Source organism: Pelodiscus sinensis, chromosome 21 (genome assembly GCF_052426305.1).
Source record: "Pelodiscus sinensis isolate ZL-2025 chromosome 21, ASM5242630v1, whole genome shotgun sequence".
Taxonomy (NCBI): domain Eukaryota; kingdom Metazoa; phylum Chordata; order Testudines; family Trionychidae; genus Pelodiscus; species Pelodiscus sinensis.
In genome coordinates this window covers 19,295,588-19,439,254 of record NC_143072.1, presented here as the reverse complement: position 1 = coordinate 19,439,254, position 143,667 = coordinate 19,295,588, and the positions used below count along the sequence as shown (strand labels likewise).

At 48.0% G+C, this 143,667-nt stretch overlaps 2 protein-coding genes across 4 annotated transcripts in view; both read right to left on the bottom strand.

The window, feature by feature from the left end:
- Positions 1-11,025, bottom strand: part of DDX52 (DExD-box helicase 52) — a 23,323-nt gene extending 12,298 nt beyond the window's left edge. Inside the window, exons 1-9 of the mRNA XM_006138620.5 lie at positions 10,848-11,025; positions 9,215-9,482; positions 5,906-6,045; positions 4,639-4,824; positions 4,103-4,246; positions 3,265-3,376; positions 2,541-2,613; positions 2,150-2,353; positions 1,673-1,763 (exon numbers count right to left, since the gene is read on the bottom strand). Of these exons, the coding sequence (XP_006138682.3) occupies positions 1,673-1,763; positions 2,150-2,353; positions 2,541-2,613; positions 3,265-3,376; positions 4,103-4,246; positions 4,639-4,824; positions 5,906-6,045; positions 9,215-9,482; positions 10,848-10,934 (1,305 nt within the window). The 5' untranslated portion in view covers positions 10,935-11,025. The remainder of the gene's footprint in view (positions 1-1,672; positions 1,764-2,149; positions 2,354-2,540; positions 2,614-3,264; positions 3,377-4,102; positions 4,247-4,638; positions 4,825-5,905; positions 6,046-9,214; positions 9,483-10,847) is intronic.
- A 31,765-nt stretch (positions 11,026-42,790) lies between these two features.
- HNF1B (HNF1 homeobox B) lies at positions 42,791-109,862 on the bottom strand. Of its 3 annotated transcripts, none has more exons than XM_006138618.5 (9): positions 109,258-109,862; positions 98,750-98,949; positions 92,305-92,569; positions 90,021-90,259; positions 64,004-64,167; positions 59,357-59,489; positions 58,335-58,542; positions 54,044-54,162; positions 42,791-46,000 (listed from the first exon to the last, which is right to left on the bottom strand). In XM_006138618.5, exons 1-8 carry the CDS (start codon positions 109,599-109,601, stop codon positions 54,048-54,050), a joined length of 1,668 nt encoding a protein of 555 aa, XP_006138680.3. In that variant the 5' UTR covers positions 109,602-109,862; the 3' UTR covers positions 42,791-46,000; positions 54,044-54,047. The 3 variants fall into 3 exon arrangements, with proteins under 3 accessions (XP_006138680.3, XP_006138679.3, XP_006138681.3); XM_006138617.5 differs by having other exon boundaries at positions 58,351-58,542; positions 109,258-109,859; XM_006138619.5 differs by having other exon boundaries at positions 58,351-58,542; positions 92,305-92,491; positions 109,258-109,859.
- Between the last annotated feature and the right edge of the window lie 33,805 nt (positions 109,863-143,667).

The window sequence follows — 143,667 nt, the reverse complement described above, 5'->3', positions numbered from 1 at the left end:
TTTCTATTTATCTCACTAGGATTGGACTTCCACTTCTTAAAAGATACCTTTCTGTCCCTCGCTGCTTCTTTCACATGGTGATTAAGCCACGGTGACTCTTTTTTAGGTCTCTTGCTATGTTTTTTAATTTGGGGTATACATTTAAGTTGGGCCTCTATTATGGTGTGTTTAAAAAGTTTCCATGCAGCTTGCAGGGATTTGGCTCTAGTCACTGTGCCTTTTAACTTCTGTTTAACTAACCTCCTCATTTTTGTGTAATTCCCCTTTCTGAAATTAAATGCCAGGGTACTGGACTGCTGAGGTGTTCTTCCCACCACAGGAATGTTGAATGTTATTATATTATGGTCACTATTTACTAAATATAACTGGACCGCTTAGAAATAGTGACCATAATGTAAAAAAGGCAGAGAGACTATAGACAGAGAATATCTTATCGCCTCTATATAAAACCAGGATACGCCCACATCTTGAATACTGCGTACAGATGTGGTTGCCTTGTCTCAAAAAATATATCTTGGCATTGGAAAAGGTTCAGAAAAGGGAAACAAAAATTATTAGGAGTTTGGAACGAGTCCCATATGAAGAGAGATTAAAAAGACTTGAACTTTTCAGCTTAGAAAAGATGAGATGGGCGGGGGGGGGGGGGGGGGGGGGGGGGGGGGGGGGGGAGGAGGGGAGATATGACAGAGGTCTATACAATCATGGCTGGTGTGAAGAAAGTGAATAAAAGTCCTTTAACTTCTTCCCATAACATAAGAAGTAGGGGTCACCAAATGAAATTATTAGGTAGCAGGTTAAAAAACAAACAAAAGGAAGTTGTTGTTCGCACGGTGCATGGTTGGCCTTTGGAACTCCTTGCCAGAGGATGTTGTGAAGACCAGGACTTTAACAGGGTTCCAAGAAGAATTAGATAAATTCATGGAGGTTAGGTATATCAAAGGCGATTAGTCAGGATGGGTAGGAATGTTGTTGTCCCTAGCCTCTGTCAAAGGTTGGGAATCGGTGACAGTAGAGTGATTGCTTGAAGATTCCCTGTTCTGTTCGCTCCCTCTGGGGCATCTGGCATTGGCCATGGTTGGAAGACAGGCCTCTGGGCTATATGGACTTTTGGTCTGACCCAGTCTGAACGTTCTTATGTTCTTACGAACTCTGAGGGTGCCCCCGCTGGCGTCTGGTACTCCTGCTTTTGCGAGGAGTAAGGGAAGCTGACAGGCCTCCTGCTGGGGGACACTGCCAAGCTTGGCATAAGGTAAGCCGACTTCAGCTACGTATTCAACATAGCTGGAGTTGCATAGCTTACACCAAGCTGCCAGATCTAGTGTAGCACTGCGTTTGGGACAAGGGATCCCCACAATAGAGACGACAAGGTCAAGACTAAATTTGCTTCATAGAAAGCAACTCTATTTTTCAATCTAGAAGAAAGAATTGAGCGGCTACCTGACTACATACAACAATAAAAATAAATTTAAGGAAAATTTAATTTACAATGAACAGTGCAAATTGTGTGTCTATTTTACTTGAGGGTTAAAACACTGAGACCAAAACAGAGAACAAGGCTTTGATTTTCATAGGCAAGCCCCCTCACTCTTTTTTCAAATGTAGCCCATTCTGCACTGTAGTTGAGTTTGTAAGTAACAAGCAAGAAGGAAGGTGCTCAGCCACTCATAATTACCTTTTTAACAAGATCTCTCATTGCTAGTAGTTTTCCTGTCTCTGAGCCAACAAACAAGAGCTCTTGATCTACTGTCTCTGCTGCAGAGTTTCTGAAACCAAAATCAAATCACACAAATAAGTCATTGTTCATGTCTTACAAGTATAAGACGCTTACTATTCAAGAAATACTGTAAGACGCAAAGTAATTTTTCCAGTGCACCCTCCTCCTCAAGGTAATGCACCCTGCTCTCAGCAAATAAACACTTAAAGCAGAACATCGCCTTCTCTGTCATATAAAAAAAGACTCATGCATGCACCATACTGCCATGCAGATCTGACCCTTAATGTGATGGAACTGCGGTACTAGGCGAATAGCTGAGGAATACACAACTGAAAAGGGAGAGGAGATGCAAGCAGCTAGCCCCCATGTGGGCTGAGAACATTGAGCCAAGAGATCCCACAATGAAGACAATACGGTCAAGGCCTGCACACTTACCGTGCTCCAACAGACACCAAAATGACATTGTCCAGGTTGAGTTTGCACCATTGCTCTACATCGTACGCAAACGTTGCACTGAATAACGCTCTTTTCACAACATGGGACGTGCATGCCAGGAAGATGGAGGCTAACTGGTCTCTGAACCCTGACTTCCCATCTTCAAATAGTTTGTCTGACTCATCAACCACCAACCATTCAACTCTAGGAAAAACAAGATTTTTTGTTCAATGGTAGCAGCTGATAGGGGAGAAATATTCAAATCCTGAAAGGACATAGTAGGTTTAAAATTCATACCTATGAGAGATTTAGCACTTGTTCAGAGACCCTGATGGAGAGAAAGCCATTAGCAAAGAGACAAACTTTAAAAAAAAAAAAACCTGGTTCCTACCTTGTTAAGCTTATGGCTGGAGGATCCTGTTTCAGCAAATAAATGAGTCTGTTTGGAGTAGTTACTAGTATATCTATAGAAAAACAGGAATGAAAAAAAAGCATGTTGAAATATAAACACATCATCCTGTAGCGACCTGAGCACAGGCCTTGGACCCACAGTGATTTGCTAAGAGGCCTTCAAGTTCTTAGGTCTCTGATCACCTCATCTATGAAAAAAATGGAGCAGTTCACCTTTACGTATTTAAATAAACATAAGGGCTCTGTGAAGATATGTTAGCTTTTATTTAATTCTGGATGTTCAATAAATATAGTTCACAACACAAGCGGAGTAAGATTCTGATGGCAGAGCTCAAGCCTCCACAATGCACTCAAGTGCCACTCTGCTTTCTATAATCTACTCAGCTACATGCCTGTACTCCAACAACTGACCGCCATGGCACAATCAGTTGTCTGAGTTCTTATTTTCACCTTCCCATCCACAAGTTGTTTTTCCTGTAGTCAAGAGGCATTTGTTTTGTATAGTGAAGATAGCTCTCCCCTTTTTACTTTCTAGAGCTATTTCTCCTCCACTTCTTTTAATACCTTGATTCCAAGGATACCGTATTCACAGAAGCAAGTGACTACAGGATTTTGATCCCTTATTGACCTGTTTAAGTCATACATCGATTAAAAATTGTGTTCTATATTTCAGAAAATCCCTATACAGTTGTTAGAATGATTACCAAATTTCTGAGATGATTTGGGACCAAACTTCTTGGTGGCTTCAGTGGCTTTATGGATCATATGTATTCTGAATCCAGTCCCCTCAGACAGCTTTACTAGCTCTCGGTGGGTCTGAAATATACAACAATATCTACTGGGTTTCCTTTTAGAACAACAACAAAGACATTCACTCTCTGTAGGTTTTTTGTAAGTCATGCACTGTTTCAAAACCCACTCAAACGGGAAAAAACCCAAACACATACACTGAAGTATTTTTTACATCACAAAAACATGAATTATTCACTTGCACAAAATTCTCCCTACATCTCTGCATGCGAGTGTGAGACTCTGCATCTGCTCTAACTAGAAAACTCAAAAACCCCACTGATGTAAAATTGAATTCCCCACACAGAAAAATATGGATTATCTGAGTTATGATTAAGACTTAAAAGGCTGCTTCTGCCTCAAATACAGAAGATAAGGTAGATTTATGAGCACGTATGTTCATATGTAGGTGCAGTGTTCATAAGTGTTAAACGTAACATAGTCCAACTGAATTTTAAAAGAAGATACAGGAATGTTGAGTCCCAATCTCCTGTTCTAACGATGTCTTTACATTTCATAATACCCAGAAGCATAGTAGGCACATCTCAGAAGACAGACGACTTTTTTTGAACATTCTTTCACATAAACCTGAATTTTATAAGATGAAGTTTAAGGATAGGAAAGAAAAATATGCCCACCAAGCATCCTGTTTTTCTCAATCAGAATAATGGAAGTACTTACAAATACAATACATAATTATTTTATGACATCCTACATGTCCTATATGACATGCTATTGAAAAAAACATCCTACCTGACTAGCAAGTTCTCGGGTAGGTGATATGATTAGAGCTCTAAATCCTTTATTCATGGGTTGTTTCAGGTGTGTTAAAATAGGAATGCTAAAAGCCAAAGTCTTTCCTGATCCAGTGGGAGCTGAAGCTAAAAGTTCCCGACTCTAGGAACATAAAACAAAAAAGCTGAAGTTACATTTAGTGTTTTTAATTAAACCAAAAAGCTGCATTAAACACAAATACTTGACTTATACATTGGACTAAAAAATAGCAAGAAATACAAGAGTTAAGTTTCTTACTTAATATTATTACCTCAATAACATTACAACTATTGCAAGTTGAGTTACATTTAAACTGACTTCCTGACGATAGGAAATACAGAACTTGAGGAAGTTTAGTGGAAACATTTTTCATTTATCATACCATCACAACATTTGAGTATGGAACTATATTACCGTGTTTTAAAATAAACAACATTTTTATGTCCCCAGTGGGAACTCTCAGACTGAGTTATACCATCTCAATGTCTTACGCTTTGAAATACAAGGAGACTTACATGAAGCATGACTGGAATGGCTTGCATCTGAATTGGCGTAGGGACCTGGAAGCCAGCAGCTTGAATATTCTGCATTATTTTAGGATGGATTTTATATTCTGCCTGAAGTTGCTCAAACGTGGCAATTGGTTCAGGGAGATCTGTTCCTTGGATACTAATCTTGTGTTTGTTTCTGAAATGGTTTATCTAGAAGGCAAAAATGTACAAATTATTCAACATGTCAGAAAGGAACTTTTTACAGAAAACAACAGCAGCCACTTTGTTCAACAACATATTTTCAAAGAAACTGATTAAACCTGCTAACACCTTCATGGAGGCTGTATTTTACAGATCTGAAAATGTGACTAGTTCAAGTTCACAGTGAGTGTTTGCATCAGAACTGAAATAGGACTCAAATTTTCTGATTCTCATTCCTGTATTCTAACAATCAGCCCAGGCTGCCTCCTCAAAACCCCACATAAACCGTCTAAGAGTACATCTACATTGCAACACTATTTCAAAATAACTAGCGCTATTCTGAAATAACTTAGTCCACATCTACACCGCAGTCAGTTGTATGAAAATACTGTCAAGCTGGAGGACTTCTCCAACTCCTCCAACTCCTGTAACCTTCACTGTATGAGGAATACGGGAAGTTAGAGGAACAGTGCTCTATTTCAAAATAAGTGCCGTGTAGACGCTCCCTATTTCAAAATACGCTACGCAATTGACATAGCTCAGTTTGCGTAGCTTATTTCAAGTTAAGCCCTGCACTATAGATACACCCTAACTCAGCAATGGGCAACCTAGACTAGTGAGTGGGCTACATGAGTTACCCCCATTGCTCTAAATAGTCTTCAAACTTAATGTGTTAAAAAAAAAAATACATTTCCTAGAAGAAAATTACAGAATAGTCACAGCTTTTACAGATTTATTGTCAGCATGTAAGTTTCTCCATTAACATTTGCTACTCTCCAGATAAAGACACTAATCCTGCAAACTTATTCATGTGCTTAAATTTACACATAGGAATAGTCCACTACCTACATCCATTAGACACTTAGTAAGTCTTCGTATACAATCACAGATTAAGTTATTTACTTAATCTAAAATAAGTTTCTTTTTATGACACTAGTAAGCATGCACATTTGGATCCATTTTCCAATTCTTTTTTCATTCTATACTGACTTCATTGCAAGAGAAGATGCACCAAATGATTGCAGCTTCCAGATGACGTGCTCACAAAGTAACACAACTATATTTAGCTATTCAAATAAGCAAGGCTTACCTTTCGCCGTTTAAGTTGTTCTAGTTTCTCTGCTGTGGGTTTCTTCTCCCCCTTTTTTCTTGTATCTTTAATCTTTGCTTTCAAAGAGGACATCCACAATATCCCACCATTTTCTACATCAGAGCTGACTGGAACAGGTTCTAAAAATGTCAGTGAATGTGCTTTAAACCAAAAAAGAAGTCATAGAATAATCTAGTAAAAGGAATGGAGATTAGGAGCTTGATTTTGAGATCACTGATGTCAATGATAATGTTCCTTTTGACTCCAATGGGTGCAGACTCAGACTTCGAAGCACTAGTTCTGCATTCTAACAAGGTTATTTCATCAGCCCTAAATTCAGCCAGCCAGCAAATTTTCCAACTTCTTCTGGTCAAGAACATAGCTAGTAACTTCCACAGATTTTTAGCAAGAAATAAATTACACATAAATTAAAGCCTGTATGTGCATCAGCATCTATATTTATTGATAAACTAGCGCATTTACTCAGCATTGCTTGGGTCCTTAGGAGGGGCTCAGGGCAAGGATCTGGGGCAGTGGAGTAGGAATATGAAAGGTTAACCGGAACTGGCATCACCCATTAACCGGTGGGGGCTGGAGCAGCTCCCTGCCTACCATGAACAGGGGGCTGCTCCAGCCCTGCGGGACTCATCAGTCAGGCTGGAGCATCCTCTACTGGCAGTGGGTGCGGGTGAACATTAGAACGGCCGTACTGGGTCAGACCAAAGGTCCATCCAGCCCAGTGTCCTGTCTGCCGACAGTGGCCAATACCAGGTGTCCCAGAGGGAGTGAACTGAACAGGTAATGATCAAGCGATCTCTCTCCTGCCATCCATCTCCACCCTCTGACAAACAGAGGCTAGGGACACCATTCCTCACCCACACTGGCTAATAGCCATTTATGAGCTTAACCTCCATGAATCTATCTAGTTCTCTTTTAAACCCTGTTACAGTCCTAGCCCTCACAAGTGTGAGACTATTTAACCAATTAAATAGTTAATTGCTCCCTACTGTGGGGGATGTAGGCATCAGGGTTGGGGGGAGAGGAGGAGCCATGAGCGAGTACACTTGTGTATGTGGGGATAAGTGTGGAGGGGGCACAAAGTGCTTTCCTCCCTGCCAGAGATTCGTACCAGGGCTGCTTGCTCTTCCCCTTCCTGTCCCTGTCAGGGGGGGCAAAAGCAAAGTGCCCAGGTCGTCTGCCCCCTGTACTCCCCAGCCAGAGTGAGGAATGCAATAAACTGTGCACTTTCCCCTCGCTTCCTAAGTGGAACAGTCTGCAACATCCTCATATGAAGGGGGGAGGCAAGGAACTTCAGCCCACTCCCCCCTCCCTAAAGGGCACTTGGGGGTGGAAGGCTTAGGACTGAGGCAGTCCCATATAGGTTGTGCAGAGGTGCCTCCAGCCAGCCACTTTTACCTGCCTGATGATTCTGTCTCTCTTCGGTATGGTTTTATGAGAAGCAATCCCATTCCAGGCTCATCCCATTCTCCTGGCACAACCAAACCCTTACGTTGCTTTTAAAGTTATAGGAAGAAGCTGTACACTAAATTTGGTGGTCCTAGCTCTTAGTTTGTCCAAGAACTCCTAAAAGTATCTCAAATATATAGTAAATGTATATGTATTTATTTACACCCCCACATTGCAAACAAGCTATGCAAGTAAAAGTAAGGACCTGCCAGTATAACTGTGTCTATACTAAGGGCTTCTCCAGGCACAGCTATATCAATCAGGGCTCACACCTCTTCGTGCCCGATGGACATAGCTACCCCAGCAAAAGTCTGTCACGTAGACCTGGCCTTCTGTTTTATCACTGAGGTAGTGATGAAAGATATATACCTTTTTCCATGGAGTTATCACTTCTCCTACTTATAGACTCTAATACGGTTTGCATCCAGTTATATCCACTATTGCAGTCTAGAAGAACTAACTGAAAAACACCCTAAACCTTCCCTGTAATGACTAAACTAATAGAGATGAATACTGCTCAGTTGCAACCATGAGCATAGTCCCACTGGCAGAATTTAGGTAAGACATCATGACCTTATGTGCAGTATTGCAAGCAAGACAACATCCCTACAGTGAATGCAGTTATCCTTGTACATAGGTGCTCATGGTGGCATAACTTAGGCTTCGTCTACACTCAAAATTTGAAAGCACAGCCTTGGCAGTGCTTTGAACTGAAAGCGTGGGGCATGGAACGAGCGTTGGGAGAGATTTCTCCCAGCACTCTGTGTAAACCACCTCCTCAAAGGGAGCAGTTCCCATTGGTGCTTTACAGCACTGTAACTTGCTGTGCTCAGGGGAGGGAGGCAGTCACACCTGAGCCAGAAAGCTACAGTGCCATAAAATGTCAGTGCAGACTTAGCCCTAGGCCCGTACAAGAAAAGGAATAAGCTAAACCCTTATAAGGCACTTTTATTCCAACATAACCGCATTCACACTAGGGGATGTAGACCTAGTCTACACTACCACAGGCCACTGATCTAAGTAATGCAACTTCAAGTATGTGAATGATGTAGCTGAAGCAGATGTACTTAATCTATTTACAACAGTGTTGACAGCTGACACTCTCCTGTCAACTCCACCGATGCTTCTTATTCTGGTTGAGTAAGGGAGTCAACAGAAGAGTACTCAGCAGTCAATTTATCTCATTTATACTAGATGTGATAATTCAACTCCTGTGAGACTGATTGCTGCCAGTTGATTCACTAGGTAGTGAAAACTAATGTGTAGACAGCTACACGACTAACCAATAAGTCTAGGCTTATTGGTTAATCCTGTCAACTACACACATTTCTGCTCCCCTGCCCCCCACTGGCTGCCTCTGGGATAGGAGAAGGCGGGAGCTGGTGCCCAACTTAAGCAGGCTCCCCACAAGCACTGAATCCAGCCATCCCCCACCCCCACACTGCTGCCTCAGATAGAGAGGCAGCTGTACAGAGAATGAGGGGGGCAGGCGGGAGCCCATACACATGGGAAGTTGGCGCTCAGCATATGCCAGCTCCATGAACCTGTCCGCCCTCCCCTTGCTGCCTCCTACAGAAGCAGCAGAGGTAGGGAAGGGGAAGGCAGGAGCTGGTGCTGGAGAGCCAACTTAAAAGCCGGGTCTTGTACTCCTTCAGAACAGTTTCATGGCATTTTGGTATAACCCCATTTATTAGTGTTAGAAATGTCTTTTGCTTAGTCTTTTGATTCCTACATTTGTTCATATAAGTCAGATTTCTTAGATTTGTTGTTACAGTTCTCTTACTATTATGTAAGCAATTGGAACACATTCCCTTGTTGTGTAGAAGACAAGAAACTCAGTACCTTGGGATTTTCTCTTCCTTTTCTTCCCTTCAAAGTCTCCTGTGTCTTGTTTTCTCTTCCTTGCGATCCCTACATTAAGTCTCTCCTCAGAGACATCTGCTCTCTCAGCCATATGCGATTCAAGTTTCTGGTTTTTTTTAGATTTCGATTTCTTGGAGCCATTTGTTCCCCGGCCATTCTTGGAAAGACTTGGAATCTTTGCATCTTTGCTTCCAAAAAAGTCAAGACTCTCTGGGGTGTCAAATTCCACGTCTTTCACTTTTATCACCTGAAATTTGAAAACAAAAACAAAAAAAAAATCAAAACCATACGCAACGCTCTGAACTGCTCCGGCATCAGGGGAAAATGCTTTGCACTGACTATTCTATCAAGCGCCAAAGCGGGCCAGAACCAAGCCACGAGGAGGGGGCAGCGGTGCTGAAACAATGTGTATAGTGCTGATAGCTGTTGTATCAAACTGAAAACGTGTATACAGGCAGTCCCTGGGTTATGTACAAGATAGGGACTGTAGGTTTGTTCTTAAGTTGAATCTGTATGGCGTCAGCCGCTGCTGCTGAAATCTGGACAGCGGCTGAATCTGGACGCCAGTTCTGACTTACATACAGATTCAACTTAAGAAACCCAGGCGTCCTCAAGTCAGCTGCTGCTGAAACTGATCAGCGGCTGATTCCAGGAAGCCTGGGGCAGAGCAACTCTGCCTCGGGCTTCCTGTAGTCAGCCGCTGGTCAGTTTCAGCAGCGGCTGACTTGGGGACGCCTGGGGCAGAGCAGCTGGGGTGTTGCTGGAGCTGAAACTGACCAGCAGCGGCTGAATCAGGACCAACCTGGCAGCCCCCAGCTGCTCTACCCCAGGGGTAGGCAAGAAAAGCCTGGTCTGCTGGGGGAGAGCACTAGCTGCATCCCCCCCCCCCCCCAGCAGACCAGGGAGACGGGGGTGGGGACGCCCAAGTCCTCCACGGCTTTGCTCCCCGTCTCCCTGGTCTGCTGACCAGGGAGACGGAGCAAAGCCGCGGAGCACGCCCGCAGGGGGACAGCTCAAGCGCGCCCAGGCTGTCCCGCTGCGGGCGTGCTCCAAGGCTTTGCTCCCCATCTCCCTGGTCTGCTGGTCAGACCAGGGAGACGCGGAGCAGCTTTTCTCGCCCCGGAGTACACGGGCGGCGGGACCGCGAGGTCCCACAGTCCGTGTCCTCCGGGGCGAGAGAAGCCGCGTTCGTAACTGCGGATCCGCATAAGTCGGGGACTGCCTGTGGAAGGGAAGCCACTTCCAGCCAGGGGGCTTTGCAGCACCCCCCGCAGCCCTAGTCCCAGTACCTGTGGGTATGGGGCCAGAACAACCAGCGCAGGCCAGAATCGGGGTGAGGGGCGTGGACGGAAAAATGTGGTTAACACGTAACTGTCACCGCTACACAACCGCAGCGGTGCCATGGCGACAGGGGCTGCCCTCGGGGCCGCAGGGCTGGAGCGGGCCCCCTCCCCGGGGAAGCAGAACCGGCCAGGCCCCCGCCCGCAGGGGAGATGGACCAAGGAGCCAGACCCAGCCCAGCCCGCCGGGGAAGGGGTCCGGGTGCAGAACCAAGAGAGCCGGGCCGGGCCGCACCAGGCGCCGGGGAAGCCCCGCCCGACGCGGGCGGTACCTTGAAGCGCCGCGCGTCCTGGCTGAAGCGCTTCAGATCGAACCTGGCGCCGGCCCCCAGCTTCCGGAAGAGCCCGTAGGAATCCATCTTTACCCGGCATGCCCCGCGGCGGCGAGGCCTTGCCTAGCACGCGCATGGGCCGGAAGGAGGCGCGACCCGACAGGCTCTGCGGCAAAGGTGCGCCCGGAAGGAGAAGAGCCTCACTTCCGGCTAGGCCGAGGCCGGAAGGTCCCGTCCCGCCGCCCTCCGGCCACATATCCGCTCCTCCCACGGGCTGCTCCCAGCGTGATGTCACGGCAACACGTGACGGTGTCGTGGCGTCACGCGTTTTGAGGACGTCAGAGCGACACGTTGCAGGGTCGCATTGTAGCCCCCGGACATGTGATCTCATTCCGTCAGCCGGGGAGGGGGCGGCCACCCCTCCCCCCCATCCCGGGTTGGCTTTGCAGCATCATTGAAGGCTGCTGCCCTCTGCTTATTATGAGCCTAGTCACCAGCCCGCCAACAGCCTCTCTCCTGTCCCAGCAGGGTCTGGGCGCTCACCTAGGGAGTCTCCTTGTTTGATGCGCCCCTGCCGCGGCTTGCACTGTGCTGCCAGGGAAAGTGAATTGAAACGGCGTGTACATGGCAGCACAGGACAGTGGGCCCATCGTGAGGCCAAGTCGTTAAATCATAGGTGGGCAAAATGGCCTCCCCGGGCTGGATCTGGCCCCTGGAGGCCCTGCTGCTTCCCCGTCCCCAGGCCACTTAAGGTCTAGGGTTAAGGGGAAGCACATGAAGTTTCCTCCACCCTGCCAGGAGCACACTGCTCTTAGAAGCGCCAGGTGCTCCTGGAAAAGCAGGAGGAGGCTTTGCATGCTCCCCAGGCCAATCAGGGCCAGGGGAGGGGGAGCACACAAAGTTTCCTCCACTGCCCTCACCCTGCCAGCAGTGTGCGGCGCTTAGAAGAGCCGCATGCTCCTGGCAGGGCAGGAGGAGGCTTTGCATGCTCTCCCACCCCCAGGCCCTTGTTGGCCTGGGGCTGGGGAGTGTGGGAAGTCTCCTACACCAGGGGCATGGGCACCTAGGGAGAACCTGGGGGAGGGGCAAAGGTACTCCCCCTCCCCCAGAACAATGATGGTCTGGGGGTCAGGAACCTGGAAGTATCTTGGCCCCGCCTCTTCCGCTTGAGGCCCTGCCCCTTCTGAAGTGGACCCCGCCAAAATATTATTGTCCACCTCTGTATTAGATCAAGTAAAATATCCTCACCTAACTCTGCTGACATCAGAGTGCAGTATGTCTGTATCGCAATGTAACCAGCATCAGTGTTCTCTGTAAGTTGTGTGCTTTTGCAGCCACTCAGGAGAGATTCCAGTGCTATCCAGCTGATTAGCAGAGTGCCCCATAGCTAGGTTTTGTTTCTGTTGGTAGTGCACATTCACACATGCCTCGATGCACATAAACATTTTTATGCACAGGGATGGAAAAAATTCACACATGGATGGAAAAGACTGAGGGAACACTGACTATATATATAAAAATATATAATTACATCAGGACATAACTACCTACGTATGGTGTCAGAGGGGTAGCCCTGGACCCCTTACTCCATTCATCTGAAGAAGTGGGTTGTGCCCACCAAAGCTCATGATACCATCTACATTTTTGTTAGTCTGTAAGGTGCTGCAGAACTATTTGTTGTTTTTAAAGTGTCTCCATATGAACTTTTTGAGATAAGATGTTACTGCACAGCTTGAAAAATACCTTTGTCCGCTAGTTGGTGAAAAGTGGGACATGGCAAATAAAGTGCTACAATGAGAGGAGCAGCAACAGAATGTAAACATATGCTACGTCTAGACTGGCATGATTTTCTGCAAATGCTTTTAATGGAAAAGTTTTTCCGTTAAAAGCATTTGCGGAAAAGAGCATTTGCGCAAGAGGGCTTTTGCCCGAACGGGAGCAGCATAGCATTTCCGCAAGAACACTGACAATCTTACATGATTGCTGCTTTTGCGGAAAAACTTACCAGTCTAGACGCAGCCATGCAGTTAAGCACAGTTGCATCAAAACAACATGATATGTCAAAAGGCCATATGGTGTAAGAGTTACAAGTTATATATATTGCAACAAAATGTTAGTTTGACAAAGAACTCGCTTAACATGATGCGTTTGTAAGAAAATGTCACTATAATGCGCCAAACTATCGTATGAAAATGTCTTCAACACGGCAGTATAATGTTACATTAAAATGGCACCCTACTGAATCCATGATGTTCTAGTGAAATATTAAATCTCATCAGATCAAATTATCATGCAGTTGGGATGATGATACCTTTAAAAGCCTAAATGTATTAGTACTGTCTAAACTACAGTAGGTTTTACCTTCCCCACATCATAGCATCTGGAGTCTTTTTGATAATTTTCTTGGAATTGCAATCTTTAAAGATACAATAGTGACCACTTAACTTCTTTTAGAAATTTTATTTCATGTCACTTGATTCCCAATGACCTATTGCCATACATGAATATTAGTACCACTTGGTGGCACTATGGGTGCCTGTGAAACTGGATTGCATCCTTTCATGTACATTGCTGCTTCTAGGCTTTTGGACCAGCAAATGCTTACAGTCTATAGTATTCCTTCGTACAGGAAACCGCTCACAGAGTAAGATGTGCCCAGGCAAGACTTAATATGGATCTTTTATTAAAATGATTGCAAACAAACAAAACAACTGAAAACCCCCAAAACTTAGAACTAACAAGATGTTTGCCAATCATCACTCTTCACTCTCTTGTATGTTATAGTCCTTTCTTAACCCTAAGTTTGTCTTATCTAGACTGCAATTTCTTTTGGGCAGAGACTGTTTCATATTTTATGGTTGGACAGGATCTACTACATTGGCACCATGATCTCAGCAGGGATCCTTATGCAATACTGCAAATCTACTATTAGTAGTAACAATGATTATATGTATTTTATCATCAATTATTCATGCAGGCTAAACAATATACATCAGATAATTCAAGTTTCTTTCTGCCATTTTCTGGGCAGCAATACCTTAAATTTACATAGCATTGTTTAATGTATGGTATAATTATTGGAGCTGTTTGCAGACCACTAAGCTTGCTAGAAGTTGTGCTGGGATCATCCTATTCTTGAGGGTTGTGAGGGTAAAAGAGGCTTTTTCTCTCCACAACCGCTGGTGCCTCTTCAAAGTAGAGAGTAGAATCTCTGTGCATGTTTGTAAACTGGATGTACGTGTCACCGCATCAAATGATGCAGGAGCAATACAAACAATTTGACAAAACTATGAGGTTAGCTCCTGATGCTATTTTTTTCATTCCACTTGGAATGTCATCGTGTAGTTGACTACGTGCATCTCCCCCTTCTCACTCCCCCGCCCCCGACTGCCTCTGTATCAGAGCACCAGATCCACAGAGTTGCCTGTCCACTCCACCCCCATGCTGCTGCCTCTGATAAAAAGGCAGCAGTGCAAAGGGTGAAGGGGGTGCGCGCGCACACACACACACATGTGCTGCTGCCTCTCTACCAGAGGCAGCAGCATGGGGTGGGAGGAGGTGGGAACCAATATGCATGAGGAGCCAACTTTTGACAGCTCTCTGCGTGTGCATTCAGTGGAACCACCTGCCCCCCCTTGCTGTCTCCCACAGATGCAGCGGGGGTGGGGATTGGGGAGCAGGCAGGAGTTGCCTGGCCCCCCTTGCTGCCTCTATCACATCTCTACATCGCACACATTTGTAGTCACCTTTGTCAGATTATGAAATCAGAAATACCAAATGCAAGCATCCAAGTCATAAAACTGTTCAACATCTTTACAGGCTCATTTTAGCATTTTGTTCTTTGTATATCCCTGATGGCAAGTTAATTACACTACTGTTTCACCTAATTTTAAAGGAGCATCTCATTTAAATGGAAACACAAAAGCGCCTGAAACAACTTTTTGTTCACACATGTCAGTGTCTTCCTGATTTACAGTATAATTAGGTGGTTGCAAAGAACTGATAGGTCAGCCCCTCTCCTATCAATCACTTCTCAAGGAAGTTTGGGTCATCAGTTCTAGTGGGAAGAAACACTCTGCATTTTAGGCTATGTCTGTACCTTGAGCTAGGCAGTTGATTTCCAACTTAAGAAGACATATTTTCACTAGCTTTTCAGGGAGTTAGTATGCAAAAATTAGAATGTAGCTGCAGCAGCATGAGCTGTGAGAGGTGTAATGTACCCACCAGAGGATCTGAGTTTATACTTGGGGTGGCCAGACCGTCCCACATCTCACGCTGCTATGACTAGTATCTCTCACTGAGTCAGAAACCACTCTCTCAACTCTAACTGTAGATGTAGACTTAGAAACATAAAACGGAGTGACAAAGTTCCAGATACTTTCCCACACAGTGGATTGAGAATTGATTACTGTGTTGCCGTGTTTCTGTCATCTCCCTTAGCATCTCATCTATTGGCCTGATCCCAAACTCACCGAAGTCTTTGGAAAGATTTCCAGGCCTCCACAAAGGGATTTGGGTCAGCCTTCTATTTAAGAATCATCCTATAGACATTTCCTTCCGAGTTTAGGACCTAGTACAGTAAAGGGTTTAAACACATATTTACATTCATTGACTCCAGTGGCTCCGAAGCTGAAATTAAGCATGTGCTTATGTACACTGTTTAATACTTGCTAGTGTAAGTACAGCTGTATTTGTCCCAGTCTCATATGTATAATCTGGTACCATGCCTAAATAAGAAAATGTTAGAGGCTAGTAAAGAGTATAAATAGGCCATTTGAAACAGAGCTGTACTTTGCATAGATAACGATCAACATTTAATTTAATTCATGATTTATTCATTATAACAAACATCAGGACCTTAACATTAAAGTTATGTCTGCTAAAACTTTATAGCAGATCAAATGATACAGTTTTTGTCCTGGTGTTCTTGAAGGTAAAACAAACAAAATTCCAATGGTGCAACATTTTAATATCAACATCATAAAAGTTATTTTCTGTAATAAAATCCTCATAGGCCAATTGTTTATATTGCCAGCATCTTAAAAATGTAAGCAATACAAGCAATGATAATTTCAGCTGGAGTATTTACATTACTTTTCTCCTGTAATGTTCACTGTTTTAATTATAAGCATTGTGAAAAAAATTACATCAGTTCTATCCTCCCTACAGTCCATATCTGTCTGATTTATGACACCCTTTCTCTGCCAACCTTTTGACTTTCCAGCATGCAACTGAAAGTATTTGTACGAAGTCCCTGGGAGGGCACAATGTACAAAACAATTTTGCTTGTGGTCTTCATTTGTATTGCAGCACGGATTCATTTTTTCACAGGAAACAAAGACAGTTCACCAGAGGGAAACTCCAAACAATATCATTAGGGTCATTAACCAAAGTTCACTTGCCTGATCTTCATTAAGATGTAATGACTAACGGCTAGTGGGGAGGGTATGAGGAAGAATGCTGAAGAATTTGTGTAACAAAGAACTATAAATCATCTGAAATACACCACAAACATCCATCACTTACTCAAGAGATCCTGTCAGTGGATTCAAGACTGCGGAAATGGGAAATAATCTCTTCATCAATTGGTTTGCGGGCCCAATCAGAAACAAATAGTTCTAACTACTGATTGTGTAGTGGTTATAGCAGAAGCCTAGTAGTCAAGAGTTCTGGAATCTATACCTAGAGGAAACTCTGCAATTGTATTTGTGTGTGACCATGGGCAAATCACTTAACCACTCAATGCCTCTATTTTCCTTATCTGTGTAGGATTTACCTATCACAGATGGCTTTTTAGAGGCTTCTCTTTAGTGTATTTTAATGTTTTGAGATCCTTAAGTGTGAAGTATTTTACTTGCATATTTCATACAAATACTGATTGTCTTTCAAGGTAATGGCATTCAAATGCTGCCTATGTGCTAAAATATTTTCTGATACCGTGTTGGCAGTATTGCCCAAAGCCTTCCCTGTTCAGGGATTAATTTTACATGAGTAGTGTGCACAAAAATCCCCTTACAATCAAAGGAGATTTGGTCAGAGTGAGCGAAACAGTAGGATATAGCCCAATAAGATCAGAAAATAATTATGAAATTAAGAAAAGTGAGACAAGTCTAGTAACAGTTTATCACATCTCTGAAAAAGCACCATGATCCAGGAAGCGAAACTGACCAAACTAGTCCCAGAGTTCCTTGTCTACGTTGAATGAAGTACAAAGAGCAAACCAATGTACAAGTGGTAACATTGCATTTTAGATTTGTGACAGGTATTCAGCTTTTGCACCTCCTGAGCAATTATTGTACTGGAAACAAGGAATAATCAAATCTCCTGCTTCAGAAAATACGCTCATCCCTTGTGAGGTCTGTTCCTCCATGCACAGCATTGCGCAATTGGCTAAATGCATTAAGGGGCTGATTTGTCAACCTCTGACACTGAGGACGTTAGTTATTAATATTTTAGATTTACTCTACGCTAGCGTCCTAGAGGCTTTAATCAGGATCAGGCCACAGTCTGCTGGACACTGTACAAACACATGGTCACGGCTCCAAAGAACTTACAGTCTAAAAACCTGGTTCTCATTTACACTAAGACCTCTTCATGCTTTTTTGGTGGCGTGAAGAGACCTTAATGTGAGAATCAGGCCCTAAGAAGACAAGTAACATGGAGGGTGAGAGAAGGATAAAAGTGGGAGAAACATACAGTCAAATAGATGCAATTCCCCTCCTTCTTCCCAACAGGTAAGTACCATTCCATCCCATCTGTCCCTCCAAACATTACTTACTAGCTGATTTCTTATAGGAAATGTGGGAGATAAGAGTGTTCCAGAGAGACTCAGCATTGTCTAGCACATGGATTCCTCAATCAGTAGCCAGTAGTTAATGTCGGAATTGACGTTGGAAACTGGGGTAAACTCAACCAATGCAAATCATAACTTCTTGTCCAGATTTTTAGATTTTCACTGGCACAGCTACACCATTAGCTGTTCCCCCATAGCAGAATCCATGTGAATCCCAAATAAAGGCCATTTGAAGAAGGGGAGAGTCAAAGCCTTACTGATCAGTTGAGCAAATAGTGATAGCAGACCATGATATATATGATATGATGTAGGAAATCCCATGTTACTAGGGGCGTCCTTAAGCCTAAATCCTTCTTCTACTGAACACAACTCAACCCCCCACCCAACACTGATACCAAGAGGATCTGGATTTTGCCTTTAATACATTTTAAAAAGCCAGAATTGATTCTCTCCTTTTCCTATAGAATTCCAGTTTGCATTTGGTAATGTGCTGTGACCCTTTTCCCTATGCACATGAGATGAGGAGGCCACTGCTCAGGTATGCACTGGAGAAACTTCATAACAAGACAAAAGAAAATGTTCCTTGTTCACTACCATTTATCCACACTGGGGGTGGAGGGTAAGCAAAGCACATTCCTTAAAGGCTGAAGACTGTAGGGGAGTTTATTACTCCAACCCCCCAAAGGCAAAGAGAGGACACATGTCAACACGGGACATCGATTTCAGAGTCCTTACTGAGGCATAAAGTACAGTGAAATTCATGAAGAGGAATGTAAATAACAACAGCCTCTCCTAGACCTCTGGAATTAGGATGAATCACCACCTCAGCTAGTGGTCAGGAAAATAAAAATCCACTGGAATCAATAGGGTTACACTGAGCATGGCAGTGTATTAACTTTAAAATGCCTTAACCCCATACATTTGCCTTTTCTTGCGAATTCAGGTCCCCTGACTCACACTGGTATTTAAATAAAACAAAAGACTATCATAATACTAAGCCTGTTCTAATAATCTAATACTGATACTAATCATGCGTGGACCAAAATCAATCACAAAACTTCTGTGGACCAGAACACCGGATCTGGGTTTGACCCCGAATCTTTTTAAGATTTTATCTTTCTTTTCCGTATGAAAAAAGTACAACTTCAATAATTAGAAGACGTAAATTAGAAGCTGTACTCACCGGCTACGTCTACACTGGCCCCTTTTCCGGAAGGGGCATGTTAATTTCAGCTATCGTAGTAGGGAAATCCGCGGGGGATTTAAATATCCCCCGCGGCATTTAAATAAAAATGTCCGCCGCTTTTTTCCGGCTTTTAGAAAAGCCGGAAAAGAGCGTCTACACTGGCCCCGATCCTCCGGAAAAAGCGCCCTTTTCCAGAGGCTCTTATTCCTACTTCAAAGTACTTCAAAGTAGGAATAAGAGCCTCCGGAAAAGGGCGCTTTTTCCGGAGGATCGGGGCCAGTGTAGACGCTCTTTTCCGGCTTTTCTAAAAGCCGGAAAAAAGCGGCGGACATTTTTATTTAAATGCCGCGGGGGATATTTAAATCCCCCGCGGATTTCCCTACTACGATAGCTGAAATTAACATGCCCCTTCCGGAAAAGGGGCCAGTGTAGACGAGCCCACCCAGTACACAGCACATTGATAGACTGTGGGATGGCCTAAAACAATCCTTAAATGGGTGCATATAAGAAGCTGCATAAATATTCACCTAACTTCCAGCAGTCCCAGGCATAACACCCTGCACAAATCACTCCTGTCAGGAATCGGAATAACAGCCAAGAGGTGTTGTGGTTAGGCCCGGAGGGGATGTACCCCCAAAAATGTGTAGATTGTGTTTCTTGGCACAGAGTCCGTACCTTAAAATGTCACCTTTCCTAGCAGCTCCTACCCTAGAAGGTTTGTAGAGTAACCCCAACAGCTGGATTTGATTGATAGCCAACTTTTGCACTCTGCTCTGGATGCTAATTATGAGGTCTGAGGTCACTCCTATTAAAAAGTCTCAGGGGGGTAGTCAGATTAGTCTGTAACTTTAAAAAGAATGAGTAGTCCTGTGGCACCTGAAGCTATGTCTACACTGCAGCGCTATTTCGGGATACCTCTGGTATCCCAAAACAGCTATTCTTCATCTTTTGAGCACACCTATTATTTCAAAATATAACAGGCCCGCTATTCCTACGTCCCTGTAAACCTCATTTCACGAGGAGTAAGAGATGTTTCGGAGTAGCGATTTATTTTGAAATAAGTGCTGTGTAGACATGCCAAATTTTAAAATAAGCTATTTTGAAATAACATTGAAATAAGATACGCAAATTTCCGTAGCTTAAATTGCAGATCTTATTTCAACCTACGGTGCAGTGTTGACGCAGTCTGAGCGACTAACGAAAATACATAGGCTCATGAACTTTGGTGGGTAAAACCCACTTCATCAGATGAGTTGGTGTGGAACTATCAGAAACCAAGATACGCTCCTACTAAATGCCCTTTTCAATAAATTATTTAAGCACATGCCTAATTTTAATCACATGTATAATCCTATTAATTCAAATCTAACCACATACATAATATCAGCCATAAGCTTACATACTTTGCTTAACAGGGGACATAATTTGGTAGATAATGGGCTAAGCCCATCAAAGTCAATGGGAAGTGGTTCACTGACTTCAGTGGGTTTGGATCAGGCCCTATATTCTCATATGTAACAGCTAACTATAGAACTATAGATAGGATTTAAAGGACAAAGAAAAGATCTTCCTTCTACTTCATCCTCTATCCAATGGGGACAATATTTTTGTAACACATTTTGGGATCCTTAGAGGAAAGGTTCTGGATACATTCCAAAATACAAGTAATACATATGAGTAATGTGACTGCTTTGGTAAGTAACCCTCTTCACTATCAGTTTCCCCCTTAGTATCATACTAAATGATTATTGCTAAGATGCACACAACAGTCAATTAGCCTATCTGAGTGCACTCATGACCTCTGATCCCCGCTGTGCCACCCAATCCATTAACAGGCACTCAGTCCTTTAGCTCTCAGTATGAAGTGATGTAGCACCTATTCTCTTTCAGCAAGGAAACATGCTTCTGCCATTCAGCTGTCCATTTCCACTTTCTGTGCTTTTGTCTTTTCCTTCTGTCCCCTGTGTTGCTAACCTGGTCACAACTTCTTGACCCCCATTTCTATCTTCCCTAAGGGTGTTGTCATCCCCTTCGTTGCAGAAAAACTTTTACTTTTCTTTCTAACCCACATTTTGCTCAGCAAAAACCGTTTCCAGCCGGGTGGGACCTTTGATCCCCTATTCAAGAAGCCCGTGAAACGTTTTTAAGGACGTTGCCTTCTTTCTAAGGCAAATGCTTTCTTCATAAGGAGGAGGCAGTATGCGCGCTAGCTGCTCTCTGTTCAGCTGATAAAGACAAATGGTCCCTGTTATTACTTGAAAAGAGGAACAGTTGGGTGTTTGGGATTCAGTTGAAATAAGGATCCATTTGAGGAACATCTCAGCTGAGGAGGGGCAAATTAATTTTGCCAAATTTAAAAATACCTGAAAATAAAAAATGTATAGATATATAGCAGACTGTGCAACTTTTGAGATTTCCATGATCTGGACAAACATGAATTCTGGGCTGCTGCATGTTTCTTTTAAAAAATGGTTTTCTTGTTCTTCTTAGAAGCAGGAAAAGACTTTATTTCAGCCAAGTATATTAGTTGTTTGCACTGCGCAGGCTTCCATTTCATTAGAAATTAGTGGTGGGTTTGAACCAACACCTCCATCCAAACTCAGGATCTGGATTCACAACCAAATTTCTGCCTATTCTAGGCATCTCTAAATTATCCACTACCATGGCATCAAGATCACAATTAAGAGCTACATTATGTCTCCTTCTCTCTTTCACTTCTTCATCAGGCTGCTATTACTTTGTTTTTCTCTGGGTACGTCTCCACTGCACACTAATTTCGAAATAAGCTATTCCAGAATAGTTATTCTGAAATAGCTTATTTTGAAATAGCACATCTACACTGCAGGGAAGCCTAAAATTAGTCTGAGGCAGGCTTCCCTAATGTGGACGTGCTATCTCGATTGAGAGCCCCAGGAGGCACTGGGGAGGAATAACTTGGAATGGCCCTGGTGAGGGGCTATTTTGAAATAGCAGCAATGTAGCATCTACACGTGCCATATTTTGAAATAGCTATTTCAGAATAGGTGTTATTCCTCCTGGAATGAGGTTTACAGATTTCAGAATAGGCCAGCTGTTATTCTGAAATAATTTCAACATAACAGAATGGCTGTATAGACGCTCGCATTGTTATTTCAAAATAATGCTAGTTATCTAAAAATAGCGGTTCAGTGTAGATGAACCCTCAGTCTTTGTTTTTTAAAGTTTCTTCTCATAATCTCCCCACAAGACTGTTTGAGCTTCCACTCTTTTTGTTACACTGTTCTACTGCAGTCATAATTCTGTGCGTGGGCAGGATTAAAACCTCCATCCCTGACACTTCCAAACCGTGGTGTTTGATTTGCAGAGGTGGATTTTGCTAAACTTCAGCAGTTTTGGATTTGGTATGCTATTACAGAGATGGGTACTAGCTGTGAATTCAAAGATCTCAGCTGGAATTTAGGCTACATCTAGACTGCAGCACTTTTCTGGGATAGGGAAAAGAAATGCCGTGTCCAAGGAATCCGTCCGCTTTTCCGAAAAAAATTCCCGGCACCCTGTTCCTCCGGGAGTTCAAAACAGTCTGAAGAAGGGAATCCACAGCCTTTGCCTATTCTCTTCCTTTTCTTGCTTTCTTTACTCCTGTTGCTCACAGCTGCCTCTTTATTGCATAAATGTCTAATTGTCCTTTGAATGTGTGTCAGTGAGGGGAATTTGGGCCTGGTTCCCCATTGCCCCAGGAGTGGGGAACCTTTTTTGGGTCGGAGGCTGGTGACCCACAGAAAAATCAGTCGGGGACTGCACACAAATGAGAAACAAAACCAACCAACCAACACAAAAAAAGCCCCCTCACTGTGACCCCCGACTGAGAAGGAGAAAGACATTCCCCAAATTCCCCTCATACACCAAGGCCTGGGGGGGCCCCGGCCTGGTAGATTCTATGTGCTCTAGCCCCACTGTGGGGCAGCATGAGGGGGCTGAAAAGCCAGCATGGGTTCCCCAGTGCTGGGGGAGCCCCTGAGCTTTGGGGACCGGATCCAGGCAAGATGGAGGCCGCATCCGGCCCCAGGGCCTGAGGTTCCCCACCCCTTAGATAGATATTTTCTCCTGTGGGAAGGGGGCATACAGTTACACTCCCATTTTGTTTGTAAGCGCTTCAGGGCAGGGACTCGCTACTACTGTGTGTTTTACAATGCCTGGCACAATAGAGGCCCAGTTCTCAATTGGTCCTTAGGCCCTACTATAATAAACATGAATAACAATACTACATCCTCCCCTTTGTATCGGAGTAAATTAATACACAGGCTACAAAGAAGAAGTCGACCAGACTCTGAGTATCACTTGAAAGGACGAAGCTCAGAGTCTCCCAATGGCTGACATCTTTGGACATGTCAGCGGTGGCTTTTATTTGCTTGTTGATCTATTTGCCCTGAGTGGTGTAGCGTCCAATTCCACCTCCTGTGTCATGAAGCGGGTGCCTCACCTCAGGTTGTCAAACAGTTGCTTTGGAACCTACTACGCATGGCGACCAGTTTCAATTCAAGCAGCTTCTTTCCTTTGTCACCTAAAGCAAACCGAGAGTTGTCTTGTCCGGCTAATCTGTGCTGGAGATCTCGGCGGGCTCAGCGGTGAGAAGGTAAGCAAGAGATCTTAAGTGGCTGCATGGGAGTAAATCAAGGAGAGTCTTTGCTGAGCAAACAGCCAGCACCAGCGAGGAAAGGTTTACAAGGTTTACCCAGCAGGACTCCACAGCGATTAGCTACACAATACAGCAACCTTAGCAGTTGGGAAGGAGACTCGATTGCACCAGAGCCTCTAACCATAGAAGCAAACAATATATTCACCTAGGCTTTTAATGACTGAGGGGAGGCTTTCAAATATTGACCAGTAGTTGATGAGGGGTCAAGGCTTATTAGGAGAAGGGGATCCAGAAAATGTTAAATGTTGTGGGGCTCAGATCCTGGAATGAGCCTTGAGTTGTCTGCTCCCGTAGTGATCTCATCCGGGAGGGAGGTTGACACGCCCCGAGTGGCACAATTAGCATGGGATCATGGAGGCCCTTGGAGTAGGGCTCCCTGGGGAACCTTGCTTTGTTTGTGCCCAGACAGCCCCAGGGGGAATTCAGAGGGGATCTCTGCCAGGAAAAAAGTTGTGTGCTATTTGGTGCATAGGGGCATGTCCTACAGCCATAGAAAGGGGGGTGCTGTGGGCCTGTCCTAGTGCACGCTGATGTGATCGTAGATCTCCAGTGCTTCATTTGTGCCAGGGCTAACCCGGACTGAGCCCAGCACCTCTGGCCTTGTCCTAGCAGGGATGAAAGTAAAAGCATTGTGTGAGGCCCAGTTCTCCATTACTTGAGCCTCAGTGCCTCTTTCCTTCCTGAAGAATAGTGATAGAAATGTAGCTGTGTTAGTCTGGTGTAGCTGAAACAAAATACAGGACTATGTGGCACTTTAAAGACTAACAAGATGGTTTATTAGATGATGAGCTTTCGTGGGCCAGACCCACTTCCTCAGATCAAATAGTGGAAGAAAATAGTCACAACCATATATACCAAAGGATACAATTAAAAAAAATGAACACATATGAAAAGGACAAATCACATTTCAGAACAGAAGAGGGATGCGGGGGGAAGGAAGGTAAATGTCTGTGAGCTAATGGTATTAGAGGTGATAATTGGGGAAGCTATCTTTGTAATGGGTAAGATAATTAATGTCTTTTTTGAGCCCCCCCCCCCCCCCGTGGTGAGTGTTGAATTTTAGCATGAATGACAGTTCAGAGGATTCCCTTTCAAGTGCAGATTTGAAAGTCTTCTGGAGTAGGATGCAGGTGATTAGGTCGTTGAGACAGTGTCCTTTCTGGTTGAAATGGCAAGAAACTGTTTTTTCTTTGTGATCCTGTCTAATATCTGTTCAATGCCCACAAAACAAATATTAGACAGGATCACAAAGAAAAAACAGTTTCTTGCCATTTCAACCAGAAAGGACACTGTCTCAACGACCTAATCACCTGCATCACCTGTCACCTGTCCTCCTGTCGGCAGGCCTGAAGGGTGGTGAGCCTGGTTTGGTTTCCCGGCTCTATTTCAGCTCTAATAATCTGTTTTTTCCTACCTGAGTTCCCCTTTTCTTTTCCATTTAAACTGAACCCTAAATGGCTGTGTCAGAGTGCTGTGTGTTTTCGAACGATTGCCACATTTCTCCCCAGAGATGGTTGCATTTCACTGGCCGATGAAGAATTCTGTATTTAGCTGGAGAGCGCGTTGAGATTCTCAGATAAGAACATGGTGCTATATAAAAGTAAGATATTAGTATATTATACCCAATTCATTACTGATATTACGATGACAAATTTTTTTTCCTTAATGTCCTGCCATGTCTCAAGGTTTCTGATGCTGCCACACTATGGCGAAAGACATCTGAGGTAAATCACCGAGCACAATATATACAAAAAAAGTGCATAGCTTCAAAAGCGACACCACCAGCCTAATGTAAAGACTCCGCATATCTGATCGAGACACAAACACAATACAGATAGATGGGAACTAGCAATGTGTACTAACATATGGGCCTACAAATGTAATCAATTTCTGAATTCCTTTTTGTGTACCAGTTAAACTCTGACATCAGTCTAAGCAAATCTTCTCAAAGACTTCAAAGAGCGGAGTATATTTGCTTTCCACAGAGGAGTAACAATGCTTTCCCTTTTGACCCATATCATAATAAAGTATCTCTGATACCACACTAACAATGATGACAGAAAGCATGTGATAGGAAGTGTTTGCAAGTGATGCATGATGCTGCTTTTCTGCAAAGCTTTCTGGGGCCAAGATGACAAAAGCATTCTGGGGCACTGGGAAACCCACCTCACTGTATTTCTTCATGGCTAGTGAAGAACCCCATATACTACAGGGCCCAATCCTGCTATTAATTGAAATGTTAAAATTCCCCCTTCACTTCAGTATGGCAGAAGACTCAGGCCCTTAAGTCTTGCCTGAACAAGCTGAACTGGCAGAACAAGATTTGGAAAAAAAATTACATGTTCCAGAGAAGTTTGCTGTTATTTAACTGGACTATTAATTTTCTATCCATGCCAAACAACATTTTTGGAATGGTTGAAATAGCTCATCTCTATTTAGCTATGAGGTGAAAGCTAGATTCCTATTGGTTAGAATGGAATACATGCTGGCACGACACAGGTTGAACCTCTCTTGTCCGGCACTCTCTGGTCCAGCAACATCCATGGTCCGGCATGATTTTCATTAGCCAAATGTCCATGTATCATGGGAGTGGCCACGTTTCCTGTGGTCCCCTAAAGTTTGTTTATAGCCAGCAGTCCTGGCTCTCAGTGTGTTGTGCTGCTATTTAGCTCTAATTTACCCCTAAAGGTCACCTAAGAGTCCAGGAAGCAGTGGAAGTGTTGGTAATGCTGCTAGACAATATTGACCTCCCACAATTCAGCAAATTCTCTGCTTCAGCACCGGTCAGATCCTGGGGATGTCAGACTAGAGAGGTTCAACCTGTGCCTTCTCGTCCTGGGTGTCTTGCAGCTATTTCAAAATGGCCCCTCACCAGGGCCATTCTAAGTTACTCCTTCTGGGGCTCTAAATCGAGATAGCATGTCTACATTAGGGAAGCCTGCCTTGGACTAATTTTGAACCTTCCCTGCAGAGTAGATGTGCTATTTTGAAATAACTCCGGAATAGCTCATTCCGAAATAACTGTGCCGTGTAGACATACCCAGAGTGCATTGCTGCAGTCCTCATGAAGAAAGTTCCTAACAAAACTCTGAGGACAAAAAAATGGACGTTAAATTGCAGTGAAAATCAAAAGGGGCTAGAGGGTTCAGGGATGGATCCTTTCCCCTCTCCACTGTTGCTTCACATCCAAGCCTGGTAGGAGCAGGTCCTAGCTGTCCTGAAGCAGCACAGCCCCATCTCTGCCAGAGTTCAGCCCAGTACCTGACTCGTGAGTGTACGATGTGGATTTGTACTAGTCCAGGACCTTTCCCGCTTGTCTTTACAGCATGATGGGACGCTGCAAAATGATATTGTGACAGAAGATGAGTTTGCCCCCATTAGACTGTCTGCTTGGCTCCAGATAGAGGTGGGAAGATCAGTGAGGAGGAGAAGCGTTCCAACGAGCAATAGGGAATGGCTGACGTGCCCCAACGTGGTCTTGCTCACAGGGTACTAGAGTAGAAAGTCAAGAAACTAAAATTCTTTGGGTCACCTGCAGTGTAACTTTGGGCAAGGCACATGATTGCTCTGTGCCTTGGTGGCCTTATCTATAAAACAAGATCTAAGTGTTATGCACTTATGCTGATTATTATTCACTCGCCAAAGGAGGAGGAGGGAAATCCTGTGTGGTTAGATAAAATCCAAAACCAGAGCCCCACTATCACTGCTCTAAGGCAGGTGGTGCCAAAGGAGGGGGTAACCTGATTTTGACCCAGCTCAGTCTGCGGTCTCACCTGTGCTCCTTCAGAGCAAACACAAGACAATTGGTAAATGGGAGTTACTTTTCTGAACAGGTGTCAGCCTTCCCTCACTTTCTTCTGGGGGTAACAGAGAGGTCACGCTGACTCCCGCCCCACTTGTCAGACTTCCAGCTACAGCGGTCTCGCCACCAAAACGCTTGAGAAGCTCGGTGTGCCTCAGACAGATGGGAATTCCTGCTGGTTCAGGTCTCCTCCCCCCTCCAAACAAACACACCCTATGGTAAGGGAACCAGTTTGTCATCAGGCCTTTGTGGAAGGACTGGAGCAGCATTTTCTGCTGAGGAAGTTATCACAGCTCATGCCACTTTGCAGAAGGAAGCCCTGGAGATTGGTACCTAGTGGTTTGCGTAGTGGTGGGTGGGAGTCAGGACTGCTGGCTTCCAATTCTGCCACAGACTGGCTGTGGGACACTTGGCAAGTCACTTTGCCTCTCCATGCCTTAGGGTGCCTTGTCATGCAATATGCGTCAACTGCCTCCAACACAGTGGCGCTTTACAGCCTGTTTTGTGAACGCAGCCCTGCTCCTCCGATTGCTTTCGTCTGGAAATAAATTCGGCCAGTTACAAAGGCGGGTGTTGTCCAGCAAAATCAGCTAGCAACCTCTCCTCTGTGTGGCCAGCAGCTGCAGTAATAGCTAGAGAGCAGGCACTCACCGAAAGACATGCATTGTCTTGGCTAAGTTAGAGAGGCGTTTCAGCTTCAAAGTGTGGAGTTCTAGCTGCCTCAGCGTATCCGGCTCTTGGTTTTTATCTTGATAGTGCCTCTATAAACGAATGCTGACAGCGTCGTGAGGCCCTCAAGAGCTTGACGGAGTAGGGATTTGTGTCACTAGTCCATTTCTGGGTCCCAATTCTGCCTACTGGCTAGATACACGCATATTCAAAATACACCAGTCAGGAAAGACTTTGTAGGAGGGGCAATTGTTAAGCCCCAACCAGACGCTGTGCACTACACATTGCATGGCGCCTACATCTGTTTAGGTTCAACAGAGGCTTTGTTGAATATGCTTACTATCCCCATGTTTAATTTGGATTCCTTTGATTGCTCCCTCTCTCCTGGGGAATAATTACTTCGAACAACTCTGGGGAGTGGTTCCTTCGAAATAGCAGCAGCAGCAGCAGAGCATCCACATGACCACTATTTCAAAATAAGCGTTATTCCCTGAGGCAAGGAGTATCGATTTCGAAATAACCAACCTGTTATTTTGAAATACTGGGCTGGGTAGTGTGGACGCTCTGCTTGTTACTTCCAAATGACTCCCTAGTGTAGACCAGGGCTCATGTGTGCATGTGTGTGTGTGGGGGGGGGGGGGGGAGGAGAGTGGTCACGTGATTCCATGAAAATTTCAGCTCTCCTTGCATCAAGACATCTTTCTAGCCCTCACCATTGCAGCAGAAAAGCTTGGGGTTTAAAGACTCCCCACAGCTCAGGAACCGCAAGACATAGGAACAGACTCTTCATTATTTTTTAAAAATCTCATTATTATTTAAAGCAATCCTATTATTTTGGGGGCCTGATTCATGATCTTTGATTGCAGGGAGCTGATGCTACTGTGTGCCATTGAGACCAATTCTTCCATCCCTTCAGTGGGGACAGAATGAGTGATCTGGAGGAAGATGGATTTAAGCTACTTTTTCAGGCCCATATCGTGTGCGGGGCTCCCAGTCCTGCAGCTTCTGGGATGTTTTTATGACTTTTCTTTGCTTGAGTGTCATAAGAATTCTTGCGGTTTCTTTTCTGCATCCAGCTCTCCGTATTCACTGTAAAGGCGAATTAGAACATAACGCTGGGTCTTTTGACCTGCTGTGCGACTAACACCTCTATTGTCATGTAATAATGGCATTATTGCCCCACTGAGTGTCATGGAAAAGTCAGCTGCTAATGACTTGCTTTATCATTCTTACAGGGGGCAATAATCCCAAATGTAAAGTGATGGCCCTTTGTTTTGTAACGAGTCAGAATATGGGGTGTTACCAATGTAAAGAAGAGATCTATAAAAATTCATCTTGCAGCAGCATATGGATCTTCATTCACAAGGAATTCCCTTGTTAAACAGTTGTGAACTGTAAAATAATTATCTTGCCTTGTAAAAGTCTATTGGTCATAAGTGAACTGTCATATTACCCCAGTTGATTACTCTTCTCTTCAGAAACAATCCCATGACTCACCCCCACAAAAACCTAAGCACCAGCGGGCAAAGAAGTCAGATAAGCAGGTTCTTGAACAGTATGAAAACTGCATCTTTCAAAAATGTGATGGCACTTTTACACGAGTATTACTGTGTGTTGGGAGAACACCTGGAGAGCTCAGTTGAGATCAGGACCCTGGTGTGTGAGCATTAACACAGCTGTGTGATAAAAACACACAGTAGAGATATTGTGATAAAAGCTCCTACTTAAACTTGGTGAGTCCTGCGCTTACAGGTGGATTTTGCTTGCCTCCACAGGCATCTGGTATGCTACGTGGGGGAGGGCTTTGCCTTCCCAAGGCGCCAGGCACAACTACACCCACACTCTCCTCCCCCCCCCGCCTCGGAACACCTATTGTAGGTGTTCTGGGGGTGGAGTATTGCTGCCCCCAGTCCCTGTGCTCCTGGCCAGGGAGGCTGGAACCACACGGTCCCCTCTCTGCTCCTGGTGCTAGGGGAGCTGCACTGTGTGCGCATGTCCCCTCGCCTCTCTTCCCTTTCCCAGTGCTCCAGGGAGGCTGGAGAGCGCTCGTGATGCTGCCCTGCCTCCTCCCTACTCCAGAAGGGGGCGGGCCCTAGCCTCAGCTGCACCAACCACCCATGCTTGCCTCACAAGCTCACAGCAGCCCTCAGTTTTAGGTACCACGCCTAGGGCAGTAGTTTGCTGTGCTCCTTTCACCACTGGCAAGCGTATGGCAGAGAGGGAGAATAACCTCCACAGTCTTTTCCCTTGAGTGAAAATGGGGAGGTGGGTGGTGGGGAGAACCCGGGCCCACCCCGCTACTCCAGGTTCCAGCCCCAGACCCTGTAAGAGCAGCTGCCTGTGGGAGTCCCCAACACCTGCTACGGGACAGCTGCAAGACCCCTGGGCTACTTCCCCACACTTTCCCCAGCCCCTTCCTGCTCTCTGGTTCGCCCTCCTAGTGTTCAGTTGTTGTTTGGTTTCCTCCTACTCCCTGCAGCACTTTCCTCCGTCCTCTCAGCTACTTGCGCCTGCCACCAACTGCAGGCAAGCTCCTTTTATAGCCAGTCTTAACTGGCTTCCCTAGTTGACCCCAACCAGCTCAGGCTCGCCTGACTCTGCAGGTCTATTCAATTAGCCCCAACTGCCTCTGCTGGTTCTAGACTAGCCCCTCCCAGTTCCCCTGAGAACAGAGATCTTCTTAGTTTGAGGCCGATCTACCTCCCTTCCACTTCTCTTCTGGATCCTTCTGACCTGACCCTGTCACAGAATAACAGTTTGATTAGTAGCAGGCAATACAGGGATATTTCTCAAATTTAAGATCATATTGATTTCTTTTTTTTTTTTTTTCCAGGTTTGGACGTAGAAAAAAAAAATCCCTTTCAGTTCACGCGCAATTCTGTAAAGTGTCATCCTGACCAAGCTCAACAGCGAGCACAACATCGGAGGGATTGCTTTGGCAGTGTTCATTTTGGTACGGTGGTACAGGGCCGCCAATGGGGTTGGGGGTGAGCCAAGGGAGCAGTTGCTTCAGGGCCTGGTAATTTAAAAGGGTCCAGGGCTCCAGGCTGCTATAGCAACAGCAGTGGCAGTCAGAGCCACCGGCCCTTTAAATCACCACTGGAGCCCCACGCAGTGGTGGCACCGAGGGCCGGCTAGGGGAGGCACAGCATAGTCTCAGCAGTGCTAAGGGCAGGCTGTCCCAAGCCCCGCCCCTTCTGCCTGACGTCCCACCCCTTCTGGGGAACCCAAAGCCAAGCACCCTCACACAAACATACATACATTGGCCAGGGCCCGGCAAAATCTATCACCAGTCCGTGTATGTGTTAGGTTTGTTCTCTGTCCCCGCTGACGGCTATTTGGGAATAATTAATAAAATGGTTGCATTAGAATAGCCCACATTCTGATAAGAGTTGCATCCATGTAAATGTATCATTTCATAGATGAGTTCAGAGCATAATGGCATCTGGGTGCTTTTTCGAAATACAGGCAGTCCCCGGGTTACGTACAAGATAGGGACTGTAGGTTTGTTCTTAAGTTGAATCTGTATGTAAGTCGGAACTAGCGTCAGCCGCTGCTGAAACTGATCAGTTTCAACAGCGGCTGAATCTGGACGCCAGTTCTGACTTACATACGGATTCAACTTAAGAAACCCCAGGCGTCCCCAAGTCAGCTGCTGCTGAAACTGATCAGCGGCTGATTCCAGGAAGCCCGGGGCAGAGCAACTCTGCCTTGGGCTTCCTGTAGTCAGCCCCTGGTCAGTTTCAGCAGCGGCTGACTTGGGGACGCCTGGGGCAGAGCAGCTGGGGTGCTGCCGGGTTGGTACAGTAGCGCCGAGGAGCTGCGCTGCGGGACCAACCCGGCAGCGCCCCAGCTGCTCTACCCCAGGTGTAGGCAAGAAAAGCCTGGTCTGCTGGGAGGGGAGGGGAGGCACTAGCTGCACCCCCCTTTCTCCCAGCAGACCAGGGAGACGCGGGTGGCGGGACCGCCCGCGTCCTCCACGGCTTTGCTCCGTCTCCCTGGTCTGCTGACCAGGGAGACGGGAAGCAAAGCCTTGGAGCACGCCCGCAGCGGGACAGCCCAGGCGCGCCCGGGCTGTCCCGCTGTGGGCGTGCTCCGCGGCTTTGCTCCCAGTCTCCCTGCAGACCAGAGAGACAGCGAGCAGCTTTTCTCGCCCCGGAGGACGGGGGCGGCGGGACTGCAGTGCATCTGGGCGTCCCGCCGCTCCAGTCCTCCGGGACGAGAAAAGCCCCATTCGTAACTGCGGATCCGACATAAGTCGGATCCGTGTAACTCGGGGACTGCCTGTACCTATTTTGAAAAAAAAAAAGCCATCTAGACGGGGTTATTTCAAAAAAACCTTTCCTCCTTAAAAAATGAGGAGTAAGGGTTATTTCTAAAGAAGGGTATTTTTAAGAAATAGGGTATTTCAAAAAAGCACCCAGATGTCATTATGCAAATGAAGTATGGGAAATTCAAATCCGTGCTTCATTTGCAATTTTGCTCAGCTGCATTTGCATTCCTCTCTCGAAAGAGGAATGCAGTATAGACATACTCCTAGGCTATGTCTACACTGGCAGCTTCTTGCGCAAGAACATCTTGCGCAAGGATTCTTGTTCAAGAAGTCTTGTGCAAGAAAGTGTCCACACTGCCATGTGCACGCTGTCTTTTGTGCAAGAGCTCCCATGGCAGTGTGGACGCTCTTTTGCACAAGAAAGCTCTGATGGATTTTAGCCATAGGGCGTTCTTGCACAAGAAATTCCTCCCGGGCGTCCACACTGCCCTCTTGTGCAAGAGCTCCCACGCAGGAGGGCTTACACCTGATTTAAAAAAAAAAAAAAGAGCGTAACTCTTGTGCAAGGAGCCCTCTTACCACACCACACTGTAAGTTTCCTTGCACAAGAGCGGGCTGGCAGTGTGGACACTCTGCAGATTTTGGCGCAAGAACGGCCATACTTGCGTAAGAAGCTGCAAGTGTAGACATATCCCTAGTGAATAGGGTTATTCTTTGTATTGCAGGCCTCGGACAAGACCAGCACCCCACTGTGCTAGGAGCTATAAATACACATAGTACAAGACAGTCCTTGCCCCAAAGAACTTACAGTAGCAACAGGCACGACAGATAAAAGCTGGGAGAAGAGCCCCTAGACCTGCGGGAGTCTCTGTCTTTCTAGTAAATGAAAAAGAGGAGTCTCACTGATTAAGGTTCCCTCTAAGCTGCGGGGCCACATAGTCCTGCAGCTGCCTAACGAGCTCCACCCAGCCAGGGGCCCAGGGCTCTGCACACGGAGCTGCCTGGCTGGGGGAGGGGCACCTCTCCTTCAGCCACAGCAGCAGCTCCAATCCCACAAAGGGCTGGGCCCAAGTTCACTCTTGCATGCACCCAGTGCCCCGTTGGCTTTCGTGGGGCTGTGCAGGGCTTTGCCTGCGTGCAGGATCATGGCCTCTATCTTGCACGGTATTGCCTACAACAAATGCCAAGTAGATTACATTTTCAGCCACCATCTTGGTTTTCCCCTCTGTAACAGGGCAGGTCTCACCATTGTGGCACCTCCTGCTGGTCACTTTGGGAATTAGCACTTCAGCCTTGGAGCGCCCCCTTCTGGCTAGTGTCATGCCTGCTGTTAGATGTTATTCACCACCACTTGGTGTCAGGACCCACACCCCTCCCAGACCGTGGCATCCTCCCTTCTGGGTACTGCCCTGCTGCAGTGCCCCTCCCTCTGAGGTCCTCCCCCTCAGAGGCCCTCCAACCCCCAATACCCACCTTACCTCAGTGACCCTCTGCCAGTCATCATCTTGCCACTTACCTCAGGGCAAACTGCAGTCTGAAATGGCCACTCATCATAGGCAAAGGGGGTGTGGACCTGCTGCCTTCTGCTATCCTGGTTGCCTCCTTTAGTAGCCCTGGGCCTTGCTTCAGGCCTTGCAGCCTGGGAACTTGCCTGGCCAGAGCCTCCCCAGCCCTACTCTAAGTCAGGAAGCCTCTTACTTCCCTGGCAGCCAGGTCCCTCCTGCTCCATAGCTGGCACAAGCCTGAGCCTGTCTCTCTCTTCCCCTCCAGGAGCCTTGTTTTAGTCTGCTCTCAGCTAGGCCCTGATTGGCTAATATCTGCCACAGCTGCTGGCTCCACCACTCCAGCTCTCTCCCAGGGCTGGGTTTAAACCCTTAAAGGGTCAGTGTGGGGCAGATACCCTGTCACACCCTCTTTCTGGAGAATATAGTGAATGTTTGGCTCTGCTATAAATGTTTCCCTGGCTTGACTGCATTTTCCACACACATCTTCTCACCTTCGTGTCCTTTCACTTTCTCACCTGCATGTAGTATTTTGTTGCTGAGCTCCTCACATCTAATAATCTCCATCTTGCCAGGTGCCTGTCACAGAGATTCTCATTTGCCCTCTGCGCTTCCCCTTTCTTTTAGCAAACAGGAGCAACTAGCAGGGGCTACGTCTAGACTGGCATGATTTTCCGGAAATGCTTTAACGGAAAACTTTTCCGTTAAAAGCATTTTCGGAACAGAGCGTCTAGATTGGCACGGACGCTTTTCCACAAAAGCACTTTTTGCGGAAAAGCGTCCGTGGCCAATCTAGACGCGCTTTTGCGCAAAAAAGCCCCGATCGCCATTTTCGCGATCGGGGCTTTTTTGCGCAAAACAAATCTGAGCTGTCTACACTGGCCCTTTTGCGCCAAAGTTTTGTGCAAAAGGGACTTTTGCCCGAACGGGAGCAGCATAGTATTTCCACAAGAAGCACTGATTTCTTACAGTAGGAAGTCAGTGTTTTTGCAGAAATTCAAGCAGCCAGTGTAGACAGCTGGCAAGTTTTTCCGGAAAAGCGGCTGATTTTCCAGAAAAACTGGCCAGTCTAGACACTGCCAGGGAGTTTCATTAGGGAGTTCTCCAGGTGAAGGAGGAGTGATTACGGGACTCCCATGGACTTCAGGAGACAATAAAAACAATCTCTAAAGCAGTGGTCCCTCTAAGCTGCAGGGCAGCAGAGCTTCACAGGTGATTAATCAGCCCCACCCAGACAGTCAGCTCCCTGCTCTGAGCCCTGAGCCTCACTGGGCGGGGCTGATTAATGACCTGTGACTCTGTGCTGCCTGCCAGCTTAGAAGGAACACTGATCTGAGGAGTCTTTCAGAAGATAGTATGGATAGTGAAAGAGCAGCTGTTGTGACCTGCATGGCATGTGCCATGTTTGTCTTCCTCCCAGAAGGTAGAAGTGATTTCTTCTGGATGAGGTGCAAGCTGGTCTCCATATTGGAAGAGAAAGTTAAAGGACTAGAGTCTGCCCAAGTGTCAACCCTACCTTCCATCAGAAAAAATGATGGGTTCCTGGATAGAAGTCAGCATTTGATCCTGCAGGCACAGCAGGCTGAAGAACCAGAGAGAGCATTACAGAACAGGGAAGAAAACTGGCAGCATGTGACCTCCAGGAAAAGAAAGACAAATCAGGTATCCCCAATCCCAGCAAAGGTAGGTAACTGCTTTCAGGTTTTCTGCCCAGGAACTGTGGTGGAAAACACTATGGCAGAGACCTCTGAGGGAGGGGATTTGATGGAGACCCCATTGACCAGAAGGTATGGGATGCATAGTCCTCAGGATGGGAGCTCCATGACCACCACTCCCAAGAGAAGGAGATGGGTGGTGGTGGTTGGGGACTTGCTCTGAAGAGGGACAGAATCATCTATCTGCCATCCAGACCAGGAATCTCGAGAAATGTGTTGCCTACCTACAGCTAGAATTCAGGATATGACCAAGAGTCTTCTGAGACTGATCAAACCTTTGGATCCATGTGAGAACTAACGACATGGCCAACAATGACCTTGAGCAGAAGGATCAAGGAGTTCAATTCTCATCCATTCTCACTGTTGAAGGGATCCAGATAGGGATCGTTGAAATTTCAAAGGAAATGAGTGGTTGCACGGAGGGGTGTCAGAGAGATGGCTTTGGATTCTTCGACCATGGGATGCTGTTCCAGGCACAAGGATTGCTAGGGAGAGATGGGATTCACCTGAAGAGAGAGAAGAGCATCTTCGCAGGAAGGCTCGCAATCCTAGAGAGGAGGGTTTCAACTAGGTTTGTCGGGGGACAGTGACCTAAGCCCTGGGGTAAGTGAGGAAGTGGGATACTGGGAAGAAACACAAGGAGGAAGGAGCAACAAAAAGGACCCCTGATTCGTATGGAGAAGGTAGGGCAATCAGCTAGTTGTCTGTACATGAACACAAGAAGACTGGGAAACAAACAGGAAGAATGAGAAGTCCTGGCACAGTCAGAGAACTATTATTAGATTGGAATAATGGAGTCTTGGTGGGATGACGTGCATGATTGGAGCACTGTCATGGAAGGGTATAAACTGTTCAGGAAGGACAGGTGGGGAGAAAAGGAGGAGGAGTTGCACTGTATGTAAGAGAGCAGTATGATTGCTCAGAGATCCAGTGTATAGAGGGAGAGAAGCCTATTGAGAGTCTTTGGAATAAGTTTAGAGGCAGGTGTAACAGGGGTGATGTTGTGGTTCATGTCTGCTATAGAAAACAGGATCAGGTGGATGAGGTAGATGAGGCTTTCTTCAGACAACTAAGAGAAGCTTCCAGATCACAGACCCTCGTTCTCATGGGGGCCTTTAATCACTCTGACATCTGTTGGGAGACCAATACAGCAGCACACCAACAATCCAGGAAGTTTTTTGGAGAATACAGGGGAAAACTTCCCGGTACAAGTGCTGAAGGAACCAACTAGGGGCCATGTGCAACTTGACCTGCTGCTCCCAAACAGGGAGGAATTAGCAGGGGAAGTAGATGTTGGGGACAACCTGGGAAGCAGTGATCATGAGATGGTTGATTTCAGGATCCTGACCAAAGAAAGAAAGGAGAGCAGAAAAATACAGACCCTGGATTTCAGAAAAGCAGCCTTTGATTCCTTCAGGAAACTGATGGGCAGGATCCCCTGGGATGCTAACATGAGAGGGAACAGAGTCCAGGAGAGCTGGCAGTATTTTAAAGAAGCCTTTTTGAAGGCACAGGAACAAGCCATCCCAATGCGCAGTAAGAAAAGCAAATATGGCAGGCGACCATTTAACAGTGAAATCCTTGAAGAGCTTAAACACAAAAAGGAAGCTTACAAGAAGTGGAAACTTGAACAGGTGACTGAGGAGGAGTATAAATACATTGCTTGAGTATGTAGGGGTGTAATCAAGAAGGCCAAAGCACAACTGGAATTGCAGCTAGCAAGGGATGCGCACGTGAAAGGTTTCTTCAGGCATGTTAGAGGGTGATCAGGGAGAGTGTGGGGCCCTTACTGGATGATGGAGGTAACCTATTGATAGATGGTGTGGGAAAAACGGAAGTACTCAATGCTTTTTTTTGCCCGTCTTCACAGAGAAGATCAGCTCCCAGACTACTGCTCTAGGCAGCACAGTAGGTTGAGGTGGAAGGAGCTAGGCAGCCCTTGTTGGAGAAAGAACAGGCTGAGAACTATTTAGAAAAGGAGGACATACACAAATCCATGGGGTCGGATCTAATGCATCCAAGGGTGCTGCGAGTGGGCTGATGTGATTGCAGAGCCATTGGCCATTATCTTTGAAAACTCGAGGAGAATGGGAGAGGTCCCAGACAATTAGAATAAGGCAAATGTAGTGCCTATCTTTAAAAAAGGGAAGGAGGACAATCCAGGGAACTACAGACCAGTCAGCCTCGCCTCAGTGCCCAGAAGACCCATGGAGGGGATTCTCAAGGAATCCATTTTGAAGCATTTGGAAGAGAGGAAAGTGATCAGGAATAGTCAACATGGACTCACCAAGGGCAAGTGATGCCTGACCAACCTGTTGGCCTTCTGTGACAATGTAACTGGCTCTGTGGATATGGGGAAGGTGGTGGACGTGCGATATCTTGACTTTAGCAAAGCTTTTGATACAGTCTCCCCACAGTATTCTTGCCAGCAAGTTAAGGAAGTATGGATTGGATAAATGGACTGTACGGTGGATAGAAAGATGGTTAGATTGTTGGGCCCAATGGGTAGTGATCAACAGCTCGATGTAAGCGGAGTGCTCCAAGAATCAGTACTAGGGCTGTTTTTTTTCAACATCTTTAATAATTACCTCAATGAGGGAATGGATTGCACTCTCAGCAAATTTGAGGATGGCACAAAGCTAGGGGGAGAGGTAGATACACTGGAGGGCAGGGATAGGGTCCAGAGTGACCTAGACAAATTAGAGGATTGGACCAAAAGAAATTGATGAGGTTCAACAAGAACAAATGCAGAGAGCTGCACTTGGTACTGAAGAATATCAAGCATTGCTACAGGCTGGGGACTGCAGCAGTTTGGCAGAAAAGGACCTAGGGATTACAGTGGATGAGAAACTGGATATGAATCAACAATGTGCTTTTGTAGCCAAGAAAGCTAATGGCATATTAGGGTACATTTGGAGGAGCATTGCCAGCAGATCAAGGATACATCTAGACTGCAAGCTTCTTCTGAAAGAGGCTTTTTAAAAAGATACTTTCAAAAAGTCTCTTTCGAAAAAGAGCATCTAGACTACAACCAGTACTTTCAAAAAAGCGAGCCGCTTTTTCAAAAGAGAGCACCTAGACAGTCTGGATGCTCTCTTTCGAAATAGCACAGTTTGCATTACATAGCGCTTTTTTTTGAAAGAGCACTTTCGAAAAAAGGCGTTATGCCTTGTAAAACGAGGTTTTGTGCGGTCAAAAAAACCGGCCGTGTTCTTTTGATTTACTTTTGAAAGAATGTGGCTGCAGTCTAGACACAGGGGAAGTTTTTTTGAAAAGAGGCCACTTTTTTCAAAAAAAACCTGTAGTCTAGACACACCCCTAGAGAAGTGATTATTCCACTTTATTTGGCACTGGTGAGGCCACATCTGGAGTATTGCATCCAATTCTGGGGCCACCACTATAGAAAAGATGTGGACACATTGGAGAAAGTCCAATAGAGGGCAACCAAAATGATTAGGCGGCTGGAGCACGTGACTAACAAGGAGAGGCTGAGGGATTTGGGCTCATTTAGTCTGGCGCATATGACTTATGAGGAGAGGCTGAGGGACTGGGCTCTGTTTAGTCTGCAGAAGCGAAGAGTGAGGGGGGATTTGATAGCAGCCTTCAACTTCCTGAAGGGAGGTTCCAATGAGGATGGAGAGAGGCTGTTCTCAGTAGTGACAGATGGCAGAACAAGGAGCAATGGTCTCAAGTTACAGTGGGGGAGCTCTAGGTTGGACATTAGGAAAAATTATTTCACTGGGAGGGTGGTGAAGCACTGGAATGTGTTACCTAGGGAGGTGGTAGAATCGCCATTCCTAGAGGTTTTTAAGTCCCAGCTTGACAAAGCCCTGGCTGGGATGATTTAGTTAGGGTTGGTCCTGCTCTGGGCAGGGTCTAGGATACGATGACCTCCTGAGGTCTCTTCTAGCCCTATGATTCTTTGATTCTATAGGGTCTGGCTTTCTTTTGGGGACAGCAATTATGAAACAGGCACTTCAAACAAAAGTGTATTTGAAAAAAAAAATCATTCTTTTAAAAATTATCATCATTCTATGACAAGTTTCAGGGGGGCATCCATGTTAGTCTGGAGATGTAAAAGCAACAAGATGTATTTGGGCATAAGCTTTCATGAGTAAAAACCACTTTGTCAAAGGCATCATTCTAGGACCATCACTCTATGACCACGTGAAAGATGGTTCAGCAAGACCCTCATGGAATGTTCAGACAAAAAGTAGCATTCTGCTTGAAGCATCAGATAAGATATAGCAAGTTACTTAGTAGTAGATACTCATACTACACATGCTGGGTAGCATCTTATTCTATGTGGAGTACAATTAAGCCAGAGTCTCAGCTGATTTAAAAGCCTATACCAGCACAGCCCCACTGATTTCAATGGAAAAACTCTGATATACATACCCTCTACCCCCTGCATATGTGGCCTATAAGTGTCAACAGAGGCACTCATGGTTAAATAGGAGTCAACAGTGTGACACTGTTGCAAAAAAAACAAACGTGATTCTGGGAGGCATTAACAGGAGTGTTGTGAGCAAGACACATGAAGTTATTTTGCTCTGTGCTGATTAGGCTTCAGTTGGAGTATTGTGTGAGTTCTGGGCACCACATTTCAAGAAAGATGTGGAGAAATTGGAGAAGGTCCAGAGAAGAGCAACAAAAGTGATTAAAGGTCTAGAAAACATGAGCTATGAGGGAAGACGGAAAGAATTGAGCTTGTCTAGCTTAGAAAAGAGAAGATTGAGGGGGGACATGATAGCAGTTTTCAAGTACCTAAAAAGGTGTTAAAAAGAGGAAGGAGAAAAATTGTTCTCCTTGGCCTCTGAGGATAAGACAAGAAGCAATGGGCTTAAATTGCAGAAAGGGAGGTTTAGGTTGGACATTAGGAAAAACTTCCCATCAGGGTGGTTAAACACTGGAATAAATTGGCTAGGGAGGTTGTGGAATCTCCATCACTGGAGATATTTAAGAGCAGGTTAGACAGACACCTGTCAGGGATGATCTAGACAGTGCTTGGTCCTGCCATGAAGGCAGGGGACTGGACTTGATCTCTCGAGGTCCCTTCCAGTTTAGTACAGGCCATCCTCACTATAAGTCCAAAATACATTCAAAAACTTGGACTTACAGAGAAACAACTTGAAGTGGGAAATTTCCCCACCATTGACTTTCATTTGCACAATTTTTTTTTTTTGTGAGACTTCGGAGCGGGTAATGGGAGGACTTACAATGCTTTAGTTCCTACAAGCATCAGCGACGTTAGTGCGGAAAGGATATATACCAGGGCGACTTATAGTGTGGACGCCCTGAATTCTATGCTTCTTTGGTGTAAGATACTAGTCAGCATTCATAAGAGGATCCAAAGCTAGTCTTCTGTGAGTTGTATGAAATTAGCTGTAACTAAGCACAAATGCATTGTGAAATTGCTAGTATTTAAGAGTGAACTTCAGACTGTTACATCAGCAGTACAGAGCATGAAACTACCATTCATCATAGAATCCAATTTAACTGAAGGGAGAGTGATTGATACCCAGGGAACTGTAAACATCTGTACAACAAACAAAATGAGCTCAAACTGCAAACATCTGTACAAACAAAACAAAATGAGCTCGATGTTTTCCCAGAAGCTCACTACCTACCTACTCACATGTTAAATCTTTGTCATTTAGACAGTAATAGATTCGGGTTTGTCAACACTGCAATGTTTGGGGATGTTGATATCTGGGATTTGGGCTCACTGCATTGTAAATGGCCTGTCTTAATCAAGCCCAATTCAAAATTAGATCCTTGTCTGAAGTTTTGGCTCTGTAGCTCTCATGGATTGAACATAACACTGGAAGACAGGGAAGGCAGGCTATGGTAGGGTGTTGACCTTATTCTGCCAAGACTTGTACCTCAACCATTACCAACTGTGGTAGGTAACGATCTTCATTAAATAAACCACTTAGGATGTAACATTCAGAAAGGTAGACAAAGAGCTCCCATCAACAGGGAGGGGCGCTGTTCAGCGCTTTTGAAAACCAGGATAATAGATGTGGTTCATTTACCCCATCTATAAAATAGGGTAAAATGCATTTAACTTAATAAAAGTCATCGAGGCTTTTGATTGCAAAGCGCTATATAGGTGCAAAGTTTGGTCTTTGTCAAATGAACTTGAAGACTCGAAAGGAGATGGTTTAGGCCCAGTTCCTCAAAGATATTTAGGCTCCTAATTTCCACTGAAATAGGAGTTATGGGCCTAAACAACTGCGGATCTAGGGGTCAGTGTTGTGGGTTTATCTGCATAAGTAGCTTAAGGTATGTCTACACTACAAAGTTAATTCGAAATAACAGCAGTTATTTCGAATTAACTTTAAACGCATCTACACAGGCAAACCGCTATTTCGAAATAAATTCGAAATAGTGGAGCCCTTATTTCAAATTTGGTAAACCTCACTCTACGAGGAGTAACACCAAATTCGAAATAGTTATTTCGAATTAAGTGCTGTGTAGACACTTAATTCGAAATAAGGGCCTCCAGACCTTCCCAGGGAGCCCTGGTGGCCACTCTGGGCACAACCAGGAAAACTTACTCTCCTCTGATGGCAACGACCCCACGAGACGCAACGGCATGTCCAGGGGCAGCTCTGGCTCCATGTGGCCGAATGCTGTGGTGTCCCGAATGCAGGCACTCAGCGCACTTCAAGACAGGACTGCTCTGCTGTCCCTCATCGAGATAGGCAAGCAAGCGGGGAACCCTGAGAACTGTCTGCCCAGGGTGGGTCCTTTTAAGCATGGAGCTCAGTTAGCCTCAGGTAGCAGCACCACACACTTAAGTCCTAACCTGATGCCCTGCCGGCACTGGTTCCGGCCAGCCTTAACTTCGATTCAGGGTCCACTCAGTATGGATGTGCTATTTCAAAATAGTTTTTGTGTATAGTTGTGTTATTTCGAATTAGCTTAATTCGAATTAACTATTTCTAATTAAGTTAATTTGAAATAGCACTGAAGTGTAGACATACCCTTAGTTTGGGCACTTAGCTGAAATTTGTCAGTCTGAACCTGTTTAAGAAAATCAGGCTCAGAATCTAGAGGCAATGGTTTTCTTGGGAGATTTCTGGTCTTCCTTGATTCTAGCTAGCCTGAAGCAGAAACACGTCTATAAACGAGAATTTTTCTTGTGAAATGTTTCTGCATCCTCTCCAGTCAGGAGTTGGGAAGCATAAAGCTGAAAGAAATGAACAAGCATGAAAACAAATGTTACCTCTGGATCCCATTTCTTTCTCAAGTTAATTCCATGATGTGACTATGAAATATTTGACTTATTAAATCTGGCCAATTGGAAATCAAGATCAATATTTCAAGAGAGAGGCAAACAATTTGTTTTTATTCTTTGACGCGAAGACTTTCTGCTTTCCACATAGCCTGTTGAATCAACGTCTGTAATACAGCAATGGCCATTACAAGTACTCATAAGCGCACCTTATGCTTATGACACCTCTACCCTAGAATTACTTGGCAATCATTTCAATTCATCTTGTTCTTGTCCATGAAGAGATGAGGCTATTAATACAGTATTACCTGTGTTTTCGGTATACATCACACACCGACAGAGAACCAAAAAAAAATGGTATTTAATTATGATATACATCAAATTAAATTTCATTCCAAAGATTGCTTTCCAGTTCATAATGATTTATTACTTGTCATCCAGTAATTCCTACTAATCCCAATAAACACTGGGACTCCACTGTACTAGGCACTGTACAGAGTCAAAGATGGTCCCCGCCTCAAAAGGAGAAACTGCTGCTTTTATATTTAGCATTGATCTTTCTGTTTGCGGGGAGACACGACTGAGCTTTACCCATTTTCATTGCTCACGGAGTTGGGAATTAAGGCACTACAAATTCAGCTGTGTCTAAGTGATTTAGGAGCCTTTCCCATTTGCGAGTGATTTAGGCATTTAGGAGTCTAAGTCTCACTGAAAGGAGATAGGCTCTTAAATCCCTTTGAAAATTGGATTGAGGCACTTTTGAAAATTTTACACTGGAGCCTTAGTGTAAATCAAGTGTTGCTCCACTGACTTCAATAGAGCAATGTCGATTGATAACAGTTGAGAGTCTGCCTCAGTCTCCCTTGTCGTCTTATAGCAGCTACAGGCAGGGGAGATGTTAGCTGTCTGACTTACATTCTAGAGTTGTTGGCAGGATGGAGAAACAGGAGTTCTAGTTCCCCCCAAATTTGGAAGTGTAGAGGACAGGGAAGAAGTTATTTGTGCATCCCCTACTGGCTACCCGTAATCATTTGGTCACCTTTCTTAGGGCCTTAATTCTGATGTTCATTAACTTTTTGTTACTGATTGCAAAGGAAGCAAAGTTAGAATTTGGAATGGGAGCGGGGTGGGAGGAGGAGAAAACTGGTATAGGTTGAGCCTCTCTAATTCAGCACTCTCTGGTCCAGCAATATCTATAGTCCGGCATGATTTCAGTTAGCCGGATGTCCACTTATCATGGCTGTGGCCAAGTTTCCTGTGGTCCCATAAAGTTTGTTTACAGCCACGAGTCCTGTGTCTGTGTTCTGTGCTGTTAGCTCTAACTTACCCCTAAATGTCTTCCACAAGCCCAGTCAGCAGTGGAAGTGTCGGTAATGCTGCTCGACAATATTGACCTCCTGTGGTTCGGCAAATTCTCTGGTTCGACACCGGGCAGGCCCAACCGTGCCAGACTAAAGGGGTTCAACCTGTAGCTACCAATGAGCCTCTTGCTTAATAATTCTCTCCTCTTCCAGGATCTCATTCGCAAATACCTCAAAAGCCAACAAGTAAAGAACCGTCCGGCCCAGCATCTGTGCCAGTGCATCAACGGAAATACGCACTCATAGCCATCACAGCCCCTTGATAGTCATTTTCCAACACGTACATTTCTGGGTTACGGCCAGATTGTGATGCTTTTATCCACAGCGGACTACAAAGTACCTCACACGGCGAGTCCTGTTGCATTCAAAAGGACTGTTATTTGTGCAAGACTCTACGCAGTCTGAGTGAGAGTATGACAAAGAGGCCCTTAGTGGTTATGTGTCTGGCTGTCAGCATGAAACACTCCAAATTCTGGCACTAGAGAGATTTTGTCCACCTGCCGAGGAAGGAAAGCCAGCAACTGGCTAGGAAGTGGCATCAGTACTAGGGGCATGGCTTGCTTATTTGTGAGGGAGACACAACAGGGATAGCTCTGCAGTTACTTACAATGCCAGATCATTGTAAATAACTTAGGGTTACTTACAAATCTTATTGGGCAGGAAACCAGGTGATATGAGGCACCAAATCCCTTTTCACTTCCCAGGATGACAGGAAGGATTTCACTTCTCTCCTCCCCACCTGGAAAGAAGATCAGGGATTCACCGAACCCCTTTGGAGGTGTAGAAAGATCCAACTAAAAAGTGTTGTTACCAGCCCATTCAGATACATGGCTGCAAATGCTACAGGCACACTTGGAAAACTCCCCACACCTGTAAGCTGAAAACTCCCAAAAAAGTCCATGTTTTAATTCCACTAGGACCTCTTCCCTTGCCCCTGATCATTCTCACTCAAAACGTCTACGTGTCAGCGAATAACATACATTTTTTAGATCTGCATATTGGCACTAGCTGCCAGATGGATGGGACGTTTCATGGTCGCTGGGTAGTTGGCCACTGGGTCGTGAATTTCATTCTTGGTCCTTCCCTAAATTTGAGTTCATATTGGTTTGGACTATTGGCCAGAGCACAGTTTATCAGCCTTTAGTGGCACCTGCATGAAGGGTGAGCTTGTATCTGTCCTCACTGGTTGACAGCCATCGACTAGGCCCAGATGTTTCCTCGTGATTTTGTTAAAAAGAAAAAAAAAAAGAAAAACCTTCAGATCTGACCTTTACAAAACGAGAAATAAGAAAATTGTTGGCAATATATACAGGTGGGGAAATTGCACTTAATTACAGTAGTTTACATCCATTGGACAAAATTTACTTCTTTAATATAGCTCTCTAGGCATAGATGGAGATGGAAGGGTTGGAGAGGAGAGAAGTTTAGCTATATATACAATTTAATTGGCTCAGTTCAACAGCACATGAGATTCCTTCCTCCAAACTCCAAGTAACAGATCCCAGTCTCATCAGTCTGTTTGGGGAAGGAATATAACTTAAATATTTTTGATCTCCGTCATCCTCTTCTGCCAGTCAGTAGTACATTTTGTTCTTATTTTCTCCCGAGAGCCAGTGCCCTCTTGAAGGCAAATACTTAAAATCCTCAAGACATCTCTTGGAAATACTGCGTGAAGGAAATGGAAAAGCACAGTCTCTGGAAGGAGGCACTTCGGTCCCGTCAAGTCACAGAAGGGTGGCTATTCGTCTTGAAACGCCAGCTCTTTCTCAGGTTAATGGGCTTCTCGCTATGGCACTAGACAAGCTGGCTGAGCGTCACTATGGCAACAACCCTCAGACTTTGTTGGTTACCGGCGTGATGTTGTCGAAAATAAGTTCCTGTTGCTAGGTGAAGAATAAATGAGGTGTGGAACATCACCAGGCTTGCAGGGGACACTGGGATGGAAGGAAGCAAGATGCGTAAGTTAGAGAGCACAGAGAAAAATGTTGCAATGTGCAGAAGTGGAGTCATTGGACCTGGATGATTTTATGACACTCAGGATAGAACTTTCAGGTGTTCGTAAAACGTTCAGTGTGATACACTGATTTGTATTCTGCGTTTCCTTCCATAATGCTATGGGAGAAGAACATTCTGTCCTGCACTAGGGTTTCAATGTGCCAAGCCACCTCAACTCCACGGATTTCTGCTACAGGTTGGACCTCCCGGCTCTAGCACCCTTGGGACCTCACTGATCCCAAACGAGGGAATTTGCTGGAACGGGGAAGGTACCCTGCCACCTGCTGCCTGCCATCCCTCCCTGCCCCTGGCTCTACTTCCGGCATGGCCGGCCCCTGCCTCTGGCCTGGGCGTTGCTCCATCTCCAACGCCAGCCCTGGCTACGCTGCTGGACGTTGGCCCCAGCCTCACTGCCAGGCACCAGCTCCAGCTGCACCCAGGCTGCCAGCCACCAACCTTGGATGTACTGCAGCTGCCTTTGGATCCGGCCCTGGCCAGTGTCCCAGCTGCTGGGCTCCCAGCCAGGCAGGGCTCTTAGCCACTAGCCCTCCTGTCACTAGGCTCCCAGCATTGGGGCTGTCTGGTCTAGGAACATCTGAGGATGTTGCTGGACCAGAGAGTCCCGGTATAGGAAGGTACAACCTGCAGTATCCTATCCAAGTAGGTCTTTTTATTGACCTAGGCTGAGACCCTCAAGTATTCAGGCACCCAATTCCCCTTAAAATGAAAGAGTCACCTAAAGGATCTGGATCACAGTGATCAGTCCTGTCTATATGCAGGGCTCACCGAACCGCAGCAAGGCCCGCTCGCCAGCTGCGCTGTCTGGCAATCTGCGCATGCACAGATCGCCCAAACCTGGCTCTTCTGGGTTACAATTTACTCACCACGGGCGAGTAGATTGTATTATTTGTCGAGCCCTGTCTATATAAATTCCCAATAGCCCCAATGAATTGAAGAGGAAATATTCCAAGGTTGCAGACTGGGCCTATAGCATTTAGATTTTTACACATCCAATCCTGTCAGCTGACTTGGTGGTTGAGGATATTGATTGGGGCCTTGTCTAATACCCACTGAAGTTGGTGGATGTTAGATCATGCCCCAGGTCTTGAGAACTGCCATGGGGAACATAGTGGGGAAAATAGTTTTCATACCAGATATTGAAAAAAAAGGGAGGGGGGAGGCCATGTGTGTCCAGCCTATGGGAGAAATTGCTTCAAGACCAGTTCATTCAACTTTGTAATGCTGCCAAGATCAGCGAAGCGTATGGAAACCTGCCGAGTAAATGCACTCACACGAATTAACAGTTGCTTGGGGGCAGCTTGTGTTACAGGCTAGGAGTTATTACCCTCTGATGGCTTTTTCGTGACCTATATACAATGAGCCGAGGCTCTCAAACTCAGATCCCCACAATATTTAGGCTTCTAACTTGCTAGGCCTCCATGCCTTCTAGTTCGGTGTCCACATCACACCACCTACGCCAGTGTTGCTCAACCAGTGGTATGAGTACCCTTAGCAGTACTCGAGAGAAGTCTGGGGGGTAAGTTAACACAACTGAAATTTGAAGAAAACTGAATTTTTGTTTTAAATTTTACAGAGCTTTGTTTTAAGTTTTACGATTAAGTTGTTTAAACAAATGCGTTGCAATGGTAGAAAAACATTTTGTGTGTCTGAAAACTGTAGGTAGGGAGGTACTTATAATTTTTTGTAAAGGGGGTACTTAATAAAAAAAAGGTTGAGAAACACTGATCTACACTACTGGGGCTACCTAACTGCCATGCTCAGCAGGGAGTGGAACTCACTGTGGGCCCCTAAAGGTCGTCCTTCCAGATCAGGGGTGAAGCGTGTTGGCTGGGAAGCATAGGAGAGGCTCACTTTGCTGCTGCTGCTGTGTTTTGTGGCTACACAGGGGGATCCAGTCTCTGGTTTCTCTCACCAGCACGGATTTTATTTGAAAATGCTTGGCATGAGAAGAGAAGCCACTGTGTATAACATGCCCCTCCGTGTTTCTTTTCTCACCGGGCTTCACAAAGCCTAACCTCTTCTCACCTCTCCAGCCCCACGCTAGACAAGGTGCACCTGTATTTCAAGAGAGGCTCCAAAGCCACATTTCCAGTAAGCTGTGCACGTGTGCGGCCACTCAGAAGAGATTCCACTGCCGCCCAGCTGATTAGCAGAGCGCCCACCACTGGGTTTGTTGTTCCTACTGGTGGTGCACATCCGCACATGCACATGCAAATGTATTCCGCCCATGGATGGAAAAAATCCGCACACAGATGGAAAAGATTAGAGGAAGCATTGCTCCAGAGGCACGAGAGTTGAGAGTATACGCACCAAGACTCTCTCGAGCAAGGGCAGGAGGGACACAGCAGAGCCGTGGATGTCCCTCTGGTTTTGGGAGCCCTCGTCAATTACTTCCCACCTGTAGATTCCATGATCCTTCACTCTCCAGCCCCTCTCATCTCGCCTACTCAGTTCTTTAGTTTTCAGATTTTAGGTGGAGATGGAGAAAGCCTGGGGTGACCTTGCCGATCAACAAACATCATAACAGGGAGATAAGGAGCCGCCAGGAGGCCTCTATGACATGTCTTTAGGGATGTGCCTCACGGCTATCAGATGTTTGCTAATGCAATAAAATGGCTGCTTGGCCTTAAGTGTTGTCAAAGGAACTGGGAGTTATTTGCCCCTTCCAAGTCTAAACATAAACATCTGATAAGAGATCTACAGCCCAGTGCTCAGAGCTGATGCTGGGGAGCTCGGCCCAAAGCTCAGCATTCTGGACTGTTGAGCAAGGAGACTCTGGCCGTGTTCCTCTTCCTGCTTTCCAGCAGGATGGGGAGAGATCACAGCAACTGGCCCATCCAGCAGGAGAGGGAGGGCCACAGGGTAGCTGGGAGGACCAAGCCAGCCAACAAGCTACACAGATAATCCCCACTGCTGCTGAGCTGGAAGGTGGCAGTGAGAGGTGAGGTGAGGGAAGAGAGGGTTCACATGAAACCTCTCCTTCAAAATGTGGTTAAATCTTATAGAAGAGTTTGCATTGGGCATTTTCAGAGATTTTCCTTTCATTGTTATTGGTTGGTCAAACCATATAGATTCTCCAGTCTGATTAAGTCCAAATAGTGGCATTTAACAGGAGTGGAGACCATCAGGGGCATGCTCTCTTCTTGCTCCTCTACACACACGCTGAACTCCTTCGAAATATGTTTCTTCTTTTGCCCCGATTTTCTTCCTCTTGCAGCAGCCCATCCTCACAAGGTATTATAAGCCCCCTCTCCGCACACCTCCACAAAGTAGCTTCCAAGAAAGTGGTAGGTGCCTCCTCTGACCTAGTTAAGCTACTGCTTTCATGCGCCGTTGTCCACTACTGGCTGGAATGGTCAATCTGATCAATCAGCAGCAAGTACCTCCTACTGACTATTCTCCTGGGCCTTGGCGATGAAGGTGCTGGCTTCAGTTCTCATTGCCGTGTCTGTGCCGGGACGAGATGGCCCAGCTGTCTTGGACATTCTGCTGTGGCTGGCTGCCCAGCTGCGTTACACTCAGCTTAAATGCACGGGGCTGTCTCCCTGCACATGGGAACGTGACCACGGGGAACCACCAGCATTCGGTTTTCACCATCAGCGGTCCTATCCTTCTGAACACACAGAGCAGAAAATCCAGTTAGCAACCTGTTTGAGGCTGGATGAGATCAGGAAAGATTTTTTAAGTGAGAGGGAGGAAGGAAGGGAGGAAGGAAGAAACCTTCTGGCTTTTTGTGTGTGTCAAAATAGAGTAAAATTTCCAAGTGATCCGCTGGGATCTTTGGGCCGGATTCAAAGCCCACCTCTATGAAAAGGACTTTGGAACCGTCCCTTACTGTCTTTTCTTCAGAATTCTGCTCGGCTCTTGCTAAAAGCAGTAAAAAAGGAAAAAAGAAAAATCTGGGATAGAGATGAAAAGTATTTCTTGCCTGTGCCCTTAACGCTTAGATGGTATTTGCAGAACGGATCATAGAAGAGCAAGCCTCTCTATGCAGCGGCCCTGGACACTTACTACTGAGCTGCTGGGAGTGAAATTCATTCCAATGCACAGTCCTTTGCATCACTTTAGCTCAGTGATGGGCAACCTAGGCTAGTGAGTGAGCCACACAAGTGACCTTCCTTCGTCTCAGTGGGCTGCAAGATTGTCCTAACCAAGATGATCACCACCAAGACGGTCTCCTGGCACTATTTGGCTGGTGCCGGGCCTGTGCACAGAGATAAATTTCATGCTATGCTCAGTACAATTTGCAGATCAGGTGCTCGGGTGGGTAACACGGTATTCGCTTATTGCGCTCAGCACTTAGTTTGCACTGGCTAAATCAAGAGTACATTTAAAAGAGTGAGAGTGTGTAGGGGGAAGGGAGGGAAGAAAGCGATTTGATTATCTTGGCCAGCCATGCTTCAAGGTAGGCTGATCATTCTCTCCAACAAAGGGCATAAGCCACCATTAGGCTCCATGACAGGCCTGCTAACGGGGAGCAGCAAGCGCGATTTTGATTAAAAGAACATTTCCTGTATTCAGAGGGCTTGTTTCAGCAGGCAAGCATCAAAGTCAACGCGGGGTAAGCCAGAGTAATTAATCAAGAGAGACGTTAGGGCTGAGCGCACACCAGATGGATTGATAAAGCCTTTCAAAGGAAATGGTATTCCCTAGGAGTGCTGATGCGCCCGATTGCCCGACTGATTGAGATTTGTGGGCACAGATAAATGTTTTCCCTGCTCACTACAAAGAGTGGGAAACCTGACAGGAGTCGCAGGGCACTGGGATTTGGAATGACACTTTCACCTCCCATTTTGTGAGAGAACGGGTCTGTGGCGGGTCCCACACATGGGGCCAGATCGTCCGCTAGCGCTAAGTACATCGCCCCTGACTTCAAAGGAACTCTGCCACACGGCACCCCTGGGCGATCCGGCCCACTGACTCCACTGGAGCTGCGTCAGTGGACACCAGCCATGCGGCTGGGTCATTGTACTTGGTCGTACATGATCCCACTGCTTCTCAGTTTTCCATGGTGGCAGGGTCTTCCGTGTGCCACCCTCGCAGGGACATTGTAAGGACATCCGTGGAAATGAACCTGCGCAGCAGTTCCAGGCATTATTTGCTGTGCATTTGTGGCAGAGATTTTTCAGTTCCCACCATCAAAGCTTAGCAAAAAAAAAAAAAAGTTTATCTGGATGCAAGTTCAAGGTTGTCTCCTATTTATCTAGCAATCGATAAGGGCCACATATTTCCCACTGCCCTCAGAGCAGATTGGTTTTTTTTTTTTAAAAAGGGTTATTGTTTGGACACTAAAAATGAAAGCCCTAACACGCCAAACTGACAGCAGCGTAGGTGAGTCACCTATAAAGATTTAGGGGTAGGGACCAGATTTATAGCTGGCAGGGGTGATGCGTGAGGGGGGACTGAGTGGGCATGTGACCCTCCAAACCTTGTGGATGGGAGGGACAAGGGGCCAGAGCCTCTGGGCAGCCCAGGGGAATAATGGAGGGCTTGGCACGCACTGCAGGAGGTGGTTTCCCCCCGGCACTCATTGGCAGCAGCAGGGGGAAGTGGAGCAATGCGACTCTACTCCCCCGGCTCCCGGCCGCGTTACCTGGTCGGGGGGGTCCATCACTACGCTCACTGGTAGCGGGAAGTGGAGTGACGCAGCCACGAGCTGGGGGGAACAGAGCCACATTGCTCTGCTTCCCTCAGCTGCTGCTGATGAGTGTGGGGGAGCCCGACCCCTGCTGAGGGAGCCAGGCTCCCCGCTTCTAGTGCCTCGGGTCACATCGCTCAGGGGAGGAGGCTAAGGCGAAGGGCTGGCGCAGGGGTGGAGAAGAGGTGGGAAGGGAGGTAGAGGCAGCACGGGGAGGAGTCGTGGCTGGTCATTTGGCCAGTGGCCCCCAGTGTCCTTCTTCACCAATGGCCCTGACAGCTGGTATAAATTAGCCTAGCTGTATTGACGTCACTAGGTCTGGGACAGTTTTCACCAGCAGGGGGCGCTATGGCCCAATCCCTTCGGTAGAGCGATGCCGAAACACACAAGCTGAGGGCCGTGGTCCCAGCTTCTGATCTAGTTTCCGCTGGTGACTCTAGACGGTTATGCCGGCTTGTGTCGCTTGCAGTGTGGAAACAGCATCTCAGTGTAACCGTTTGCTGCCATTCTCAGTTAACTGTAGATGACGCCGAAGCAGTAAAAAGTCATTTTGAATGATGGAAGGTAAGTTGACTTTGATGGGGTGATGTCAGAGATGAATTGGTCCATTGACTTTGCCGTGCACACCACCTTCAAAAGGTGAGGCTAGGAGCTTAAATTCCCAAATTTTGCTAGACACTAAAAATCATGGCCTTTGTAAAGACACTGGATTTATGGCTTATTACAACAATCTGTAACCCACTGATCTCCCTTTTTGTCTATGACTACCAGGGTGCTAATGGACCAGTTCATCATGAATGGTCTTGGAACAAAGGCGGCCAATAACACGGCAGCTGTTTGCCAGGATTAGCCCCTGTGGGCCGCCGGCGGTATATTGACCTCTGCCTCCACAGGTATGGGCTATGGCAGCTTCCATTGGCTGCGAATTGCTGTTCTCGGCCAATGGGAGCGGCGGGAAGTGGCGCTGACCGGGACACCACTTCCCACAGCTGCCATTGGCTGGGAACGGTGACCCATGGCCACCAGAGCTGTGATCGTCCAGATCTGCGGAGATGCAGGTAAATATAGCAGTGGGGGCCTGCCAGGGGCTAACCCTGGTGGACTGGATCCGGCTCACGGGCTGGCGCTTGCCCATCCCATCTTAAAATCAACGTGTTAACTACTTGTGCTAAACAATCTGTTCCACCTTGTATTTAGCTGTGACATTCTGAGTCCCTTCCCCAGACCTGGAGAAAAGCTCGGTGTTGTTCTTTTACCACCAGGAACTGAATCAATAAAAAGTATTTCCTCCCTCCTGGAGCCGTCCTTACCCACACACAGAATACACAACTGCGCAGGGCACCCGAACACTTGGGTCTTAATGTCCACCCACCTGCCTCTTCCTATCTCTGTTCTGTGGCTCTGCTTCCTCCGGAGAGGATCTAGTTAACTTGAAACTGAAAAGGTCGGCCAGACCTGTGAGCAGCACACTGAACCTGTGAAAGAGCCATTCAAGTGGTAAAGAAGCCATTTAACAGGCATTTTTCAACCCCAGGTCTAGAGAGTCAGTTCCTGAATTTACCGTGTTAGTCGACAGGACCTTAGTTTAAAATTCGTTTTAAAAATATCTCATTAGTGCTGTGGCAAGGGCCCCGCTTTCCCAGGCCACTGCTTGAGCTGACAGTTTGCCCCCTTCCCCGAGGGGTTGGGGCTTGCAGCTCATTTCTGGGGCAGGGAGCCCAGCCACTCCTTCTGGGACTCCCTCCCCTTCTGTTTCTGCTTTAGAGCTGTTAGGACAAGCGGCAGGGTGGGGGGAAGCGGAGCTTGGTGGCCCCAGCTTGCTGTGCTCCCGGCATGCTGCTCTGGGGAGAGGCAGGACTGACCCCACACTTCCAGGCAGGAAACAGAACAATGTGGCTGTGGGAGCTGAGTGAGCTGGGGGCCATGTTGCTCTGCTTCCCCAGCCAATGCCAATGAGTGCAGGGTGGAGGTCTGACCCCCGCTGCTGGTGCTGGCCCCCCTGCCCTGCTAGTCCTCTGGGCCACCTCAGGTGGGGAAAGAGGCAGGGCAGGAGCAGAGCAAGGGTGGGGTGGGGGCAGAGCAGGGGCAGGGAGAGGCGGGGCCTAGAGCAGAGCGGGCTTTTCCCAGCCCTTTCTCCAGCTGAGGGGAGTCACGTGACCAGTGGTTCTCTGGACCCCTCCCATCACCATTCGCCTCTGACTGGGTCTATGCACCACCAAGAGTATTGGCTTAAACTTCCTTTAGCAGTAGCAGGTATACCAGGGACGTTCACCCTGAACCATTCACACAGAACGTACCCCGCTTTCCCAGTATGCACCATTACCTGTTTATTGGAAGACATATTGGTTAATGTACTGATGCTGCTGGTATCTGTGACCACCATGGCCGATGGAAACCGGGAAGTGTGGGAATACTGGGGAGGCTCCGGCTTGTGTGCATACACTATGAAAATAAAGGAGACAGACAGCAATCCTATAAATGCCAGCTGTAGTCTTCATGCAGATGCAAAACAGTCAAGCCAAAAGGTTTCAAACACATTTGTTTTTACAAATATCAAGATAAGACACTGAGATGTGGTCTGTGTCCGATTTAGTGCTCTGGAGGATCCACCTGATTTCTCCCCAGCAGCGTGCACACAAGGGGAGATTAAGGATTAAGATGGCCTGGTTTGATCAAACGGGTGTCGACCCTCAAGCCACTTTCTGAGAGGCCATCATGCTGGAGAACCAAATGCACAAGCAACAACAACAAAAAAAAAGGGGGCCAGCGCGCTGGATAAGGGTGCTGGGAGGCAGTGCAAATAAAACTCCTAGATGAAGTGAACAGGAGTTTTATTTCCCAGGCTGACTGGGAATGGAATGCATCATGATCGTTAAGAAGCAAGCTCTTTGTCCATCTGAAAAGCGTGAAGCAAATTCCCATCTATTTCTCCTCAGCCAGAAAAAAAGGTTTAAAAAAAAATTCTTGAACTCTGGTTGGATGTGTGGAAGGGCTTGTCAAAAACTGACAGAAAATTGGGTTTTCAACTAATTTAAAAAAAATAAGTCTGCTCTCTGCAGAAAAATTTGATTTTTCATCAAATAGTAGACTCCCCAAACAGAAATATTTCAGTTGTGAAATGCTACTGCAGTGCCTCATAGGAGGTCCTAATTCAGGTTCCCCATGCTTTAATACTTCTCTATAGCTGGTCTCTCCAGACAAATTTCATTTCCCATGATGCACTACTATTATTATATGACTGACATGACAGGCTGTCTCCCTTCATCCCAAGGAGACCACAATGCATCCTGGGAGATGTAGTCTAAGCAGGGACTCTAGTGGAGAGAAGAATGGAAGCATGAGGTTCCAGAACTACAGCACTCATGAGGCACCACAGTGCATTTAATAATCTACATATTTTAGAATTTAGACAAAATATTTTGCTGAAAATCCATATTTTCTGTGGAAAACACACACCTCCATTTTCTGACCAGCTTTCATGATTAGCAAGATATTCCATCTGTTGCTGCTATAATCACCCATCTGCTGGCCAAGGAGAATTGAAAGAGTCTTCCCCTCAGTTGGCCAAACATGTATTGTTTGTATATTTAGACATCTTACAGAACATGATTCCCCAATAATGTAGGGACATAAACCCTGAACACAGAAGATTTCTCGCGCTAATTTGGATCATAAGGGTTTTTTTGAAATGTTCATGAGATTGTAACGAATAGGGCACAAATGTGAAAATTATTGTTTGTAGAACTACAATACGAGAAAAGTTCAACTGAAAAAAATCAACAGGAAAACAAAGCCAGCATTTGCAGAACATAAGGGTAGTTCATCCTCCCACACATACCTACGTTTTCAGTTCATCCACAAAGTGCAAAGATCATTAGGTCATATCTACATGAGGAAATTATTTTGAAATTACTAAATTCAACTTATTAATTCCCGATTTAACAAAATTGAACTAGCATGTCCACACTACAGGGAAGCCTTGAAATTAGTCGAAGGAAGGCTCCATTAACGTGGACACGCTACCTCAGACTTAGAGCCTCAGGAAGTACTGGGGACTAATTAGTTCGAATTACTCTGTGGAGTAGTTATTTTGAAATAGCAGCACCAGAGCATTCCCATTCCCATCATTCTGAAATGACTATTTCGGAATTAGCGTTACTCCTGATGAAAAGCAGGAGTACAGATTCTGAATTAAGCGACCCTTTATTTTGAAATAACGGGCTTGGTAGTGTGGATGCTCCACTTATAAATTCAACTTCAGGGGGGTTATTTCAAAATAAAGTCATAGTGTAGACCAGGGCTGGGTGAAAGGAAAGGTCTAGGATTGTGAAGGAGACTAAAGAAGTTAGGCACCTAAATCCTATGGACTTCTACTGATTCCCTTTGTAAGCCCCCACCAATAAATACAGCCATATGGGAAAAAGTTAACATCCGTTGACTCCCAAAATGTCCACAGAACGAAACCTGTTTATTTTTCCTCACCTGCCTGGCCCCCTGACTCCAATGACAATGTTTACAGCATCTTTGGTCCTATCAAATGCAGTAAGAAAACTCAAAAATGTCCTTGGATAACATATTGCTGACAGGCATATCTGAACCTGGGACCTCCGGAGCTTAGTGCATGAGCCAACAGCCAGGTGGCATGCAGCTAAAGCCGTAGAGCAGACTCATTATTTTCTCTGTAAGTGATCTTGGTGCCACTAGATGGGACAGTGCACTAAGGATGCGAATGGTTAACCTGTTATGGTTAAATGGCAGGCGGAGGGCTGCCCCAGCCCGGCTGTAGCAGGTGCGGGGACAGCTCCAATACACAGCACAGTGCAGCTAAGCCTAAGCATTATGAGATCACAAACAGACGATCTTCAACCCATTCTGCTCTGGTGTAAATTAGGGATGTAACCGACTAATCAACCAGCTGACTATCCTATAAGCAAAAGCTATTGGACAGCTGACACACAAGTCAACTAGTTGCTTCCCGCCCCCTTTCTGCCTCCATCAGAAAGAGGCAGCAAGGGGGGGGGGGGGGGAAGAGGAGCGTGTGCTGGGGGGAGCTGGCTTAAAAGCTGGTTCCCCCAGCTCCAGCTCTGTGGGAGGGGTCAGGGGCACAGTGGCGGCGTTCCAACTTTGAAATCTACAAGATTTCCCACTGGGGCTCTTGTAACATTTCAAAGATTGAAACGCTGCATGGAGCCCAGGGTCAGCAGGGAATCCGCTGACCCCGGGGGGCTCCGTGTGGGTGCTTCCACTTTGAAATGTACAAGAGCCGCAGCAGGGGCTCTTGTGCATTTCAAAGGTGAAACGCCGTGCTAGTCCTTTTCGACTAATTGAACAGTCGATGGAAATCCCATTGACTGTTCGATTAGTGAATCGAAATTTAACATTCCTGGTGTAAATCCAGAGTAACTCCACTGATATTATTCAGATTGACACCTGTGATCGAGAGCAGAATTTGGCTCCTGGACCTGCAGACTGAGGATGAAGGATTAAGTTTATGTAGAGCAGCGATGGGCAACCTAGGCTAGTGAGTGGGCCACATGAATGGGTCTCCTTAATTTCAGTGGGCTGCAATTGTCGTAAACAAGATGGTCTCCCAGGATAGGTTAGTTTTGCTGCCTGTGTTTGCGTACCTAGAATTTTGCAGGGGGCGCTGATTAAACCACAGCAGCACTTCGATTAGATGCAGAAGTAGCGCCTGGCTCTCACAATCAATGTTGAGTGCAATCAACACGCACCTCACTTCACGTGTGCTTGCTTCACGTGGGTCATGTTATTAATACCAGTAGGGAAAAAAACGATGTGGATGGAAACCCGTGGAATCTGACCACTCTGCGTTTGGGCAACGGTAAGCCAAATGTCTCGCAGGCTACACATAGAACCCCGATTGGCTGCATTTGGCCCGCAGGTTGCCCACCACTGATGTAAAGGGAAGGTGTGTGCTGTGTTCTAAAGGAAAAGCAATAAGGGTACTAAGGAAGCATGGGAGAAGAGGGGATGTAACAACAGGCAGCGCTAATCTCCAGGAGTTGGCTCCCTTTAGGTTCTTCATTAGGAAAACCTTCCTACCTGCCAGGGTTCATTAAACACTGAAATCAATTGCCTAGGGAGGTTGTGGAATCTCCATCAGTGTCTAATTTTGTTCTTCAGTATCTCCAAACACCTGTCAGGAATGATCTATGCTGCTCAGTCCTGCCATGAGGGCAGGGGACTGGATTCGATGACCTCTCGAGGTCCCTTCCAGTTCTAGGAGATGCTGAAAGGGGTTCTGGATACGCTCTGGAGTTTTCTTTCCCCTGCTGCTCGCTAGGATTAAACGTTCTTTCATAGTGCACCCTTTTTACTTGGCTATTTTAGGGCTGGAGTGTTTGATTCCCCCATTAACCAAGCTACTTTGGAAAGGGGATGTCCTAACACCAGCGGAAGATGACCCAGGCCACGAAGAACATATACCCTCTTGCTTCTGCTCCAAAACCAGCCAGCGGGAGGGTGTGGAAGAGGCAGGAAGGGGAGAAAAGGAGTTCAGGAAGGAGAAAAAGCAAAGTTAATTCAATGTCTATTTATGAAAATTGGCAATAATAATAGCAGCTAAATCCTTCCCTTTGGGCCTTAACAAATACCTGACAAGATCCTTACTGTGTGAATTCTGCAGTTGAGTCACTGTGGCCATAAAAGGCTGCTGTGTCAGATGGCCGGGTGACTGCTGCATGAGAGGCTGTTGATGGGGACTGTGTAGCTGCTGGGAGAACTGGACTGGCTGTAAAGCTGCCAGACTTCCGGCAACACTGTTGATAACAGGGACGCTCTGCGCCTGGGAAGTATTTAGACCTGTGAGAACAGAAGAGAATGAAAAACATGTCACGATTTCAGTGCCAGGGGAGTCAGGGATGGAGGCAGTTGCTCCGATGGAATAAATAATCGTGATAAATTTTATCTTCATACACTGGCGATACCCGTAAGGGCTCTACTTTATACAGTCTGCTTCCCTCTCTGCGGTACAGCAGGGTGTACAATAGACCCCAGTAAAAGAAAATCAAAGGGTCTTATGCCCCTCTCAAATACACAACTTTCAATAGAGTTCCTCCGAGTTTATGCCCAGAGATGGTGGTCAGATCTAGCCCCTATACACACAAAGGGAAATCTTGAACCCACTGAATTTAAGGGCAAAATTCCCATTGACCTCATCAGGATTTCACTCATGACACCTAGTCAAATAGTCGCTTACATCCCCTCTGAACTTGGTGGCAAAACACCATAGCATGTGGCATGGCCACACAGTGCTGTGGGGTGAAGAAAGCTACTGTACCCAGTTGGAACAACAGAGGAGGGGGAATACTCAGACACAGCCAGACACGCAGGGGCGGTCTGTGAGTATAGGCCGACTCGGCGGTCGCCTAGGGCACCGCCTTCAACGGGGCGCCAGGGGCACTGGATGATGATGTAACAGGGTGCCTGAGGCGCCCGATGATTACGTCACGGCCATTGACAGCGGTGCAGGCAGGGGCGCTGATCACGCATTCTGCCTGGGGCGCCAGCTGCCGCAGCCGGCCTCGGGCCACTCCTGCAAACACGCCACAGCCCGAAGGGATACAAGCCCAATCAACAAGAGCGTATTCAAACTAAACCACGGTACGGCACTTACTTTGTGCGATTGCCATGACGCCAGAGAGCGGGGTCATGATGAGGTTCTGGGACTGTTGTGGGTTGTGATGGGACAAGCTGTGGATATTGGTCAGGGTACTTACAGGGGGCAGCCCACCTCCCGAAACAGAGATCTGTCAAGAAACCAAGAGAAACGATCGACATGAGGGTCAGGAGCTGGGTGACAAAACAGCTTCTAGACAAATTAGAGTGACTGTGGCTAGGCCATACAGAATCACTCCTTCCATTCCTGACTGGGCCGGGTCACAAAAATTATCCCGTGGAAAGGGACCCAGTCAGTTGGGGAAATCCACAACTAACGTGAATTGGAGCAGGAACTTTCTTTTTGTTCTGTGTTTGTACCGTGCCTCGCACAATGAGGTCCTGATTGAAGACTGAGGCTCATAGGTGCCTCAGTGACCAACTACAACAGCGACCGTGAGAAGCATTTTAGGAAGCCTGCTCCCATCAGTCTACCGGAGCCTGGCTTTTGGATCCCCACGTCACACTGCAAACACTCTGCTTTTTGCTCAGGTCTTTTCTGAGCAAACAGAAATGTTGCCAACTCTTGAGATTTCATTGCAATGTTGTGGGTATTTAATGCTTTATTCTTAAAACACCAGATTCTGGAGTCATGTGATTATGGGAAAGTCTGGGCTTTCATTTAAAAAACCAAACAAACCAAAAACCCAATCACTTTCTCACCCTCAGGATTACAAAGGGAAGGTGGAAAATTCAAATCCTAAGGTTAAAAGACAGAAGGCAAAGAACAGACTCCACCTGTATTATTTTTAAAAATGTGATGTTTTAAGCCTGTTTCATCATTGTAGCAGGGCCAGACTCACGATTTTTGAATTGCTACAGCTGAGACGACTGAAACAGGCTCTCTGGTGGAGGATTGCTAGTTCAATGAACCTGGTCAACGTGTAGGCTCCGATTCAGCCAGATACTTAAGTCCATGCCCAACTTTACATGTGTGAAGGGTCTCATGGACTTCAATGGGAATGCTCATGTGCTTAACACAGGCTTATGTGGATATCTTGCTGAATTGAGTTCTTGATATTTTGGACAGCCCATTGTTCACATGTGGGTGCTTGAAATGAGCTGAATTGGGTCCAGTCTGGATCAGAAATATGATCCAATTACAGCCATTACAACTGTACTGGTGTAATGCCCAGGGTATACAAGATCAACTGCTTGACATCATAATAAGCTTTCTAGTACATAGTAGGGATGTGAACGGGTAACTGTGGGACTGGAAGCAGCTGGGCTGGAGTGCCACCTCTCTCCCCTTGCCTCCCCCTGTTTAACCAGTTTGTGGCTTTCCTTATCTACAGTGGTGGGATTTTGCCCCAGTGGCTGCAGCCAACAACTCAGATACCTAAATAAAATCAGTCTGGTTATCAGCAGAGCTGAACATCCACAAATTCCACAGACATTGATGAGAACTGCAGGTGTCCATCCCCTGAACAAGCAGGGTGCTTATATTTTAGGCTTCTCAGTATGGATTTTAGGGATGAGAAAGCTCCCAGGGAGCCACCTGCTCTGGCACTGCTGCCTCTGTATCAGAGGCAGCAGCATGGGGTGGAGGGAGGCCAGATGGGAGCTGACTGCCACCTGTGTGTAACTGCTGAAATTTTCAGCCATTACATGGTTACTTAATTAAATACATTTTAACATCCCTAATGAATTTAGGAGACACTTCAGGGTCCCAGGTGTGAAATTTTGGTCTCCGTTTTACAATTTTGGTCTCAAGTGTATTACATGAGCTTGAGATGGTCCTAACTTCAACTGAAACAAATAAATCAACGCATTTCACAGCATGAGAGTCCGATCTTCTTATCCAGTATTTTCCTCGTGAAGGCCAGCTTCTATCACACCGGGGGACGGGGGGGGGGGGGGGACGGTGAGCTAGTCAAACAACCAGACACAAAACCATGGAGTTTGGGCTAATTTCAAATTTCAGATTAGGACCAGAAACTTGATCTAAAAAAAACCAAGCCAGAGCTCACGTGATCAAGAAAGTATTCAAAATCACATCATTAAAACAACCCTCTAGTGAGTTTTCCATAGCTGTGATGCTAAAAGGCAATGAAGAGTCATACAACTAGGGCAAGCCCAAAGCACTGATAGGTTCAACAGTGTGTGCCTCAAAAAATGTTACTTTCAGCTGCAATGACTTCCTTGACTGTTCTTAATTTGATAGGGGATATTAGAGAAACCGGTTTGCTCACTGGAAACCACAACCCACAGCATAGTTGTGTTAAATAACTTGCAAGCACTAGCTAGCTCTGCTGAGGAGATCAGAAATAAACTAAATGGAGGACCATAAATGTAGCTGATGGTACTGTGCATCCTACACTCAATGGGGCTGTTTGAGCATTGCAGCGTCAAGCTGGGTAAAAGCTTTTACTGCTGTGCATATTTCTGGGATGGTTAAAATTGGTTCCATTTTAACTGGAACTTGTTAAATTTCAAACAAGCACCATCATGCATTTTTCCCATGCGGCCCCTCACACTTGGGAGGAGCTGCCTATAAATATCTGCAAAACTACCTCATTATCGTCCACCAAATCCTTCCTAAAAGCTTCAGAAAACTTGGTAAGAGGCATCTAGACTGCAGAGACCACTGGTTATTACTATGCTGACCAATCTCACCTAATTATGCTTCCTCCGAGAGTCTATCTGTATGGACCTGCTGTCTCGTATCTTACATGGAGACTAAACTCTTCGGGACAGGGACGGTCATTATTCCACGTTTGTACAGCGACTGCCATCATATAGTGCCTCTCTGTGAGCAGGGGGGCCAACAGAATTGCTGGACCCCTGGACAAAATGGGGGGGCCAACTTCATAATCCAGGAAGGGAGCAGCCAGCTCTGAGTGCCGCCTGGACTACGCTGCACTCCCCCACTCCGAAGCATTTCTTCTCATTTTTTCCATCCATGTGCGGAATAAATGATATTATGTGCACCACCCGTAGAAACACAGGTTGTGGGTGCTGCGAGCGCTCTCTTAATTAGCTGAGTAGCATTTGAATCTCTTCTGGGTGGCTACCCAAGCACTCAGCTTACAGGGAACAGCATGAGCCATGCTTCAGCACTGCCTAGACCCGGTGATTTAAAGAACCCAGTTCTCTGGCCACTGACACAGTAGCAGCAGTGGCAGCCGGTAGCCCCAGGCCCTTATGAATCGCCAGGCCCTGGGGCAGTTGCCCCTTTACTCCTCCCTGTTGGTGGACCTGTCTGTGAAGAGGATCCCAGGTGCTGCTGCAATACAATAACATAAATAACATGTTTGGGCTAATACTAATACTCTCCTGATTTTTAAAAGGAAACACTCACCGTGCTTTATCAGTAGAGCCCTGCAAATCCGTGGATATCTGCTTTGTATCTGCATCAGTGAACGTGGATATCACCCGATCATTTTTGCAGATACAGGTGCAGATGAAAATACCAGTTTGATATCCGCGCAGGGTTCTACTTATCAGTCCTTTTTCCTGGAGTTTACCCATTTCATTTTTAATGCCTGATGTGTCATCTATTTTTCCGGATACATTTTTATTATTATTCACGATCTGCTTAGAAATGCGTCTCTCAAACTTTTGGGGCATGTGAAATGTGAATATAGGGAATTGTTTGCAAAAGCCAGATGGATCTTTGCCGTGAGCCAAACCTAATGTCTGGATCGAAAAGCTTCACTAGAGCTTGGCATTTTCAAAATGCTAAAAAAATTAGGTCAGACCAAAGCCAGGGTTTGTTTTTTTTTTAAATTGTGGACCAACTTGGTTCAAACTGAAATTGAAAAAACATTCATTTTGGGCCAGTTGAAACATTTTTTTTTCATTCCCACCATTTTGAAATAAAGTCATTTCAATTGAAACATGGAAAAAAACACATTCAGGTTTTTTTTCAGACGTTCAGACAATGAGGTGAAATCGACGTGAATTCGCAAAATGTCTTGGTGTCGTCTAATCTGTATGTTTTGCCCCTCCCCAAAAAAGCTTTGGCCAGAAAAATTCCACTCAGCTAGAGCTATAGTAAATTCCTATCCTCTGTGGACCAGGTGCAAAGGAGAACCAGAATTACACATTGGCCACCAGGTTACTATGTGTGTTGTGGTGTGCGTGTATGTATGTTACACACACATAGTAACACACATGTGTGTGTTATGGGGAGGGGGGCACAAAAGGGAAGGGGCTTGCTTGTACAGAAACGGCTTCCCTGGTGAAACTTAGATCTTTGGAAGCTTGAAGAAAAAATAATGAATGAGCATTTTATCAACACAAATGTCATCGGCAGCGAAAAACAAACAATGATCCACCCACTGTGCTACTTTACAAGGCATTCAATCAATAAAATGAGAACGAGCTTGTGTCAGGTTTATTGGCTGGGTTCAAAATGTGCATCACACGTCCCTACCTGGCGGGGAAGGCTCTGGTCAGGGGAAAGCTATGCCTTTGACTCATGGCAGCTGGGATTTTTTTTTACCCCCCCTTCCCCCTCCCTAACCCTACAATGCTTCATTGTTTAACATGGGCCTCCTCGTGTGAAACTACAAAAAAAAAAAAAAAAAAGTCTTGTTTGTTTTGCCCGCTGGGCCCTCTTATCTTATCGACTTTGGAGCTACAATAGGCCAGGTGTACTCACCATTTTACCATCAGGGGAGAGTAAATTGTGGCCCGGGTCCAACCCTGCTGGAGAAACCTGCTGTAGGACGGACTGGCTGGTGGTCACCATGGCATTGTTGCCATGGTGACTGATTGTCGAAGAGGAAGTGACCTCACTGTTCCCCTGCTGGCTGTATCGGACTCCTGCAAAAAAAAAAACAAAAAAAAAAACAACAAGGCCACGGGCAGTGTTTAATAACCCTCATCTGCCATACAGTCGTAAAGCACGTTCATGATGTTCGGCAAGTTCAAAAAAGCAGCAAAACCACCGTCAGCAGGAGAGAGGCAAAGGACATTATCATGGCGTCTAGTTAAAATAAAATAAAAATGAATGACACCAGGGATCAAAATCTCCCAATACTGTACTATCAGAGACACCTGTGACCCAGGCAGCTAAGAGAGTTCATGGTCTTGTTGCTAGTCCCCCTTGTGCGTTTGCCAAAACACCAGACCTCATTAATGGTGTGGGGTTTTTTTTTATAGGCACGACACGAAACCGGCTCAAGGAGGGTCTAGATTCCTAACACTCCAAAGCTCACAAAGGCGGTGCTCTTCAGAGCCAGAAATTTGCTTTGGGCCTAGTTTTAATCTTCCCCATAGCCTGAGAACACTGTATCTCCAACCCATGCATCACCGAGTTGGGAAAAGACCAGGTTCCATTGCATCTGAACCTACTGTGTTTGGGACTAGGGAAGGGTGAGTATAATTGAATAACCGTTTCATAGACAAGCTGATGCTTATCAGTGAACTGTCTTGGTTACATGCAGCTGGCTCCCTGGGAGATGGCTTTGCTGCGGCTCGGAGCCGGGCAGACAAGGGCTGACTGATGGGGGGAGGTTTTGCTGCCGCAGCAAGGCCACCTCCCCAGGAGCCAGGCTGCAGAGCCCGCAGCGCGGGTAACCGTGTAACCGCTGAGATTTTCTGTGGTTACACAGTTACCCTGTTACATGATTTTTAACAACACTACTTGGGGCAGAGGGAAAGTGCAGGGGTAAGTTTGGGGATGGTTCATCTCTCTGACGACTGACAATAAGAGCAGTGGGAGCAAGACATTGGGAAAAGGACTTGAAATCTTTTGCGCCTTGGTTCTGCTCATTTGTGTTTTCTGTATCACTTACAGGCTGTGTCTCAGAGCGGTTTTGGTTCGTTTTCGGTTTAATTTCTCCAACCTGGTTTGAATCAATTTAATTTGCTTAGCATTAGCTTTCAAACCTCTCTGTTTGATGGCACGGATGTAGGAATTCTGAAGTAAAAAGACAGGACTGTCTGGGCTGCTCATTCGCATCCATAATGTTCCTCTATCTAGTAAACAGTTATTCCATAACCATCTTAGAGTCGGACTACAGTGGTCTGGGAACATTTTGGACTTTGGGATGCACAGAATCTGGTGCTACACACTTAGCCAGAATTGGGGAATGGTTTCTCCGTCTTCCTAAATTCAGTTTAGCGCAAAGTTTCCAAGGTGCCCTCAGCCAGACCCTCATAACTGCACCTGCAATTTGGGTTTCAGGATTATTTACCTGTGCAAATCAGACTGTGAGTATCTTGCCACCCACCATTTGTGAATGGAAGTGCTGTTCCTAAGTGGAAATGCAGCATTTTGCATGCAAAAACCCAGCCACCAAATCGCAGAGAGCACATGTATGCCACATTGCTTTAAAATATGCTGCCCTTGTTGCAGTTGGATTTGCTTTTACGCCACCTGTTCCTTTAGGTTACCAACTACTCTGCAGTCACCCCATGTATTGCATTAGATCAGTGACAGAGGAATGAAAGCTCAGAACATACACAACACTGTTTAAGCCTGTCTAATTGCACTTTGTTCAACGTGTATTTGTTGCTGGGCCGAGAGGCGTTTCAAGGTTGTAAAATTCTTGATGGAGAACTTTTGTACAAGGGCCACCTTTCCGCAGATGTTTACAACCTGCTCCCCTCCCCGCTCTTGGAAACAGTAAAAGCTAGAAACAAGAGAGAAAGTACACAATGTGAGCTGACAGGCTGGCATGCACCGAGGAGTCAAAGGCCCTGACGTTTATTTTACTGTCAAAGTTCTGTCCCCAAATGGGTTGCAAACACAACCTCAGCAGAGAAGGCCAAAGTTAGTCAAGGGGAGCACATGGAAAAACAATGTCACTTCTGATGGAGTCACAGTTTCTGTTATTTAATTGCAGACTGGATGGCAGGCCTTGGGACTAAGAAGCCCAAGTACTCACCTTCGATTCCCCTGCAGCCAGTTTTAATGTCAAGAAACATTTTTAATTGTAATGTTTAGGGTTAGGGTTGCCAGATGGCTTCGGAAAAAATACCGAACAACAACAACAAAAACAACATGCCAGGAAAAAAGTTTATTGAGCAAAAAAAAAACACCGTGGCCCCTTTAAAAAACGTGGTGAGGCTTTGGGGTCCTAACAGGCTGCCAGCGGCCACCTGCCATCTTGCCTTCCTGCGCTGAGCCGGACAGCTCTCCTGCAGAACCCAGTAAGCACTAGGGTTGCCAAGCTGCCTCCATATTGAGCTGGACAGCCGTGGATTTTTGTCTCCTGGCCAGGAAAAAATCAGAAAGTACCGGACATTTTAGGCATCCAGTATTTTCTGAATTTTTTTACTAGACAGGAGGTGAAAATACCAGCCTGTCCAGTTCTATACCAGACACCTGGCAACCCTAGTCCTGGTGCAAGGTTGGCCCCCTAGAGACAGAAGGCAGCAACAGTGCAAGATTCACCAGCATGTTCTAGACACCCTCCCCAAGAGTGGGCCATCTCTCAGGGTGAGAGCATTCTGTTAATTCATCTCTTGGTCTTGTTATCTCAGGCCCTGGTCCTGAGGTGAGATCTGTGTAGATGTACCCTACCACCTTCCAAGAGCACCACTGGCCCGTCCAGTCTATACCCATCAACGATCCAGTCTGAAGTTAACACAATGTGTCAGTATACATAATTTGTCTAAAAAGCCCCTGCACTGATAACCACAAGACCTGTGGTATGTCACGGGAAGGCATCTACAGCAGATTACAAATAATTAACTAAGGAAACCCACTGGAAACAAAGGCCTCCTTTACAAAGCCACCTTGACAAATGCAGCATAAAAGCCATTAACTATAAACAGTCAAACACCACATATAACCAGCTGGTTTAATGCCCTCTCTTGGTAGAATGAAGTGACTGCTTGTGAAAGGGACAGGACTGACAGCCCTGTGGTTTCACTGCCTCTGCCTGTTCACAAAACAGATACAGCATGAGCTGCAGAGATGCAACGGCCTTGCCATTGTGTGAAGACAGAAGACCATGTCTTCACTAGGGGGGAAGATTGACACAGCTACGATCAATCTTTTGGAGTTTGATTTAGCGGGTCTAGTAAAGACCCACTACATCAAACTCAGAGGGCACCCCTGTTGGTGCTGGTACTCCTTCTCCTGCGAGGAGTAAGGGAAGCCAACAGGAGCAAACCTCCCACTGTGGAGACGGAGGGGAAACTCAAATTAAGGTCCGTCTACTCCAACACCATACCTGGGGTTGGGTATCTCAATTCAACCTTCCCCTTTAGTGTAAACCTGGCCTGAGAGGATCAAGAAACTGGAGAGAGACCACGAGGGGATCTGACAGCCAAGTCGGGCCCATAGACACTTCCAGAAGGGACAGGGACAGGCAGCCAGCCCTTAGAGCAGAGCTGGGCAACCTGCAACCCAGCAGGGTTCTACGTGTGGCCCACGAGACTTTTTGTTTGCCGTTGCCTGTGCCCAGGGTTGCCGAATCCTGCTGGTTTTCGTCCGCGTCGTTTTCTTCTACCCGTATTACAAACGTGACACACCCTTAAAGCAAGGACATGGGACTGAGGTACATGCTGACTTGCACACAGAATTGCGGCTGAGAGAGCCGTGCACTCCCTCTGCATCCCATAAAAGCGCTGCTACATTCAATCAACCCGCCCTGCAAATTCTAGGTACGCAAGCACTCTCAGCAAAACTGCCTTGGTTACAACAATCTTGCAGCCCACTGAGATGAAGGAGGCCCACTCATGCGGCTCACTCATTAATCTAGGTTGCCCCTCACTGTCTTAAGAGTGCGTGGTACTCGGTCTCCAGGTGCCACTGCTGTAGTAGCGGCGGTGGCAGCTGGGAACCCCAGGCCCACTAAAATGGCAGAGCTGTGAGGCAGTTGGCCCTTTGGCCCCCACCTACCAGTGGACCACCAACTCCTCCACACAGGCCACTACAAGCTTTTAGATGGGATGAATATTGATAACATATCATCTTTCATTGCCACGAATCCAGACAGGGTTTTACAAACACCTTTGAAAGGCTCCAAGTTAGACCTAGGTAAATTTTTTTCAGTCAAACATTCTCCCATGCATACTTATACACATAAAATCCAGGTTCAGGTCACCCACAATATTTTGCAAATTCATGTCAAATTCACCAAATTGCTTTGACTGATGACAATCATTTACAAAAAAACAAAACAAAAAACCTTAAGCCCCAAGACATTGAAACACTGGGACATTTTCAAGATGAAGTTCATAATTCAAAAAGACTTTTTGCTTCATAATGCGCTTCACTTTCATTTCAAATGTTTTAAAAACCTCTTCAACTAAACAAAACATTTTGTTTTTCAGTCCAACAAAATATACTGTTTGCGCTGTCATTTTTGGGGGGCTTTTTTCAATAAAACAAAACTGAAAATTTTTAAAAAATCATTTTGAGTTAACAGTAAATATTTTCCCCTCTATTTTTCAGAAGGGCCAGCAAGCCAAAACAATCCATTATTTGTACAACTCTGCTCAGACTCATTACCAATCTATCCCACCACCAATCTACCTACTTATCTACCTTCCTCCTTTCTTGCTTAATGACCCTGTGTACCATAAGGGCTGCAATTGGGAACTATGGACAAATTGTAGGGCAAGATATCTGCAGCTTTGTCATGACATGTCACAGCCTCATATGATGGCTACACAACCTCACAAATCCTGAACCGCACAGATAATGAAGTGACAAGGATCTGTGGACATATCAGGCTCTTAATGTGGGAAGGAGCTAAGGAAATCACAACTGTCCTAAGCATTTAGGGCAACTCACTGGCAGCCCATGTAAATTAGAAAGATTTCCTACAGTACACATGGATGGTCACCAGCGTTCCCTCAAATTTTTCCACTTATGTGAAGAATAAATGTTGTTCATGCACCTTGCAAGTGCATATGTGCACCACCAAGAGCAACACATGCTACCAGAGACAGGTGGCTGTGGATGCTCTAATAATCAGCTGGACATCATTTGACTCTCTCCTAAGTGGTCGCCCAAGCACTCAGCTTACAGGGAACACTGACAGCTGCTGCCCAGGTTGATTGCCAAATCTAAAATGTTCAGTGTGGTTATGCATCAAGTGACAGTGATTTATACACAGCTCTGCACTAGCTGAACTGCCTGAGGCCACAAACTCAGCCTGGAAACCTAGTGGATTTCTCTGTGAAACTTCTGATACTACAATTTAAGGAGGGTGGGGGGAGAAAGAAAGATAATGGGGTGGTTGGGGATGACAAAGGGAATTACACAAACTTCACCAGAAATTTGAAACAGTTTCATGCTGGTCATTATTTCAGCCACAGGGAGATAGGCCCAAACAAGTTAAAGAGACTAGGGTGGCCAGATGGTTTCAACAAAAATACTGGACACACTTGTCATTACATCACAATCTATATTACATCTTATTTAGAAAATACCGGACACTTATATTTTCTCATTAATATTTTCTCAATTTGTTTCCCGAACAGAAAGCTCAAATACTGGACTGTCCAATTCAAAATGGGGACACCTGGCAACCCTAAGAGAGACTGATGCAGAAATTGGCGGGTAAAAGTCTAAGAACAACACTATCATTAATGGCTCCTGCTGGCCTTAAAAATGTATGAATCAATGGGGGTGAAAGAAAGAACAATGAATGATGGCAGACTATAATTATCTGATATGACACATTCACTGAAGGATTCCAACGCACTGTAAAAACAGCCTAGCAATGTAGGGTTGGGAGGGAACGCTAGAAGTGATCTAGTCCATCCCCACCCGCCAAGGAAGAACCAAACTGACACATCCGCACCTACGCACCACTGAATTGCAACCACCTCTGGAGAGAATCAAAATGATTCTTCAAACAGTGCACAACAGATGCGGACAGGATGAACACGGAAAGGCCTCTCTTTTTCTTTCTAAGTTCAACATCAGCTGATTAAATATGTTGAACATTGAAGACTCCTCCTGTGGTGACTTTGGCTGCTGATTTCCCTCAGAAACTCTCCCATCCCTGATAATGGAAGAATGTTCTTTGGCAGGTAGACATTTGCCAGCCCGAGTGACTGTCCCAGCCACGAACAGGGTAAACATTACTCAACTAAAGCACTGTCACACGCATTCTTGTCTTGTATTCCTAACCTCATGCTAAGTGTGTTCCAACTGCCTTTGGGTCAGAAAATCTGACAAATTATTTAAACAATGGGGGGGGGGGGGAGATAAAGCCAAGGGGGGAGGCCAATATTAAAATCTAGGCAGCACCTGTTTTCTTTAGTAGGGAGCAAAAACACAATTTGGTTCCTTATGGTTTCTATAAACATTTCTCTAAAAACCTGTGACATTTTATAGAGAAAGAGTATCTTTCTAGAGATTTAAGCAGCATAATAAAATGCTGCAGTAGGGATATTTATTCTCTGTTAAATGCTGCACGTTTTTTTTCAATCTCTATTAAATAAAGTAGAGTTTTCCCACAAGTACTGATTTCTGCTACAAACACAAAAATCACAAAATATCCAAACCTGGGGTTCAAAAATCAGGAGTCAGCCCTCCCTACCAGATGCGATTGTCTTAAAAAATTCTATTTTTTAAAATGATGCATTTGGGGTTCTTTTTATTTGCCTTCTGGTTTTTGAGCCTTTAGAATTCGTATTTTCAAGCCTTTGTCTGCCCCTCGGGGGGAAAGAAGTTTTGTTTAAATGAAAAACAAAACAAAACGTGGAGATTCTCACATAATCCCGTAACTCCAGGTGCTGGGGTTTTAAACAAAACACCAACTAAGGTGAAACTTAGGATAAAATAATGAGAGTTGGAAACACTGCCTGGAAAATCCGTGAGTCGGAAGAAAAGATGGTCGTCTTGACATTCATGCTTTGTGGATTATTTTAAGATAGGTTCAAGGTTCTACAGCTTGATCAATTTCAGGGAAATAGCAGCATGGCGAGGAAGCAAGTCATTGCTAAGATTTGCTAACAAGGGTGATACTTACTGGATAAACAATTAACCGATGACATCACTAGTAGTATTAAGTCTACCTAGTTCAGTGGTTCTCAAACTTTTATACCGGTAAACCCCTTTTACACAGCAAGCCTATGAGTGTGTTCCCTCTTATAAACTAAACACACCTTTTTATATGTAACACTTTTATAAATGCTGGAGGTGAAGTGGGAGTGATGGGTTGAATCACAGAAGCCTCCTTTGGATTGTCCCCACGGTGTGTTGATACCTACCTACCTGTCCTCTGGGGCTCCCCTCCACCCTCTACTACTGTGCCAGATGCTCTGATTCAGTTACTCTGCAGGGGGGCTGTAACCCCAACTCTGTGCCTTGGTTGTGGCTGACCAGAGCTTCTGACCCATTAGAACAGGGTGGTGAGGGTCCCCAAAGGGCAGGAAGGTGGCTTAAGGAGCACACTACGTCTCAACCCCAGGAAGTTGTGGTGGCAGCTGACAGCCCAAGACCTCCCCTATATGATCATATTGCCACCCCCTGAGCGGTCGCAACCCGCAGTTTGAGATCCCTGGCCTAGACCAGTGTTTCTCAACCTTTTTTTATAAAGTACCCCCTTTTCAAAAAAATATTATAGGTACCCCCTTTAAAAAATAATTGTAAGTCCCCCCCAGTACCTACAGTTTTCAGATGCACACAATTTTTTTTCCACCACTGCAACACATTTGTTTAAACAACTTAATCGTAGCCGGGCAGGCGATGAAATTTTTGGGTGTAAAAACTACAAAAATAATAAAGCACTGTAAAACTTGAAACAAAAATTCCGTTTTCTCCAAACTTCAGTTATGTTGACCCTAGACGTCTCTCGAGTTTCCCTGAGGGTACTTGTACCACTGGTTGAGAAACACTGGCCTAGACCATCCCCGGCACATATTTCTCTAACCCAATGGTCTCTAACCTTTTTAAGCATAATCACTTTTTGAATTTAAGTGTAATTCAGGATCTACCTCAAACCCAAACACCCTGGCTCCGCCTCCTTCCTGCCCCTTCTCCATGGCCTGGCCCCTACTCACTCCATCTTCCCTCCCTTCCCCATCCTCACTCACTTTTATGAGGCTGGGGGGCAGAGGGTTGGGGTGTGGGGGAGGAGGATGAAGACACTGATCTTGGGCTAAAGGATTTGGAGTGTGGGAGGGGCTCTGAGCTGAGCCTGGGGCAGGAAGTTGATGTGCAAGAAGGGGTTCATGGTGCAAGCTCTGGAAGGGAGTTTGGGTGCAGGGGGACTCCGGGCTAGGGCAGGGGTTTGGGATGCAGTGGGGGTTCAGGACTGGGGCTGGGGTTTGGAATGCAGGCTCCAGCTGGGCACCGCTTACCACAGCTGGCTTCTGGGTGGTGGTGCAGGGGGCTAAGGCAGGTTCACCCCTACTCTGGCCCTGCAGCAGCACTCCCAAAAGCAGCCAGAAAACTCTCTCCATCCGTGCCCCACCTCTGCTCTGTGGAGATGGAGTACAGGGTGAAGGGAGGAGCATCTTAGCATCAGCACCCCCCTCCTCTTCTTCCCATGCCCTGTTCAGCAAGCAGGAGGCTCCCAAGGGTGAGGACATTTCCAAGGCAGAGGCCAGGAGCAGCACGGCAGTGCTGAGAAGGGGAGATGAAATACCGGCTCTTGATGGCTTCCTGGCCAAACTTCTCAGCATCACCTGTCAAAGGCTCCAAGATCTACCAGCAGATCCCGATCTACTGGTTGGTGGTCACTGCTCTAAACCCATCCTTGTATTTGGTACGGTGCCGATTTCCTGTGATCTTCTGGAAAGCCTGTAGTCTTTGCCATCCGTGAGAAAAATCAAAAGCTCTCTGGCAAACACAGCTGCTGTTTTCTGCCCCAGAAGATAACGCTTTCCTCCAGCTATGGCTTGGCACAATGAAGGCCCTCAGAGATCTTCTGGTTCTGATCAGAAGGCATAGTTTATGGGAAAGTCGAGCTGCTTTTGGAAAGCGGGACCAATGGTTCCCTCTTCCTTCCTGTAGTTCCATAGCTTGAAGTAGCTCTGATGCAAAAAGATGTATTTCTCCCCAGACTTCCCTCTCCACTACTGCAACCTGCGATGAGAGGCACCTGCGCTTGTGCTTTTAAGATTCTTTTAGTAGAGCTGTCACTGGAATATAAGGGTACATCTAGACTACAGGCTTTTGTCAACAGAGGCTTTGTCAACAGAAAGCTTCTGCTGACAAAGAGCGTCTAGACTACATCCAGATCTGTCAACAAAGCAAGCCGCTTTGTTGACATGAGAGTGTAGATGCAAAGGACAGTGTAGATGCAATAACGCCTTCTGTCCACAGAACTCTGACGACAAAAGGCGTTATTCCTCATAGAATGAGGTTTACCGGCGTCGACAAAAATGCCGAGTTCTGTCAACGTTATGTCGACAGAACTCGGCGGTAGTGTAGATGCAGGTATAGTTTTGTCAACAAAAGTCTAGTTTTGTCGACAAAACTCTGTTGTCTAGACACACCCTAAAAGTCTGTTTATTGGACCCGGCCGTAGTTTGGCCACCAATTTGCACAGCCGGCGAAATGTTGTATTGGCTTTCCCATGTTTTCTAGGCCAGCAAGCCCAGCATCAGCACCAGCCCAACCATAATAACTTCAGCTCCTGGTGGTCTTTAATCACAGGGTTTCGTTAGACTGAGGCCATGGGGTAAGGGGCAGATTCCTTCAGTGCTAGCTCCGACACAGACGTAGAAGGAACCCAGCAAGCTGCTTTCTGCTGAGGAAGATTTGAGCAAAGGCAGCCATGGATGTTGTTTACGAGAGAAAGGTAGGGCGAGGATTTGGGGGATTCTGGACTTCACATCCAAGGGCCACCCCAGGAGAGAATCATAAACTGATTAGCAGAGTGCCCACAGCCGCTTGCATGTGTTTCTACTGATGGTGCACAACCACATCTCTTGGCGCATATAACAAAATTCATTCTGCACATGGATGGAAAAATGAGAGGGAGCACTGGTCACAGGGCTGAGATGAACCCTGTGGTGAGGAACTGTCTTGTTTCCATGTTGCTCAGGTGCATTTTACTCAGTCATCGTGTCACTCAGAACCCTGGGGCTTTGGGAGCCTTGGGCGTGGCTTTGCAATGGAAGATGGGGAGTTTCACTTGGCTTGAGATTTGGAGGGGAACATTCCACATCGCTCCAGCAGTGCATTGCAGGTCCCTAGAGGAGACTTCTCCTCTGAGCCACCAGGTCAGGGACTTATTCTTGCTGATCAAAGGACGAGCACGATAATCCCACACAGACGGTGATGGTCAGATGATTATTGCTTTCTGGTGCAGCCAGTGCTCTTTCTGTCCCAGGTGGGGAAGAAATACAAATATCTGCCTCTAGCACGAAGGGCAAATCTCGATTCTCTTCCTAGCCTCCTGCAGGCATCGGAGATGGTGCAGGCAGCCTAACCGCAGTGGTTCTGATGGCCTGGGGCTAGGAGAAGGGAGTCTTTATTTCATGTGCATCATGGAGCTGTGCTCTGGGGACTCCCCTCCCACCCTGGCAAACAGGGGGCAGAGATTGAAGGGCAGAGCTTCTGAATCAGTACCTATGTGGAATTGCCAGCTGAGCCAGTCTCCAGCTCCCTCCCCTCTATAGAGTTGTTCTCCAAATTTTGTGGCCTGTGGCTCACCCCGCTCAATGCAAACCTTTCCCAGCCAACCACCCATGATGACACAATGGATGCAGGATGGGTGTGGGGTCTGTCTGGGACATTGGGTGCAGGAGCTGTCTGGAGGTGGTGGGGGTCTGAGTGGGAGGGAAGGTACAGGAGCGAGGTGTATGTGAGGGGTCTCGGTGGGAGGAGGTGTGTGAAGAGGATGAGGAACGCTTACCTGGCTCCATGCCACCCCTCCACTGTTCCAGGCACTGCCCCTTGCTGCTCCCATTGGCCACAACTCCAGCCAATGGGAGCAGCGGGGAAAGCCTCCAGGTGAGCAGTTTCCTGTGCTACTGTCCCCCCAGCCAGGGGGAGGGGGAACAGCAGTACATGAAGCTTCTTCCTCCCACCATGAGCTGGATCCGGCCCGCAAGGCTCAGGCTCGCGGGAAGCCAGCATTGGCACTCCCGCAAGCTGCTGTTGTGGGAGGGAGCTAAGTCTGAGCCAACCTGCAGGATGGCCGCAGACCATTGGGGGTCCATGGGCCATGCTTTGAGAACCACTGCTCTATAGGGAAGCCTGCAGCAGTAGGAACCTGACTACACTCTCAAGGCTGCCGTAAGGTCCCTCGCATAGAGCTCGCTTGCTCAGGACCAAGAATTTGCTATAAAACTCTGCTCCACAACACCTCAGGCACCACTGGAATTCCACTCTTTGGGGCCTGGCGTTTTCACCTCAGCTCCCTTCCAAGAAAGCCCAGGCGCAGAGACTGACGGCCCAGCTCTGCTCTCCTGGCTGGAGTCCCTTGGTCACATTTCACAGGGCCTGACAGCAGCATGCCAGTGCGCCTCTCGGGGTAGATTCCAGTTGCCTTCTGCGTAACCTCTCAGGTGCCCCGGTCTGTATAGAATCGGGGCCCCTGCCCTATCGCCTGCTGACCCCCTTTACGCTAACACAGCCACGTATGTAAAATCGGCACCTGGAGCCTCATTCAGTCCCCACCCACGTGTGTCAGGGGAGGGGGCTCATGCATTAAAGCACTGATCTTGCAAGGTATGGGAAAACTTTCCAATGGTCAGGGTGGTTGAGCAGTGGAATAAATTGCCTAGGGCGGCTGTGGAATCTCCATCATTGGAGATATTGAAGAGCAGGTTAGACACACACCTAGCAGGGATGATCTAGATCAAGGGTGGGCTAAGGGCCCTCCGCAAGCCAGTGGATCCAGCCCGTAGCTGCCCTGCCATTCCTCCATCCCCAGGCCAATCAGGACCTGGGGCCAGGGAGTGCACGAAATCTCCTGGCCATCCCAAGAGTGCGCGGCGGCTAGAGACACACAGGACTGTTTTAAAACAGCCGCATTCATCTCTAGCTGCCATGTGCCTTTGGCAGGAGAGCAGGGGGAAGCTTTGTGTGCTCCCCGCCCCCAGGCCAATCTGGGCCAATCAGGGCCTGGGGGGGTGGGAAGTGCGCGAAGTCTCTCACATCCTTCCCTGCCCTGCCTGGGGCCCGCAGCAGCTAGGGAGACACGGACGGCTGTTTTAAAACTGCCAGTCTGTCTCTCTAGCTGCTGCATGCTCTCGGGAGGGGGGTTGAGGAGACTTTGTGTGCTCCCCTGACCCCAGGCCCTGATTGGCCTGGGGGCAGAGAGAGCGTGTGAGGTCTCCTTCCACTGGGCTCCTAGAGGGAACTGCCAGCTGTTTTAAAATTGCTGGCATTTCTCTCTAGGGGACAGGGGAAGAAGGGGGAAGACTTTACGTGCTCCCCCACCCCAGGCCAATCAGGGTGTGGGGAAAAGCACAAGAAGTCTCCTGGACCCGCCCCTTCTGCCTGAGACCCCGCCCCTTCTGGGGCGGCCCCCCTTTTAAAAGTATTGCCCACCCCGGTCTAGACGGTGCTTGGTCCTGCCGTGGGGGCAGGGGACAGGACTTAATGACTACTCAAGGTCCCTTCTAGTTCTAGTGTTCCAGGATTCTAATAGAGGAAGGGAGCCTGAATAAATATCAGTCAGAGCTGGGCTTCTGATCACTTGCCCAAATAACGCAGAGAGTGAATAGCTACAGGCTTCATGAGTGTGCCTGCTTAATCAATCAAAGCTGCGTTATTCATATACTGGTTAATATGGCCCGGAAAACAGAACCGGTTGATCAAAGCTCTCCCACTCAGCTGGTGGATCAATTTTGATCATTATCATCTCACCTTCCAGGTCTGTGATCTGTCTCCCTCCAATATCCCCCTCTGTCCCATCACAGTAGTTACCTGGTGCCAGACTCCCAGAATCATCCTGCAGGTTAGCCTACGAGCTCACTTGTTCCAAGCACTCGCTCCCTCTTGTGGCCCCATTTGACCCTAACACACATGGGTTTGGGGACAGAGTGCTAGATGTGTTTGTTTGAGCCAGGTTTCTGCTGTGTGTGAGGACCTGGGAGGAGGGCAGAATGAACTTCTGAGGAGCTTGTGATTGGTAATAACTAGAGATTGTTTTGAATTTTTTTTTTAACAGATAGGTGGGGCAGGAGAAAATTTACTGAAAAGGGGATCAGAAAAAAGTATTTCCCCCCTAAAAAATAGGACTTCGGAGTTAGAGGAAAGAGCACAAAAAGAGCAACTGTTACCCCTAATTGTTTTGGGTAGCAGGAATGCTGGTTCCCTCATAACTTAGAGACCAGCTGGACATTAGTTAATTGTAAATTTTGCATACTTGATTTCTTTTTCGTTTCCTGGGCTGGGACATTAATACATGGCCAGTGTAATTTGTGAGTGAATTTTTTAACTCCCTGGAAACAAAGGTTGACAATGCAAATGCTGACACAACTAGAATGCACTTTTGTTTGACACTTTCCCAGCTTCAGAAGAAAAACACCCCCTGAAACTATCGGCAGTGTCTGGTCCCCAGCCGTAACATCCTATTTTGATCAGCCCGCAATGGACAAACTAATAGGACATGCATTGTTTTGGTGATGGAGCTACCTCGATCATCACGGACAAAAGCGTTTACAAACATTTCAAAACATGAAGTAGCAGTGAAACGGGGCTGGCTATATCTTTGCTAGTGACCCTGCTTTCACTTTGAACTAGAGGGCAACAGTGGAAAACAGCTTTTCTTCCTTTCAGATTTCCAGCTTGCCAGAGAATTGAGTGAAACATTATTTGCTTTTCGGGCTGCCACTCAAATTGTCTTGAAAGTGTTAATTTTGCTTAAGTTATAGGGTGCATCGTTTATATCCATTATAAACCTGTTTATGGGGATGAGACCTTCCCATTCTGCTGGGGTCGTAAAGTTCTAATTACCCCCAATAAAAGCAGAAAGACTTCTCCCAGCACACCGTACTGACCTAGCAGGACAATGAACACAACACTAAAATATTGCAATTGCTGGGCAATGCCAGTTATAGATCTCTGGCATCAGAATCTGACATCAGAACCAACAGAAGTCGCTCAAGGCTATAAAGAGCAAGGTGTAAGAGTCACGTATAAGCTTATGTGACCAGAACCATTTGTTTATAGATAGGTCTTTAGCAGACAAAGGCAAACCACTTTTTGCGTCCAGATATTGTGATCACCACTTATATCCAAAGGAATGCAAGAGAATGCAACACATTTTTCTTTTAATACTAGTACGATGAAACTCAGGTTGATGCATTAAAGGTTACAGGGCTGGCATAGAGGCATTGGATTTCAATGGCACTATGTCTACTTACATTGCCTACCTAATAACCTGGTGTGGGCCATAATCCCTGCTGTTGGATACCAAGGCCACATCTATACTTACTGCCACGGAGATCGATCTTCAGACGTTCGATTTAGAGGGTCTAGTTAAGACCCACTAAATCGAACACTGAGGGCAGCCCCAGTCGGCACCTATAATCCTCGAAGTCACAAGGAGTAAGGGAAGCCAACAGGAACATTTGCTCCCCCCACCCTCCCTCTGCGAAGATGACACCAAGCTCAGCTTAAGGTAAGCCGACTCCAGCTAGGTATTTTACATAGCTGAAGTTGCATACCTTGACCCAACCTTCCCTCCATTGCTAGCTTGCCAGTTGCCAGTCACATTAGTTATGTGGGCCAAATTCAAGGAGAAAGGGCTGACAGGGAAGAGGACGTTTTGAAGGTTATTGCTTGCTTTGTTCTCTCAGTCCGGACCCAAGTGCGTGTGCCTACTGGAAGGGTCCAGGAGAGGCGGTTAAGTAACATGGCAGCATCATTCTTACACAGTCTAATCTTAAGACAGTCAACGAAAAAAAGACTCCCATGGACATCAGAGAGCTTTGGATCAGACCCACTGCTCACAGGGACGTGTGTCCAAGGAACAACAGGACATTTTCAGGGCCTCTCTCCTTGCACTCTGGTTGAATCGCTGGCTCTGCGTGATCAGATGAATCTCCCTTACTACAGAAGTGGGCTAAGAGATCAACTGTAGAGTTAACACTGAGCTGGAGGATAGAGGCTCTGTTCTCCACAAGAACCAATATTTGTTCCTGTTTCAGGTGATATTTCAGGCTGCAGCACAGATGCTGGGGGAGGGGGGGATGTTTATGAGTGTTTTCTCCATGACCCTACGTTGGCTTCCATGCACCGCACCCTGGCAGACTATTCTCTGCTCTTCAAAGGACTGTCTGAACTCAGACTGTGTGCGCCTCTTCTGGCTGCTCCCAAGTGCCAGCCTGCATGGCCTGGTGACACACAGTCCCCTCACTTGTGAGGCGACATCCACCAGACCAGGTCTCGCTTGGCTTCTTTGTATGCAAGCCCTAGAGTCTGACTAGGTTATCACATGGGGATTGACAGCAGAATGCTTTGAGCTTTATGCTGGTTAATCTCGTCAATATCCTGATTGTTTTCGGGGCTCGGGGAGATAAAAATGGCATAAACCAGCGCCTATGGGAAGGCATTAAGTTAAGGAGATAAACCAGTCTGACCTTCAAATCAAACAGACAATGGAGCCTGCTGATAAACACTAGGTAGGAAGGGACAAGTTCAGGAATTAGAAGAAGCCCCTTCCGATAATAATTGTGCTGTTTATATAGGCTGCAAAGTATCTATCTGAATAGCTAATATCTGAATAATTAAAAAAATAGAGGCAAGGATAAGAGAGAGGGGAAGATTCCTGGTGGATTTCATGCATGTACTTATTTTGATTTTAAAGGCCCTGTAGGCACTAACCAAGGCATTCACACTCCCTTTATGCCATTTCTCTCTTTTTAACCAAGATATTTTCTATTGGACTCATGTGGCCCCTGCTCAGCAAATTCAAATCCCATTATTTCCTGTCTATGGAAGATAATTTGGAGAGGGAGGCTGCAGGACGGGAGCCTAGGAAGTGGCAGGCAGGCATGCCATTAAGCTGTGAAGGCATTTAGTGCTCTAGACAGGCCCACACATGGTGCAAGGGCAGTTCAAATCCCAGCATGGACGACTATAGTTGAGGAGGGTGAGACAGCGGGTGTGGGGAGCTGCCAGCTAGTTGCCTCTTGCTGCTTTCTGGGAAGCATGCCTTCACCGTGATTCAAAATGCTGGGGGAAAGAAGTCACTAGCCAGCAGTCCAAGGGCTCCTTACCAGCCAGTGGTACAAGTTAGCAATGAGATCTGACCTGCAGCCCTGGACTGGATGCACATTTCTGGAGGGAGCAGGAGCGGAAAGGTACAGTTTGGTGTCAGCCCCTGGAACTGAACCCGAGCCTGGGACCACGCAAACAAACAATGTTGGATCAACAGCGGAAGGGGGCCCGTTGTCCGGATACAAGTCTGATGTGTTCCAAGATGGCGGAATCTCCTAAATGGCGGGGAGAGTCTGCCATTGAGGGCAAAATAATAATAATCACGTGAAAGCAACTCACAAGGGTTTTATACCGGTGTATCCAAGCCTGAACTTTGCCCTCAACTCAGCCTCAAACCCTCAGCCTAAACCACAGCCACCAGGGTCCGTCTCTAGTGCCAGCACTTCTGGACCTTACTGTACCCACCTTAGAAGCCCCCCCATCTGATCCGTTACCAGCACTAGTGAAGGGGCAGTCTTAGGAGCCTGGATCTGGATGCTCTGATAGACCCTCTCCTTGACCCCCTCCAGTCTTCAGAGAAAAATTATTTGATAGAGGAAAATATTTCCCCTGTTATTCCCAGCCCTACTCCTGCCCCATTCCGATCACCTCCTCACTCACCAACACCAGTGTTAATATCTCACTCCTTCTGCCAAGCACCCCACCATCCCCACATCCATCTCATATTAGGGATGTGAAAGGTTAACCGGTTAATCGGTAAGCATCACTCTTAAAGGGCAGTCTCACCCACCGCAGGCAGCGAGCCACTCCAGCCCCGTGGGGCCCACTATGGACGGGAGGGGAGAGGGGGCTGCAGGCAGGGGCTACTCCAGTTCGGCTGGAACGGTCTCTGATCTCAGTTGGCCAGGGAGGGGCAGGGGGAGGGCGAGGGCGAGGGCAGGGGCTGCTCTGGCTGGTGTGGAGCAGGGGGCGCTCCAACCCGCCTGCCCCCCCTTCATTAGTTAACTAATTAAACATTACGTTTAACCACTTAACCAATTCATAGAATCATAGAATCATAGAATAATAGGACTGGAAGGGACCTCGAGAGGCCATCGAGTCCAGCCCCCCACCCTCAAGGCAGGACCAAGCTCCACCTACACCATCCCTGACAGATATCTATCTAACCTGTTCTTAAATATCTCCAGAGAGGGAGATTCCACCACCTCCCTTGGCAATTTATTCCAATATTTGACCACCCTGACAGTTAGGAATTTTTTCCTAATGTCCAATCTAAACCTCCCCTGCTGCACTTTAAGCCCATTACTCCTTGTCCTGTCCTCAGAAACCAAGAGGAACAAATTTTCTCCTTCCTCCTTGTGACACCCTTTTAGATATTTGAAAACCGCTATCATGTCCCCCCTTAATCTTCTTTTTTCCAAACTAAACAAGCCCAGGGTTAAACAGGACTGTACATCCCTCTCTCATAGACTGGATGTCCCCAACTTATGAAGGGTTTTGTTCCAAAAGGTTGTGTGAACGGCAGTTGTTTGGAACTCGGAACACATTTTCCCATAGAAACAATGTGATAAATGGGTAGTCAGGTTCCCAGGCTAGCCCACAAATGCCTATTTAACCCATCCAGTAGTTGAAATGCTGTGTATTTGCAATGAAAGACAGTAAAAATCGTGTATTTAACCTTGAGTGCTAGAGGAAAGGCAGGCTTAATTAGAGGAGGAAGTAGGCCAAGATTCTGAGGGGGACTTCCGGGAATCCCCCCTGGCTGCCACCTCTTTCCCCCATGCGGGCCGGGCCCTGTGCTGGCTCCTGTGACCAGCCCCATCCCTCGACTGCCCCCCTTCCCCCTCGTGGGCTGCACCCAGCCCCCGCTTACGTGGAGGCAGCAAGTGGTACAAGTGTGGGCCGGAGAACTCCGGAGGAGCAGGAGGCAGCTGCCCTGCAGCCGGTGCCTGGAGAGAAACAGCCCTTCAAAGCACCGCTTCTCTCCAGCCACTGGTTGTGCGACCGCCCCCTGCCCCTCAGAGTCCCCTGGCCAGAACCTTTGCCGCTCACCACCACCCATGCCTCTTGCCGGCTCCCCCAAGGTGGCGGGACAGCTTTGGTTTGTGGGTGCAGATGTTCATCAGTGAGACGTCTGTACCTCGCGCCGTGCCTGTACTGCATCTCTCCGCTCTTCCAGGCTGCTCTGGTGTGGGATTCGGTGTGAAAACATGGCCAGAATCCTGCTCCCTGAAGAAACCCGCTTGGCCGTTGCAAACGGCAGTGCCCTTCAGCAAACTGCCAGACACCCGTGCACTCGGGCTTCAAGGCCAGCCTTACTCATATCCTGTGCCAATTTCCTCCTCCTCCTCCGACAAATCTAATCAATAGGGGCACCAGCCTCCAGCAAATTCAATCCGTTCCCACAGCCAACCCCTCCTGACCTTTCCAAAGGGGCCCTTCTCCAATTGAGTAACTCCACCATAGAGGCAGCCATCACTCCTGGCCTCCTCAAAGGAAGCCTCAGAATAGGCTGTCACTGGGGCCTATATCCAGGGACAGCTCCTGCTGGCTGAGTCTAGTGCTAGGAAAATAAAGGCCTAGGCTTAACGGCCGTCCAGCCTCAAGATAAATGAACCCTCCACAGCAATTGCAGTGCCCTAATAGAAGAAAACAAAGGATGCCATGGAGCGGCCCAACACACGATGGAAGGATGAGGACACATCAAAGGCAACAAGACTTGTTCAAAGCCCCCCAACTTAATTGTCAATTAAGCATGCATCAGGGGGACAATGCCATGACAACGCAGGGCCGCATGCTGGTGTGTTATTGTAAAGCCAGGAGGAGAACACTGAAAAACAGCTGATTCTGCTGACAATGTGCTTGTAGGGCACCTTGTAAGCAATCAGCCTCTGACAGAAGGGCAAACCTCTTCCCTGCCACCCCTATTGTGTGGGACATTCCAGGGTTAGGGTCACATTTTGGTCACCATGTACTTGCTGTATGTGGAATGGATCCATGGCTGGATGAGGGGAAATGATCAAGCTTTCCTCCCCTGCTCCCCCTCCCTCTGCCCTGCATAAGCCTGCTTTTATAATCCCATTACCATAATACGTTCCGCGCTCATTCATAAGTGCCTTATATTTATGTTCTAAAACAAGGGTGGGCAAATACTGGCCCATGAGCCCGATCCGGTCTGCCAGCGGGCCCGCCACCTCCCTCCCTTCTGCGGATGCCAGCTCCAGCCCTGGGGAAGTTGGTAGCAGCTGTCCTGCTGTTTCCGGGGCGGCCCACTTGCCCTGCCCCTGCCGGCTCCCTACCTGCACCTCCACAAGTACAGGGGATCACAGCTCCTGTTGGCCTCACATTGCCATTCCCAGCTGATGGGAGCTGCGATCGCCCGTACCTGCGGAGGGGCAGGTAAATTCAGCAGCAATGACCCACCGGGGTGAACTGCTGATGTTTTATTGCCCACCTCCATTCTCAAGTATGTCTCACGGACCACATACTGCACTGTGCTAACAAGTACCAATCCAAATGGACTCCATTTAGCTTCACTGGAGTCACTCTGGATTTATACTGGTGTAAAATCAAAGTAGGACTTGGCTGCAGTATGGCTTGGGCGGTGGCGGAGTCTTTGAGAGGCTCTTCATCTGTGTGCTTTACTATTTGATGCCTGAAATGCGGCCTGGACTCCAGGTGGCGGTGCAGTGGTCAGTAAATCAAAGTGATGAATACATGCCATAAAATCATTATTTACCTCTGGCCATAATGCAGGCAAGAGAGAGATTTGTTCCCCTAAGTCACTGATATCTTGAAAACCATGCTGATCTTAGATGGACAGCACAGAAAAAAAAAAAAAAAAAAACCACCACCGGTTTCCATTACCCAAGGTGTCCCCTCTGAATGAGGGCAGCACGTTCAATGATACTTACCAAAGAGACTTATCAGGGAGCTGCACGTTTAGCAGAGAGGGCCCCAAACAGGCACAGTGTACAGAGCCTGTACATAATGGTTCCTAGTCCAAACCTCTGCAAACGCCCCCAGCGAAGCCCTTCTGTGGCATTTGCCTTCTGTATTCCCTCTGCCCTCTCTTGACTTTTTAGACCTTTGCTGACTCTCTCAAGTCTAGCTGATCGGTTGCAGCATCGTAGCAGAGATACTCAGATGCAGCATTAGAACCAATCGCTCATCCACATTAACACGGGTGCACAAAGTGAGCTAGCCCCTGGCGTCCGATCTGGCCACAGCACGCGGATTTGTTCCACGGGGAACTGCAAGTTCCAGTTCTGGACTCAAGGGAACACACCCCAGGTGGCTCTGCCCAGAACGTGGGCATTCCACACGGCTCACCAGCAGCTGTCTCGATGTAAGCACAAAGCCCAGGGTCCCTGCAAGCAGTAATGCAGAGAACAGGCCAGGGCGGGGTCCCTGCAGATAGTAATAGGAAACAAGGCTGCGTGTTCTGGAAAGAACATAAAGAACCCCCCACCCCAGCACATGGAGGGAATCCTGCTTCTCTTTCCCCACTAGGCCTAGCCAAGGGAGCAGCCACTCATTTGGAGGGATTGCAGCAGGGCTCATGAGAAGTGTTGTGCCGAAAATCCCACAGGATGCTGCACTGAGTCATATGGAGGGGTGAGACCACCCGAGACAGCCACCCTTATCACTCCAACAAGCATGTGCCAGACCTCACCTTCCCCTGTCTCCGGGCCTTAATTAGCTTTGTTTGCAGGTCAACAATGGGGCTCCAGCCACTAGTGGCTTTTGGGGAAAACAGCCCCCTTTCTCTGATCCCTAGCTAGAGACCCAGTTCTTATTCAAAAGTGAAGTTATCAGAGTTAGACTGGAAACACCTTTCCTTTGGGTCAGGGCCCAGGTCTCATTATAGGTTGGAACAAGTCAGCTGGACAGTGCGGCTTTTACCTTTGCTCCATTGCTTAATTTGTAATGAAAACAGCACCCAGACTCAAGCGGTCATACCAGATGCAGCAAGGCCAGATGTCCCATGGCTATGAAACGCCAAGCTCTGAGGTGCCGGGCTCAGCCCTGGCAAGCCCAGGCAAAAATTAAGCATTTCTTTGCCCCCATTCTCCTTTCGTTTTACCCTTAGAGCGTCAGCTGCCTGGTAGGGACTGTGTCTATTAGTCTGTAAGTAATGGGTGATTCTAGGATGCTATACAATAAATTGTACATCCCAGAGGGGTGACCGTGTTAGTCTGCAACTTTAGAAACGAGTGGTCTTGTGAGCACCTTAGAGGCTAGGCAAAATATATAGGATTGCAAGCGTTTGTAGGCAAAACCCACTTCCTCCACTCCAATCCATCCGATGAAGTGGGTTTTGCCCACAAAAGCTCGTGATTCTATATATTTTGGCTAGTCTCTAAGGTGCCATAAGACCACTCCTTGTTATTAAATAATACAGACACTGTGTACCTAAGGAGGGCTTTCCAAGATACCGACTGCTCTTATTGCCCCCTCGCCTCCCCCCGGATTTAAAGTAGGACGGATTGCTCTGATTGTCTCTTTCTAGTAAAAGAGGAGGATGCTATATTGTTCAGTGAAGCATCAGAAAGACCCAACATTGAGAGCTGGTGACCCCTCGCTGACCCCCAGGCGACCCTAGTGCTTGTCAGAAAGCTGCCCTCTTTTGTTTGCCTCTTGAGCTTGCTGACTTTGGTGTGTAGATTACAGGTACAAGGACAATGGGGATTGTTTTCCCAACAATGCCTCTTGCCCCACACCACTCGCTCAAATCAGGGACTTCTCTGATTAGCCTCCACTCTCTTCTAGGCTGGCTCTTTTCCTCTTGCTCCCCCTCCCTCGCCTCCTTCGCCCCCACAGCGGTGCTGTCTCTGGGCTGCAAATCTCAGATGAATTACAGAAGGAGAAAATGGAGACGAATCCAACTGGGACAGGGGAAAGCACGGAGAGAGGCCCTTTATCCCAGGCAAATCACCTGGAAAGGGAGAAAAGTTCAGTCTCCTGGACCTGGATGAGTTTAACAGGGATGCGGGGGGAGAGGAATAGGACACGGGCAGGCATCTCCACCGACCTTCATGGTGGAATCAGTTTGTGTGTGACAGCAGCCAGGTCTTCAGGCCAGCCTGCTCAGCCCAAGAGACCATTAAACATCATTGCTTTGTTTTGGCTGGGCCAGAAGCAGGAGGACAATTCTGTGCCTGGTGGGCGGAGAGAGGGGGGCAAAGTATCGCTTCCTTCCAGAGCTCCTGACTCAAGAGCTGCTGAAAGGCCAGCATGCCAGGGGATGGTGCAGAGGCTGCCCATATAGGCCAGAGCTGGGCAGTCGGTAACACCCTGTCCCCTCTGGCAAAACAAAGCACCTCACACATTCAATTCTGGCTGCAGCTTTCTTTGAATGAGCTATTCTGGAGCGGGCCTGTGCCAACTAGCTACCATCCCGGGCAGTGCCCTGCATTGTTTCTAACACAGCCCGGCACAGCGCTCTGCCCTGCTGCACAAGGGCCAAACTATGCCAGCAAGTGGGCAAGCTAACCCAAGAGTACAGATCTGGCCTTAAAAATCTCTTCCCGTGTGCCTCCTTCTGGGGTGGCGTGCGTGGACTGCACAACAGCCACCTACAACAGCCACGCTGGCCGCGTCACCATACCCTGTGTCTCCTCCCAAGAGCTCTATCTGCCCCGCAGGGACACGTGTGAGGAGGAGCGCTGCTCACCCCAGCAGAGGGAAAATGACAGAGAAGCAAAGTGACTTGCCCATGGTTCAGTTTTCCCAGACTCCCGACCCAGTGAGCTGAACCATAAGACCCCTCGCCTCTGCCTTCCTGAGGAGGCAGGCGCCTTTGGGGGCGAAGAGTCACTATCCTGAAGTGGAGGGACATGCTAGCGAGGCAGAGGTGGTACCCCTAGAGCCTCAGTCTGCCATCGCTGTGGCCTGGGTGCCCAAACACACAGCCACCCCCTCTGCCAGCCACGGGAAAGGAGTCTTCACTGGGGTGGGGCTGGGAGCATGCTGTGGGGTTGGGGAAGGGCAGAGGAAGGGGGGGGGGGAAAGAGCTGGAGCTCTGTACCTGGCAGCCCCATGAGCTGTTAGGCTGAGATGGAAGAAAGGGCATTGAATGGCCTAACCAGCTGTTTTCGGATGTATCCCAATCAGTTTAACTGATTAAATAGGTTCAGAGGGGTAGTTTTTCTGATTAAACAGGGGCAGGAGGGAGCTGCTTTGGCCAGGCCAGGCTGGACACAGATGGGGGCTGCTCCGGCTGGGCTGGAGTGCCCCCCCACCTGCATTGGGCTCCACAAGGCTGGAGCAGCTGTAACCCACACACCTCGCGCGGTTCACGGAGTGGCACTTAGATCACTTACCGCGGAGAGATAAGAACAAAGGAGCTCTCCAGCCTCAGCTGAGCCAGCTGGCTTTATAGCTCAAGCAGTAGAGGTTCCTACGCTAAGTTCCCGAGGTCCCAGTGGCAGTTACACAGTCCCCTGCCTGCAGCAGGTGGAGGGGCAGCTCTAGCCCACCAGTTAACCAAAACCAGTAAGCATCACCCAATGAGGGTGGTGCCTACCAGTTAGGGATGTGAATTGTTAACAAGCTATTTGTGAGTCGCTGATCAATCCATTCTTTCAACCCCCAAATCATAGGTGATTCATGGTAGCAACTTGAAGGTGCGCTGCCCTTGCCAAAATGTTAATTGCTAAATGGAGAACCTCCTTCTGCCCCCTCCCTGCTCCTCCGAATGGCCCTCCCTGCACCCCCTCACCCGCAGGCTCTAACCACCTTTGCCCCGAACATTGTGATCTCATCTGTGAGCATTCTCTCGTATTCACAGGCAGTCCCGGTGGGGGTAGACGCCCACGGATTAGCTCAGCCAGGACCTGTGCCCCTGCCTAGGCTCGAAGCAAATGCAAAATCTCAATGCAAAGAGGCCAAGTCCAAATTGCCACATTTCACCATGTTCCAGGGCGTTATTGAGACCCACTCCTTGGCACAGGGCAGACCGGGAGACTCCCTCCACCATGGGCGGGTGACTCTTAGCCTCATTTTCCACCAGCCAAGACTGGGATTTGGAAGTAAGCCCCCAACGCGGGACGCTTCACCGGGTGTGGGGTTCTGCAGCGGAGATGGGGACGGCGCTCATCTCACAGAGTGACTGAGCAGCAGTTTGAAAGCGCCCGGGGCGCATTTCACCAACCGGGGAGACCAATTCTGCTCCCACCTACGCTCCCGCAGCCCCACTGATCTCGCATCGCTGGTCAGATGAATGATTCTGAGGGTCCCGTTTAGGCACGAAATGAATGGGAGGCAGTTGCATATTGATTGGGCCCAGTGGTAGAAAGCATGTCAGCTTGCTCCGGTTTGTGTTCCGAGGGTGTCCAGAACGAGTGACTTGCACCTCCTGGCTATTGCAGGGGGACTTTTTTCTGCCCCTGACATAAAACATTTCCTCGGCTCACACAGCGGGGCGGATAGTGCTGTGTCCTGAAAGCAGGACGATGGAGCCGATCTGCTTTATCTTGCAGTCTTGTTATCACAGGTGAGACCTTCCTGGTCTGGCACCCTCAGGACCTGGTCCCAGATGAGGGATTTTTCCAGATCTGAGGAGATTATTTCTGGTCCCCCTGCTGATGGCCCCCCCTCCCACCAGGCTTCCCAGCTCCCCTCCCCCCTCCAGCCCAGCTGAACCTCGTGCTGGGCTTCCTGGCTCCCTCTCCCCCTTCCCCCCAGCCCAACTGAACTGCAGCCCAGCTGTGCTGCATGCTGGGCTCCTGCCCCCGCTTGAATCGCATTGGGCTCACGGTCCCCCATTTCCCACAGTGCGCTGGGACTCTGATCCTGAAGCATCTGTGGTCCAGCTGGATCAGAATTCCGGTTTATCGAGGTGCGCCCTGTGTTATTTATTTGCCTTGTGGTAGCCCCCTCGCAGCCCCAAGACAAAGACAGAAAGATGGGCCTCGCCCCAAAGAGCTTATCATCAAATACTTCTTGGCTGATTTTCCTGCCACATCCTTTCTTGCCCATGACATTCAGTTGCACACCCTACGAGTGCCAAAGCAGGGCAAGCTACACACTACTTTTCCAGTTCCAGCAAGATTAAGGAATCAAATCAATATAATAAAAATCAGCCAAAAAAAAAATCAAAGGAGGTTCCACCTTGTTGAAATCCAATTCGCAATCAATGCATAATAAACCTACATCAGGTCTCTCTCACACACTTTTCTCATTTGTGTTTCAGTAGCATCGACAAAGCACAAGGTCCCACTGTGCAGCGGGGTTTGTATGAACGTACTCAGAGAGACAGCCCCGGTTCCAAGATGTTTAAATAGACCAGACAGACTAAAGCCACAAGCCTTACCCCCAAAATTCCCTGAGACAGGGAATTAATGCACAGAGGGACTTGACCCAGGTCACAAAGACCTCACAGACAGCAGAATTGAAGCCGTATAGCCTTAGACCTAGTTTGATGCTTTAATCAGCTCACCCTTCCTCTTCGTGAACAACATTGCACCAAGCCACACAACCACCAAGCTGTCCAGGAAGGGATCTATCTATCCCTATTTTACAGGTGTGGGACCCAGATTAAAATCGCTCCAGATCACACTGCTGCGGAGCCAGATCTCCAAAGTCTTGCTTCCCGCCCCAGACACGCCCACCGGGAGAGATTCCGGCTTACCTGGCATTTTGCTGGGGGGCGATGCGCTGGGCTGGGCGGGGTGGGGAGAGCTGTGAGGCAGCAGGAGGTTCATGCTGTGCGGCTGGCCCGTGCTGTAGGCATCCATGGCCAGTTTCTGGCGGAAAGCCTCCTCTTTCCGTCGGTTGGCAAACCAGTTGTAGACGCGAACCTCCGTCACCAGGTTGGATCCCAGCCCGTGTGCTTTGGAGGGGGACACGCCTCGCTGGAGACATTCCGCCCTGTGGGGAGGGGAGAAAACACTTGGAATGAGTCGCCATCTGCCCTGGGACACCCTCGAAAACCTGTAACACTGTGTAGCATTTCCATGACTCTTTCCTGGCTCACAGCACCATACAGACAGGAGTGAATTCAACCCCCATGACACCTCTGTGCAGTAGGTGGTGAAGGAATGACCCTATTTTACAGGTGGAGAAACTGAGGCAGAATGGGGCTGGGTGACTTGACCAAGGCCACACCATGAAACAGCAGCTATCTGGACCGCTCTCTTTCACAAGGCATTTTACGTAGGTGTTTACAAAGTCACCCATTCATGTAGGGTACTTATCTGGCCCATCTCCTCAAGGTCTTTAATGTATTTATCATCATGACACCCCAATCAGTAGGGCAATGCTGTTATCTTTGACAGACAGGGAACTGAGGCACAAAGAGACTATGTGACCTGCCCAAGGTCACCCAGGTATTTGGGGAGGGAGAGGGGGAACTGAACCCCTGTAACAAATTCCAGTCTAGGCCCCTGACCACAGACTCTTCCTCTCCTTCCCCACGCTTCCATCTTGCAGTCGCAGTTCCAATCCTGGCCACCACCCATTCGTCCAAAGCTGCATGTAAAACAGCGCATCAAATAAAAGGGTTCTCAGATGCTTCGAACAATTTGATATTGCGCTGGGTGTAAAAACAGGCTAAGGGTTGGGCTGGTGGGGGAGTGGCTGTGATTTTTCCACCCCTCCCTAAACAAGGCTAAAGGCGGCATTTGGAAGGGGCACAACCCCAGCAACCTGTGTGTGGCTACCCCTGCACTGTGAAAGAGCTGAGATTCACAGCCAAACCCTGTGGCCTGTAAGCATCTTCTTAAACTGTAAACACTGGTGGAGTCCACTTTATTTCAGTGGCCTTGCTCAGGTCCTTGTTATGCACCGGGCTAGGCCCTCTTCTGGATCAGAGCTTTAAAATCAACAGAAATACACATGCCCATGCATATACATATAGAAACTGCGGGGAAATTCTATCCACGTTAGTCAGGCCCATCGCATCTTCTTACACGGAAGGGAAGAATTTATGCTCAGGCCATTGTACTCTAAATGTATAATGGTAGAACTATGTCACTCAAAGGCGTGAAAAATCCACACCCCAGAGTGACTCAGTTGTACCAGCCTAACCCCCAGTGTAGCAGGGCTTCCCTCACTCTGTCTCTTGCAGAGGTGCACTAAGTACGTGGACAGGAGAAGCGCTCTGACAGCATAGTACAGGTGGAACTTCTCTAATCCGGCATTCTCTGGTCCAGCAACATCTGTGGACCGGCATGATTTCAGTTAGCCAGATGTCCACTTATCAAGGGCGTGGCCAACTTTCCTGCGGTCCCATAAAACTTGTTTACCGCCACCAGTATTCTCTGCTGTTATTTAGCTCTAATTTACCCCTAAATGTTTTTTACGAGTCCAGGAAGCAGTGGAAGTGTTGGGAATGCTGCTTAGGGGTGCCAGGTGTCCAGTTTTGAATCGGATAATCCAGTATTTGAGCTCTTTTCAGGAAACAAATTGAGAAAATATAAATGTCCGGTATTTTCTAAAGAAGATGTCATGTCATGTCAAGTATGTCTGGTATTTTTGTTGAAACCATCTGGCAACCCTAATGCGGCTACACAATATGGACCTCCCGTGGTCTGGCAAATTCTCTGGTTCGGCACAGGTCTTGTCCTGTGGGTACTGGACTAGGGAGGTTTAACCTGTCGCATCTTTTCTGAAGTGCTACAGCGGTGCTGATGTGGTGCTGGAGGTACAGGCCTGCTCTCAGAATCGATCAGAAGGGAAGGAGGGGGACATCTCCTCCAGAATTTCTGTGGAACTGTTTAACCAAGCTCCTGTTAAGTGTAACAGGTTCTCTCTCTCCGATAGTGCACACTAGAAGCTAAGTACTGTAAGGATTTGGCTTGCTTGTGAGAGTGTGGGTTTTTTTTTTTTTTTTAAACAAAGGCTCTGCAGCTAACAGAGACAATGGAGCTACGGGGAGGGAATCAGTCTCTTGAGCCAACTCTGAGCCATTTTACCTGTTACATTCCTCTACTAGGGCCTCCCTTTCCTCCTTGCTAGGGTTCTTTTGCCGGTCGTAGGCTTGGTACAAGATTTGTTGTGAGGCTGGCCCCCACTTGAATCGATTCCGTCGCATCTTCTTGCTGGGGGTTTCAGAGCAGGCATCGTCGAGTTGGCCCGTGCCCTGGCTCTGCTGATTGAACTCTGGAAAGAGAAACAGCAGCTGATCCTGACTGCTTTTGTCTGTCATATTTCCAGAACCCTGGACTGTCTGGTTGAACTCTGAAAGAGAAAGGAGCAGATTTGATCGGGCCTATAGCCACCACCACTCAAAAAAGAACCCACATTCATATTCACATTGTCACATTGTTTCCTGGTGCTCCCCCACCTGCCTGTCTATCCACCTGCTGTCAGTTTTCTATTGAAATTGTAAGCTCTTTGGGGCAGGGATTGTCTGTACAGTGCCTAATACCATGAGGTCTTGGTCAGCGGTTGGGGCTCATAGAATGTAACCGGCCTGAGAAGATCAGCCAGCAATTGCTTTGCATTGATGCCAATGGCTTTGCTTTGTTAGCAAAGTCACATGAACAGTTTTGAGACCCAGTCCAGCACACACCAGCCACACACACCCCCACCCGAGCCCCACCGCCAATAAAATTATCCTTGGATGTGTGAGACTGGGGCAGGCTAATCGCGTTAGCCTGTGCCTCTGATCTCTTCTGCCAAAGAACCTTAACAGCCTGCAGTTTAAAACAATAGGCAATTTATTTGCAGGCAGCAATCTGGATACCAACAGGGTCAGAGAGGGAACCCCCTTCTCCCTGCCATTTCCAAACCCACCCACTCCCTCACAGTGAAAAACGTGGAGCATGGACTTGTGAACAGCCTTTGCACAAAACTGTAAAGGTCGACACTTCAGGACAACGCCCCGATCACCTCTTGGGTGAGCAGCTCCCAGCTGTTTGCATCTTTGATACTTTATAAAGAAGGCTGGCAATTTGGGTCCTAGTCACTTTCCCTTAGCCATGCCTCAGTTTCCTCCCTCAAAAGGGTGCTGGGAATCAGTCCAGTAATGTTTCAGAGGGGCTCAGTGGCATCAAAATAAGCAAAGAGCCAACCTCTCAAAATGGACCAGGTAGCGACTCGAGAGAAAGGTGCCCAGTGCAATTTGGAGAAGTCACTCAGTCTCTCCGTGCCTCGGTTTCCCCCATGACCACCATTTATCTGCCGTGAGTGTGAGCTCTCCAGGGCAGGGTCGGTCTCTTACTAGGTGCAGGGGTTCTTTCATCGCTGGAATAAGTGCACTCTTCTCAGAAGCAATAGCTGGGTGGATGGACAAATTCTGTTCACCTTGCAGCGTCCACACTGGGGCCTAGGTCAACTTAATTGCACTGCACGGGGCGTGACATTTTTCACTGCTGTGAGCAATGTAGTTGAGTTGAGCTGACCTGACGTGGTGGTGCAGACCAGCTCTCGTCGGGACCTCGAGAGGCTACCGGTATAAAGTAACAACAAAGTAGCCATGGACGAGTTGGAAAGGGTTAATTGTTCCACTCCACGTTCAGAGAAAACACCCAAGGATTTGGAAGATTCTCTGTCCGAACTAGGGACGTGAAATAATGTTTTAAAAGTGGGATGGAAAGGGTTAACCAGTTATCAGCCTGCTTTTGGGGTAACCAGTTAACTGGCAGGGGAGTGCTCTGCACCGGAGGTGAGAGGCTGCTCCAGCCTGGCCAGGCCCATTGGTTAACCGGTTACCAGGGTAACCATGCCAGTAAGGGTGATGCTCATACCAGGTAACTAGTTAACCCTTTACATCCCTCTTAGGTTTGCAAAGCCAGACTGGAAATCTTATGAGAGCAGGATCGCTCCTCTCTGCCCCAAGCTGGAACCTGGAAGGGCAGAGTCCAACGACTGGAAGGTGGGGAGTTCAGAATTCGGGGTGGGCACAGGATCAGGGCTTTCCCCATTCTGCGGCTTTTCTAGGAGCTTTGCTGCTCCCTCTTGAAATTGCTGCTAATCTGCAAAATGCCTTCCTCTGTCTATGCCCAGACACAGCCGCAGAGGCACGCTCTAAAATGATTACGGATACGTGCGAGGCGACTGAGCTGCTAGGCAGCTCCCTGAACGCAAAGGCATAGGCAGGCCATGCATATTCATGGCCTCGCTTTCTGTGCCTGCGTGTACCTGCTGGCGGGAGGGGAGGGGGAGTCTGTGAACTTGGACGAAATACATTAAGAGCGAGGCTGTCAGACTTCAAAGATGCCCCGAATTCTGCCTCGCCTTGTTGCTAACGAACTCCCCTTCTTGGATACGGCTCCGTTGCAAATGAATTGGAAACACACACACTCTTACGGCAACAAGGAAGCTGAAATCAGCTCCTGCAGGCAGCCAGGTCGCCATTTCCAAAGCGGAGTACGTTGGGCTGGGCAGCGCAGCGAAGCAGAGGCAGGAGGAGAACGGGTGACCTTCCATGCCTGCCTGCCATAGAGCTGGGACCGGTCAGCACAGCCGTAAAGGGAGATTGATGGCAGGTTTTTATTATTCTCAGTTTTGCAGGGGAAATTCTCCCTTGTTTTTATATAATAGCTTTTCCCTTGGGGACACATGAGAAGCAGAAAACAGTGAGCAAGGTTGGAGCAAGGGATTGGGTTTTTTGATTGTTTTTTTTAAAGTCTAGGTCAGGGGTTCCCAACCTGGGGTACATATACCCCCAGATGGTACGAGAAGCTTGTCAAGGGGGCACGGGGAATATTTGATAAATAACTAGATTATCCTACTTGAAATATTCCAAAAGTAGTAGTGTTAGTGAAAAAAGTTGTGGATTCTAGAGTCTAGCATTTATTTCCTTTCATATTGAATAGGGGGTATGGAAAGGTTTACTAAAAGCCAAGGGAGTATGGGGACCAAACAAAGTTGGGAACCCCTGGTCTAGGTGGATTTTCAAAGCACTTCCTTTCCAGTTTTAAAGACTTTCTGGACTCCCTATTTTCCTGAAATCACACCATACTCCATCCCTCTGGGAGGACATGTGCTCAACTTCCTTTTAAGACATTAGGTTAGGACCCAGTCCTGCAAACCTTGCCGCAGATAGATAGCCGCAAGTGGAGTCAATGAAATGAATTGCAGGAGTAAGGGGCTAGTTACGTGAGTAAAGTATATGACTGTGGGGTGATTGACCTCAAAGGCACACATTAGATTGGCCTTTGAAGAGGCAGTAGGAACAACCTGAAACTTCTCTGCATTCTTCGCCTAAGCATGTGAGCACCCAGGTATTTAGACATGGTCCTTTAAAAGGAATGATGGAAGACACAGGACTGTCCCTACATACATTGCTACTAACTTAGCCTTAGATCATTAGAGCAAAGAATTTTAAAATGCTAATTAATTGGCTACCAGTGAGCTGATTGCCTGCCTCATTTTGTTTGGACAGTGATATCAGCAGAGTCAATTCCTAGGTCCCCCTAGGCTCAATAGCAAAGTTCTGTTGTCCCAAAGGGTAGCACTTCTACATCCCTTGGAGAGGATGGTGCTGCAGTGCTCACTGCCAGAAAAGGTTTTCAGTGGGAGTTTTCTCTTCCTTCATTTCAGCCCCTCAGCTCCAAGCAACCCCCCCAAAAAATCATCTCCTTCTTTTAAACATGTGCAAATTCGCATGCCCCAACTTTCTGATCACTTCAAGTTATGCACAATTACCTCTTTTAGGATCTGATCCCATTCTCACTGAATCCAATGACAAATCCCCCCCAAATGAAATCAGGATCAGACTTCATCAGTTGATCCTGCACCTACTTTTTGTTCCTGGCCTCTGATAGATACTGTATGAAACGTGTTCCCAAGATCCAAATATGTCATGTTCACTGAGCTCCCTCTCCCTGCGGACTCCAATTCTACCACAAAGTAACCAGTTTCTCTGGCGGGATCTATTCTTTGTGGGTGAAATTCATCTGTTTCAGCACCATTTAAACTCCCACTTAAAGCTTAAGGGGTATTCGGTAGCTCTTTTGCACAAGGGTGAGTCTCATCATATAAATCCACACTCATTATTGCTCTTTCTTCCATTATCCAAGATATTCAATTTTCTGATTCTCAAGCATTAAACCCAAGGTTGTAACCACAGGCGTACAAAACATTGCAAGATGGAAAGTTTAAATTCAGGCTAAAAAGCCCAACAGATTTCAGTGATTTCTTTTAAAATTAACAACTATATTTCTATCACTAGACTAAAACTATAACTTGTGCCTAAGGTATTTGCCATTGCCCCTTTAAGAATCCACAGAACGATTCCTCGCAGCACAGCAAACACAAAAAGAATGTTACAGCTAGAATATTGGAAAATCCTGCCCCAAAATAATTCCGCAAATAGCCACATTTTGGAAAAGCAGGTTTTTTTTCCTGCTGTTTTCATATCCCCCTTTTTAAGGGCTCCTGTTCCGCATATAAGGTCACGGATTGGAATATTCATAGACACTGCAAGTTTTGAGATAGTATTATACAAACGTTCCAAGACCTGAATTAAAAAGATACTCATGCACATGATAAGTAAGCATATGCCTAACCCCACTGATGCTGCTGGGAGTGGGACCCTCGATACGATTTGAATTAAGGGCAATTGGGGGGAAAGGGCCCAAGTATTCACCCGGAAACATTTGATTCAAAGAGTCACACCTTTCCAATCAGGGAACAGCAATAATATCAGCTGAGTTCTGTGTCTAATCAAATCAGCCTGCATTTAGAATGCTCGCACCAAACTGTTCAAAACCGAGCTACAGACCAAGGATTATGGGAAGAACAGATTCCCCAAATCACTGAATACACGTGGGCCACTGCAGATAGAGAGGCAGAAGTCAGCTACGTCAGGTGTCCCTTATGCTTTTGTCTGGTTCTAATTATAACACATACATGGGGCAATTCAAAGTCAGGGCTATGTGGAAATTGAACATTTCAGCTTAGTGGGTTTCCTTGTGTTTCCTATGGGCTTTTTTCAAATACTGCACTTGTTCATCTTTTATTTGAAAAAAATGTATAACCCTTTGAGCAATGAGTAGTCCTCTGGGGCACCTTAAGGTATGTCTAGACTACATCCCTCTGTCGCCAGAGGGATGTAAATTAAGACATACCGAAATTGCTAATGAAGCGGGGATTTAAATATCCCGCGCTTCATTAGAATAAAAATGGCCACTGCTTTTTGCCGAAGCGGCAATTTGCCGGCAAAAAGCGGCAGTCTAGATGGGGATCGGTCGACAAGGAAAGCCTTTTCCGACCGATCCCTTATGCCTCGTGCAAGGAGGTTTATAGGATCAGTCGGAAAAAGCTTTCTTTGTTGACCAATCTCCACCTAGACTGCCGCTTTTTGCTGGCAAATTGCCGCCGCGGCAAAAAGCGGCAGCCATTTTTATTCTAATGAAGTGCGGGATATTTAAATCCCCGCTTCATTAGCAATTTCGGTATGTCTAATTTACATCCCTCTGGCGACAGAGGGATGTAGTCTAGATATACCCTTAGAGACTAACATATATATATATATATATATATATATATATATATATATATAAATATATATATAAATAAAATCACGAGCTTTCATGGGAAAAACCTTCTTCCTCAGGCAAGCATCCTATTTTGGTTAGTCTCTAAGGTGCCACAGGACTACTCGTTATTTTTAAAGTTACAGTCTAACACAGCCTCCCCTTCGAAACCTTTGAGCAATGGCACTACCAAGAAGCTATGGTGGTCCCATGGCCAGCTAAATGAGAACATGATGGATGCTCAAGACATGAAATGTGTCTGGAAGAAAATAAACTCTGATTGGAGCATGAAAAAGGGGGATAATTTTATCTCTGCTTCATCTTAATGGTGGATTGAGAACATTTGATACGAAAGTCACTGAGGGAGCATTTTCACGGCACCCTAACCTCAAAATAAGATATGCAATTTGTGCTGCGCAAATTGCAGATCTTATTTTGAATCTTTTTAAAAATAGCTTATTTTGAAATTTGGCGCGTCTACACAGCATCAAATTTCAAAATAATGCATTATTTAGAGCCATTCATTATCCTTTGTGCAACAAGGTTTACCGGGGTGGTGAAATAGCACGCTCATTATTTCGAAAAATATTTTGAAATAACAGACAGCATGTGTAGATGGTATCCTCTGGTATCCCGAAATAACCATGCAGTATTGACGTTCCCTGAGACACTCAAGTCTGATTCAGCAATGCCTTGTATCACATGATTAACTTTAAACCTGTAAATCCATTCCTATGTAGCCAGGCACTTCAGCACATGCTTGACTTTAACCATGTGGCCCTACTGAATCCTGGGTTTAAAGCCAAACATGCGCTTGACTGAACGGAGGTAACAACAGACACATGAAGCCCCAGGAACCGGTTACTTCTCTGCACAGATCTGCATGCTGTGAGAAAGCCAGAAGAAACAAGAATGCCTCGAGCCGAGTACTTACGTCTGAGAATCTCCCTCTGCTTCCGGACGTACCACGTGTAGAGTGCCGCCCGCTTCTGCGTTTTCATGGGTGTTCCCTTGTTGAGGTGCTGCGAGAGGTGAGACTGGTTCAGGCCTGTCACATCCACCACCTCCCTCTGGGGGATGTTGTGCTGTTGCATGTAACCCTTGATCATTTTCGCAGCCCGCCAGGGGTCCTCACTACAGGGGGAAACCAACAGTTAATTGGGACCATGGGAGGTGCCCGGAGTGAGTTCTTTCCAATGACAAAACCTCAGGCTGATTGCTAAGCATCTGTTACTCACAGGTGCAGCATAAGGACTTTGGGGTGAACCCAGAGTCCATTACAGATGGGCACAAAGACCCCACAACAGGATTTCTTCACAACTGCCTAAGCTAGGTAGTGTTACTTAAAAAAAAAAAAAATCACTCTACCTATGACACTCCTCAAAAACAGATCCTATCCTGTTCCCCTGAAAGGGCAGAGTTACCCCTCCCTCAGAAGAGGGCAGGATCAGTCCCTTAATCTGAATCTGATCCTCTGAGATTTGATCTACACATTTACTCCTTCCTTTCTGCCACAGCCCACTTCCAGTCAGAGTAACCTCAGCTGGCTGAGAAGTTACATTTGGTAATGTTGCCCAGCCAGTGGGCTCAGAATCAGGAGTTCTAGGTTCTATTTCCAGTCCCCCCACTGTATAGCCACGCAATTTCCATTTCTGGCTCAGTTTACCCATAGGTAAAAGAAAAAGAATAAAACTTGCTTGCCTCACAGGGACATTGTGAGACTTAATGAAGCCTTTAGAGATCCTTGGATTCATGGTCCAAAAGAAGCATAAAGTAGAAGTAGTAACAGAACTGATCACGCCCCTTGATGGTGTGTGTGCGCATGGAATTCCTTAATGGGAGTTCCCTACAGAAACACAGCGGTGAGAGATTTCTGATTTGGTGACAACTGGATACTTTTCATTTTCCCTAGCCTCTGTTCTATGCTCCTTCAGCTGGCACTGTTGACTCACCCCCAAAAGAACTGAGGATCATTTGGAGCGTCAACAACAGAGAGCATTGCCTTCTTCGAGACCCAGACTGCGGCAGGTGCTTTACAAGTGGCATCCAACAATAGCTGTCTAACAGTAACTATTTTAGCTCGGCATTAATAGTGAAACTCACAACTTACTCCCAAGCCTTCCTGAGATTCTGCTGCCTTCTCCAGCACCTGAGTAAAGAGGCCCAGCTGCCTCACAACTCCGGGCTCTGGCAGACCAAGATGGGGAAGAGCTTGTGAAAGTTTGTTTCAAGTCAGAGCAGATTATTTGGACTTTGGTCCAAAAAGCCCAATTCTGATGATCTTCGGGGCATGTTGCAAAGTTCATAGTGTCTCCCATCCCCCAGTTTTAAAAACCAGAAGGGAGGAAAATGTATAAGGCTGGAAAACTGTCAGAGGGAGAAGGCGATTTGACCTTCTGAGTTCCCTCCATAGAAGGTTATGCTGCATTGTAGTGCTGCACTTTCATTATGGGCGGATAGTCAGCCCTCAATTTTCAATCATTTAGGCATGTGCTTAACCTCATACACATTCAATAGTTCCCTTGCTAGTAGCCAGCTACAGGCAGTGTGTAAAGCAGGGTTGCCTGTTGTCAGCTGTTATGGATTGTGTCACAAATCTTGTGACATTTGTTGGTTTTCCCCCACTTAAATTCTCAGCCCCGGGAGTAAGTGACTATATGACAAATCTCAGGTTTCATTTACAAAAGTTCTATTTCTAGCTCTCATGGTAAGAGAGGAAAGCCCGAAAATGTGAGCCAAATACACCCTAAAGGTGAAGAAAAAAAAACTCAGCAGACAAAAGGTACTATTTTTTTTTGTTTTTACAATCTGATTATTTTTTGAACCACAACTCAAAGATGTTGAATGTTTGGGTTTTGCAGCGCTGCACTTGTATCAATATCTGCAGGCCCAGGATCTGATTTTAATGCACTTTTAAATTATTCCCAGGTCACCTCCAGTGTACGGCCAGTCATCCTTTCGGGAGTGTGTATAGTTCTAAATATATACATTACATGGCAAATACTCTTAAATCTAAGGGTGACTATTGTAAAGACATGACAATAGGGCAAAATGCAATTTCTTTCAATGACTGAAGATCACTGGGTTTATTTTTATAGACAAGGACGCTGAATTAAAAGGAAAGTTCTTTAATGCTGAAAAATGAATTTTGATCATGAGCTTGGTCACAGTTGTGCACTAAAATAATGAGATTGTCTAATAACCATCCAGCTGCATTTTCAGTTCATTTGTTACTTCAGAGCCTTCAGCTTGTCAAGGAAACTACACCGCCCATAGATTTCTTACCATGTGTCCTGAAAACAGCTTGAAAATAAAGTTACTGGTAACTAACATGAAAGTGACTTGGGAAAAATAATGTGATAAGAGAGCACTTCCCCCTCCTTACCCCTCTAAAACAATAAATATTTTATTTAATGATGTCTGGTCTTGCTCAATCCTGCTTTTTCAAAGTACTGAAAATTTCCACTGGTTGTTCTGTATTTGTGCAGCTCCTAGAACAATGGGGCCTTAGTCCATGGCTGGGGCTCCTAGATGCCATGGTCATAAAAATAATAAAAATTCTAACATAAAATAGGAGTTTGCTTGTGGAATGCAGAATCCCATTCAGTACAGTAGACTCAAAATGTAGCATCCTAGCTCTTAATTTTGCTACAGTCGTTAAAGTCCTTCCAAGTATTTTGGTGACTTTTTCAAAAGGAGTATATCAGGGACATTTTCCTACATATTCATTTATTTCCAGGATACACACACACACACACACACACACACACAGTTATTGTTGTTAGGTCACCTAGTCATGAGCAAGGCACTGTACAAACAGAGCAAAGAGGTGGTCCTGGGCTTTGTCCTCAAGGGCTCTGGTTCCATAGATCAATGCCATAGCCTACTAGGTAGGCACTGCCCTCCTCAATAACAAATGGGCGTGCACATTGGAGGGAGGAAAATGTTTCTAGTAAAACAGATTTTGGTTTCTAAGAGTGGGTGACAAACAGTGTCACATTAAATGATACGATTTAAATTATGTTCAAAGTCCTTTTAAATAGAATTGGACCGAGATAACCCCAGACATCAGTGAAATAGAAAGATTCATGTATGGAAATACAGAAAGACTCAAAACATAAATAAAGTGGAATCTCAGAGGGGCAACTGCAATTTACTAACATTAAATGATTTTTCAGAACTTGCTGACTTTGCTCTACATTTTGTACCATCTAATCTGTAAAAAACTTTGAGCAGAGACACTTGGTTCAATCAAACAGTTCCCATAAATTGAGTTACTCATGTGCTTAATTGTAGCAAACACCAGGGATGTGACAGAGATCCAGGTCCAGACTCTCTGGGGAAATCTTCACGCATGTTGCAGAAAACTGGGCTTGCTCCATTCCCCCAGCATAAAAATTGTAGCAGCAAATCTGATTTGTATGATCTGCAAATGGAGCCTATGAAATCAGTGGAGAAAACTTTCAGGACTGGGGCCGTTTGTCAGCCTCTCTCCTACGCGGGCTTTTCTCTTGGTCTTATCGCCCTAATATCTTGGGTGACACCCTCACATGCCATATATTTCATCACCAGAGATGAGACAACCTCACCCCCGCTATATCCCCCAGGAACAGTCACTTGAATTGAAGAATCATAATAATTTGCTTGTCCCCGACTGTGTCTGCATCACTTTCCATGTATAGTTTAGCAAGCGAGTACATTGGCAGGAACATTCCCCTAAGTGGTGAGAGTTAAAAAGCACCCAAGACTTATTTCAGAAGGTGCATCGGGAACTTCACTGCCTCTGCAGCCCGGGTTGGAAGGGTTACACTAATCCAGCCAGTGAACAGAAACAATGCTCCATGACCTGCCTCCAGTCAACTCTAACCACCATAGCTCAAATGTCCAACACCCCAAATGAAATGCTGGCAATACAAACAAGCGAGCGAAGAAACAAACCAACCAACAGAAAACCACCCTTCCTGCCCAGGACCATTCATGGAAAGTATTTTGAATGATGAATACATCAAGGGGGAAAAAATCTCTTAGGAAGAGAAAAATCTGTACAGTCATTTATTCCCTATAGATCATTGTGCAGTTCTGCCTGGCTCTATGCTGTCATCGCCACGGCCCCGAGCTATGGGAAGATGGAGTCCTGAAAGTTCCTATTAGCAAAGCTCAGATGGTGCCGGCTCTCCCCAGTTTATTCCTTTGTTATGGGTCACTTTGCCAGGCCTCTCTCCTAGCATGAAGAAGGTGATCCAGCAGGCCTCTGCCTTGCTTGCAAAGCCACATTAACGTAGCCAGGTTTTTCCCACTCTGCACAGTGATTACAGGGAGGCAGAGATCCAGACATTACTCTGGTCACAGTCTTTACTCTCGACCTGGCTGCTTGTTGTTGGAAATTGAATGGTTGTCTCTCCCCTCCTCCCTGCTTCTCTGGAGGAATCATTTTATTACACACATTTATTTAAAGGTTCTTAAAGAGCTCATAATGTTAACAGTTGGGTTCTATTTGCCAAAGGCGAAGAGCAGTCAAGCTTTTACAGAGAATTACCTATAAAGCAGAGGCTACTGTAAGAGGCAAGAAAGCTTTTTTACTTTCCTGTTACATGGGAAGATGGAAAGCAGGAAGCGACTCTAATACACGTTTTTCTATAAATAGACTTTTCACCCATCGATTGCAAACCGCTTTATGAAAAAGGGCAGCATCACCCGTTCCCATATTACAAAGGGGGAAACACACACAGGACAGGAAATGATTTTGCTCATGGTCACTCAAGAGACCAAAGCCAGGAATATGCACCTGGAGCCCAAGGCCCAAGACCATACTGCTTCCAATCCATGCATGGATTTTCTTCGGATGCAAGTGGTTTCTCTCAGATGATCAATTTCATATATAACTCGATAGTAAAGTTACTAAAATGTCGTTTCTGGAAGTTCATTGATAAGTCAAGATAATTAACAATAATTTGGCTGTGAACACATGCCCCACACCAGCAACCATGCCTACCCGCTAGGTTTCATTGTTGATGTCACATGAAACTTCTTTCCAAGGATTCCCTCACTCTCTCATCCCCCTCCCCTCCATCCTTGAAAACAGGTAAATAAAACTCTACAACATCCTCAGAGAAATATGCCAAGAATTTATACGCCTGGATTATAAAGCAGGCTCTCTACTAGACCATCAATCTAATCTGTATCTCTCTGTACACACACAAGGGCTTAAACGCTCCTAACAGTCACCCCTTACCCTTTTATTTTTAAAGGGACTTCTTTAAACGCCATTGAAAGGCTTCAACCATGCTGTCAGATAAGTAGCCAGGCATTTCTCACATCATCTGCCCGTTATAGGTGGATTTTTGCGCACCTTAGCAGCAGCGTGCATAGAACGAATTCCTGTTGTCTGCATGGAACACTCACATGTCCCTCCTTGCAGGAGTCATTCAACAGTCATTATTACTATTAGTATTTACTGAGAATAGCCCCAGCCATGTGCTGGGCACTGTCCCAAATGTCAAGGACAATCGCTGCACCATAGAGCTCACAATGTGAGGATGGACAAGGAGGCGAAAGACAAGGGACGTCAAACAGCAAAAGGCAATTTATAGCTAGCTAAGCCACAGTCACTGTAAGCTGCCTGGAAGAAGTGGGTCTTTACGAGGATTTAAAATGTGGACAGTGTAGGAGCCTAGCAGATGTGGCTGCACTATTCATAGAATCACAGAACAACTAGAACTGGAAGGGACCTCAAGAGGTCAGTCCCCTGCTGACACGGCAGCAGATAGGCATCTATCCAACCTGCTCTTAAATATCTCCAGTGATGGCAATTCCACAACCTTCCTAGGCAATTTATTCCAGTGCGCAACCGCCCTGACAGTTAGAGGAAGTTTTTCCTCATGTCCAACCTAAACCTCCACTGCTGCAATTTAAACCCACTGCTTCTTCTCCTTGGCCTCTGAGAATAGGACAACAATTCTTCTCCCTCCTTCTTGTAACACCCTTTTAGGTCCTTGAAAGCTGCTATCATGTCCCCCCTCAGTCTTCTCTTTTCCAAACTCAACAAACCCAATTCTCTCCGTCTCCCCTCTCTTCAAAAGGGGCCACACAGAAGACAGCATGAGGGGATTATGCCAGAAACGATTCTTTTCTGACCAGAGGCGGCAGGGTGACTATACAGCACCTTCGGCGAAATCCCAGGTCAGACGAACAACAGCAGGGACGGACTGAGTACTACAGAGTAATTGAAATGGTTTCCTGTTCTTATGTCCCAGCTCCTTCTCCAAGTATATATGCAAGGCCACTCTGAGTCAGAGTCAGTCCATCTAGCCTAGTATTCTGGCTTCCAACCACAGCTGGGGCCAGATGCTTCCAAGGCCCTGGATAGATCAGAGCAGTTTATCAAGGGATCCATCCCGTCTTCCAGTCCCAGGTTTTGGTGATCAGAGGATTAGGGACACCCAGAGCATGGGGCTGCATTCCTGGCCATTGATGGACCTGTCCTCAGTGTTCTTAAATTCCGTTTTGAACTCACTTACAATTACTCTTCATAACAGCCCTGGGCCTGTATTCCACAGGTGGATCGTGCGTGTGAAGAAACACTGCCTTTTGTTTGTTTTAAACCGCCTGCCTATCAAATTCATTGGGTGAGGCCTGGTTCCTGTGGGATGGGAAGGGGCAAGCCATGCTTCCTTATTCATGTCCTCCACATTGCTCAGGACTGCAGATACCTCCATTATGTCCCCGGCCCCTGCCTTTCGGAGTCTCTTTCCCAAACGGACCAGCCTCAGTCTTTTAATGTCTCCTGACATGGACGTTGTTCCGTGCTCATACACCTCTTTGTGGCCCTTCCCTGTACTTTCCCCATTTCTGACATAGCTTTGTTTAAGATGAGGCGACCAGACCTGCAAGCAGTATCCAAGGTGTGAGGTACCACAGATTTGTTCACTGGCAGCGTGATATTTACTGTTATGTATCCTTTTCCTAATGGCTCCTCACATTCTGTTGGTTGGCTTTCTTACTGCCAACGGTTACATTCAATTACATTATGACCCGTTACAGAGCGGCTCTGCTATATTCACTTCTTGGACCAGAACTCTGTGCATCACTCAGGACTATAAATCAAGAATTGCCTCTCCCCTCTTGGGTTCCTGCACTGGCTGCTTCAAGGAGAAGTCATCTATGGTGTCTAGAAATAGACATTTTCTTTCTGCATCCCTTCCTTGGTAATTTTGTCCTCTCGTATTACCCGTCCCAGCAATTAGCATCATTCAACCAAGTTTCTGTGATACCAATTATACCAATCACCTCATCTTCCCCCAGCTTCCATGCATATGCAAACACTTACAAACGTGTCAATATTTAGTTGTCTGCCTCCATGTGATGTAATTGAATGGGACTCTTTGTATGGCAGTTTCTCTTCAGTTCCAACCTGCAGTTTATCATGTTCAGTCCTCTCCTCTTTTCTGGGCTATAAAACCTCTCCTTTAGTAAGTCCTTAGCTAAGGGCTCCAGTAGAACAATGTGCTTCTCTACACCCTGTGGGCTTTCCCCCAGCCCTTGGTTTAGAAACTCTGATTTTATATGCCAGCCATCTAGTTCTGTTTTGGTTTAGGTGGAATCCATCCTCCCTGGATAGACTCCTTTTCTAACAGATTCCTCAGTTCCTAATAAATTTCAGTCTCTTCTCTCAACGCACCATCCTCTCATCCACATGTCAAGACCCTGCAAATTCTGCCTGCATATTTCAGAGCATGCTACTATGGAGGTCCTGGATTTTAAACTCTTCCATAGGTCTTGGCGACCAAATGGAGGCTTTCTCCTGCATTTTCCTAGGTCACTGGTACCTACATGACCATGACAACAAAGGCCCCACTTAGGGCAAACAGGAAGCCCTTTTTGCAAAAGCCTCCTCAGGGATCTGATCTCCTTTGCACCAGAGGCAGACTTTGAACTGAAAGAGCAAAATACAGCCCAGAGTTTTTATCCACCTGTAATGGGGTTACACAGGTGTCACAAACGGGGGTGTTGGAATGCAGACCTTCCTCTACTTTGGAAGAGGAGGCAGGCTAAGAGACAGGCATGATGAGCAGCTGAGAGGAGTGGGGGGTGGACAGTAATGCATCTGGCCTCTGCATCTAGAGCACAGAGAGAAAACGAGGAAGAACTCACCAAGGCAAGTGGAGGTGGGTAGTGTATATCTAGGTGGAAACCACTGGGAACAGGACAGGGAAATGTTCTGCCCTGACTCCAACCCAGTGTCTGTGCTGAGGAAGTTTTAAGGGAGGGGACTAAACTAATCAGCCTTCTCCCCCATCAGCCGTTTGCCCCCTCGGAGGTGCAGATTGTATAGAGTCTGCAGATGACACACGGGGCACAAAAAAGGGACTGGACCCCCTGCAAACTATCACCCAGAAATGCACAACAAGGCGGGGCAGACACACTCTGGGTAGTTGCTGGAGGTTTGGGGAGGGCTGGCAGTTTGTTTCCCCAGGAGCTCTGTTGGTGGGAGGCCAGTCCCTGTCTGATGCTGCATGGGTAAGGTGATACTGGCTGCTCCTGGAGGAGCCCGAACATTGACATTGGGGTAAATAAAGGCACAGGCAGTAGGCCTGGGTACCCCACTTGGGCCTCCCTGCATTTCACACCTGTGCCCTCCCACCACCACCCTTCAGAGGCGGGGGCAGGTGGCACTGGCATCAGAGGGACCAGCGCTCGCCCACCCCGACAGCCCTCTGGCTTGTGCCAAGGCTACCCAGCTGAGAGGGGACTATTGTCTGGGGGGAAGCCCCCCACCCCAGGCAGCCTGCCCCATGGCTTTGAGGGGACACTGCTCAAACTGCCTCCATCCCCATAGTCAAGGGGCAGTTCCTGCCCCAGCTGTCACCCAGCTGGTACCAGACCCTCTCCCACCTTCCTTGGCAGCCCCGCCCGAGCCCCCAACTCCCGTGTATTGATTGAAGTGAAGGCCAAAACGAAAGAGGAAAAAATCCGCCAGCGCCTGGGGGTTTCCTCTGCCCCCCCCCCTCGCTGGTTTGCAGCTTCGCCAATGAATAACCCGCCTCTCTTCGCAGCCCCAGCGCATCTTTGGGTTGATGATTTATAGAAATAAATTAATACCTCCCCCTCCACGTGCTGCCGGTTGTGGCGCGTCCCGGGCATGGAGACTGGGCCCTAGGGTGCTGGTAACGCCTGGGCCAGACCTCCGCTGGCTTTGAGCCAAAGCGGGTTTAATCCTCCCCCCGTTCAACTCTTCCCGCACGGCGGAAAGAAACATGATCCGAATCGCGGGAGAGAGAAAATTCGAATCGCGACAGAGAGAGAGAATTGATCCGAATCGCGGTACACAGAGAGAATTCGAATCACGGCGCGGAGAGAGAAATTCGAATCGCGTCGGAGAGAGAATTGATTCTAATCGCGATACAGAGAGAGAATTCGAATTGCCGCGGCTCCGCCAGACGCTGCGGCTGCCGCAGGACCGTGGAAACCTTCCCCTGGCGGGTGCCCACTTCGCCTCGTTGACAACGGTCCAGACCCAAAACACCCACTAAAATCCCTCTCGCCAGCGCCAAGCGAGCTGTTCCTTGCAGTTCACTCTGGCTCTTTGAGCGGATATTTGCGAGAGCCAAGGGGCGTGAATCAGGAATCAAACCGGAGTCAAAGTTACCACCGGCCTGGAAAAGCATTTTCTCGGCTAGCTTCCCAACTGAGAACCAGCCGCTTTCGGCTACAGACTTTTTAAATACCCGGTCTACTCAGAACGCCCGGGCTAGGGGTTCAGAAGTGGCCAGGCGGGGTTAGTTGGTATTTTGCTAAAGAGGAGAAATAAGGAAGGCCGCGGAGAATTAGTAACTAGCCCCTTGTCAGGGCAACAGAGCTCGGGCAGGAGTGTGTCCGGCGTCCCCTGGCTAGCGGGCACGGAATCGACTCACACCGCGAAGCGTTTAGACCCTTAAGAGCCCACTTGTTACTCCGGATTAGCCACAGCCCCCGTTTCGCTCGAAAGTGCGCAGAGCTGGGTTTTGATTTTCAACCCGCCGTCAGCTCTGCCCCGCGCAGCGGCCGCAGGAGACAGCGGCCCTTTCCCGGCTGGGGGTTGTTTACACTGTTTAAAAATCTACTTTTAAAAGAGTCCAAATCTCAAAGAGCGCCAAGTCTTTGTTCTGGGCTATTTTCCTTCTGGGAAAAACAAAGCAGAAAGTTTCGAGGGAGGCGCAGCCGGGACACAAGAGCAGGACTTCATCACAACCCCTCAATCCGAATTGCTCGTTTACACGTGCCGCTCTGGGCCCGGGCCTGGGTTCGAGGAGCGCGGCCAGACACCGATTCCTAATCACCTGCTGGGGCGGGGGGACAGGGCAGATTCCCAGGGCCTGGGACTAATAATGCAAGGGCGCTCCGCTGCGGGGCGAGCCAGGACCCACCTGGGCCTCTGGGGGGTAGCACGGGGAGCCCCGCGGTTACCTGATCATCCGATCCACCTCGGCTCTCTGCTCCACCGCCTCCTCCGTGTTGAGCGCCTGCAGCTCCCGCAGGATCTGCGGGGTGTCAAAATCGTCCCCGTCCTCGGAGCCCTCGTCCCCGGACAGCTTGCCCTTGCTGTGGCCGTTGGTGAGGGTGTGGAAGACGGGCTTGCCCTCCGCCTCCGCCCCGCTGCCCGGGGACAGGGGCAGGCTCTCCAGCTTGACCCCGAAGCTGGTGGCGGGCCCCATGTCGTCCAGGGCTTGGAGCAAAGTCTCCTTGGTCACGCCGGAGCTGAGCAGAGCGCTGAGAAGTTCCTGCTGCAGGGAGCTGAGCTTGGACACCATTTTCCCCGGAGGGGAGCGAGAGAGAGGAGGGGAGGGGGATAGGGGTGGGGTGGGGGGGGAGGGAAGGCAGGTGAAAAACACCCCAAAGTCTTGGCCTCCCCCCGTGAGCTTCAGACACCTGCGCCTCCTCCGGGCCCCGGTGGATCTCCTTGGAGAGGGCTCCGGAGACCTCTACCTTGCCATGATCGCCTCCATTAGGCAATATAAGATATGCAAATCAGTGGGAAGGGAGAGTCAGTCCTGCAGGATGCAAATGGGAAGGGGGGGGGGGGAGTGGGTAAAAAGTTGGGGGGGAGAGAAGAGGAGCAGCCTCTCTGGGCCTGACTGGATCCATTGTGTTGACACGGGCGGGTGAAACCCTTTTTATTGGTTCTGGTTTTATCAGCCAAACTTTAGCTGAACTTTGGACTTGTTGGGCGAGGAGGCAGCCTCCAAGTGCAACCGCGCCGGGGGGTTTGGAGGCCGCGAGGAGGCATTTCGGTACAGTCCCGCCAAACAAACCCCCAAGCCTTTTCCAACCACCCCTAGCCGCTCCGCTGAGCTAGTTACCTGCCCCAGGAAAGGTGAGAAGGAGGGAGAGGCGGGGGTCGTGGAGCGGGCCGGCCAGCCAGGTGGTTGGAACCCCCAGATGAAAGGGGGAGCCTGAAAACTCAATAAAAATCCTGGGGGGCAAGTGGCGTGTTGGCTGTTCATTGTCAGGGGGGTTGGGTGGACGAGAGACGGGAGCGCGTTGAACAGAAGCCTCGGAGCGTTTACATGAGCGAGGAAAAGCGCAGGCAAGCCGGAGCAGAACTTCCCCTGCGAACCTGCTTTACTGGGGCCCTTGGAAGAGGTATTAAACGCAGTCGTTAGAAATATTTTTAAAGCCTCGGGAATAGCGGGGGGAACCGAAGGCGACTCGTTTATAGTATTGGACCTGGGCTTCCCCGCCGCGGAGTTTAGTCGCTTGCGGGGTTATGGGGATGGCGGTAGGGAAGAAAAAACACAACATTAGTCCCGTGGGGGCTATGAAAAGAGCAGACTTTTTGTTGGCGGTTTGTGTGTTTCTAAAGCAAAGAAATCCGTTTGTCAAAAGGCGCAAGCGGCTAAGATCGCCGAGGACTTTTCTTATTGGGGTGGGGTTTTTTTGTTGTTGTCTTTTTGGTTTTTTTTTCTTTTTTGCGTCTGCAAAAGAATTTATTTGTTTTGAAACACGGGAATAAACCTTTTAAAAGCACGGTTGATTGTGTGAGAATTAAATTGTGCGAGAATTAAACAAACGAACACAACTAAGGGGTCCATTAGATTTTTTAAAATAAATTAACTTTCTCCAGATACATTTGAAATAAGCTATTTTAACCCGTGTTTTCTCCCCTGTCAACCCCAGAAATATTTTGACTCAGAAATATGGGTCAATACAACAGGGTTCCTTGCCCTCGGCATTAACCAAATGCTGTTTTAAAATCAAACCCAACGCTTCGATCTATTCTTTTTAAACGTATTACACGTGAAACGAGTTAAGATGTCTCGTTTCACGCCAGTTCGGGGGGTGGGGTGGAAAACCCCGTTTAGTTTAGTCTCCTGGCCTCGGGGAAGAGATTTTCACTTTTCTTCACCTCGCTGGGTCCCTCCAGACTTTGGAAAACGTTACTCGATTTTGGAAATTCGATTAATTCGATTTTGCGAAAGGATTCAATGCTACGAACGACATGAAACAATGCAACGGGGGGAGGGTGTGGAAAAGTAATTCAGAGGGGGAATTTGGTTCTTTCTGGACTCCCGGAAGCAAACGAGCTCTCAAAAAATGTTCCAGCCTCGGCGAGGGAAAAAGAATTAGAGAAGTTTTAAGCCCACAAACTGTCGGTACAAATACAACTGACCTGAGTACAGCGAAGTGCGATCGTTAAGCAGGTAAAAGGGGAGACGCTGGCGGAGTTAAAGCTTCTCTTTCCAGGGGCTTTTGGAGAGACACGGGTTTAGGGCACTAAATTAGGAACCCGTCAGGTCCCAGGGGCGCGTTCTGAGTGGAAACAGCTGCGTTTACACACATACACCAGTTTGCTGCCTGCTCCCGAAGTGGGGAGTTAACCAAGTTCCAAGCAAGTTCAAAAAGTTTGTTACAACACCACCCCCGCGTAGGAGCTCTCATGTCTCCCCAGTGGGGTCTGGCAGGTCCTGGCCCACGTTTTATGCGCCCTCGATTTCTTCTGATCTGGTTAGGAAATACGCAACCGGGCCGAATAAATGAATAAAACGCGCCTGTTTTTCTCCAGCGCTCCAGACTCATTTACACCTAATCGGGGTTCGCCCGCGTTCCCTTATCTAGCTCTGCACCCCTGGGCCCTTCTGCAGCGTTTTCGACCTTGTTTGCTGCTGAATTCAAAGGCTCCATCGTTCTACGACAGAAATCCAGAGATTCCTCGTCCCTAACTCTCCATTAAACTCGGGCCCTTTTTCAGATGGCCCGTTGCTCTGTGTTGGTTGAACGTGGGGGGCATGATCTAGGTCTTGCCGCCTGCCTGGTAGCTTAGGGCAAAGGAGTCTTAAAAGGAGAAACAACCCCGCACTGTTTGCCCTGAAGAAATTAGATCTCAATAAACAAGTTTTGAAACAGAGCGCTAAATGGTTTGGCTCTTGGTTCTTTCCTTGTTCTCTGAGGGGTAGCTACGCAAAACCAGGAAGCAGGGTGTGTTTGGAGTGAGGTATCCCGTCACTGCAGGGGCAAACGGCTCTAAAAAACCCCAACACACAACAAAACGAAGCCAGGCGCCTTAAAACATCATCCCTTAAAACCGAATTCTGCTGCCACAGAGCTAACTCTTTGTGTCCAATTCCTTGTGTGGCCTGGCTTTCCCAATTTTTTATTTTGTTTTATTATTTTTTTTACCAAAGGAGGAATGGTATTGTTTCACTGGCAATCCCTCCCCCGTTTCTGAATGTGAAGGCTCTAAACTCTTATTTTTCCCTCTCCTGTACCAGAGCCAGATAAGTCCAAGAGAATCACAACTCCTCAGTGGGGTTTTAATTGGGCTGTAAAAATTCCAGCCAGAATTCCGTCCACTGTTCCCTCTTTTTTTTTTCCCATCTAGGTGCAGAATAATTTTTGCCTGGTGCACCAAAGCACGTGCTGGTGTGCACTACCAGTGGAAACACATGCTGTGTGCAGTGGGGCTTTGCTAATCAGCTGGGCAGCACCAGAATCTCTCCTGGATGGCCACCCAAGTGCTCAGCTTACAGGGAACACTGATTCCTTCCCTTTTGTCTGTTGCACGGGGGAGCTGGTCTTAGGGGGGTTTGTGTCTCTGGAATTTTCACACCACTTTATCTCACCGCTGGGGTCCTGTGGCAGAAGAATGTGGGGTCCTGGGGTAGAGATATTTCAGTTTCACATGAAATCATCTCTGTCCCTGCGGAGGTGGGGGAATCTATTTTCCTCCCCTTTTGCTCTCCCAGTAAAAGTCAGGAGCAGTGTTAGAGAAAAATAGAAAACCCAGGCTATTCCTGAACCAAGTAGCATGAGGTCATTGGGAACAGACATGGGTTTTACAAGCCAAGTCTCAGAGCTTGTTCCACCATTGGATTTTTGGTTCAAAATCTTGCTTAAAGGACAGAAAGTGGAAGCAGATAACAAGTGACACCCCAGTGCAGGGACCCTGTGTACCTATGGAGGTGGCAGGAATTCTTACAGCTACAGAACACTGACTCTTCCTGCCCGAATTTTCAGAATGGCTCAGCTGTCACAACTGGAGCCAGATTTTCATAACAACTCAGCCCCTGTTTAGGCCCCAGAGTAAGGAGGCAGATTTGCCTTTGGGCCTTAGCACAACGGGTGCCCTTTGGTGCTGAGTTCTTTTGAAAATGGAACAGCTGGGGGCTGAGCTCTTTGGAAAAATCTGGCCCCAGATGTGAGTACTAAGTCCTTCTGAAAATACTGGCCCTCAATAACTTGGGGGAGGAGGATGCTCCAGTCTTGAAAACAGACCACTTAAGAAAGGGTCCAGTGATATTTACCGGCACACTCTTTTTCACCCAACAAGGAAGTCAAGGAGCTAAAAACCAATCAACCAAAAAAACCCAACAACCTCCTTTCCCCAAAAAACCCAGCACAAATAAATAAATAAATAAATAAAATACAAAATCAGGGTAATTTAAAACAATAAAGACAAAAGAGACAGAGGCACACATCCCAGTCAGAATGAAGAGAAGCCTGGCCTACACCCAGGCAAGGCAAACGTTGCTGCATAAAGCTCTGACCAAAGTTTTCAATCAGAACATGACCCCAAAAAATTAGGTGCCTCAGTATTGTTCCCCCCTAACTTAAGACGCCTTAAAGAGGAGTGTAGTTCAATAAACAAAAGGCCAAAGGTCAGATCTGTAAAGGTATTAAGGCACTCAAAGATACAGATAGGAACCTGGTGCATCCAGACTGCTATCTGAATTGTCCGACCAATTTTTTTTAAACGGAATTACTAGTTTGGGTGATCAAGGTCATTGTGAATGTTATATCCTTACGGACTTCAGGAAGGCATTTGACTTGGTACCACACAATAGTCTGATTAAAAAACTAGAACTATATAAAAATCGACATGGCACAGCTTAAATGGATGAAAAACTGACGGGTCTCAAATTGTAATTGAACATAAAAACGGTCATACTGGGTCAGACCAAAGGTCTATCTAGCACCAGTATCCTGTCTGCCGACAGTGGCCAATGCCAGATGCCCCCAGAGGAAGTGAACCGAACAGGGAAGCATCATGTGATCCCTCTCCTATCATCCATTTCCAGCCTCTAAGAAATGAAGACTATTCCTATGCATCCTGGCTAATAGATGGACCTAACCTCCATGGATTTTTGAACCCTTTAGCTCTTTTTTGAACCCTGTTAAAGTCCTGGCCTTCACAACCTCCTCTGGCAAGGAGTTCCACAGCTCGACTGCACACTGTGTGAAGAAAAACTTCCTTTTGTTTGTTTTGAACCTGCTGCCTATTACTTTCATTTGGTGACTCCTGGTTCTTACATTGTGGGAACAAGTAAATAACGTTTCCTTATTTACTTTTTCCACACCAGTCATGATTTATAGACGTCTAGCATATCCCCCTTAGTCTCCTATTTTCTAAGATGAAAAGTCCCAGTCTTTTTAATCTCTCTGGCTGTGTCTACACTGGCATGAATTTCCGGAACTGCTTAAAACGGAATACTATTCCGTTTTCAGTTTTTCCGGAAAAGGAGCGTCTACATTGGCAGGCTGCTTTTCCGGAAAAGCCCTTTTTCCGGAAAAGCGTCTGTGGCCAATGTAGATGCGCTTTTCCGGAAAGGAGCCCCGATCGCTATTTTCGCGATCGGGGCTTTTTTCCGGAAAAGACTACTGGGCTGTCTACACTGGCCCTTTTCCAGAACAGTGTTCCGGAATAAGGACTTATGCCCGAGCGGGAGCAGAATAGTTTTTCCGGAATAGTGGCTGATTTTGTACAGTAGAGCGTTGTTGCTTTTCCGGAAATTCAAGGGCCAGTGTAGACAGCTCGCAGCTTATTCTGGAAAAGCGGCTGATTTTCCGGAATAAGTGGCCCAGTGTAGACACAGCCTCTTTGTATGGAACCCGTTCCAAACCCCTAATCATTTTGTTGCCCTTTTCTGAACCTTTTCCAATGCTAATACATCTTTTTTGAGATGAGGCAATGACTTCTGTACACAGTATTCAAGATGGAGGAGTACCATGGTTTTATATAGAGGCAATAAGATATTCTCAATCTTATTCTCTATCCCTTTTTTAATGATTCCTAACATTCTGTTTGCTTTTTTGACTGCTGCTGAACACTGAGTGGATGTTTTCAGAGAACTATCCACAATGACTCCAAGGTCTCTCTCTTGAGTAGCAATTGTAAATATGGAATCATCTCTGAGCAGATGCATTTCTAGTGGGGTCCCACCAGGATTGGTTGTTGGCCTTAACACTATTTAGCATTTTTAATCCAAGACCTGGAAGAAACCCAAATGTCATTGGCAATAAGGTTTGCAAATGACACAAAGTCTAGGGCAGTGGTTTTCAAACTTTTTTTTCTCCTGACCCAAATTGAAGAAAATTGTTGATGTCGCAACCCAACATAAGTTGACTAGAGTGTGGGCTCAGGCTAAGAGCTTTGAGGTGTTAGAGGGGGCTAAGGACTGGGGAGGGAGGGGCTTACCTTGAGCAGCTTTTGGTCAGCCGTGCAGTGAGGGCGCTAAGGCAGCTTCCTGCCTGTCCTGGCACCACAGACTATGCTGCCCCCAGAAGCAGGTCTGTAGAAAATGGGAGTGCAGAGCTAGTGTTCAGGGCAGGGGCAGAGCCTTGTGCACTCCTCCCCCGCCCCGAGGAACCAGGCTTGCTGCTTCTGGGGTGCAGCATAATCTACAGTACAGGATAGCCAGGTAATTACCTTAGGCTACGTCTACATTGGCAAAATTTTGCGCAAATACTCTTTAACGCAAGAGTTTTTGTGTTAGAGTATTTATGCAAGAAAGCGTCTACACTGGCATGTGCCTTTGCGCAAGAGATGTGCTTTTGTGCAAGAGCATCCGTGCCAATGTAGACGCTCTCTTGCGCAAGAAAGCGCCGATGGCCATTTTAGCCATAGGGCTTTCTTGCGCAAGAAATTCATGTTGCCTGTCTACACTGGCCTCTGGTGCAAGAACAGTTGTGCAAGAGGGCTTATTCCTGAGCGGGAGCATCATAGTTCTTGAGCAAGAAGCCCTGATTTCACACATTAGAACGTCAGTGTTCTTGCGCAAGAACTCATGACCAGTGTAGACAGGAAGCATGTTTTTGCACAAAAGCAGCAATTTTGGCGCAAGATCGTGCTGATGTAGACACAGCCTTAGTGTAACTGCCACCAGGCAGATTTGAACCTGGGATCCCTGGAGCTAGAAGCTGGCTTTCTAGCTCAAGCTGTAGAGGCTCCTACACTAAGCTCTAGACTGGGTTACATTAGCACCCCCACTGGAGAACTAGTGCCCGACATAGCACGACCCAGTATTGGGTCGCGACCTGTAGTTCGAAAACCTCTGGACCAGGAGAGTGTGACATAATGAAGAGAGGCCAGGTCACTGGAACAGCAATCTGGTTAATTTGGTAAGCAGCGTACAAGCCAAGAGATATATTAATATGGCTAACCAAAAAAAATCAGATGTAGGCACAAAGAACATAGACCACACTAACAGGATGGGGGCTCTGTCCTGGGAACTGTTCTTGGGAGGCAGAGCAGACAGGCAATCAATAGAACATGAGCTCCCATTGCAACAATGTGATTGTCACTATGAATGCATTTAACTAATTGATTTGGAAACTGATTTCAAGAAGTCCATTTAATTTCTGCATGTAGCCCAACCCATGTGCTCATGAGAACAGGGCTGCTGGATCATGCCCTCCCTACAAAGATGGATTGAAAGGGGCAGGTAACTTGAAATTTACTTCCTGTGGGTCCCGTCTCTAGAGGGGCCATTCCTTTCCTTATCAGTTTGACAGACTGTTCTCATGAGCATTTCACTTGTAAACTCCCCACTGCTCTCTGCAGGCAGAGAGACCAGTAGAGGAGGGGTGAGAAGACAGGAGAAAAATCAAGGCATTTAAGAATGTGTGTGAGTGGGAAAGCTTATGCACAGAGAGTCAGAGGAAAACGCAGTGTCTGACAAGGCTCTGTGGTGCTGAACGGAAAGGCTAGTGATAGGAGCATCTAAAAAAAAAAAACCAAACACAAACCACCCTCATTTATCTTAGGCCTGCACCAAATAGGACACTTCTGGAAAGTCAGACACCTGCAGAAAGAATTGTGTGAATTAGAGAGCTGCGGCAAAAGCCTCAAGAGGACAAATTTGGCCATTCTATGTTAATTATTATTATCTATGTATAGGACCCCATTGTGCAAAATGTTGTACAAACACATCCTCCCCTCCAGCCCCCCTTTTCCCCTGCCCAAACGTGCTATCTAAATAAACATCTGTTTTCTTGAATGAGAAAAATGGGAAAGTGTTTTCATGCCCAGGGTGAAGAGCCGTTTTTTAGAGTGGATCGAGCTGCATGAGTACCTCCCCTGCTTTCTTTTGGATTGCAGAGTTATGAAAGATGCAGCCAGGCAGAGGCGATCCTGGCACCATTTCATGAATAAAACATACCTGCCCTTCTCCCACCTGCTCACGACCCATTTATACCTAATTGGGGTTAGCACCATGTTCCCTTACCTACTTCATAATCCACTCAGGACCAACCGCCGTCACTCAAGTACATCCCCTGTCCCACACACGATCTTTAGGGAAACGAGTTGAACCACGGGCCAAAGATGCACCCCTCGGAGGGCCGCATGCTGGACGAGTTCTCTTTAATTTGCTCAGCATTTTGTGAGATGCTCCCTTGATATTCATGACTCCTTTAGGCAAGAGCAACAGCTTATTACGCTCGCAGTGAGACAGCCCTGAATGATTAACTCTTCTACAGCAACTGATCCACAGCTTTGACTGCCATGCTTCCCACAAACAGTCCACTCTGGAGAACAGCTGTGAAAAGAAGACCTGTCCCATTCAGCAGGCAAGCGGTTAGTAGGCTTGCCAGCAGGACCGGCCCACAAAATTTTGGCACCTGAGGTGGGGAGCTCAAATGACGCCTCCATGCCACCCCTTCTCCTGCCTGCCTGTTATGTCTCTTGTGCCTTCCTTCCTCCAGTACAGCACTCCCCCATCTCTGTGGCATCTAGAGCAGAGAGAATACATATGCACCAGCAGCAGACACAATTTTCTACACTCTGGGTCCTAGTGGTGTCCCCCCACACACACAGTCTGGCATCAGAGGCGGATGCCTCAGTTCGCCTCATGGTAAGGCCAGCCCTGCTTGCCAGATGCGTTCACCAAAAATCCCGAACATGGCACTCACAAAAAACAAACAAACCCGGGAGACCAAACTTGGGTGAGCAAAACAAAAGAACGAGAAGACAAAAGTTGTTGAGCCAAAAAAAAAAAAACAACCAACTAAACAAAAAAGGGTTGCTGCGCCTTTAAGAATCCCCGCGCTCTTTGCTTCCCCCCTGCCCACGCCAGACACAGCGGGGAAGATTGTCCCCACCAGCCTTCCATTGGTGAGAAACAGAAAATACCAGACATTTCACATGTTCGGTATTTTCTGTTTTTTTACCGGACGGGGCCAGAAAAAACAGACTGTCCCGGCGAAAACCGGACACCTGGCAATCCTAGTGGGTAGGTGGGGAAGAGCAGCCTCCAGATTATTGAAAGGACCACGCACAACCCCCAGTAGGCTGGAGGAGTTCACACAGAAGGGAGGACCCAGAGGAGCAGGCTCTAGTCTCTGTAAAACCAGTGAAAATGCAGGGGACAGCCCAGAACCCCCAGGCCCGGCCTTAGGGCAAGGTGAGCAAGGCAGTTGCCTTGGGCCCTGCACATTCAGGGCCGCGTCCTGCCCGGTTCCTGGCCCCGCCCACCCGGCGGCTCACTTGCTGCTCTGACTGGGAGCCATGCGGCCGTGGGCCCTGCAACCTCATTGGCAGGCCTGAGAACCCCATCTTAGCAGCAGCATGTGGCGCCCCGGCTTTGCCATTTCTGTGCATCTGTGAATATTGACCTGGGGAGCCACGTAGTCAGCAGCCCACGGGCCACACTCTTGTGACTCACTCTCCCTGCGCCCGCACGCCTGCCTTTGAACACGGCTGTGGGTTGTGCCAATGGGGAGTATCCCGCTGCAGCTGTCAGACACGTTGCGGTCTATTATGTAGACTCTCAAATATTTGGACTAAGCCAACCTTACCGACTAGTCCCCTCGCCCACGGAGAGGCCTTGTTTATTGATGCAATAGAAGATTTGCCCAGCGTTGCTGGGGTACTTCCATTTCTTTTTGGAGTTTTTTGGAAAATAAAATGAAAATGCATTCGTTTAATCAGGGTGGTGAACCTAAGGCCCAGGGGCTGTATGTGGCCCTCAGCTTGCCTGGATTCAACCCCCAAGTCTCAGGGTTCTCCTCCCCCGCACTGGGGATCCTGCACTGGCGCGCTAGCCCCTCTTCCCACTCCAGCCTCTCCCTCCCTCCCTCCCCCCCACCTACTCTAGCTCCCCGTTGGGCTGGAGCACACAAAATCTAATAGCCTGAGTCCCCCAGGCTCTGGTGTGCGAGGAGATTGCGGGGAGTGTCTTTCTCCTTCTCAGTCAGGGGCCACAGGGCTTCTCACTTGTGTGTGGCCCCTGACTGATGTTTCTGCGGGTCAGCAGGCCCCTGTCCCGAAAAAGGTCCCCCAGCCCTGGTTTAAATCATTGCGCTGGGGTGGGGCTGGGGAAGAGGGGTTCAGGATGCAGCCTGCCCTGGGGAGAGAGACCTACCTCAGCCCTCTCTCACTACAGCAGCTTGGGGCCAGGTGAGAAGCGCCATTCCATGGCCCCTTCAGCTCCAGCAGGCACAGCCGGGGCAGGGTGCATGCGCCCTGGCTGGGGCAGGTCCAGGTTTGTCTGCCTCTTTCCCCGCCTGCACGTCCCAGCCAGAGTGAGAAGTGCAGCAAATGGTGCACTTTCCCCCTGCTCCCTGACAAAGGGGAATAGTCAGCAATGTTCTCATGAAAATCGGGGAGGGGAGTTTCAGCCCTCTCCCGCCCTCCCTACAGGGCACCTGAGGGGTGGGAGGCTCAGGGCTGGAGCCCCTTTTAGCAGCCTCTTTCACCTTCCTGGCGATTCTCTTTTCTGTATGATTTGATGAGAAATGATCCCATTCCAGGCACATCCCAGTTTCCTGGCACACCCAAACCCTGACCTTGCTTTAAGTTATAAGAGGAAGCTGTATATCAAATTTGCTGATCCTAGCTCTTACCGTTTAGGAGGCGTTCTTGAACAGACAGACAGACAAACTCTCTTAAATATGTAGTAGATTTTTGGTGGGCAAGTAAACCAAATCGTAAGTTTTCCCAGCACCAAAGATTACCATCCCCACTCCGGGCCAACCATTGTCACCAAAGCTCGTGAGGTTGATAGAAAGACTCCCATTGAGTTCACTGGGCTTTGGGTAAGAACCTGAGCGCCTCACACAGAGATGCTCAATGCCTTTCTGGATCGGGCACTGAAATCCCTGATAACTAGCGGAATGTCTAACAAGGGAGAGTGAGTAACAATTATCTTTCAGATCTTGTTTCTACTTGGAGGCAGAGGGCCTAGTGGATAAGGTACTGGATGGGGACTGAGGCGCTTTGGGTGTTTTTCCCTAGCTCTGCCAGTGGCCTGGGGGGGTGACCTGGAGCAAGTCACATTCCCTCTCCGTTCCTCAACTTCTGTACTTGTAACATGGAGATAATATTGATCTCCTTGGTCAAGTACTTGCAGATCTACTGATCAAAGACACGAGAAGAGCTAGGCTTAAACACTGAATAGATCCAGCAAGAGATGCACAGATCTAGGCAATGAACCTGCGTACCTATCTGATCCTATTTCTCTAGCCCTCTCCCTACTGATGTGTCCTCACCCTTAAGATTTGAATGTAAATTCCTTAGCATGGGGAAGAGCATCTGATCACGTCTTCTGACACCCAGGACATTTCTAGGCCCTATGAAATACAAGGTGTCATGCTAGAAGGGGGGCAAACAGATAGCTTGGTTGAGTCAGGAAGTAGTCCTGGAATGTTTGGCATGGTTTATCCCATTGGTGCCTCACTCGAAGGATTCTGTACGCTGAAAGAAGCTTAGGGGAAGCGTTCCGTTTGCACTGGGGAGCAGAGCGTGGGTTGAAAGCCGTGTGGAATCGGAATGCCGAGAGAGGAGCACTGTGTTAAAGAGACAGCCGTTTGGAAGAAAGTGCTGGCGAGCTTTGATGTGGCCTTTGGATAGGTTTCATGGCATTGCATTATAATAATGTTCTGTCACAGTCAGTACCCTGGACCTTGGCCTGTTTCCCCACATTCGAGCTACCCGGCTAATTAAGTAGATATTGTTTTCTGGTCCATCTCTCATAGCCTATTGCTGGTTTTCCCCCCACTCCGCCCCTCACTTTGCAGCGGTGTCAGGAGTGATATTGCGACTGGCCTTTTCCCATCGTTGTCCTGCACACCTCATTAATTCTGCTCGGCAGAAGAGCATGGTCATTATGTTTTGGAAAAGCTGATGGGCTCCTCCAAGGGCTGAGGAATGCAGTTTCCCAGAAGTGCCTGCCCCAGGAATTTGCTCCCGAAGGAGCATGCCCATTTTAGCAGCCTGGCAGGAAAGGCCGTTAGAGGCAGTTCTCGTGGAACACCAGCCCATCGTGGGCACTAGCGCATCTGAGGACGCTGTGCCTGGGAACAGCATACAAAGATTTTCATTTCTAAGACACCGGTTCAAATCCCGCTCCCCTGACTGAAAGCTCTCCTCTTCTCCTGGCTACTTGGCAGCCTGTTAAGTCCACTGGGAATTCAAGTCAACAAGTGCCCACATCAACGAAGCTAGCTGGGCCCCCAGAGGTAGGCTCAGTACAGAAACTGGAGTGAAAAGCTAGGAGACACCTACTGATGGTTATCCCTCCAGGACAGCAGACAGCTTGCCCTGACGGAGAGAGGATCCCCATCTCCAGGCCCAACATCGCTCATTGGCACTCAAATCCCAATTTACATGTAACCCTTCCTGTTGGCTAGCCCAGTGTGAGGTTATTCAGCATAGGGAAAGCCTTGTGACTCACCGCTGTGGGAGGCTAGGCCTGAGGCTGCTTGGTGTGCTCTGCGTTGTGTATTGTGTGTGTGCGCGCGCACCTCAGACCAGACCCACTCAGACAAATACCAGGAACAGGCTTTATTCTGTAAGTAAAAAACATAGACCAGGAAAACAGTTCAGGAAAACAGTTCAGCAGCCTCGTCTCTGAGCATGTAGCCTGTGTGCTGCTTCTAGCACAGTCCTTGCTGAGACCCTACTTGGGGCAGAAGGCCCATCCTGGCAGGAACCAGGAAGTTCTCCCAACATGCCGCAGTTTATAGTCTACAACTTGTAGTTCTCAGGGCTGCTGCAACACATTGGACCTTGGGCTACATACATATCACACCAGCATTGCAGTTGGCATCCAGGCCCCCTCACTCAACAGCGCACGTGTGTCTGCACAGGGAAGTTTCCCCACACAGTGACTAGTTATTGTTCTACCGCCAGGTGGATGGGACACTGTATTCTGCGAGTGATTTTATTCTGGACTATGAATGAGTCTGGGACATTTCCCCTTACAGCCAAGCCCTCAGGTCCCAGCTGAATAGGCCTCACCACCTCTGGCAGGCCCATCAAAGAGCTGCACTGAGATTCCCCAGCCCACCTCACCTCACTAGAGAATGACTGGCTAGCATAGTGGTGAGCAACCTGCAACCCACCAGGGTAGCCTGCAGCCCGCACACCCCCACTCTGCCCCTTCTCAGGCACTTGGAGTCCCCCCCTTCCTACTCCTCCCCCATGCTTCTGGAGCTCTGTGAATTGGCTGATCCGCAGTTCTGGAAGGGGAGGGAAGAAGCACAAATCAGCCTATTCATATCTATATGGAGATATGCCTACCTCATAGCACTGGAAGGAAGTTTGAGAGGTCATGAAGTCCAGTCCCCTGCCCCTCAGGGCAGGACCAAGTACCATCCCTGACAGATTTGCCCCTAGTCCCTAAATGGCCTCTTCAAGGATCAAACTCACAATCGTGGGTTTAGCAAACCAATGCTCAAACCACTGAGCTATCCCTCCCCCGCAGCACTCAAAAAGCACTAGGAGGGAGGAGGAGAAGCAGGTAAGCCCCGCGCTCCAGTGCCCCAGTGTGCAAGGGGCGTGGGGGAAGAGGGCAGACAGGGGTGCGGGGGCTGCAGGTGGAGCCCCACTGTGGCACGTGAGCTGCGGGCTGCCCACCGCTGGATTTCAAACTTGCGGCCCACTGAGATGAGGGAGGGCCACTCCTGCAGCCTGCTCACTAGTCTGCGTTGCCCGTCGCTGGGCTAGAAGGTGACTTTGAGGAGGAGAGACGATCACTGAGGCTCATCGGCCCCGTGAATGCAGGGAAACCCCCAGGAGACGGAGGCCTCTCACCAGGGGACTGCTCCTTACGGGGATTTTTTCTGCGCGCCCTCCACTTTCACTGCCCTCAACAGAAGCGGAGGTCGTGTTGCACCCTTCAGGCTCAGGCATCTCAGAGCCTTTGCCCAGAGCACTGCAAACGCTGATGAGATCAAAGAGAAACAGGCAACCCACACTGCCAGCAGCCACCCCATCTCCTAGCTCGTTAACTTTGATTGTCACACGCCAAATCGCCATGACCAGTGAAAGAAACCATAGGGCAGGGATGGGGAAACTTTTTTGGGTCAGGGGCCACTGACCCACAGTAAAATCAGTTGGGGGCCAGATCCAAGCAAGCCAGGGGCTGCATCCGGCCCCCAGGCCTGAGGTTCCCTTCCCCTGCTTTAGGGAATGGGACCACCACATTTCCTCAAGCAGCTAAGCAATTCCCACCCACTCGGCACAAGCAGTCTGGTGCTCCGGCTCTTCTTGGCAAGATGTGAGGTTGGGGGGGGGCATACAGGAGAACCTCGACAATATGAACTCCATTCTCACAAGTTATACAAGCCATTTTTCCCTAAGGGAGGGTAGACATGCGGAGGAGGGGGGGGAATCACATAATAGAAATGATGTCAGTGAAGAATAGATTTCCCTTCCCATTCCAATGCCTTCTCTGCATTGCAAGTCAGGTCAGGGTGGTCTGAAGGATCAAGGAATGTAGCACCGTAGATCATGCTGCAGCTTCTACACCATTTGGAGATGATCAATTTGATGAACTTTTCAGTTCTACGAACCCCCATTGATTTCCCGTGGGCAAAGCAAGGCTGGAAACCTCCCCCTGCCCCCCGCGAAAGAGCTACAGGATCTTTAGCCAGACAACATCTCTGAATCAGCAGCATTCTGCTTGTGAGGACCACTGGGGAGCACAGCATGGAACCAACAACCATCTAGTACGTGTGGGGCAGCCTCCTCTGCCCCACAGGGGCTGCCCTGGGTGCCTCAGACAGGTCGATCATGACACAGTGAGTCACCCCACACCTGAACCTGGTAAGCTGGCTCCACAGATGGAATGAGCCCATCGTCCAGCTTGGTGATGATGATGCAGGAGTTCCAAGCAGTGGCCCATAACCCACATTTCCTTGAATTTTTTCCATCCATGTGGAGAATAAATTTTGTTATGTGCACCAACGCATGCGGGGATGTGCACCACCAGTCAAAACACATGCTGCCAACTGTGTGCACTCTGCTAATCAGCTTGATGATCAGTTTGTTGGCTGCATCCTGCTGCCAGATGGTAGGTGGAGGACTATTGGTTAGGGCTGGTATCCAGAGAAGTTTTGTTGGCTTTGATGGGCCTGTGAGAATTCTCATGGTATGCTCAAGCCGTGGGTCTACTACACACTTGCCAGGGTTGAGGGATCTATAGGAGGAACAGCCCACCCAGAAGCAGAGAGCGAGCCCTGAACTACAGTGTTTGGGTACAGTGAGGCTACATTCTTGTTGCAGATCCTGTGATGCCCCTTGGGGGAAAACCAAAGCTGGGACCAGTGAAACAAATCTATTGGATCATGGTTACTGTGGCCTTAAACCTGGGGCGCTGGAACAATTTGTGTAGTGGGGGTGCTGAGAGGCAAGGCGTAAGCCCTGTGTTTGATGGAAACCATTTTAACCCAGGAGGTGCAGCAGTACCCGTTCCTCCCTCGCCGCACTTCTAGTTCCAGCACTTATGACCTAGACAGGACACATAAGTGCTATCAAGGGGCTGGTCCTTCCCTAAGGGGCTACAGCTGAGTGTTGAGGGGCTACCAGCCACAACCATGCTGGAAACCCCCAATTAATCACTCAAATAGGGGTTCCGCTGCAATCAGTTTCGCTGTATACCCTTCGGATGAGGATGGGAAGCCCTTTGACAAGGAGCAAGGGGGTTGACAGATTTGCTGGGTCCCTGGGTGAAGGGGGGGAGGCAGTCTCGACTCTGTGCTCCCAGAAAGGGTGGAGCCTGGGGCAGAAGGGTGGGGGTGGGGCCAGCCAGCCTTCAGAGCTGCCAGGAGCACATTACCCCATGCTCTGGTGGCAATTTAAAGGGACGGGGGCTATAGCTGCCAGCTGGGAGACCCGGGCCCTTTTGAATTGCCAGGCCGTGAGGCAACTGCTCCCTTTGCCTCCCCCCGTCGGTGGGCATGGGAAGGGGGTAGTATGGGGAACCTTGCACTTCTGTGTTATCCAGGTAAGCCGGGTACATAGAAAACCTGCTGCGTCTAGGGTCAGGGGAGCTGAGGCCCACACTTGCTGAGAGCAGAGGATGCGCATCCTAGAGGCGGCTGGGTCCCAGTGCATGTTAGCTCTGTGGTTACCCTCCCAGAGCACAAGGGATTTCATTCGTTTCCTGCCGGGACTGGCGAGCAGGGCTGGCCTTACCATGAGGCAGACTGAGGCAGCCGCCTCAGGTGCCAGACTGTGGGGAGGCGCCACTCGGACCCAGAGTGTAGAAAATGGTGTCTGCTGCTGGTGCAGATGTAGGTAGCAGAGCAGTCCCATGAGAGGAGTAGACCAGGAAGGAGGCAGAATTGAGACTTTTCAAAGTTTTGGCGCAAGCGATGGGGCATCATTTGAGCTCCCCACCTCAGGTGCCAAAATGTTGTGGGCCAGCCCTGCTGGTGAGGTCATGGTGAGTCATTTCTGAGGCTGGAATGAGCTTCCGGGCTTCTGAAATCCAGCATCCGGCAACAGCTTGCTCAAAGCAGCTCCCGCCGTGAGGCTGGGGGGGGTGGGGGGTGCCATTCCTGCCAGGGCAAACCTTACCCTCTGGCACTCAACAACCCAGCCCTCCGGAGCCCTCCGCAACTCCTATTTCTGTCACCCAGCAACGGAGGCGGGGGTGGGAGAAGGATTTTTTCCAATGGAGACGCTTATGAATGTTTTATAAGGTTCTACTTTTACAGCGTCATCGAACGCCTCAGCGCAGGCCGGCGTGTCGCACTCCCGGCATTCGGCCTGTGGGTGAGAGATTTCCCCACACACAAGGCCATTAAAGCCCCCTGATTCCCTCCTCTACCTCCCCTCCACTGATTTTTGCGCTTCTCTCTCCCCTCCTCCGAGTGACGTCATGTTTCAAAGCCCTCTCCCCATCTCCACCTTTATCAAACATGACCCGTGTTTGATCCCAGCGCTCTGGCGAAGGGAAGCTGTGGTATGAGAAAGGATCAGACATGAAAGGGAGAGCTGACCATTTTGCTCTACGCTCAGTCAACAGGTAGTGGAGGGAGCGGTGTACACATGCATTAGGGAAGTTCTAATCCTAATATTTACCATCACAAGTGTGGCAGATGTAGAGGTGTCAACCAGCAACAACCTAGGGGGACCATAGAACAAATGGCGCTTTTACGAACCAAGGAGCAGCCGCAACAGCTGTTGGAATTTGGCTTTGGGAGGTAAATGGACACGCGCTGCCCTTTCTTGGGGGTGAAACTTTTGCTCCTGAAAGGTACTCGCCCTCCTCAGCTGTCCGTGAAATCTATGCAAGCTGAGACTGCTTCCCCCTTTCAGCATCATGCCCTTTCTGGCGGCATGATGAGAGAAATGGGAAATCCTGCACTAGGAACAATAGTCCTCTGTAGGAGAGGGCAGTGTATTCCTGCAGACACACACAATGGGGGAGGTTTCCAAGTGAGGCAGGTGGGGGTGTGCAACATGGTACATACACAAACAATTTTTATGCATGGATTTTCGTGCACCAGTGATGCACACCAACCCCTCTGCTCACACAGATCAGGAAGGGGATCTCAGTGCAAATCTTTTTTGCATTTCCCATGTGATCATTTCCAAGGGAAAACAAGCATGGTAGATAGGGTTGCCAGATGGCTTAACAAAAAATACCGACCCCCCTCCCCCCAAAAACAGGAAAAACAAAACAAAAAAGCCCATCTGAAGTTGTTGAGCATGTCCCAACCACCCTTCCGTAGGATGCCAGAGCCAAGAGAAACATTTTACATGTCTGGTATTTTCTGAATTTTTTACTGGACGGAAGGCGCAAATACCGGGCTGTCCAGTTCAATACCGGACACCTGGCAATGCTAATGGTAGAGCACATGCACAGCCACTGTCACACACAAAGTTATCAGAGCACAAATGGAGTCTTCCCTGAGATGCCTTTGAAAATAAAAACCTGGAGCCTCACAGGAAGAGTTCTTTGTTCCGTACTGCAAGTCCACCCACATCAGTGAACGTCCTCAGATAGAGGAGGACTGGGTTTGACTCCTGCTATGTTCTTCCCCTTCCGGCAAACTGATTCGGGACAGCTCGTCAGTCAAATGTTCTACTGCGGGCTTGTCCACACATCGTCTTTCAGCCACAGAGGGCGAGAATCCACAGTGCACCAGCTCATCATGCACCATTGTCTTGTGACTGTCATGTACTAAAACTAAAGTGTGCATCCATGTAATGTACTCAGTGAAAGGGATTAACTTTAAGCTGACAGTGTTTTAAAAATTTCTCCTGCCATTAACATCTGCATTTCCACATCAAAAGCTGTGCATGGGACACATCCAGCCCATTTAATTAGCTTCACTAACATGGATCCTACAATTCTTGGGTACTCCTGCTGTTATATGTCTCTTGGATTCTGTTATTTCCACTCCAATTCATCTATGAAGCGAATTTGCCCTCAAAAGTTCATGATTCTATATATTTTGAAGCGTCAGGGGGTAGCCGAGTTAGTCTATAACTGGAAAACCTTAAAAAAAACAACAAATAGTCTAGCAACACCTTAAAGACTAAGAAGTGGATTGTACCCATGAAAGCTCATGATACCATCTACACTGTTAGTCTTTGAGGTGCTGCTAGACTATATATTTTGGTTAGTTTCAGAGAGTATGTCTACACTGCAGATTTTTTTCAGGAAAAACTCCAATTACATCCACACTACAATTGCATTCTTATGAAAAAAAGTAAAATAACAGAGGGTTTTTTCTGGCATTGGTAAACCTTTTTCTATGAGGAAGAAGCCTCTTTACGAAAGAGCTCTTTCAGAAAAAGGCATGTGTGAATGGGGAAGAGGGAGTCCTTTCGAAAGAAGAGGAAAGAGGAAAAATCACAGGTGCCCTGGTGGCCATTCCATTCATAATAATAGCAGCTTAAATGCAAGACAGCATCCATTCCATGTGGACACTATCTTTCAAAAAAGCAGATCACTTTTTCAATGCGCTTTGGCAGCATGGACGCTCTCTTTCAGAAGTTTTTTCAGAAGATCCCTTCCAGAAAAGCTTCTTCCGAAAGAAGCCTGCAGTCTGGACATAGCTTAAGGTGCCACAGGACTACTTGTTTTAAAGTATGGGTTGGTTTTTTTTTAATCCTTACCTGGGTTACAAATGCACATGCATCTCTGTACTCCAGGAGTCCCTAATCTGGGAACACTCGTGGTGCGGACCCTGGCGGTTGGAGGAGGAAGTGGCGCTGTGTGCTCTGCTGCTCCCCATCTACTGCCATTGCTACATCACTCTAGTTACGTTGATATAAGGCCCTATGTAGGGGGGAGAGGGGTTAGGAATACCAATGGCCTTCTGCAGTTTGCTTTGCAAGTGACACAAGCCACGTCAGGAAGAAAAGGTCACTGTTCTTACTCATAAAAGCAGCCACATAAGGAGTTACACCAGTGTAACTACAGCAGGACAAGTCACTGCCCTGCGATTCCAGTCTAATATCCCTATACGGAGAAGGGATATACTTGTCACCATTGATCCAGTTTGTCTTGCAAAAAGTAAACAGCGTAATGATAGTGAAATGGCACGGGTCAGTTTCAGCTTTCCAGTTGTCACAAACTGCACAGCCCAACTCCGCTGCGTTCGGGTGGCGTGGAGAAACACAAGTTTAAAACAAAATCTGAGGTTTTGAATTAACCCAGATTAACCCACTTAAGAGTGTTTCTTTTACGTCGTGCCATAAAATCAGAGCTCCCCTGTCAGTGAATGCAGCACACAGCGGGCAGAGGAGTTCCATCTAAGCCCTTTTATTACGTAGAATAACAGCATGTGCCTTAATCACAGGCGTAGACTTAATCCACAAGGCACCAAAAGATTCTGATGCTACTTTTGGCCTCCCGCATCGCACCATTCCTGGCAGCGGGTAACACGGTTCACAGTAAAGCAGGATCTGGCAGAGAACTCTTAGTATTAAAAGAGGAAATAAAATGATCTTAATGATTAAAAGCCTGTTAGGTTCAAACTGCAAGTAGAATTTCTAAAAATACCCTACTCCTCCCATCACGGTTAAACTCTAGCTCCACCTGGGGGGCCGACAGACTTGCCGGGCGAGGCAGTTCTAAACTTCCAGAAGGGGTGGGGCCTTGGATAGAAGGGGCGGGGCTAGGGCAGCCAGTCCTCAGCAATGCCTGGAGAGCATTATGCCCCTCCACCCCCAAGCAACCCTGAGATCTGCCCATAATGCCCCATGAGACGCTCCGGTGGCGTTTTAATGGGCCTGAGACTATGGCTATTGCCGCTCCTGCATTAGAACCCCGGGTCCTTTTGAATCGCCAGGCCCCAGGGCAACTGCCCCTTCCCCCGCCCCCTGCGCCGGGCCTGGCTCCACCACATGATAAGGCCCCAGTGCAATAAACCATGGATAGAATGATATGGCTTGTGGTCTGCAGCAGGTCAGACTAGATGCTCATAATGGTCCCTTCTGGGTTCAGAATACTAATAAAGCCGTTTCATTGTCAAGCGGCTCTCACATCTCCCATATCCTGCTTCCAAAACATAGCCCAGCATTTAAGCCCCAGTTCAGCCCGGTGTTTAAGAAAGTGAGTTAGTGCTTGGCCGACTAAGGGCCTTCACTGAGGTTCTTAATGAAGTGTTGAGAGGCCATATCCCACCATAACTGAGGTGGTCACTAATCTCCATTACAGACTGGAGCCAGTCCACCATGACAGTGAACAAACCCGTTTCCATATGGCCCCTCCTAAGAGATGCCCTTCGTTAAAAGCCTGCGCAAAGTCCCCATTAGGGATGTGAATGGTTAACCAATGGGGGCTGGAGCAGCTCCCCAGACAGCCGGAGCAGCCCCTGTCCGCAGGGGGCCCCGGTGTGTTATAGGCAGGGGCTGCTCCAGCTGGGCTGATGCTCCAAAATCCGCTCCACCTCACCCGTTCCCCTTTAATCAGTTAACTGGTTAAACATCACATTTAACCAATTAAACAAGGTCTGCAATCACCTGTGTCCCTAGTGCCACCATACTGAATATGGCAGAAGTGGCCAGTCTGTCATGGATGTGACACTGGGTTGAATACTTTTCAGTCGGACCCTAGAGCCCACAGAAATTCTCTGGCAGAGCAGCCGCCTGGGGGTAGGTAGTCGAGTGAGAGGCAGGGCAACCTACAACACCAGGCATGCCTGTGAGACACTCAGGGTCCCCATCCTACACCCATTTAGGTCAAAGGGCGTTCTGCTGTGGACTGTCATGGAAGCAACAACAGGCCCTGGCTCCTTAACATTCCCACCTCCGTGGAAGTCGGGGTCAACTAGGGATCCGAGGTGGAAGGAGTCTATGTACTGAGGCAAGGTCCTTGCCCTGGGATCCCTTCTTCAACCACAAATCACCTCTCTGGTGCAATCACCTGTGTCTTTTGTTGCTGGTGCCAACTTCCCACTGCTTTCTATTGACAGAGCTTGTTTTTTGCAGCATTTAACTCAGCTTCCTGCTCCTGCTGGCAGGGCGCACACACGCAGCCACTCTCTGGCTCCTCTCTCCTCCGGCTGCCTTATGTAGCCCTCTGGCTAATGAGGCCCACAGCTTCCATTAGCCCTTCAGGCCTGGGCTTGCTCCACTGGCTGTAATGGGCCTTTTCAGCCAGGCGGTCGTGGCAGAGCTCTGGCTCAGCCAGCCGTCTGTCACAGCGCCATCATGCTTGTGATGGCAGAAACTAGCGGAGATTTACTCAAAGCCAAAGGCTGATCCAGCCCTGGTCTAGGCAAGAGCTTTGAGTCTTCCCTGGATGATTTTCAGTGGGTCCTTCATCTTAGTTTCCTCCTCAGAATGCTACAAAGCCAGAGACATTTCCCAACACTGAAGTAGAACGAATATCTGTGACCCACTGCTCCAAGGGTGCATTCAAGGAGCACGCGGAGGAAAGAGGTGGTACAGGGAGCAGATGCCAGGAAGGCAGGTGGGCAGAGCTAGTGGGCTGTTTGATGGAAGAGAGCTTTCCCTCCCGCTCAAAGCTCTACAGCCTTTCCCAAGAAAGGATGGAAAGCTAGGACGCGAGGGGCCAGATTCTGCACACTGCTCTTTGCACTTGACACGGAGAGACACACCAGCAACGGTAAGCGTGAGAATAAGGGAACCAAGCAGTTAGGGTAACCAATTGACCTAGCCTGAGAAGTCAGTTACAGGAGCAAAGAGATTGTATACGGAAGCCACAGTTTGGCCCTAGCGATCCCAGAGAGAGCAGGGTTGCTGGTGAAAGTCTCTTTCTGTGCCCATGTTAAGGGGTGGGGCGGGCGTGTGGAAAGGGGACACACAGCAGCAGAATTAGACTGTCACTCTGATAATTAATGTTTCTCTCCCACACTTTGCAAACAGCCAGAGACTCGCTATGTCGAGTGATAAATAGCCCCTTTGAAGTTTTCTTTTCTCAAAAGGAAAGCAAAGCAAAAAAAAAAAAAACCACCCCCACCTTCATAATCCAGCTTCAACTCCTTTAATACTCCTGCATCGGGTGTTTGTTGGAATATAGCTTGTTTTAATCACATAAGGCACTGATTCATGATTAGGGCCTCTAAGTGCTATTAGAATACAAATAAGTTACACACTTAATGGAGTTACGCTGTCCTATGATCCGAGAAAGAGGAGGAAGATCAGATCCACTGGTTAAAAGTTAAAACTTTGCATGGGGTTTGGTTGATGACATACCACAAATTGTTTTCTTCTATTACCTAGAAAAAGAGATTTTTTTTTGTAAATAAATGTACTGTTTGGCAGCATGTTAGTCTGTAGACAACGCTGGCTACATGTCATGTTGACAGGGATTGGGGCCAACACAATTCCAAAATCCTAAAAAAATTTCACTCAAGTCAGAGGATTGCCTATGTCATGCATACGTCTTGTAGGGTTCCTACAAGAAAGTCTCCAGGTATTGGGATAAGCAAGTTTAAAACTAAAACTAGAGGAAATAAAACTATTAGAAGTTAGAGAATATGCCTCTGGTGGCATCAGAGTGGATATTTTAAAGTAGGAAATACAAAACCAGTTAAAGGAAATACTTTTTCCACATGTGTGATTAAACTGTGGAACTCATTGCCACAGGAAGTTGAGGCCAATAATTTACATTCAAAGGAGAATGGATCTTTATCTAGTTAACAAGAATATCCTGGGGGGTTCTCATAAGTATGACAATATATATTTTGGAAGAGATATTAAACCTCACTCTTCCAGGCATAAGACAAACTCTATCAGAGATCAGGATAAGAGCTACCATTTCCCATCTGTTACTGCAGAGATCTTACTCGATCCTCTGGGCCTTTGGTGCTATCCCTTGTCTAAGTGAGGATTGTGCGTTAACACATCTCAAGTCTGATGCAGTCTGGAAATCCTTACGTTGCCACGACAAGGTGATTTAAGTCTCCACCATTTCTACGAAAGGACTGACTTTTTGTCAGACAAACAAACCAGAATTATTTTGTGCAGACTGATCTGGTCTCTGAGCAGCTACGTGACCACAAGATCATTAAACATTGTACCTCCTTTAACTGGGATTCCCTGCTCTGGGAACATCCTTGGTCCGACATGAACCACGGATGTTCCTAGACCACAAAGCCCAGGAACAGGGAGGTCTGGTGGCAGGACAGAAGCACCATAGGAGGCACCGGCGATTCAGCCTCGTGTGTGTGTGTGGGGGGGGGGGGGGGATGGGCAGCCTGGCAGGGAGTTCTGGCCCTAGCAGCCTGTGGAACTCTAGCCTGGCAGCATCCATGGAGCTGCAAACCCAGCGGCTGCCAGGGAGCTCCGGCCTCATCCTTCTGCCCCGGCTGCGGAATTCCAGCCCCAGCCATGGAGCCAGGTGGCTGCGGGGTTCTGCCTAGCTTGTACAGCTCCGAATGGGGCACTCCAACATCTAGAGAGCCTTCAGGTGGGGGGGCTAAGGCAGCAGGAGCAGGCTGGACCCCTCGCCAAGTGGCAGCATGGGCCATGAGGGAAGGGACCTTCCTGTGAGGTTCCACCTGTCCTTGCATGGCTTCAAAAGGCAGCGTTCGCTCAGCATCCTCCTCCTCATCATGCAAGGGACATGACAAAGTGTCCTCAGGCAACTCCACCGATCGAACAGGCCCAAAGGAACCTTCCTTCACCGATTCGTCCCACCAGGGGGTGCTGCTTTATAATCTGGGTTTCTCCTATCTCCGCGCCAGGTTCCTCACTTTGCTGTGGGAATGTCTCTGCCCCGAGAGCCCAGCGCCCCACCCACCCAGCACACCACCTGGGCCAGGCCCTTATTCTTCGTGCAGAGAAAACACCCGCAGTTCAGGGGTAGAAAAGTCCAAGTTATTAGATCTGGGAGCTGGAGGGCATGAGACACAAAGGTCCGGGCTGACCTTTTTAGTCTACCCTCTGACCTCTGTAATAGGAGGGCTCAGCTTTAAGAACAGTTGACTGTATAGCAGGGCATTAGAGGGAATTTTTGTTACCAGATTGTGTGTGTAGTGATCTCAGGTGATTGGTGTAAATACTGTAAAGCAGCAATGGGCAACCTAGGCTAGTGAGTGGGCCGGAAAGAGGACAGTTGCTCTGGGGTCTGACAATTGAAAGGGGCCCGGAGCTCCCGGAAGCAGCTCTGGACCCTTTAAAACACCATGGGAGTGCTGCTCTGCATCCTCCATACAGCTCTGGGGGCTGGGGGGGTGCGCTGCTCTCCAAGCAGCATGGTGGAGGACTGGCTGCTCCAGGCCCCGCCCCTTCCACCTGAGGCCCTGCCCCTTCCACCTGAGGCCCCGCCCCTCCCGGGAGCATAGAACCCCTCCCTTCTCTTGGCCCAGGGACTCGTGCCGACTGTCAGCTCCCCTGGGGCCTCATGAGTGACCCTCCTTCATCTCAATGGGCCGCAAGATTGTCGGCACCAAGATGTTCTCCCGGGATGGGCCGTTTTGCTAATGGCGCTTGCATACCTAGAACTTGCAGGGTGTGCCAGTTGCACCATAGCAACGCTTTGACTGGATGCAGAAGGAGCACATGGCTCCCAAGGTCAGTGCGTGCAATCAGCACGCACGTCCCATCACTTTAGTAAAACCAGTATGGAAAAAACTACTTGGCTAGAACCTGGAGAATCTGGCAACCCTGCAATGGGCAACAATAAAGAAAATGTCTCGTGGGCCACACATAGACTTGCAATGGACCACAGATTGCCCGCCACTGCTGGAGAGGATACTGTCATTTTTTATTAGGGCTGAGATAGTCAAAAGAGCTCCAGCAAGTTAGATACCCAACTTCCATTGAATCAGGATGTGCCACCTAAATCCCTGAGGTGATTTTGAAAATCCCATTCTAAATGATTATGCTTCATGGTTCCTTTGAAAATTCCAGCCTGGCTCTTTCTTATGCTCCCACTTCAGTTATAAGGAGAATCAGGTTCTGCTATATCACAATAAAAATCAAAACAGTGAGGCTACGTCTACACTGGCAGCTTCTTGCACAAGAACTGTTTTGTGGAAGAGTCCTTGCACAAAAAGTCTTCCACAAGAGCGTGTCTACACTGCCATGTGCTTTTGTGCAAGAGATGTGCTTTTGCGCAAGAGCGTCTATGGCAGTGTGGACGCTCTCTTGCGCAAGAAAGCTCTGATGGCCATTTTAGCCAGAGGGGTTTCTTGCGCAAGAAATTCATGTTGCCTGTCTACACTGCCCTCTTGCGCAAGAGGGCTTATTCCTCGTGGGGAGAGGAATAACTCTTCCGGAAGAAGCCCTGTTTTCCGACGTTAGACTGTAAATTTACTTGCGCAAGAACGCACGTGCAGTGTAGCCACCCGGCAAATTTTTGCGCAAGAACAGCTGTTCTTGTGCAAGAAGCCGCCAGTATAGATGTAGCCTGAGAGTTATGGAAGTGCCTTGAAACTAATGCAAATGAAATCAACAATTGCGAAATTAATCTGCACTTGCAGATGGTCATTGAGTTGAAATGTCACTGCAAGGAAGGCTATCTCCAAACAAATCACAGCCAAAAGAACACAGCACTCACCAAACAAGGAATCACGTCACCTTTAAGCAAGCCAGCTGTCAGAACCAAGGGAAGTTTTAGTGGCCTATGGGATAGGAACTTGTGGACAAAGAGCTCCTACAAAACTCCAGTTGAATTTCTAGTTTGAAGGGCCCCAAAATCCCCATTCAGTTGGACCTACTTGCAAATCTCAGCCATCCAAACTTTGGGTTTGAAAGGAAACCAGAAGACCCCTGCATTGCATTGAAGCTTCATTGCCATAACTTCACACCCCATTTGCTCATGTCCATCACGTGCAACTGCAGTAACCGTATGTTTATTCAGAAGACACTGCCAGGAAGGCTACTTCTAGACTGCAGGCTTCTTGCGCAAGAGGCTTTTTTCAAAAGATCTTCCGCAAAAACTTCTTGTGCAAGGGCGCATCCACACTGCAAAAGCTCATAGAAAAAGTGATGCACTTTTGCACAAGAGAGCGTCCAGACTGCCTGGATGCTCTGTCGCAAGTAAGCAGTGATTGCTATGGACAGAATGGCAACCAGGGCACCTGTGCTTTTTCCTGTTCCCTCTTCTTGCGCAAAAAGGCATTCTTCCTCATAGAACGAGGATTACCAATTGTGCAAAAACCCCTCTGATCTTTCAATTTACTTGAGCAAAAACGCGCTTGAGGTGAGGACGCTCCGCGAGTTTTTGCGGAAAAACTCGGTAGTGTAGACATAGCCAAGAAGTTTTAGGGAACCAAATCCAGAATAGTTGTGCAGGGATTTTTTAGGGCTCAGTTTCCATTTGGTTGAAAGGATCATTCAGAAGAGACCCTGCTGCTGAATGAATAAAGCTACAGTGCCAAAACCCTGCGACGGAAGGGCCCAAAGAGAGATGAAGAAAGCCTACTGAAGATGCATCCAAACAAGCCCCCTTCTGAAGTGACCGGTTTCTTGCAACAGGACATGTACTTTGTCCGGGCCATTCCGCTCTATTGAGCACTCATTTGTCTGATGACTTTCTGTTAATTTTTAAGGAAAAATGCAAGGAAAGGTAAAGTGTTTTGGAGAAAGTATTTGCAGGTGTTTCTGTTTTCTTGGAAACCAGACAAGAAGTAACATTTCGTATTGTGCCACCGCCAGCGGCTTGATGACGTGGTCGATATCACAAACATAGTGTTCTTCTCACCCAGTGCAAGAACTCCTGCCTCGACAAGGTTCCAGATATTGCAAGAGAGCCTGCAGGCTGTAAGCTGTTTGGGGCAGGGACTTTTCATTCCGGGCTTGTACTGAACCTGCCACACTAGGGCTCCGACTGAGGTTTCTAGGCACCACTGCAATACAAACACTAGCAGAGAGGCTCTTCCAATTTTCCAGCAAGCCTCTGGCTCTTCCAGAGAAGACACTGCCTCCGGGAATCCATGTCCATGCCCCCCGCCCCAGCATTGGGGAGCCTGCACTGGTGTTCCAGACCCAGCTGCTGCCTTTCTGCAGGGCTGGAGCACACACAGTCTACTAGCTTGGGCCACCTTAGGGTCTGGTGTGTGACGGGGCCGGTGGGGAGAATCTTTCTGCCTTTCTGCTTCTCAGTTAGGGTCATGTCGCCATATCTGTGAGGATTTGGGTTTTGTTTTTTGCTTCTCACTTGTGCACGGCCCGACTGATATTTCTGTGGCTCAGCCGCCTCCGACCCAAAAAAGGCTCCCACCCCTGTTTAAACGAAGCCTAACGCAGGATTGGTACAAGACAGGACTTCTGATCTCTCTCTGGGTCACGTAACCACAGGTTTGTGTTATGGGATCGTTCAAAACCTGCAATCTGGCCAATCTCAGAGTTGATGGGCTTGAACCTCAGGATGGAGTCGCGTTGCTATTAGTTAAGAAGATCTCATCACCCTGGGGCACATCACCTGCCTGCACAACCCCCCTCCCTCCCCTCCCCAGCACCCTCCTCTCCCACCCCTGCGTTCTCAGGCACTCAGTCCGTTCCGGACTAGCCCTGCTGAGCCAGTCTTTATTTTGGGCACAGGAAGTGACTCACACGTGTGGGCTGCCGACAGCCTTAGAACAACAGTCATTCTCAAGGACAGAACCACACCGTAGGCGATGCAATTCCATGCAGCTGAGGGTAGTACTGGAAGAGCTTTTGGAAATGTTCCATGCACCTTGTCACGCTGGCCTGATGAAGGGGCTTTCTGCCCAGCTGTGTCACACCCCCTTCTGTTGTGCCGCATGAGATGGAGTTTAAAACGGCTTCCTAACGTACGGCGTTCGGGTCCTAAAGCAGAACATGGGTGAGCTTCATTGGAGGGGGTCTAAAAACTACTGCCGTCAACATCTCTCTTAAAGGGGGGACCAGCTGCAGCTGCTTGCGACACCATCATAGAAGCCACACCCACAAGACCATGTACCCAGTTCTTGGGTACGTCCACACAGCAGGTGGGAGGCATAGCTCCCAGCGTGGCTAAGTGCACGTGTGCTAGGTCTGCGTGCACAAGGGCTGAGAGGTAGGAAGGCTCTTGGTCTAGCCACATCCCCAGGGGTCAGATGAAAAAGTAATCAGTTGGCGAGCTTATGTGGGCACAGCCACATGGCTACTTTTAGGCCCTAGCCTGAACAGGGCTGCAGCGCGGATGCCCCCGGAGAGCGCAGAGGGCAGAGAAACCTGGCTTCCTACCCCAGCGGGATGGCTGCTTTCAGTTCCACACAGCTGGCCCCCAGCAAGAAGCGCCTCAGAAACATAATGACCAAAGGATGCTGAGAAGCAGGAGGGAATTCACAGAGCAGGGGCAAAATGATTCCTGGCCTGGATCGGAGACGTGAGCTAAAAATTAGATTAGAACAGCGATAGGCAACCTAGGCTAGTGAGTGGACCGCTTGGGTGGCTCTCCTTCCTCTCAGTGGGCCCCAAGATCAGCGCAACCAAGACGCTCTCCCGGGACAGTCTAGTTTTGCTAGTTGCACTTGTGTATGTAGAATTTGTGGGGGTGCCGATGGCACCGTAGCTTTGGGAGCCCCCGGCTCTCCCTGTCAATGTTGTGAGCAATCAGCCCGTACCTCACGTCACATGTTGTCCCACGTGCATGTCATTTTAGTAATACCAGTAGGAAAAAAAACTATGTGGAAGGAAGCTAGCAGAATCTGGCAACCTGGCGTGTGGGCAACTATAAACAAAATGGCTTGTGGGCCAGACGTAGAACCCCAATGGGCCGCGTGAGAGGAAGGGCAAACCTCAGCCCTGAGCAAGGGTGGGGAGTAAAGCCCCAGCTGAGGCAGGCCTCACTGATTAGGGCCCAGCTGGGGGCTATATAAGGAAGGACTCCAGGAGAAAAGGGAGGTTGGGCTGCTGCTCTGGGCAGTAGGGGCTTGGGTGCCAGGGAAGCAGGAGGCTCCCTGGAGCTAAAGCAGCGCTGGGGAAGCAAGGCAGGGCTAGGGGAGCCCTGGCCAAGTAAGCTCCCAGGCGGCAGGGCCTCAGACAGGGCACGCTGAGTAAACAACAGCCCCCGGAAGTGGGGCTCAGAGACCGATGCGGGCACTGCCGGAGGGCAGTGTCCTGAAGAGGACACCGTGACCGGGAGAAAAACGGGAGACACCACCCTAGAGAAAGGCACCCAGCGATGCAGAGAAAGAGCTGATTCCCAGAGTAGCTGGCTGGGGCCACCGTGGGGGTGAGTCAGCCCCCTCACAGGCCGCATGCGGCCACAGGTTACCCACCACTGGACTAACGGCTTCAAATACATGTGGCTTGTCCCTTTGATGGTGGGAGGGGGACATAGAATCATAGAACACTAGGACTGGAAGGGACTTCGAGAGGTCAGAGTCCAGTCCCCGGCCCCCATGGCAGGAGACATGATTTGTCACACTGTAGAAAGCAGGGCTCAGGGCCCCAGAATGCCAAGCCCTGCTGAGGCACAGGTGAAAAGACAGTCCCTGTCCTAAAGAGTTCACAAGCTAAGCGGCGGGTGCATCCTCACAGCAGGCAGGGCACAGAGAACGGCCGCTCCTATAGACGCACCTGCGCTCGCTGCTCTCTGGCTAGCACACTAACAACAGAGGCGAGGGCACCATGGTACAGGCTTTCATTGGGGCTGCATGAATCCCCCCCCCCGGACCACTGCTGTTTGCCGGGTACGTATGACGCAGCCTGCGCTGCGGCCCTTTCTATTTTAGAACGAGCTAGACAGAGTGCATCTAGCGTGGGTTTGTCTGCAGCGGTAGGGACGTACCCTAAGCAAGCACGCAGGACGTTGGTCTACTCAGAGCTAAAGCAAGGTTGGGGAACCTTTTCTGGGTTGGGGGGCCATTGGCCCACAGAAAAATCAGTCGGGGGCCACACATAAGTGAGAAGCAAAACAAAACCCAACCCCCCAACTGAGAAGCAGAAAGACATTCCCCTCACACTCCAGAGCCTAGGGGGGGCCCAGGCTAGTATATTTGTGGGCTCCAGCCCCACGGTGGAGCAGCAGGGAAGCTAGAGCACCAGCGTACTCCCCAATGCTGGGGGGAGGGAGCCCTGAGCTTCGGGGGCCGGATCAAGGCAAGCCAGGGGGCTGCATCCGCACCTCAGGCCTTAGGTTTCCTATCCCTGCGCTGAAGGATCTGAGCACGTCAGGCCTGATCCAACGCCTCTTGCACTTGGCAGGAAGGCTTGCTGCGACATCGGGGCTGACTGGAAGAGGGAGGGGAATGGTTCCGACTGGGAGTAGCAGGATCAGGCTAACCAGAAAGTGACACACTCATTGACGGACAGCAAGAGAAGGCCGGCCCTGGGCCCGCCCACCCATTCCTGAGGCAGCTCAGCAGAGCTCTGTGTAGCAGGGGATATGACAAAGCTGGACTTTGCCTCCCTAAATCCTCTGCCACTGGGTGGTTTTTACTGCTGCTGAGTATGGACCTGCTTTGGGATGCCTGCTGCTGCCCTTCCCACAAGCTATAAGTCACTGGCTTCCTCCAGGGCGAGGCCTCTAAAGCCCTGGTCTTCCTGCCCCTTCCCGCGGAACCCGAAAGAAACTGAAAGGGGGATCCACTTTCTCGGACAAATTTCCTGCTGTTGTCAAGTCGTTTGGCAGGGAGAACTCGATCTGCGGAGAGGGCTGGTGGAAGCACTCTCCCAGAACCCCGCGAGGTGCAGCAGGCACGGTGTTACCAGCTGGGGTGTGGGGGAGGTGGGTCCCTTGGTCTTCGGCGGAGGCCTGAGGCCCTGGAATTGACAGGGTTTCCACCAGGCCATTTATAGAGACACACGCATACCCACAGAGAATGAGGGAGGAATGGATAAGGAGGGCCAAAAACTAAAGAAAATTGCAAAAGTCAATGGCCCGGAACAGCAGTCAGCCTCAGCAACTGCAGTGTGACTTTGATTCCCCTATCATAACCCTGAATTAAAAATTCAGGCAATTACCTGCATGGCTTCCCTCTGATTAGGCCGGGCCTGGGGTTCATTAATGCAGCCGCACAGAGGAAAGCCATTAGAGCTTGTGAAATGGAATGTTTCTCTGAGAACAGTTCCGCTTGAGGAAGAAGCTCAGCAAAAGGCGAGTTTCACACATTTCTGAGCAGGGAGTCACAGGCTCCCCAGACGCCACCCGGCTCCCCGGGCTGCGCAGGCCCCACAGCGCTCGCTGAAAGCCGCCTTTGTTTCTTACGCCCCCTGCCATGAGTCGCCGCTCGCCAGGGGGAGAAGGAGCCGCTCTTCACCCCCCCGCCAACCTGCAGCCACACACTGAGGCGGGGGGACCCCCAGGGAGCGCACAAGCTTTTGTGGTGAGCAGGTGCCCACCCTTGGAGATGGGAGTGCCTCAGAGCCGTCACCCTCAGCCTCCCTGGGACGGGAGTCGGGGCTGGTGGCTGGCACCGGAGGTCTCCATTGCTCTGACAGATTGCGGAGCCCGAAAGGAAGCAATTGCTGAGCAATTTCCTCCCGGGGCCTACGTGTCAGTCGGATTTTGATCCTCTCCCGGGTGAGCTCAGTGATGAACACAAAGCTCTTCCAAATGAAGGTCGTGCCTACGCAACAGACAGCACACCCTGTACAGCGGCACGTTAGCCCATGTGGCCACTATAGGGTGGCAAAAGAGAGCTCTCCCGCCAGCCTTTCCTCCCCCAAATGAGCCACGGTAGCTCTGTTGGTGGGAGAGCGTCTCCCACCGACATAGCTCTGTCCACATGTACATTTGGTTTTTTTTTTCTTCTTCACACCCCTGCCCATCACAAGCGTTGCTAGTGCAGACAGAGCCAGCCTACGCCAGCCCTTTGCTTAGAGACTTGCAGGAGTGAGCGCATTGTCTTCGCAGCACGAAGAAGGGTTGGAAGGGAAGCACGAGAGCCCCACAATTAACCAGACTTATCCCCTGCCTCCCGTGACTTCAGTTTTCAGCTTTTGTCCCCTGTTCTGGGGAGACAGGCGGAAGGGAACATGATGGAAGTTACAGGCAGGAAGAAACTGTCCCGAACCCCCTCGTCCATCTTCCCAGCCAGCGCTATAGGGCACCAGCCTGCACACTGGCTAGCGCTCAAGGGCACGATATTCCATGTCCCCAGGCAACTGCAGATGCCAAGGAAGTAGCAAGCAGCAACTCCACAGCTCTTCCCTCCTGCCTGGGACTAGGCCAGGCTGGCGGAGGGGAGAACAAGAGTGAGTGGGCAAAGCCAACATTCAGGCTAAAAGCTACAGAAGCGCCTGGCTGCCAGACTTTGAGGGAGAAATTCCTTCCCTATACCCAGACTAGCCCTAATTTCCCTCTCTGGGCTGTGGACAGTCCATACTGAGGGTCTAAGAAAGGAGCAGCTGGCAACCGTGGGAGAAGATCCATGGGCTTTGAAAAAACTCCATTCAGCCCCAAGCCTGGCAAGTCAGGCTTAATCCGTATATCATTCAGAGATGCCCCCTAAGGCCGGGCATACCATAATGGAAACTCAATACACTACTTCATGACTGGTGTGGAGAAAATTAATAAGGAAAAGTTATTTACTTTTTCCCATAACATAAGAACTAGGGGTGACCAAATGAAATTAATAGGTAGTAGGTTTTAAACAAACAAAAAGAAGCACTTCTTCATGAAATGCACAGTCAACTTGTGGAACTCCTTGCCAGAGGATGTTGTGAAGACTTAGGACTTGAACCGGGTTCAAAAAAGAGCTAGATAGATTCATGGAGGTTAGGTCCATCAATGGCCATTAGCCAGAAGGGGTAGGAATGGGGTCCCTAGCCTCAGTTTGTCAGAAGCTAGAAATAGGTGACAGGATGGATCACTTGATGATTACCTGTGTTGTTCATTCCCTGTGGGGCACCTGGTATTGGCCACTGTTGGAAGACAGGATACTGGGCTAGATAGATCTTTGGTTTGACCCAGTAGCCTGTTCTTATGTACTTGTGTACCAACTTGGTCAATGGAATCAATGTCTCAGTAATAGCTTTTTATTCCATGCTGTATTCCTATGTAGTACAGGCTCAGAGCGGCTGCTTTAATTAAGCCTTTCACAACATAACAAGTAAGCTGTAAGGCTGATGGCGGGAGGCTACACTATTGCTGAACCTTCTGAGTAATCACAGCACTCACAGTAGCGTCTGTCCTACTTCGTTGTCATTGTCACAGCTTCACAGACAGGAGAACGGATACACAAATGCACACCCAAGGTGGCGCAAAAGACAATGGTAGATCAGGGCTCCCAAGCTAACACTCTAGATGCTGAACCATTGCTGGCGTTCAATAGCTGGTCTGTCATTTTAAACAAAGATGAATAAGGTGAACAAGTTTACTGGTGTTTACAGTGTCTTTCAGCCTAATGGGTCCCAAAGGCTGTGTCTAGATTGGCAAGCTTTTCCGCAAAAGCAGCTGCTTTTGCAGAAAAACTTGCCAGCTGTCTACACTGGCCGCTTGAATTTCCGCAAGAACACTGTCTTCCTACTGTCTGAAATCAGTGCTTCTTGCG

What these genes read in the sequence shown, in the direction of transcription:
- HNF1B (XM_006138617.5), bottom strand. Translation starts at nt 109,601, where the DNA reads ATGGTGTCCAAGCTCAGCTCCCTGCAGCAGGAACTTCTCAGCGCTCTG. An exon ending in CTAGTAGAGGAATGTAACAG is followed by an intron (nt 90,260 to 92,304) that starts GTAAAATGGCTC and finishes CCCTCCCCACAG; the next exon opens with GGCGGAATGTCTCCAGCGAG. An exon ending in CGTCATGGCAATCGCACAAA is followed by an intron (nt 58,543 to 59,356) that starts GTAAGTGCCGTA and finishes CTGTTCTCACAG; the next exon opens with GTCTAAATACTTCCCAGGCG.